The sequence below is a fragment of the Sciurus vulgaris genome (assembly GCF_902686455.1).
Source record: "Sciurus vulgaris genome assembly, chromosome: 16".
NCBI lineage: Eukaryota > Metazoa > Chordata > Mammalia > Rodentia > Sciuridae > Sciurus > Sciurus vulgaris.
Genome location: NC_136477.1, coordinates 14,681,497 through 14,819,684, shown reverse-complemented (window position 1 = coordinate 14,819,684; position 138,188 = coordinate 14,681,497). Strand labels below are relative to the sequence as shown.

Below are 138,188 nucleotides of genomic sequence, written 5' to 3'. Positions count from 1 at the left end.
AAGAAACAAGTCAAGACCTGTCTCTAGGTCAGTGGTTATCAAAGGGTGTCCCCAGGAGCAGCCACCTGGGAATCATGTGAAATGTGCATTTTCATGCCCACCTGACCACCTGAACCTCACATTCTAGGTGAGAAGCAGCCCTCTCTTAGGAAGCCCTTGCAGGATTCAGATTCAGGATACACCTGTTTAGGACCCAGGGCTCCAGGGCTTACCTGCACCCTCAGCACTCCTCCATCCCCAGGTGCTCTGCTGTGTTCAGCCTCATGCACATGGGAATGAGCATCTTCTAGTTCCAGGCAGGCTGACCTGTCGTGATAAGGCTCTCTGTCTTACTGTGCTTCTTTCTTGTGATTTCTACATGTCTTATCCTTTGGACATTGAGGTCCTTTTGCTAGAAATGTCAACAGCTTCTGGTATTGCTATTCTATTTCTATTTTATTTTAATCATCACTCAGTATATAGATTCAAGAATCATGGAATGTCTAAGTAGAGAAATCCCAGAGTTTCTAAATGTAAGCATGAATCTTATGCACCTTAAAAGAATCACCTCGAAATATTCTGTCATGTGGAAATGGCTCTTCAAACCTTTCCCACTCTGGATGCTTGCTTTCCTAATTTTCTTTATGAAGAAGATAGGTAAGGTGAATTTTAAGTTCATATTTTCTTCTCTTATGATAATCTGCAGATGATTTCTGTAGGTTCTTAAAAATTCAGGTATTTTCTCTGCCACCTTCATATGAATAAGTGATTAAAACTGATCACATATGAGGCTGCCAGGTTCATATTTAAAGAAATATTCATCTTCATCTTGTATTTAAGAGTACAGTGTCACCTAGCAGTATTTCCCTCAGAGTTTTACTCCTAGTTCCAGTTTATTCTTGTAGATGAATGTTAGAATCAGGCTACTTTTAAGGAAAATAGTATTATTACTTTATTGGAAATGTCCTTAAAATTCTAAACTAAGTTGAAAAGTTGTGAATCTGCACAACATTCAGATTCTCATATCAGTAGTGGAAATTTGCCTACAGGTATTTCAATCCCTTTGTGGGTAAAATTTCCCAGTTTTGAAGAGAAAATGTGGATTATGTTCACACACATATTGAGTGTGTTTTAGGTTTAATGCTGTTAAGAATGATTGTCCCTACATTATATCTACTGTAGGGATTATATCCAGAAAGTGTTTGGGTTTTAATTTGGGGTTGTTGATGAGATAGCATATAGTTTTTCTGGACTGTCTCACTAATTTCATAATTTTTTTGTAATAGTGTACTTTAACTAAATAATATTAATTTATAACATCCAACATTTCTTTGGTTTTATTTTATTGCTTTGACATTGCAGATCCTTGTTAAGGTTTTGTGTAAGATATGGAATTATTGATATTGCCATGTAATATTGATACTGAACTCATATTGAATTGCATGATATTAACTATGTAATTTTATCCTGGTAATGTATATTGCTTATTCCTACATACGTTGAGAGAGCTTTTTAAAAATTTCAGTAAGATTCTAATGGCTTATTAACCATTTTGAAAACATAAGGTTAAAACCAGTCTGAATGTTCCCAAATAAATATCAAGCCTTCACTGTGGGATGAGAGACAAAGCTGCTATATAAAGAAAGCATAAAATAAAAATAAAATAAACTTATACGTGGACATAAATAATCTCTAAAAGTAGTGGAATATTTTTTGACTACAATTTTTGTGGTAAAAGTAAAACAGAAACTTCAGTAATTAGAATTTTGTATTGAAAATATCTGAAGGAAAAATATACCAGATAGAAACTGCATAATATTCTATTTGGTTAGTCAAAGTTAATGTATTTCAATCACAAGCATTCACTTATGAATTATAGAAAGATTAATGCATTACTGGGAAAGGGGTGGAGGGAGTTAAAGACTCATTAAAGGAAATGTAAAAAGGTATTAAATGTTTGAGAGGAATTTCATTCTTACCATTGATTTGAAAAGGTGAAATAAAAATAAGATTCCATTTTCTTTGAAGTAATCAAGAAGCCCTTTTTGAAAAACAGTAACCATGCTAAATTCTGTGATGGGCAAAGGAAGTGACATATCAGGTACTGATATGAGTGGATACTTGGTTGTCTACTCTGGGCTGGAGAAATTAAATTCACGAATAGCCCTTTTACAAATTCTGCTGGAGTCACCAGTAGATGACTGGGGATCTCCTTGAGCAGAGACATCATTGTTTCCTTTTGGAGTTGTTTCTTGGTATATCATATAAAAAACTGTAGATGAAAACATATGTCATCCATCCTTAAGAAATAACACCTTCAAAATTTGGAACTATTGGGAATAAAAACACCATTAGGCAAAAATAAAGCACGAAATGTAGTTCAGAGGAGAGCTACAGAACTAAAAAGGAGAAAGACCCTAGAATTGAAAATGAATTCCAGAACTAATTCTATATCTTCCACAACTAGAAATGGTTAGATGTAATTTGGAATGAAAGGGACAAAAACAGATAAGAAGAGGAAGGACTGGGGTCTGAGGTACAGCAAATAAAATTCCATACATGTGTGGTTATGTCAAAAAGATCCTGATATAATATAAAAGCAAAATGCCTACTAAAACCCTTCAAAAACACAAAAGGTAAACTGAAATGTCTAGGATGAGGAATGAAAAAAATGTGCACAGACATAAGGAAAAGTTCAATCTTGCAATGTCATATTTCTTACATGTATGAAGCTATCCCAGAGTACATAGTATGAAGCTATCCCACAGTAGAACTTATTTCTGGAATTTGTTCAAAATTGATGGAGGACAACAAATCACCATCAAGGAAAGAATGTTAAAAAGTCCAAGATTTACCACCAAAAAATGCTCCACTAGGACCCTGAGGTTGGACGATAAGCAGAATAAAGTAAAGAAAAAACACTAAGTTTCTCATTGCTAATTATTGGTCGGTGCCCTCGAGGTTCAGAGCAATCCAATAGATGGAGCAAAAGATAACAGACACCAGAGTATGGAAAAGGCAAGGTGTCTATTTGGGGACTGGTACTGGTCAAATTCCATTGTTGTATCAAGTGCATGTACAACGATGTACCAAGAAATCCCACCTATGTACAAACACAAAGCACAATAGAAAACAGAGAAAAGGCAAGATGTCATTGTTGATGGAGGATGGACTGGTTGCAGATGACAGATCGGTAGCTGCAAACCTATTTTAACTCAGGATGACTTTTTAGAGGCTGTTCATACAAAGCCAATGTGTAAAAAGCTGATGCCATTCCAGTTGGCAACAGGGTGGATAGCACATTGAGATCTTTGGCAAATATTGCCTCTCTCTTGTTCTGAATTTCCATCTTTATCTCTAACAGAGAAATTTTAATATTCCTTGTAACCTTTCTACTCATCTAACTTACTCAAAAAATCAAACAGTTGGCTAAGGGGCAAAACGTGCATTTTGACATGCTGGTGTATTTATTAGAAAATAGATCTCCAAGATTCCAAATATTCATCACATTTACAACTCCTGGAACGGGGACTGGAATTTAACTAACACAACAAGTGAGAGTTTTAATATGTATAATTACTTGAGGACCTGTCTGTATTCACCCTTGTGTTATGTTTTATATACATTAATTAATTTTATCATCAGACTGCTTTTATAGTTTGTCAACAAATGTGTTATAATAGTGAAATGATAATAATTAAGAAGAGGAGGCCATACCACCTGATAGAGAGTATGATCATTTTCTTCTGCTTGATTTGCTTTTACTTCACCCCAATATGATTCCTCTGAAGTGGACCCCATTATGATTGTTACTTTGTAGATATGGAAACAGATACAAAAACCATTCAATAATTTGATGTCAGAGGTTTTATGGATGGACTTGTGTTAACTACACAAGATACAAAAGGAGGTACCTTGAGTGAACGAAGGAGAAGTTTTATACATATAAGGAAAAGAAGCTTCTCTGATACAGGAGAACAAAGTCACTTCTAGATGCTCCAGAAAAGTGGTGGAGATGGCTGTGCAGGAAACACTTGAGAGATAGTCAATTCCATTGTGAAGGCAAGACATCCTCAGAACCGGGTTCCAGGCAAGAGGAGAAGAATGGGAAGGAGCTGAGAGGGAGAGAAGTGGAGAGACACAGGAGCTGACTGCGCAGACTGCTCTAAGTGAGGGGCCCTACTCACTGCAGTGTCCCCACCTGGGCCACCAGGGCTTTTCCTGTGAGCACTGTGCTGCCTCCTACCTGCTCCCACACCAGCAGCCCCAGGGGTGGTGAGCTCCTGCTCTTCCTTCCCTGGGTGATGAGGTCAGCTCAGCTCTGAAGAAGGGCAGGAGGTGGTGTCAGGCATGAGTCCTCTTTATGGTAGAGGTGAAGCCACTTGTTTCTGGCTGGGCAGAACTCTGGTGAGAGGTTCAAGGGCATATTTACTATTTCCAGAACCTCAGGTTGAATTCTCAGGAATGCTCATTAAATTAATTGTTGCATTGTTACTCTACTCTCTGAGCAATTGAGTTTCCATGAGTGAGGATCCTGAACTATGTAGTTGTGCATACAGCTAGTTTTGCACCCCTGGGAAAAATCGTTTTGCCTGCTATGTCTGTCCTTCCCCTGGGCCCGTTTGCTTGTGATGTCATTTTGTCTCTCGACTTGATCTCTACTGTTTATTGTCCTTCCTCATGTGTATTCTTGAACTTGCGAGATGGAGTTTCTTGGTCTCTCTCAGGCCTGAGCAGGCAGTGTCCAATCCCATGTGCGTCCTGCACCTTAAGTGGGAGTTGTGTGCAGGACCACATCCAACTTCACACACAACTCTTTCAATGACCTTGCCAATGCTTCTGTATTCATTATTGGAAATTTAGTGCAGATGAAGTTCCAGGCATTAGTTAAGGAAGTATATTGAGAGGTCGTTTGGCTGCAGCATATGGAGTTTGTAGGTATCTAGAGATTTACAGTTTTCAAATAAGCTGGGTGCATGGTCCTCAGTACTCCAGTGCAGACAGTTTGGACCATCTTTAACAATTCACAAGGCGCTGATCTTTAAACCACGAATCAAGCATTGTGAAAGCAATTCCAGAAAATGATAACAGTAGGACAGAGAGCATTCTTTATGGGTGACTGTTTCTTGTGAAGCAATATTCAACAGGTGAGTCCTTCTCACGCGAAGGGAAGTCCTACCATTGGGGTCCTGATGCCCATGTGTTCCAGGGTTTCTAGACACTTGGTCCATACCATGTTCCTTGATCTACTTCTCATTTTCCTCTTCCTAAGGATGAAGCCATCGCTTGCTCTCACTTTGTACAGACACAACCGTCTCTGTAGGAAAGAGCCTGTTGAAATCTAATGTTGGATTCCAAGAAAGAAAAGCATGGGAGAACTACACAGATGGAGTGCAATGTGCAGTGACCCCTGTTTGGGAACAATGTGGCCAAGTCTTTTTATTATCCATGTATCAGGGATGGTTGCTCTGGGGAGAAATACTATGTACTCATTTTAGCATTGTCCTGAGTATTGTGACACATAGTCCCCCTTCTCCCTTCTGATGTTGTAGATCACAGGGCCAAATCTGTGGTTCCAACTTAATGGCTGTGAAGGGATTTATGGTCCATCACTGTCACGTGTGCACATGATTTGGGTCAAAAAATTTGGATGTGATTCAGAGTGGGAGGCAGGAACTTCTCAGGTGGACTCTTAGCTGACTTTAATTGTAAGTGATTCTGAGTTCTTGAGTGGAGGAATCAGTGGACAGCCTTTTATTTTGTGAATGTCCTTCAGTCATGACATCATCAAGATGGCGTAGCAGGAGACCCCCACTTCACCAGCTCACCTAAGCCAGGCAGAGACTGCTATGTACAAAGCAGGAAAGTGCAAGGCGGATCCAAGAGCCCATTTAGAAATGGGAGCCACATGGTGGGTAAAAGATGACAATATTTAATTAGAAAGGATCATGGAAATGTGAGTAGATGGCTAGGAAGAAAGAAGAAAAGTAGAGGCTATTTGTTTCACCCATGTAGTAGGACCCATGGTGATTGCTAGCAGCCTGCCCCACAGAGGACATCAGCACCTCTGCTCTTGACATCACCAATGCTTATTTCTCCTGGGGAACTCCAGAGAGGGAAATGTGGCTCTAATGTTCTCATCCCCTCAGGAACTAACTGCTTTGGAATCTCTTTGGAAAAGATGCCATGACCTCCTGCACCCTACAGTAGTCCTGATTCCCATGCTGTTTCTGCCACCAGTTAGGAATCCAGAACATTTCAGGTACTGGACGTTTGTCATTGTGAGGTAGTTTGCACTCTCATATGCAGAATGGACATCTCAGGGCATGTGATCATGGAAGTACACTGGATCAGTTGCTGCAGAGAAGTATTCCTTGAGGGATCCTAAAGCTTCTCTAAGTCTGTGGAGGCCAGGATCCTCAATACCTGGATTATTCATGTTTCACAACATCCACATCTGACACATGTTACCAATGTATCATGGAGGTGGCTGCACCCTGTACCAACACCATTACTGTCATGGCTTCTAGAACTCTATGCCCTCCATGTATGCCTATTTTCATATCTCATGAGCATGGCCACTACCTAGGTCCCCCTCATCTGACATCTTCCCAGTGTCACCATGAGTCAGACTGTAAGTCAGATCAGTGCCACAAGGAATATGCTCAACCCTATCATGATGGTCAGAGTATTCAGTTCATTGCTAGCTCCTCCATGGAGAGACATGGTGGAAGGGTGTGGCCGAGGAAAGCTACTCAGCACATGGTGGCTGGGAAGGAAAGAGAGAGAGGGAGCATGAAAGGGGGAAGGGAGAGCAGGAACCCTTCCAGGTCACACCTGCAGTTACCTACTTCCACCATCTAGGTCCCTTCTCCATGTAGCCTATTCACTTACCAGTGTATTAATTCATCAAATGCAGTGATCAACTGCTTTAGTTAGATTTACTGCTGCTTTGAGAAAAAGATGTGACAGGAACAATTTTAGAGGAGGTCAGATTTGTACTGGATCTCATGATTTCAGAGGTTTCAGTCCATAGGGGGCTCCACTGCCTTGGGTTCAAGGCGTGGTGGAACACCATGGCTGAAGAGTGTAGTGGAGAAATGTGGCTCAGGACGTGGCAGTAAGAAGTAGAGGCAGAGCCCCGCTCATCAAGAGCAGATTATATGAATGAAAGGTGCACCTCCAATGTCTCATCTCCTCCAACCACACCATACCTGCCTGCAGACACCACCCTGTTAGTCCCCAGTAGGAAATAAATGCACTGATTAGGTTCAAACTTTCACAACCCAATCATTTCACCTCTAAACCTTCTTGCATTGTCTCACATGTGAGCCTTTGAGGGACACCTCATAGCTTAACCATAATATCAGTGATGAGGTCAGAGACCCAGGATCGAGTTGCTGCCTAAAAGGTGAACCTCTGAATCTTGCTACACTGGGAATCCTGCTTCCAACATGTGTGGGAATAATCTATGTGCAAACCATAATGACACATCAGACTATCTTGTAGGAACACAGCCAAGTAGACACCTTGATTTTATCCCAGTGATACCCACTCAGGACTACTCAACTTCTGAACTTTAACATAATTCATTGGTGCACTTTTAATCTCCCAAACTTGTAATTGGTTCCAGCAGCAGGAGGTAATGACCATACCTGGCATTTCCCATGTTCTTGTTTTAAGTTGGTAAAACACTACCCCTGGCCAACTTATGGTGTCTATGAAGCAGAGTTGGGAACGCATGTTGAAATGGCAGCTCAGGTGTGCTTTTCACCACAAAAAATTGGGCAAGATACTATTTAAGCAAAGAAGCACAACGGACCATTTTCCATCTTTCGTTTTTAACCATATGTAAATGTATGATTACACAAATGGTATGCCGTTACTCCATGTACAAACAGAAACAACATGTATCCCATTTGTTTACAATAAAAATAAATAAAAGGGGGTGATCCAAGATGGTGGACTAGAGGGTGACTGCATCTCCAGTCGCTCCAGAACCCAGGATTCAAGAAGGGGAGCATCACTGAGAGACTCAGACTAAAATAGAGCCATGGGGAGAGTCTCCCCCAGCCGGTGAAGTGCTGCCCGGGCGGCAGGCCCAGATTCGGGTGGTTTATTAGAGTAGGGTAGAGCAGCTAGAGTCTTCCCCAGGCAGCTCTGCGCACTCTGGCGGTAGGCTCCTCCCACAGGGCCAATTCTCCAGCATCTCGGAGCAGACTGCCCAGTGAGAGTCTTTCCACACAGAGCCAGCTCCAAGTCCTTGAACCATAGCAGGCTAGGGGCAGCTTTCCTTGGAAGCACTGCATTATCAAGTTACTTCAAGACTTCAGGCTACTGAAGGCAGGAAGGTGATACACTGGAAATCTACAGGGACACTATAAGCCAATAGAAGAATTCTGCAATATCACAAAGTCCCACTGACATCTGACCAATATGCGAAAACAAGGGAAGGAAATGTCCCAAACAAACCTAGATACTATATCAATAAAACCCAATGACAGCACAGCAGAAGAAATGTCAGAAAGGGAGTTCAGAATGTACATAATTAAAACAATCAGGGAAGCAAAGGAGGAGATGAAAGAGCAAAGGCAGGCATTAAATGCTTGCACCAATCAACAGTTAATGGAGCAAATACGGGAAGCAAGAGATCATTTCCATAAAGAGTAAGAGATATTGAAAAAAAACCAAACAGAAATCCTTGAATTGAAGGAAACAATAGACCAAGTTAAAAACTCCATAGAAAGCTCCGGCTCCCGGGCATTTAAAGGGGACGCAGCGGCGGCTGGGGGGAGGGGGGGCAGGTGGAGGGGACGGCTTAGACGCACATCATCCACGGTCCCTCGGGACTGGAGGGACTCGTGAGCCGAAGCCCAGAAATCTGGGGGTGGATAAGACACCGCGACCCCCAAATTCCCGTAAGCACCCCTTACTCCATCCTGCGCCCAAATACCTTAGCTAGACCCCCTTCCCTCTCTTTACTCTCCAAACTCTGCCGGGACAGATCTCTGCCACCACCGCTCCCACCCTGAGGGAGAAACTCAGAGATCCTGACCTCTTTTGGAGACCCTTTTGGTGACCACAAAAGGATTTGATCACTCACGACAAAGCTGCCAGAGGAGCTCTGGACAACGGCTGGAAGCCAACAGAGTCCCTAGAGGTGGTGCTCAGGTGATGCACTGACAATGACTGGGTGTCTTCCAGTTGCTGGCCTCTGATGCCTGACTAGGGACAGCGGGATGGCTGCGCAGGGCACACCGCGCTTCCTCCTGACCTTCGACTTCGATGAGACCATCGTGGACGAAAACAGCGACGACTCGATCGTGCGCGCTGCGCCAGACCAGCTGCTGCCCTACAGCCTGAGAGCCACCTACCGCGAGGGCTTCTACAACGAGTACATGCAGCGCGTCTTCAAGTACCTGGGTGAGCAGGGCGTGCGGCCGCGGGACCTGCGCGCTATCTACGAGGCCATCCCCCTGTCTCCGGGTATGGGAGATTTGCTACAGTTTGTGGCCAAGCAGGGCTCCTGCTTCGAGGTTATTCTCATTTCGCATGCCAACACTTTCGGTGTGGAGAGCGCCCTGCGTGCCGCCGGCCACCACGGCCTGTTCCGTCGCATCCTCAGCAACCCCTCCGGGCCTGACGCTCGGGGACTGCTGGTGCTGCGGCCCTTCCACACACACAGCTGCACGCTCTGCCCAGCCAACATGTGCAAGCACAACGTGCTCAGCGACTACCTGCGCGAGCGGGCCCACGATGGTGTGCACTTCGAGCGCCTCTCCTACGTGGGCGATGGTGCGAACGATTTCTGCCCCATGGGGCTGCTGGCGGGCGGTGATGTGGCCTTCCCGCGCCGTGGCTACCCCATGCACCGCCTCATTCAGGAGGCACAAAAGGCCGAGCCCAGCTCCTTCCGCGCCAGCGTGGTGCCCTGGGAAACGGCCACCAATGTGCGCCTCCATCTGCAACGGGTGCTGAAGTCATGCTGAGCACTGCCGCCTGGAGGGGGCGCCCCGGCGAGAGGGCTGAGGAAGGGAAGGGAGGGGGAATTGGGAAAGATAAACCTAGTTTTACTACTCACCTCTTCCCTTTTCGCTTTGCTGTGTCCCTCCGGTAATTTCTGGAATTTCGTTCTGGGAGAGGTTTGGAACGGGCCCTATCTATGCAGTTGACCCAGATCTGCTGCCGTCCCCAGTTCCACGGCAAACAGTTCAATTCTGGAGTCTGTCCGTAGCGGAGTGGTGTGCATACCCTAAAGGACAGCAGCGTTTCCAAAACTCTGTGCTCCGAACTGGGAGGAAGGGGTTCCTTGGCAGATGAGAAAACGAACACCTCCCACTGCTTTAACTGTTGCCTCGGCTGCGTACCCTTCCCTCCCCCAGTCTTCTCTCAAGGGGACCCAGGACCCCAAGCTCCTCATGGCCGCACCGGACTTTCCGTGGAGACAGATGATCCTCTCTGCTGACAGCTCCAGGCCTCCCCGATCTTGCTTCAGCCACGGAAATCCCACACTATTTCTGTACTCGCAACACCTTGCCGACCCCCTCCCAGCCCACCAGCACCTCTAAATGGAAAAAAAAAAAAAAAAAAAAAAAAAAAAAAGCCAGAGGGAACAGTCGCCTCCTGGTGGTGGAACGAGGTAGCACACCATCCACCTCGGTTAAGACCAGCCAGGGACTTCACAGGTGCGAAGGTATCTCCTCGCACCCAGTCTCGTCGTCTATGCAGCAAGAGCCCAGGGACTTCACCAAAATCATCCTCCACGTCCCCCTCCTTCCATATGGGACAGAAGGCCATGATGTTTTAAAGCAGAGCCAGGGAAAACCAAGCCCCTTCTCCCTCTGGTGTTTGAGAACTATAAAGGAGGTGAAGGGGGGGAAAACAAACAAACAAACAAACAAACAAACAAACAAACAAAAAAACTCCATAGAAAGCATAACCAATAGGATAGAACACCTGGAAGACAGAACCTCAGATATTGAAGGCAAAATATTTAATCTTGAAACCAAAGTTGACCAAACAGAAAAGATGGAAAGAAATCATGAACAGAACCTACAAGAATTATGGGATATCATGAAAAGGCCAAATTTAAGAATGATTGGGATTGAGGAAGGCTTAGAGAAACAAACCAAAGGAATGAACAATCTATTCAATGAAATAATATCAGAAAATTTCCCAAAGCTGAAGAATGAAATGGAAAACCAAGTACAAGAGGCTTATAGGACTCCAAATATACAAAATTACAACAGACCCACACCAAGGCACATTATTATGAAAATACCTAACATACAAAACGAAGACAGAATTTTAAAGGCCACGAGAGAAAAGAATCAAATTACATTCAGGGGGAAACCAATAAGAATATCAGCAGATTTTTCAATCCAGACTCTAAAAACTAGAAGGGCCTGGAACAACATTTACCAAGCCCTGAAAGAAAATGGATGTCAACCAAGAATCTTATACCCCACAAAACTTACTTTCAGATTTGACGATGAAATAAGATCCTTCCATGATAAACAAAAGCTAAAGGAATTTACAAAAAGAAAGCCGGCATTGCAGAACATTCTCATCAAAATATTCCATGAGCAAGAGATGAAAAACAATGATGCAAATCAGCAACAGGAGGAACTAGCCTAAAGGAATAGCCAAATAAAGGGGAAACCAAATCATGTCAAAAATCAAAAATGAGTTGTATGACTGGGAATACAAATCATATCACAATCATAACCCTGAATGTTAATGGCCTGAACTCATCAATCAAAAGACATAGATTGGCAGAATGGATTAAAAAGAAAAATCCAACAATTTGCTGCCTGCAAGAGAATCAACTCACAGAAAGAGATACCCATAGACTAAAGATGAAGGAAGGGGAAAATCATACCATGCACATGGAATCAGCAAAAAAGCTGGAATATCCATCCTCATTTCAGATAATGTGGACTTCAAGCCAAAGTTAGTCAGAAGGGATAAAGAAGGACATTTCATACTGCTTAAGGGAAGCATAAATCAGCAAGACATAACAATCATAAATATCTATGCCCTGAACATTGGCTCATCCATGTACGTCAAACAAATCCTTCTCAATTCCAGAAATCAAATAGACCACAACACAATAATACTAGGTGATTTTAACACACCTCTCTCACTGCAGGATAGATCGACCAAACAAAAATTGAATAAAGAAGCCATAGATCTCAATAAGACAATCAACAATTTAGACTTAACTGACTTATATAGAATATACCATCCAACAAAGATCGAATACACTTTCTTCTCAGCAGCACATGGATCCTTTTCTATAATAGACCATGTCATATGCCACAAAGCTACTGTTAGCAAATACTAGAAGATAGAGATACTACCTTGTACTGTATCAGATCATAATGGATTGAAATTAGAAATAAATGACAGAATAAAAAACAGAAACTTCTCCAATACCTGGAGATTAAATAATACACTATTATATGATGAATGGATAACAGAAGACATCAGGAGGGAAATAAAAAAATTCTTAGAAGTAAATGAGAACAAAGACACATCATATCAAAGTCTCTGGGACACTATGAAAGCAGTACTTAGAGGAAGATTTATTTCATGGAGCGCATTCAACAAAAGAAATAGAAACCAACAAATAAACGACCTAACACTACAGCTCAAAGCCCTAGAAAAAGAAGAGTAGACCAACACCAAAAGTAGTAGAAGACAGGAAATAGTTAAAATCAGAGCCGAAATCAACGAAATTGAAACAAAAGAAACAATGTGAAAATTTAACAAAATAAATAGTTGGTTCCTTGAAAAAATAAACAAAATTGATAAACCCTTAGCCACGCTAACAAAGAGAAAGAGGGAGAAAACTCAAATTACTAAAATTCGGAATGAACAATGAAATATCACAACAGACACGAGTGAAATACAAGACATAATTAGAATCCATTTTGGAAATCTATACTCCAACAAAACAGAAAACCTCGACAAGTTTCTAGAGACATATAAATTACCTAAACTGAACGAGAAGGACATACGAAACTTAAATAAATCAATTTCAAGCAATGAAATAGAAGAGGTCATCAAAAGCCTACCAACAAAGAAAAGACCGGGACCAGATGGGTTCTCAGCAGAGTTCTACAAAACCTTTAAAGAAGAGCGCATTCCAATACTTCTCAAAGTATTCCATAAAATAGAAGAGGAGGGAACCCTCCCAAACTCATTCTATGAAGCCAATATCACCCTGATACCTAAACCAGACAGAGACACATCAAGGAAAGAAAATTTCAGACCAATATCCTTAATGAACATCGATGCAAAAGTTCTCAACAAAATTTTAGCAAGTGGCATACAAAAATATATTAAAAAGATAGTGCACCACGATCAAGTGGGTTTTATCCCAGGGATGCAAGGTTGGTTCAACATCCAGAAATCAATAAATGTCATTCACCATATCAACAGACTAAAAGTTAAGAATCACATGATTATTTCAATAGATGCAGAAAAAGCATTTGATAAAACACAGTATCCCTTCATGCTCAAAACACTAGAGAAAACTGGGGTAGGGGGAACATTCCTTAACATTGTAAAGGCCATCTACGCCAAGCCGATGGCCAATATCATTCTAAATGGTGAAAAACTGAAAGCATTCCCCCAAAAAACTGGAACAAGCAGGCATGACCTCTTTCACCACTTCTATTCAATATCGTTCTTGAGACTCTAGCCAGAGCAATTAGACAAACCAAAGAAATTAAAGGGATACGAATTGGAAAAGAGGAACTCAAACTATCCCTGTTTGCTGATGACATGATTATATATTTAGAGGAACCTGGAAATTCCACCAGAAAACTCTTAGAACTCATAAGTGAATTTAGTAAAGTAGCAGGTAACAAGATCAATGCTCATAAATCCAATGCATTTTTATACATAAGTGATGAATCTTCAGAAAGAGAAATTAGGAAAACTACCCCATTCACAATAGCATCGAAAAAAATAAAATACTTGGCTATCAATCTCACAAAAGAGGTGAAAGATCTCTAAAATGAGAACTACAGAACACTAAAGAAAGAAAGGAAACCTTTGAAGATGGAAAGATCTCCCATGTTCTTGGATAGTCAGAATTAATATTGTCAAAATGACCATACTACCAAAAGTGCTATACAGATTCAATGCAATTCCAATTAAAATCCCAATGATGTACCTTACAGAAATAGAGCAAGCAATTATGAAATTCATCTGGAAGAATAAGAAACCCAGAATAGCTAAAGCAATCCTCAGTACAAAGAGCGAAGCAGGGGGTATCACAATACCAGATCCTCAACTCTATTACAAAGCAATAGTAACAAAAATGGCATGGTATTGGTACCAAAATAGACAGGCAGATCAATGGTACAGCATAGAGGACATGACACAAACCCAAATAAATACAATTTTCTCATACTAGACAAAGGTGCCAAAAATATGCAATGGAGAAAAGATAGCCTGTTCAACAAATGGTGCTGGAAAAACTGGAAATCCATATGCAACAGAATGAAACTAAATCCCTATCTCTCACCCTGCACAAAACTCAACTCAAAATGGATCAAGGACCTGGGAATCAGACCAGAGACCCTGCATCTTATAGAAGAAAAAGTAGGTCCAAACTTTCAACTTGTTGGCTTAGGATCAGACTTCCTTAACAGGACTCCCATAGCACAAGAAATAAAAGCTAGAATCAACCACTGGGATAGATTCAAACTAAAAAGCTTTGTCTCAGCAAAGTAAACTATCAGTAATGTGAAGAGAGAGCCTACAGAGTGGGAGAATATCTTTGCCACTCATACTTCAGATAGAGCGCTAATTTCCAGAATCTATAAAGAACTCAAAAAACTCTACACCAAGAATACAAATAACCCAATCAACAAATGGGCTAAGGAAATGAACAGACACTTCACAGAAGAAGATCTACAAGCAATCAACAGATATATGAAAAAATGTTCAACATCTCTAGTAATAAGAGAAATGCAAATCAAAACTACCCTAAGATTCCATCTCACCCCAATTAGAATGGCGATTATCAAGAATACAAGCAACAATAGGTGTTGGCGAGGATGTGGGGAAAAAGGTACACTCATACATTGCTGATGGGGCTGCAAATTAGTGCAGCCACTCTGGAAAGCAGTGTGGAGATTCCTCAGAAAGATTGGAATGGAACCACCATTTGACCCAGCTATCCCACTCCTTGGCCTATACCCAAAGGACTTAAAATCCGCATACTACAGAGATACAGCCACATCAATGTTCATAGCTGCTCAATTCACTATAGCCAGATTGTGGAACCAACCTAGATGCCCTTCAGTTGTTGAATGGATAAAGAAACTGTGGCATATATATACAATGGAATATTACTCCACCATGAAGAATGATAAAATTATGGCATTTGCAGGCAAATGGATGAAATTGGAGGATATCATGCTAAGTGAGATAAGCCAATCTCAAAAAACTAAAGGATGAATGATCTTGCTGATAAGTAGATGAGGACATATAAGGGGGGGTAGGAGGGGTTAGCGTTAGTGTTAGGGTTAGGTTTAGGGTTAGGGATAAGGAGGGTGGTAAGAATGGAGGAAGGAAGGACTGTATAGAGGAAAAAGAGGGGTGGGAGCGGTGGGGGGGAAGGGAAAAAATAACAGAATGAATCAAACAATATTGCCCTATGTAAATTTGTGATTTTTAATTAAAATAAATAAATAATATAAAAAAAATAAAAAAATAGGACTGGAGATATGGTTTAGTGGTTGAGTGCCCCCAAGTTCAATTTGCAGTACCCTCCCACCCTATGGCCCCCGAAAAAAAAGATTGTTCTGGATGACCTTGGGGTAGGGCCTACATAATCATAAGGGTCCTTAAACAGGGAAGAGAGGCAGATTATTCAGAACCAAGACCTCTGCTGGGAGCCTCTATGGACTACTGCTAGCTTTAAGGATGTTTGAGCCAAAAGCCAAGCAATGTTTGTGAGCAGCTTTCAGAAGCCATGCAAGGATTTCCCCTCGGGCTTCTGGAAAAGAACACAGCCCTGCCAACACCTTGAATTTAGCTCAGGGAGACCTATTTGGGACCTCTGACTTCTAGAACTGTAAAATAATAAACCATGGTGTTTGTGGCAATTTGTTACAGGAGCAAATAGGAAATTCATATAAGGACTGAGAAGAAGGAATCATCTCTTTGAGACTCAGTTTCTTCATCTGAAAAAGCCATCTTTTTATAAAATTACATAAATCTGTATTCATCTAGACATTGTAAATTTAGCTTCTTTCTGTATAAGTACCACGCGCTAACCGATTGTGCCACCGGAGCTCCCATTTAGCCTCTTTCTATATAAGTATATTAATTCCATAGAAAAATAAAATACAAATCCACTGAAATTAGGAGTCATGTAAGTGGTTTCAAATAAGTGCCGAGGAAAAGATTTTGAAATAAATGTAGCTTGGATAATTATTCATTGATTGTTTCAAAATGAGCTGAATTTCTATCTAAATGCCAAAAATCATAATAAAGGGAAGTTGTAGTAAAGACTTTAAATTGTAGTGGGTTTAGAAGAGAATATAGATGAACCCTCTGAGCCCATATGCACATGGAAAAAAATGAGTAGCACTGAGAACATAACCGATGAGTTCAAGCACATAAAATAAGTGTAGGTCAAGAAATCAGAAAAGAAAAAACAAATGCAAACCTAGGGAATCTATTTAGAACACATTAGGCATTATAAATCATGGCCATGTAGATATATATACTGCTTAAAGTAAATTAGAATTGAAATATATATTATGCCACATGATTCAAGTAGGTGAGCCAAAATACAGAAAGAATAAATGCAAGGAGCTTATGATGCACTGTACATGTCTGTCAAGCCATCACCTATCACCTGAATATGTGCCACCATGCTGGCTGTACTTCAGTAAGGCAGGAATGCAGATTAACACAAAAGCTTGAAAAGGTGCTCATCTTCAGTGAGGATTCAAGGCAATGCTGTGGTTTGGATATGTGGTTTTCCCCAGAGCTCAGGAGTGGGACAAGGTAGGAAGGTTCAGAGGTGAAGTGATTTGATCATGGATCTGTAACTTAATGGGTGGATTAATCCCCTTAAAATGGATCAACTGGGTGACAACTGTAGGTAGGTGGGGTGTGACTGGAGGAGACAGGGATGTGCGTTTGGGTTTGTATTTTGTTCCTGGGGAGCGGAGCTCTCTGTCCTTCCTGGTTGCCCTGCTCTGAGCTGCTTGCCTCCTGCTCACCCTTCCTCCCTGGCACTTCCTTATGAGCTGTGGAGTCAACTGACCGTGGACCAAAACTCTTAAACTGAGAGCCAAATAAACTTCCCCTTCTCCAGATCTTCTTCTCAGTGCAAGGAAAACCTGATTACAACAGGAAGTGAAATTAGAATCCTGTTGTGCCCTACATAACAACATTTTGGTCCCTCAGCAACCACACATAAGATGGTGATCTCATGAGTTTGCATCCCCTGGTGACACCATACAGTCTTAGCTTGTGCACGTGGCTATGATAAAGGAGCAGGACCGTCCTCCCCACATCTCTCTGGCTTCCCGTCTCTCCATGTGATCTCTCCCACTTGGGTGTGCTCCTGTCACAGCTTCAGCCACTAGAATGGGATGAAGTCAGAGGCTCCCTCACCAGAGCTGGAGTCATGCTAATTGGACTTGATAGCCTCCAAAGTGTGAGAATAATGGACTTCTTTATAATATACTCCATCCCTGGCACTTCCTTATAGTAATGCAAATGGACTAATATGTCACATTCGAGATATTTGGAAACTTAGTGATGTGTATGAAATATAGAAATAGTGCTGGCACCTACAGAGAGTTGTTATTAATATCAGCATTAATTACTCTGAATGTCTTCTCCAGTTCGAAACCCTTTATTCATTTTATACCTTTATATTTTTGGTCCAGATTCTATTTTACATTTAATCATCCGTCCTGCTAATTTTCACTACATTCTAAAAATATTCACTGAGAAGAAACGCCTTTACAGCAACAGGATGAGGGATTATGGCTGCAAATGTGGAAAAGAGCCAGTTCTGAAATTGGAAGAATCTCTATAAAGGATGACTAGAAAAATTCAATATAGTTGGTGTGATTGGAAGCACTTTAGTCTGACAAGATGGGGTTAATTTATGCACACCCTCTCAGAAACATTCCTGTAAATGAGTTTTCAAGACTACGTGTACTCAATACAATAGGTACACATCCCATCATTTTGAGGATATATGTAAATCCAAAACACTAGAAACAAGGGCTGCAGGTTCTTGCTTTTTGGAGGAAGGGGGTAAAGTTGACGTCACAGAAGTCAAGGGTGCAACAGTGGTCCCTGGAAGTCAGACAGGGTGAGGAGGACTTTGGGTAGAGGGTGTGAAGTCCTGTTTTATATGAGAAATAAAATTGAATGTTCTATAATATTTTAGAGGACAATAGTTCATAACGATTGGTTTTATAATTTTAGAAAACTTGAAGAGAGAAATGTGAGATTTCCCAGTTAAAAGAAATGATAAATGTTTCAGGAGATGGAAATGCCAATTGCCTTGATTTGATCAGAATATGTTGCAAACATGCATGGAGATATCACCCTGTGCCCCCATCAACATATGCAAGTATCATGTATCAATAAAAACACAAATTCCCATACCTCAGTGTGAGTAATTGCAAATGAAAAAGACCAGTTGTATTTACACAAAATTACAGTGACTGGTAAGATAGTGTACAGGTGATCCAATTTGCTGCATTATGAACAGTTCCTAGGTGGGAATGAACCCAAAGGAGGATGCAAAAAAATGAATGTCTTAAAATACACCAAGCAGAGGTAACCACAGTGTTGGATGAAGAGGGAGAGGTTCTCTGGTCTCCAGTATGGCCCACATTGTGACTCATGAGAGAAGTGCATTCACTCTTTCCCTGAGAGGCAACACCTTGCTGAGGACTCTCCTCAGGGCCACCTTGATGTCCCTGTTCCTCAGACTGTAGAAAGGGTTCAGCATGGGGGTGACCATGGTGTACATCACTGAGGCTATCACACTTATCCTTGGAGGCAGTGTGGCTACAGAACTGAATTTGGCTGCAAGGCCAGTGCCATAGAACAAGAAGACCACCAAGAGGTGAGACCCACAGATGGAAGAGGCTTTGTACTTGCCTCTGTCTGATGAGATCCTCAGGATGGAGGAGAATATTTGAGAGTAGGAGAGGAGGATGCCAGTGAGAAGGAAAACACCCAGGATGATGGCCACAGAGTGCACCACTATGTTATTGATGAGGGTGTCAGAGCAGGCAAGCTTCAGAACTTCAGGAAGATCACAGAAAAAGTGACGTATCTCCATGTTCACCCAGAATGACTGCCTCAAGATGGTCATGGTCTCTGAATGGGCACCCAGGAAACTAATGAATCAGGACCCGAAAGCCATGAGCTGACAGAGTCGTGGGTTCATGATGGCCATGTAGTGCAGGGGGTGACAGATGGCCTATGACCGCTGTAATTTCTACATGTCCTATCTTGTGGGCCTTTTGTGCTCCTTCTGCTAGAAATAGCAATAACCACCGTGAGTGTTCATCACGTCCATTTCACTTTTATTATTTTTATGTGTATATTAGTACATTATAGACATAAATAATATTGGGTTTCATTTTGGCATAATCACACAGGCAGGGAATATAATTTGCACTCCACTCCTCTGTCCTACCACTTTCACTACATAAATCCAATGAAGATGGATTTGTCAAATATAGAAATGCCAAGCCATGCGTGGTGGGCACACCTGCAATCCCAGTGACTCAGGAGACTGAGGGAGGAGGATCGTCAATTTGAGGTCAGCTTCAGAAACAGAGTGAGGCTCTAAGCAACTTAGTAAGAGCCTGTTTCAGAAGAAAAAACAAAAGAAAACAAGAAAAAAAAAAGTAAAGAAAAGGCCTGGGGATGTACTGAGTGGTAAAGTGCCCCTGGGTTAAATCCCCAGTACCAATCTAAATAAATAAACAAACAAATAAATACAGAAATTCCAGGGTTTGTAAATACAAAAGTGAATCTTATGCACTTTTTTCATCACCTGACACCATATTGTAATATTTTAGCACATGGAAATGGCTCTCTCAACCTTGCCTACTTTGACCATTTATATTCATTTTTTCTGAGTTTTCTTTGTGACAAATACAGTTTGGATTTATTTTAATTTTCTATTTTCTCTTCTTAGGATAACCCATTAATGACCTCCTTCAGTTTTAAAAAAAATCAGGTATATCCTGTGTTATATTCATATAAATAACTGTTAAAATGGACATTTGTCAGGCTATCAGATTCAGATTAAAAAAAATCTCTCTTTGTTAAATACTTAAATGATGAATAGGAAATGTTAGCCAGTATTATTTTCTTCATAATTTTGTTCCTGCTATTAGTTTATTTACATAAATGGATTTTAGAATCATCCCTGTTGGAAGGAAAAAAGGAAGTTACTTAGCGATCCCTTAAAATTTGGAATTAATTTGAAATAATCTGATATCATTACAATATTCATATTCTCATTCCAGTGACAGGAATTTCCCTCTAGAATTTCCAGTCCCTTTTTGGGTAAACTTTCCTGAAGTTTTCTTCTAAACAAAATGTAAATTACTTTCTATTCTTGTTAGTAACATTTGACATATTTTAGGTGTAATGCTGTTAAGAATAATTGTCCTGGTGATATACCTCAACCATGGCAGTTATATTCAGAAAGCTTTTGATTTTTATGTTTGATGAGGTGTCATGGAACTTTTCTGGATTTTCTCATGAATGCTGTGATTTCTTCTAAGAGTCTAGTTTGACCATATAATTTTAATTTACAACACATTTCTCTTTTGTCCTCACTGTAGTGTTTTGAAATTCCAGATCCTTGTAAGATATGGAATTCTCTTATTTCTTCCTTTCTTTCAAATAACCCTAGGGTTTTGTCCTGTAATATGATGCTCATTCTCTTCCTAATTGTTCACATTAAATATGTTCTTTTTATTCTTGTGAACATCCATCATTCACTCTTAGAAACTTTAAAGGGGATTTTTCAAAGGTATTAATAATTGTATAATGATTTAGTAAGTATTTCAAAAAATAATGTAGAGTCCAACATTGTATTCTGAAATAAATTTCAAACATTCTTTGTGAAACAGGAGTCTAAATCAGGTAACTGCAAAATATACAATCAAAACAACACAAAATTGTACAAGTATATAAATAATCTTTGAGAGTAGAAGCACTTTCTGAATTAACTTTTTGGTATAAATAAAAGAAAAAAAACCCAGTAATTAGAAGTATACCTTGAAAACACCTGAAGGAGAAAATATGATGTGCAGAAAATTAGAGTGCAAAATAATCTCTTTGGTTAGTCGAAGATAAGAGCTTTGATATTTATTTATTTATTATTTATTGGTACTGTGGATAAAACCTAGGTACCTAACCACTGAGCCACACGCCCAGCCCAGAGGGAGGCACCTTGGGGAATGAGTGAACACGTGAGTAGAGTGGTGTAGATAAAAGACAAAGAAGCTTCTTTGGTAGAGGAGATCAAGCCACTCGTGGTGGTTCCACAAAGTGCCCAACATGGCTGGGGAAATACTTGAGAGGGCTGGGAGCAAAGAGGTGGACAATGTCAGGAGGAAGGAGAGAGATCCTCAGAACTGGGCTGCAGAAGAAGAGGAAGGAAGTAGAGAAGAAGCTGAGAGGGAGAGACACAGGAGCTGACTGTACAGAGTGCCCTAAGGGAGGGTTCTCCTCTCTGCAGTGTCCCCACTGGGCCACCAAGGCTCATCCTGTGAGCACTGTGCTGCCTCCTACCTCCCCAGGACTGGTGAGCTCCTGCTCTTCCTCCCCAGTGTGATGAGTTTCAGCTCAGCTCTGATGAAGAGCAGGAGGTGTCATTAGGCATGCGTGGTCTTCAAGGCCCAGGTGAAGCTACTCATTCCTGGCAGAGCTGAGCTGTGTGAGAGGATCAAGGAGCATATTTGCTATTTCCAGGATCTCAGAGGGTGAATTCTCATGAGTGCTCATTAAATTATTTCTTTCCTTGTTGCTGTATTCTCTGAGCAATTACATTCCCATGAGCGAGGAAGCCAAACTAGAAAGGTAATTGTGCATGCAGCTAGTTTTGCATCCCTGGAGCCATCTTATTTGCCAGCTATGTCTGCTGTTGGCTCATGATGTCATATTGTCTCGAACTTTATCTCTATTGATTATTGTCCTTCCTCATGAGTATTTCCTCACTGTGTGAGATGAAGTTTCTTGGTCTCTCCCAGGCTTGATCAGGCAGGATCCAATTTCATGTGAGTCCTGCACCTTAAGTGGGAGCTGTGCACAAGACCACATCCAACTCTACATGCAGCTCTTCCAACGAACTTGCCCTTCTGATGACCTTGCAAAGCTTCCATGTTCACATTTTCAAGTTCAGTGCAGATGAAGTTCCAGGCATTTCTTTAGGGAAGTGCTTGAGAGGGGGGATGACTGTACAGGATGGAGTCTGTAGACATCTAGAGCTTTACATTTGCAAAAAAGCTGCTACATGGTCCTCGGCACTCGGCACAGAGAATATGGACCATCTTTAACAATTCACAAGACACTTTTCTCTATATCCCAAATCAAGCATTTTTTTTCAGCATTGGAATATTTTATTAAGAAACCCAAACTGCAAACATTGGACTAATTTAAAAATTATTTTTGTCTTTTGCTTATTCCGTGTATACATGTTTTTAAATCATATATAATACATGATATGAATAATATCCATACAATGCTGTGTCCTGGAATATGCACTTGAAATATTACAATCATTTTATTTTATTTCTTTTATTTTTATTGGTGCACAAGTTTATTTTCTTTAATATATACTAGCTCATCAGTGATTAGAGAGTTCTGCAGATAACACATGGATTTTTAAGGAATAACATAACACTCTTTTGAAGTTATATAAGTTTATGTCATTGTCTATATGATTACTTGATGTTATAACTAGATACAGTATCTTTTTGCTTATGTGACAGACAGTTGCTGTTATAAATTCTTCTTTCAGTAAATCAATAAAATCAAAATTCATATAATGTGATCAGTAAACTTTTATGCCCAAAATTGAAAGCCTCTTTGGTCTATTGATCATCTATTCATCTCAACAAGGTCCTGGTCATTCAGGAGATAGTTAAGACAGTCAATGGAACTTCACATAGATAAACTGCAACTTGATTCTCTGGGACAATATAATTCTTTTAATAGTGTAATTTAAGAATAATAAAATAATAAATATGATATTAATATTACAATTTTGCATGCATTTGCACTAATAATTTGTGATGTGCCATCCTTACATCTTTACACAGGATAAGGATAAAAATGGTTACTGATTTTATGATGTGAATACCAATTGAATATGTGCCTCTATTTATGCATTTAAAGAAGTCTGTTTCCCTACGTGGTACAGATTTTTCTAGACAGTTCAAATCCCTTCATTAATGTGAAATTTTTTTTGGTTTTGTTTTATTTTGTTTCTTTATACTTATTTCTTTGTTTTGTTTTTAGATATGCATGACAGTGGTGTGTATTTTGACATATTTCACATGCATTTTAAAAAAATTCCAGAAAATGGTCACAGGAGGACATTGTGTCATCTTTTGGGTGACAATGTTTAGCATAAAGGAGTAGGCAATGGCGTGAGAACTTCTCACCAGAAGGGAAGACCTAGAACAGCGATGGAAAAGAAAATCACTGGGGACTTTGCAGAGTGCGATGTGCAGTGATCCCTGTTTGGGAAAAATGTGGCCACATGTTTTCATTGTCCATGGATCAGGAATGCTTGCTCTAGGGAGAACCCATATGTGCTCACTTTAACAACGTCCTGAGTGTTGTGATACAGTCTCCCTTCTGACATAGTAGATCACAGGTCCAAGTCTATGTCTCCACCTTAGCAGCTGTGCAAGGACTTGTGGTCCATCAAGGTCATGTGTGCACATGATTTGGGTTAAAGAATTAGAATGTGAGTCAGGGAGGGAGGCAGGAACTCCTCAGGTAGACTCCTAGGTGACCGGGAGAGGTTGTGAGTTTAATTGTTAGTGAAACTGACTTTCTGAGTGGAGGAATCACTGGACAGCCTTTTACTCTGTGAATGTCTTTCAGTCATGACGTCATCATGATGTAGCAGGAGATCCCCACAGTCACCAGCTCACCTAAGCCAGGCAGAGATGGCTATGTACAAAGCAGGAAAGCCCTTAGGGTCCCAAGAGCCCATTAAGAAATCTGAACCACATGGTAGGTTAAAAAGGGTCACTGTTGGCTAGAAAAAAAGAACAAATTCAGAGGCTACTGGTTTGGTTTCACCCACGTAGGAGAAACCATGATTATTAACTTGCTGCAAAGAGGAACCCAGCACCTCTGCCCCTGACTTCACCAGTGACCATTCCCACTGGGGAGCCCAGGAGGAGATGAGGCAGCACAGCTCTCCTCCCCCAAGAACTGGCTGCTGCTGAGCCACTTTGGAAAGGAGTGGTCCCCTCCCTGATCCTGCTAGAGCCCTGTGGCTGACCTGGACACCACCACATTTCAGTCACTAGACCTTGTCATGGGGAGGGAGTTTGCACGTGGGGGCTCAGAGCCAAGGTGACTATCTGCTGGGCTGTGGGTCAGTTGCCACAGAGCTATTGCGTAAGGGATCCCAGAGCTTCTGTGACCAGAGCTTCTGTAAGGCCTGGGCTTCTGGTCCTGGAGCAAGGGCTACTATACCACCTCCACATCTGGCACACTGTTACCAGAGTCTCAGTGGAGGTGCCTGCCCTCCAGTACCAGTCCCAGTATTGCTCTGGATCCCAGAGATGTGCTCCCCCATGCATGCCTGTGACTCAGGTCTCAGCTTCATGAACATTACCCAGGTCCCCATCATCTGTCACCATGAGGCAGTCTGCAAGCCAGATCAGTGTCAAGAAGGATCCCCTTAGGCTCAATTCCTTCCATGGGAGGAAAGGAGAATGGGAGGAGTTCAGAGTCACCTATGCTGAAGACCATCTACCCTCTCTGCCCATGTGGCCTTCCACAGCATTGGGTGATGAGAGTCCCTACGTCTTTCTCAACTCCAGCCTCAGGTGACACGTGTATAGACACCATACAGAGGTACCCTCCAGGTGCCAAAATGACTACCATAACCTGCAAGAATCCCTACATCCTCTACAGGAGCAGGCATTTACATTGCAAAATTAGTGGGTGAATGACTGATGAAACTTCCTGTGATGATACAGATGTTCTGTTGGTGTTGCCAAATGTGGTAGCCACTCATCAGTCAAGCCTCCCATACCACTGGGATTACAGGCATGGACCAGCTAAGAACACCATATTTGAAAAACAGCTACTAAGTGGAATTATGGAAGTGGAAATTTAGGTCAGAGGACTCTCACTTCCTTTAAGGTTTAACTCTTATTGTTATAAGATTAGACTTGAAAGAACTAAGACCATACTTGTGCAAGAATCCTGACTTATACAGCCCTGGGGTTTAGTTTCATCACCATATCTGTGACCTTGAGTGAATGACCTTGTTGCTGTAAGCTCTTACTTCCTTATCTGAACAGAGGAGAAAGTGTCCCCAATTGCATCCTCTGGTTTGGGTGTGGTTTAAGTGTGTCTTCCAAAGCTTCCAAGGTTGGAAACTTGGTCCTCAGTTTGGTGATGTTGGCCAGGGGTGGAGAGGTTAAGAGGTGGACTGTGGGGCAGGGCTGTTAGGTCATTGCGTTGCTGCCCCTAGATGTTATTAATGCAGTTCTACTGACACCCTGGTTGCTATGAAAGGGCAAGACTTCCCTCTGGTCTCTCTGGCTTTCGTCTTTCCGTGTGACCTCTGCTTTGTGCATGTGCTTTGGCCATGACTCCTTCTACCATGATTTGATATGACTAGAGAGTCACTTGAAAACTATGCTATACTATTTGGACTTTCATCTTAGTAAACCAGGACCCATGTAATCATCTCTACTATATAAAGTGCCCAGCCTCAGGTCCTTTGTTACAGCATAGAAAATGGACTAATACATCCCTTAAAGGAGTTACTGGAAAAAGGAATGTGATGACGTGGATAACACATTGAAGTAGCTGCTGGCACATCTTGAGTGTTGTTCTTATTGATATCTATATCAACAAATTTTCATTTCTTTTCCAGCTTAAATTCTAATACTAAACTTTTGAATATGTGTGTTTTTATCCAGATTCTGTTTGATATTTAACCATCCACCCCTCTGATTTTCTTTGCATTTTATGAAGATTTACTGAGCTCAATTTTTTCTTTTTACCAAGAACTGCATTAGGCACCTTGGTTGTAAGAGTGAATAAGATATAGTTCTGATAGTTAAGGAAGTGATACTGTGGTGATTAGGAAAATTCAACCATGTTGACTGGTGTGACTGAAAGGAAGAGGAGTCAGATCAAAAGTGGAAATATTTTGAGTTAGTTTTATTCTCATCATCTCAGAAAATCTCTGTAATGGCTGTGCAATCAGGGAAACATTTCCAAAATACTTTAAGTGAACATCTCTCCACTTCAGGGGTTATGCGAAAGTGAAAGATTTAATTAGAACCTACACACTTAGGATATTCATGGTCATATATAGAAAGAAATGAAGTTGATTCCACAGAAGTGGGCAGCTGAGCAGATCGTGCAAGAGGTTAGGAATAGGAGCATGGAAGGGACTGGGGGGAGGCTGAGTAATGAGGACCCAGGGATTGGTTGACAGAGGCAATAAGTTCTAATGTTCTACTGCACAGTAGGGTGACTCTAATCCCACAATTTGTTATATATTTTACAAAGAACATGATGAGTTCAAGGTTTTCCAACTCCAGCAAACTTGAAATGTTTAAGGAGATGGAAAATTTATAGATTTGATCATCACACATTATTTATGTTTGTCAGATTATCACAATGTACTCAAAACTATGCCAGATTATTATGTGTCAATAAAAATTCAGAACAACCTCCTCAAAAGTTAGTTTACATGACTGAGAAAATAACAGATTGTATCACAGAATGTTAAAATGACTGGTTAGAAAGTGAAAGGGTGTTCTAACATGTAAAGTTATAAATAGTAACTAGGGCTAGAAAGACCCAATAGGAATACCCAAGGAAACAGTTCAAAATAAAAGCATAAGCAGGGTAAATATTGTATGAACCATGCACCACACTGATGAGGAGATTCATGCAAAGGACCTTTCACTGAGAGGCACCACCTTGCTGAGGACTCTCCCCAGAGCCACCTTGATGTCCCTGTTCCTCAGACTGTAGATGAAAGGATTCAACATGGGGGTGACCATGGTGTACATCACTGAGGCCATCAGACCCATCCTAGAGGATGGTGAAGCAGCAGAACTGAGGTAGACCCCAAGGCCAGTGCCATAGAACAAGGAGACCACCAGGAGGTGAGACCCACAGGTGGAAAAGGCTTTGTACTTGCCTCTGTCTGAGGAGATCCTCAGGATGGAGGAGAAAATCTGAGAATAGGAGAGGAGGATGCCAGTGAGAGGGAAAACACCCAGGATGATGGTCACAGAGTACACCACTACATTATTGATGAGGGTGTCAGAGCAGGAGAGCTTCAGAACTTCAGGAAGATCACAGAAAAAGTGAGGGACTTCCCTGTTTGTGCAAAAGGACAACCTCAAGATGGTCATGCTCTCTGGCAGGGAGCCCAGGGCACTGATGAACCAGGACCCCAGAGCCATAAGCAAACACAGTCGTGGGTTCATGATGGCCACATAGTACAGTGGGTGACAAATGGCCACAAAGCGGTCATAAGCCATCACTGTCAGGAGCAAATTGTCCTGGCACGCAAACACAACAAAAAAATAAATCTGTGAGATGCAGCCTGCAAAGGTGATGACTCTGCTCTGAGTCTGGATATTCCTCAGAGACTTGGGGATGGTGGTGGAGGTGAAACCAATGTCAGCCAGGGAGAGGTTGGAGAGGAAGAAGTACATGGGTGTGTGCAGGTGGGAGTCTGAGATGGTGGCCAGGATGATGAGTAGGTTCCCCAGCACAGTGACCAGGTACATGGACAGGAGCAGACCAAAGAGGAGGGACTGCAGGTCAGGGTCATCTGTGAATCCCAGGAGGATGAAGTTTCTAGCTCCTGTTTGGTTTCCTCTTTCCATGGGGTTTCTGGGTTTACTGTGAAAGAGTGACAAGAGGAACTCAAAATTCACTCCTAATAGGTATTCTCCAGGATGACCCCAGTGTCTTCTATTTGGATCTAGGAAATTAAGAAATCATGCATTTTGTCTAACCACTGGATTTCTTTGATGGGAAGCTGTAGTTACCATTGCAATCTGCAACAAAATAAAATAAAACAAAACAAGTGTAGGTCAACAGTGTCCAGAGAGGCTCTCTGGGAGGAATCAAACACCTCTGCCTCATGGGAACTCTTCGGGTATGTGCATTTCCAGGTCTGAACCAGCTGGATCTGATGCCCTAAGACTGGAGCCCCAATCTTCACCTTAACAATCTCTCCACACAGGGATTCAGTGACTCTTCTGTGGACCTCAACTCCAGCGTGTGCCACATCCCCAGCAGTCCTCCCTTCCCCAGCATCCTGGTCTGGTGTGTTCTGCCTAACCGTCTGGAAACGTGAAGTCCCAAACTCTACACTGATTCAGCGACCATTGGAAGGCTCTTTGGTTTACAGTGCTGATTCCTGCAATGTCCGCACTTCACACCCTCTGGATTTTGAGGCTCCTTGTGCTAAAAAGTATGGGTAATCACTGCAGTTATTATTTTCTAGATTTCCCTGTAATTACTACTTTCCTTTTATAAATCCAACCAACATGGAATTTCTAATGTAGAAATACTAGAGTTTCCAGATTGAAGCACAAATTTTATGCAGATTTTCCATCATCCTCTATTCTTATCATATCAAAATATTTCAGTATCTGGAGATGGCTTTTAAAACATGCTCACTTCGGGTATTTACTGTGTCAGTTTTCCTTTTGACAAATTCAGTATTGATTCATTTTAATTATGCATTTTCCCCTTTATGGTCATCTATAAATGGCCTCTATCAGCTTAAAAAATTCAGATATTTCCTTTTCAGCATTTATATAAATGACACCTATGTTATAACTGTAAGTGATCTCTTACAGTTCTTTTTAAGTTTTTTCTTCCCACTTTATTTTTATTGGTGTCTTTTTAATTAAAATTTTTTCTCCTTATGATATACTTGAAGTTGAACAGAGAATCACCTAGTATAATTTCTATCAAATTTTATACCTGGTAACAGTCTATTCTTGTTGACAAGGTTTTGATCCTTTAGCCATGTTGGAAGAACGATATTATCGGATAGTTAGTAAAGATTCCATTAAAGTCATAATTTAATTTGGAAATAGTGTCATCTTTACTGTATTTGGTGGCGGGGACTGTTTCCGTCATGCTGCTTGACAAGGTCCAAGCATGGGGAATGGCTTGGCAGGGCCAACATTCCAGGAAATTGCCGCTGTCATCTCTCTTGGGAATTGGGTGTTTTCTTGTAATTATCATACTTACTACTATGCAACTGCAAATCATATTCCCTGTATTGTTGTGATAAGAATTTAACCTCAATGAGTCTGCAGAGCCTTGGAGAGGACGAGGAATGCTTTAAGAAATGTGCTATATCACACATGATAAGTCTAAAGGTACAGAGGAGTTCTTCAGAAAACTACAGTTACAGGAACTGCTTGCTCCTATGCTGACCACACCTGCCCCAGTTAATGCTTTACCAGCAAAACAGCCTGACCAACAGAACAGGGGACTTGTTTTCCCCACAGTGCGCCCTACTTAGCTTACAAGATTGGGGGACATTTGTGGTAACCACTTAGAGGGAAACAAGTGAATAAGTATAAGGACCCACCTCCCACAGATCCACCTCTTCCCTATACTGGAGTGTACAGTGAAAATGGTGAATAAATAATTAATATTTATGGTAAATGGACAAATGTCCAATAATGGTCCTTCCTTCAAAGTTTTGGATGCCAAGGGCCACCCTGTAAATGTAAGAGTAAAGAATAAAGAAATGGCATTCTCAAACAACTAGAAAAGTATTATCTTAAGATCAAATGCCCTCATTGCATGTTAAGTGGTTATGAGTAGTTTATGCTGGCTTAGGTCTCATACATGTATTACAGTAGGTAGAGGATAAATCAGTAACATAAAGAATGTTAGGATAAAAATGAAGCACTCACTCTGATTGTTTGGCAGTAAAAGAACCTAACTTAGTTTTAACTGAGTTGTTTAAGTGACAGAGTAGACCTTTAAGGTTAAATCAAAAACATAATAATAAGAGCTAAAGTTTAAGTACATGTTTAGCTTAGCAGTTCAGTAATTAGCTTAAAACAAAATAGAGTCATTGTGCTGACAATAGGTCTGACAGCAAAGGGTAAACAAAGGCCAGTAGAATGAAAAGAGGGAAACACCTGTCACTGTCATTTGCTTATTTGAGTGACTTTAAGTAAATATAGAAAGTTGACCCTAATGTACCCGCTCTGTGTTGGACGCCTCCTGGAAAGCATGGTTAATGACAAATCTTGTGGTAACCTCTCTATAACTTGGATCTTGTTTAATCCTGCTTTTCTTAATATTATAAAAGAAGAACTAAAATAAATCTGAGCAGCACTTGCTTCAAGTGGTTCCAGGGGTTCATGTTCCTCTGCGCCAACTCCACCCACCCTTCGGAGAACCCACGAGTTGCTGGGGCTGGCTCCCCACATTTGGATTCTCATTCCAGTCACAGACATTAACCTCTAAATATTTTAATCAATTTTAAATTTCCTGACAATTAGAATATACATATATAGGTTATAATTATTTTATAAGAGTGTTTTAGTGTGAGAGAGGTTTAATGTCATTAAGAATGATGTGCCTGGGCATTATCTCTGCTGTTGTTATGATATTATTAAAACTTTAGAATTTTCTGTATTGATGAGATGTCCTGTTCCTAGGAATTCATTTTAGTTTAATAGTTTCCTAAAACTATATCGACATTCTTCAAATATTATTCTTCAAATAAAAATAATTAATAAAAACTGTTTCTTTTCTAGGTCTTGTATTTTTGGCTTGAAATCCCAAAATCTTATTACAATTTATGGGAAGATTTAGAATTTTTATTTTCTTTCTTTCCAATTAGGGAATAACCCTAAAAATGGTGGTAATGTGATATTCACTGTCATATTAAATTCATCCTGCTAAATATATAGATATAAAAATCACTACCTTTTAAATTTCTGGGTGCTTTGGAGGGAATTTGTAAAGGTCAAAATAAGCGTTTAATGATCAACTTTTTAGAAAAAATAATGTTAAATCCATCTACATATTCTCAAATAAATTTTTGTATTCCCAAATAAATCATAAACACTGGATTTAGAACAAGATGCCATACCAGCTGTCTGAGGAAAACATAAATGTATGATGTGAACATGTCCATGGAGACGCCTAACTGTTGTAGAGCTACGGTCTCAACATGAAGCCTATTGAAACATTAGGGAAGTGAACATCAGTAATTGCTTCTATAATCTAAAGACTGTGAATGAGAAAACGTGATGCAGAATACTTTAGATGCTAGAATGGTTCATAGGTTGATGAGAGTAAATATATTTGATCTATAAAGCCCTAATTATAAATCATAGAAAGATTCATGCTTTGCTGGACAAAGGCCAGACAGTATTATAGATGTATAAAAGATAATGTCAAAATGATAGTAAGTGTTTGAAATGTTTGATGAAGGAGGGTGAAGGTAGTTGTGATGGTTCCAGATGACTGAGATGGCAGGGTAGGGAACTCTTGACAGACAGTGGCAGTAAGAGGAGGTCAGTTTCTACTAGGAAGGCCAGAGTTCCTCAGAACTGGGTTCCAGCAGAGAGAGGAAGCAAGGTGAGAGGGAGAGACTTCAAGAGGCACAGGAGCTGACTGCACAGACTGCTTAAGTGAGGGGCTCTCTGACTGCAACTTCCCCACCTGGGCCACCAAGGCTGGTCCTGTGAGCGCTGTGCTGCCTCCTACCTGCTCCCACACCAGCAACTCCAGGGTTGGAGAGCTCCTGCTCTTCCTTCCCTGGGTGATGAGGATCAGCTCAGCTCTGTTGAAGGACAGGAGCTGGCATCAGGGAGGAGGGCTCTTCCAGGTCCAGGTGAAGTTATTCATTCCTGGCAGAGCTGAGCTGTGGCTGAGTGGATCATGGGGCATATTTACTATTTCCAGGACCTCAGAGGTTGACTTCTCATGAATGCTCATTAAATTAATTATTGCATTGTTACTTAATTGAGTTTCCATAAGTGAGAAAACCAAACTAGGAAGGTAATTGTGCATGCAGTGGATTTTACATCCCTGGGGACCATCTATTTTGCCAGATATGCACATTCTTTCCCCCCGGGGCACCTGGCTCATGGTGTTGCTTACTCCCTGGACTTGATCTCAAGGGATGATTGTCTTTCCCCATGAACATTTCCTCAATAAGTGATTCGGAGCTTGTATGTCACAGACAAGAGCAGACACTCTTTCCAAGCCCACACATAGCTTTCCTAGAACTCACACACACTTTGCCACAGCTTCTGTCCTCACCACTGAGGGACAGTGTAGCAATGTTCCAGCTGTGTGGTTAGAGATGTATGAGAAGAGCTTGTGCAGGCAGGCATCTGCATGAATCCACAACTTTCTTTACAAGCTCACATCAAGTCCATTGTTTGGTCCTCAATATTCCACGCCAGAGAATGAGGACCATCTTTAACAACTTATAAGGCATGCCTTTTGCAGGCCAAGTCAAACATTACTAGAAACCAGTTCAGAACAATAGTACACAAGCATGACTTTCATGTCCTGGAGTTTAGCATGAAGGAGTAGGCAGCAGGTGAGGCCTTCAGAAGGTGCTACATCCTGTGGGAATCTCAGTGCTCAGGTGTTCAAGAATTGCAGCACTTACCTGGTTCTTGCTGTATTCCTGGGCTCATTTCCCATTCTCTTCCTCTCAGGAGGGGTGCCATTCCTCACTCACAAATGACATGTAGGCATCAGCCTCTAAAAAAATGTATTATAGGAAACAGCCCTGTGAAATCCTTTTTTGGAGCCAAACAAAGAGCATCAGTGTAGTTTTGAGGACAAGGTGCAGCGATTTCTGTTTGAGAACCGTGTGGCTAAGTGTTTTCATCGTCTACATACCTGGGATGATTTTTTCTTGAGGACTGGTATGTGCTGATTTTAACCATGTCCTTCAACTTATTATTAATAAACTCTCCCATTCCTCTTCAGAATGTGGTAGAACATATCATGAAGTCTGGGCTCCACTTTAACCTTTGGGAAAGGACACACATTCCATTATTTTCATTTGTAAAATTGTCTTTGGGAAAAGAAGCCTGAGAAAAATTAGAAAAGAAGGCCAAATGTCTTAGGCAGACTCCCATACAGCCCTGGGACTCTGACAGTTTCAGTAAGTGATGCTGGGGTTTTGAATGTAATCACTGAACAGACTTTTCTTTTTTGAAGATCATTCAGGAATGACATGATCAGAATAGTGGAGGAAATATGTGCTTCATCATCCCACCTAAAACCACGTAGAGGCAACTCTGTACATACCATAAAATCCCAGAGAACATCCGCAACAATAGAGTGTAGGTGAAAGATAAAAAAAAAAAAAAAAAACGAAGAGGATACTATTTACATGGAATGGGTTGCTGATGATATTGACATACTTAAGATGCCAACGGAGGCTGGGAACAAAGAAAAGCAGAGACTTCTGGGATGGTATTAAGGCAACGTTCCATGGATGAGACCTTCTCACCAGAAGGGAAGACCTACTGTGTGGCTCCCTATGCCCATGTGTCAGGGTTTCTACACACCTGGTCCATACTGTGTTCTTGGATCCAATTGCCATTTTCCTCTTCCTAGGAATGAGTCCATCCCTTGCTCACACTTGGTACAGAGACACCAGTCTCTACAAAGTCATACTATAAGAAACAGATTGTTGAAATCTAATGTCAAATTCAAAGAAAGAAAATCATGATAGAACTTCAGAGAGTGCAATCTTCAGTGACCCTGTTTGGGAGCAATGTGGCCAAGTCTTTTTATTGTCCATGTTTCAGGAGTGGTTGCTCTAGAGAGAACTCGTATGTGCTCATTTTAGCAATGTCCTGAGTATTGTGGCACATAGTCCACCTTCTCCTTTCTGATGTTGTAGAGCCCCGGTCCAAGTCTGTAGTTCCACCTTAACAGCTGTGCAAGGTCTTAAGGTCCATCACTGTCATGTACATACATGATTTGGTTTGATGAATTGGGAAGTGAATAAAAAATGGAGGAAGGCAGTCCTCAGGTGGACTCCTAGGTGACTGGGAGGGTGTGACTTTAATTGTTATTGATGCTGGGTTTTTGAATAGAGGAATCACTGGACAGCCTTTAATTTTGTGAATACCTTTCAGGCATTACATCATCAAGGTGGTATAGCAGGAGACCCCACCTTCAACAGCTCAGCTAAGCCAGGTGGAGACTGTGATCTACAAAACAGGAAAACCCAGGATGGAACCAAGAGCCCATTAAGAAATGGGAACTACATGGTGGGTAAAAAAAGAAGAGTGTTTATTTTAGAAAGGATGATGGAAATGCCAGGAGATGGCTAGGAACCAAGAAGAAAAGTAGAGGGTATTGATTTCACTCATGTAGTAGGACACATGGTGATTGATAGCAGCCTGCCCCACAGAGGACACCAGTACCTTCAGCCCATGGCATTGCCAATGACTATTTCCCTTGGAGAACTCCAGAGAGAGAGATGTGGCTCCAAGGTTCTCTTCTCCTCAGGAACTGACTACTTTGGATTCACTTTGGAAAATCTGTCATATCATTCCACACCCTGCAGAGTCCTGACTTCTACTGCTGTTACTGCTGTCCACTAGAATTCCATTGTCCAGGTCCTGCCCTGTGGCTGACCTCGGCATGACTACATTTCAGGTACTGGACTCTATTCACGAGGAGGTAGTGTGCACTCGCATATCCAGAGCTGAGATATCACTGCATGTGACCATATGCCAGACAAGTGGGTCAGTTTCTGCAGTTAGATATTCCCCAAGTGATCCCAAAGATTCTTTAAGTTGCGGAGGAGGCCTGAGTCTTCCAGTCCTGGATCATTGGCTGCTTCTGAACATCCACATCTGGCACACTGTTACCAATGTGTCAGTGGAGGTGGCCGCACCCTGCACCAACACCATTACTATTCTGGGTTCCGTAGCTCTATGCCCTCTATATATGCCTATGATTCAGGCCTCAGGTACATGACCACTCCTCATGTTCTCCTCATCTGACATCCATCTGGTGTCACCATGAGTCAAACCATTAGGCAGATCAGTGCCAAGAGGATTATGCTCAACACTAACACCATGGTTCAGAGGTATCAGGTCTTTGCTAGCTTCTCTAGGGAGAGACATGTTGGAAGGTTGTGGCAGAAGGAAGCTACTCAGCACACAGTAACTGGGAAGCAGAGAGAGAAAGGGAGCATGGAAGGGACAGGGAGAGGATGAACACTTTGAGATCACACCCCAGTGATCTACTTCCTTCACTCGGTCCCACTTCCAAGTAGCCCATTCATTAATCAACTGTTTTAGTTAGCTTTATTGCTGCTCTAAGCCCAAGAGCTGACAAGAATAGTTTTAGAGAAGGAAAATTTATAGTGGAGCTTATGATTTCGGAGGTGTCAGTCCAAAGACAGCAGCTCCATTGCCCTGGGCCCAAGGTGTGGTGGAATACTATGGCAGAAGATTGTGATGGAGGAAAGTGGCTCACAACATGGCATTAAGTAGCAGAGAGAGAGAGTCCTGCTCACCATGAGCAAAACATGTGCCCTAAAACCACACCTCCAATGTCTCATCTTCTCCAGCCACACCCTACCTGCCTATAGAACCTCTCTGTTAGTTCCCACTAGGGGATTAATGCCCTGAGTACATTCAAACTGTCACAACCCAATCATTTCGCCTCTAAACTATCTTGCATTTTCTGGCATGTGAGTTGTTGGGGCCAACATATAGCTAAACTGGAACATCCAGTGATAAGGTCAGAGCTCCCACAACCAGATGCTGACTAATAGCTGTATCTCTCAACCTTGCTGCACTGGGGATCCTGCTTCCAATACATGTGCTTCTGGGGATAATCCAGATGCAAACCCTGACGACACCTCACAATCTCCTGAAGGAACACATCCAAGTAGACATCTTGATTTTATCCCAGTGATACCCATTTTGGACTACCAGTGTTCTGAACTATAACATAATTAATTGGTGATCTTTAAATTTATCAAGCTTTTCACTGGTTCCAGCAGCAAGAGGAAATGACCACACCTTGCAATCCCCATGTTCTTGTTTTATGCTGGTCAACCACTACCCCTGGCCAACTCATGGTGTCTATGAAGCAGAGTTGAGAAGGCATGTTGGAATGGCAGCTCAGGTGTACTTTTCACAAGGATAAATTGGGTAAGGTAGTTTTTACGCAAAGGAGCACAATGGACCATTTTTCATCTTTTTATGAAATTATGTATAAATCTGTATTCATTTAGACTTTGTGAATTTGTCTTTTCTCTAAATACATCAATTCATTAGAATATGAAAATACAAATTCAATAAAATCAAAAGTTATATTAGTGGTATAAAAATAAGTGCAGAAGAAAAAGATTTTGAAATAAAGGTTGCTCAGATTTTTTTAAAGTAATTGGATCAAAATAAACTAGATTACTGCTTTAATGCCCAAAATAAGGAAGTTGTAGGAAATATCTTCAACTGTAATGGGCTGTAGAAGACAGTGTCAATGAACACTCTGAGCATACTCAGGTGGAAGAAAAGGAAATAAGTAGAACTGAGAACATAACTGATGAATTCAATTTTGTTAAATAAACAGGAAAGAAAAAACAAATGAAATCCTAGGAAATGTATTTAGAACATGTTATGCATTATAAAACATAACCTTGTAGATGTATACACTGTTTAGTCAGTTAGAGTATAAATACATATGATGCGATATGATCCAACGAGGTGAGCCAAAAATAGAGAAAGAATCAATGGAAGGAGCTCATGCCTCACTGATCATGTCTGTCAAGCCATCACCTGTCACCTGAATGTGTGCCACCATGCTGACTGTACTTCAGTAAAGCAGGAATGCAGTATAACACAAAATCATGAAAAGGTGCTCATCTTCACTAAGGATCCAAGGCAGTGCTGTGGTTTGGATATGAGGTATCTCCCAGAGACCAGGTGTGGGACAAGGCAGGAATGTTCAGAACTGAAGTGATTAGGTCACAGAGTGTAACCCAATGGGTGGATTATCCCTTAAAAGGATCAACCAGGTTATAACTGCAGGCTGGTAGGGTGTGGTGGAGGATCTAGGTAATCAGGGGCAAGCCTTTGAGTTTGTACTTTGCTCCTGGGAGTGGAGTGCTCTCTGCTTCCTGGTTGCCCTGCTTTGAGCTGATTTCCTCCTGCTCACCCATCTCCATGATGTCTGGCCTTATCTCAGGCCCAGAGGTGTGGAGTCAGCTATCCATTGACTGAAACTCTGAAGGTGAGAGCCAAAATAAACTTTTCCTTCTCTAAATATTCTTGTCAGTACTTTAGGTCAGAGCAAGGAAAAGCTGACTAAATCAGGAATTGAAATTAGAATACAATTGTGCCTGTATAACAGCATTTTGGTCCCTCACGAACCTCACTTAAGATGGTGATCTCATGAGTTTGCATCCCCTGGTGACACCACACCAACATTAAATTGTGTACGTGGCTGTGATAAAGGAGCAGGACTGTCCTCTCCCATATCTCTCTGGCTTCCCGTCTCTCCATGTGATCTCTCCCACTTGGGTGTGCTCCTGGCACAGCTCCAGCCACTAGAATGGGATGAAGTCAGAGGCTACCTCACCAGAGCTGGAGTCATGCCAATTGCACTTGATAGACTCCAGACTGTGAGAATAATGGACTTCTTTATAACACAGTGCATCTCTGGCACTTTGTTATAGTAATGCAAATGGACTAATATGTCACATAAAGGAGATATTGGAAACAGGGATGTGATGTGTATAAAACATGGAAATACTGCTGTCACCTACTGAAAGCTGTTGTTATTAATATCAGCATTTATTACTCAGACTTTATTCTCCAGCTCAAAATCCTTTATTCAGTTTAAAACTTGGCATTTTCTGTTGTAGATTTTATTTTATATTTAACCATCTGTCCTGCTACTTTCACAACATTTGACAAATATTCACTGAGAAAAAGTCATTTCCAATGATAGGATGAGGCATTGTGATTGCAAAGGTGGGAAAGAGCCATTTCTGAAATTTGAGGAATTGGTAGAGAGGATGAGTAGAAAAATTCAATATAGTTGGTGTGATGGGAAGTACAGTAATGTGATATATTTGGGTTGATTTATTCAAACCCTTTTAGACAACATTCCTGTAAATGAGTTTTTAAGACAGCATTCACTCAGTACTGTAGGTACACATCACATAATTTTGAGGATATATGTCAGTCCAAAAGACCAGAAGCAAGAGCTGCAAGTTCTTGCTCATATGAGGAAGCGGGTGAAGTTAATGGGACAGAAGTTGAGAGTAGCACAGTGGTCCCTAGAAATCAGGTGGAGTGATGGGGAGGTTGGGTAGAGGGTGTGAAGTTCAGTTTCACAATTGAAATGATTTTAAAGCTCTACAGCATTATAGAGGAAAATAGTTCATAGCAATTGATTTTATACCTTTAGAAACCTGGAAGAGAAGAAAGTGGGACACACTGGTGAAAAGAAATGATAAACGTTTGAGTAGGTGGAAAAGCCAATTGCCTTGATTTGATCAGTATATGTGTCACACATGCATGGACATATCACACTTTGCCCAATCAATGTATGCCAGTATCATGTATCAATAAAAATACAAATGTCCATACCTCAGTGTAAGTAATTGCAAATGAAAAAGCCCAGTTGTATTTATACAGAAGTACAATGTCTGCTAAGATAGGGTACAGGTGATCCAATAGGTTGCATTATGAACAGACATTAGGAGGGTATGAGCCCAAAGGAAGATGCAAAGAGTGCATCTTAAAATACATGAAGCAGAGGTAGCCACAGTGTTGGATGAAGTGGGTGAGGCTCTCTATTCTCCAGTATGGCACAAACTGTGACTCATGGGAGACATGCATCCATACTCTCTCTGAGAGGCACCATCTTGCTGAGGACTCTCCCCAGGGCCACCTTGAAGTCCCTATTCCTCAGACTGTAGAAGAAAGGGTTCAGCATGGGGGTGACCATGGTGTACATCACTGAGGCTATTACACTTATCCTTGAAGGCAGTGTGGCTACAGAACTGAGTTTGGTTGCAAGGCCAGTGCCATAGAATAAGGAGACCACCAAGAGGTGAGACCCACAGGTGGAAAAGGCTTTGTACTTGCCTCTGTCTGATGAGATCCTCAAGATGGAGGAGAAAATCTGAGAATAGGAGAGGAGGATGCCAGTGAGAGGGAAAACACCCAGGACAATTGTCACTGAGTGCATCACAATGTTATTGATGAGAGTGTCAGAGCAGGTGAGTTTCAGAACTTCAGTAAGATCACAGAAAAAATGAGGTATCGCCATGTTTGAGCAGAATGACTGCCTCAAGATGGTCATGGTCTCTGGAAGGGCACCCAGTACACTGATCAACCAGGACCCCAAAGTCATGATCAGACAGAGTCGTGGGTTCATGATGGCCATGTAGTGCAGTGGGTGACAGATGGCCACAAAATGGTCATAGGCCATCAGTGTCAGGAGCAAATTGTCCTGGCATCCAAACACAATAAAAAAATAAATCTGTGAGATGCAGCCTGCTAAGGTGATGACTCTACTCTGAGTCTGGATGTTCCTCAGAGCATTGGGGATGGTGGTGGAGGTGAAACCAATGTCAGCCAGGGACAAGTTGGAGAGGAAGAAATACATGGGCTTGTGGAGGTAGGAGTCTGAGATGGTGGCCAGGATGATGAGCAGGTTCCCCAGCACAGTGACCAGGTACATGGACTGGAGCAGGTCAAAGAGGAGGGACTGCAGGTCAGGATCATCTGAGAATCCCAGGAGGATGAAGTTTCCAGCTCCTGTTTGGTTTCCTCTTTCCATGTGGCTTCTGGGATTCTCAAGAAGGAGGGAACAGGAACTCAATCTTCACTCCAAGAAGGCATTCCCAGGATGCCCCCAGTATCTTTTTTTGAAACCTTGGATCTCAAGTACTCAAATATTTTTCTTATCTTTGTGTGTTTTTGGTGAGAATTTGAAGTTACTATGTTTAACTCCAGGCAAACTGGCTCTGGGTCAGTAGTAATCAGATGGTGTTCCTGCAGCAGCCGCCTGGGTGTCACCTGGAAACTTGGTGGGAATGTGCATCTTCAGGACCACAGGACCACCTGAGCCTCACATTCTGGGTGTGGAGCCCCCTCTTGGTTGTTAAGCCCTCTTGGGATTCTGATGCGCATGCCTGTTTATAGGTTCTGGTTCTAGTGCTTGCTGCATCTCTGGCAGTCAGTCCTCCCCAGCATCCTGGTGGCTGCTCTGGGCTGTTCTTCCTACTGCACGTGGGCATGTGAGCTCTCTACCTCCAGGCAGGAGCATCAGTGAGTGGAGGACTCTTTAGTGTATAATGCTACTTCTCTGTAATTTCTACATGTCCTATCTTGTGGGCCTTTAGTGCTTCTTCTGCTAGAAGTATCAAGCACCACTGTGAGTGTTCACACTTCCATTTCACTTCTACTATTTTTATCTGTTTATTAGTGCATTATAGTCACATGTAATATTGGGTTTCATTTTGGCATAATCATATAAGCAGGGAGTATAATTTGCTTCACTCCAGTCCTCTGTCCTACCACTTTCACCAGATGGATTTGCCAAATGCAGCAATTCTAATCCATGTGTGGTGGTGCACACCTGCAATCCCAGTGACTCAGGAGACTGAGGAGGGAGGATTACCAATTTGGGCTACGAGTCAGTTGTCTGAGAGCTATTCCCTGAGGGATCCCAGAGTTTCTGTAAGGCCTGGGCTTCTGGTCCTGGATCAAGGGCTGCTAAACCACCTCCATTTCTACACTGTTACACTGTCTCAGTGGAGGTGCCTGCCCCAAGTACCAGTGCCAGTATTGCTCTGAATCCCAGAGCTGTGCTCCTCCATGCATGCCTGTGACTCAGGTCTCACCTTCATGAACATTACCCAGGTCCCCATCATCTGTCACCATGAGGCAGTCTGCAAGCCAGATCAGTGTCAAGAAGGATCCCCTTAGGCTCAACTCCTTCCATTGGAGTAAAGGAGAATGGGAGGAGCTCAGAGCTACCTATGCTGAAGGCCCATCAACCCTCTCTGCCCATGTGGCCTTCCACAGCATTGGGTGATGAGAGTCCCTACATTTTCTCAACTTCAGCCTCTCGTGTATAGACACCATACAGAGGTACCCTTCCGGGTGCCAGAACCTGCTAGAATTCTCTCAACCCCTACAGGAGCAGGCATTTACATTGCAACATTAGTGTGTGAATGACTGATGAAATTTTCTGTGATGATACAGATGTTCTGTTGGTGTTGCCAAATGTGGTAGCCACTTGTCACTCAAGCCTTCCAAGCCACTGGGATTATAGGCATGAACCAGCTAAGAACACCGTATTTGAAAAATAGCTACTAAGTGGAATTATAGAAGTGGAAATTTTGGTCAGAGGACTCGCACTTCCTTAAGGTTTAACTCTTATAAGATTAGACTTGAAAGAACTAAGATCACACTTGAGCAAGAATCCTGACTTATACAGCCCTGGGGTTTAGTCTCATCACCATATCTGTGACCTTGAGTGAATGACCTTGCTGCCGTAAGCTCCTTCTGTCTTATGTGAACAGAGGAGAAAGTGTCCCCAATTGCATGCTCTGGTTTGGGTGTGGTTTAAGTGTGTCTTCCTCAGTTTCCTAGGGGACCCTCCTCTTCTATTTCATGGAATACTTTGAGAAGTATTGGAATGAGCTCTTCTTTAAAGGTTTTGTAGAACTCGGCTGAGAACCCATCTGGTCCTGGACTTTTCTTTGTTGGTAGGCTTTTGATGACCTCTTCTACTTCATAACTTGAAATTGTTCTATTTAAATTGTGTATGTCCTCCTCGTTCAATTTAGGCAATTCATATGTCTCTAGAAACCTGTTGATGTCTTCGAAATTTTCTATTTTGTTGGAATATAGATTTTCAAAATAGCTTCTAATTATGTTTTGTATTTCAGTCGTGTCTGTTGTGATATTTCCTTGTTCATTCCGAATTTTAGTGATTTGGGTTTTCTCTCGTCTTCTCTTTGTTAGAGTGGCTAAGGGTTTATCAATTTTGTTTATTTTTTCAAAGAACCAACTATTTATTTTGTCAATTTTTTGTATTGTTTCTTTTGTTTCAATTTCGTTGATTTCAGCTCTGAGTTTAACTATTTCCTGTCTTCTACTACTTTTGGTGTTGGTCTGTTCTTCTTTTTCTAGGGCTTTGAGCTGTAGTGTTAGGTTGTTTATTTTTGATTTTTACTTCTTTTATTGAATGCGCTCCATGAAATAAATTTTCCTCTAAGTACTGCTTTCATAGTGTCCCAAAGATTTTGATATGATGTTTCTTTGTTCTCATTTACCTCTAAGAATTTTTTAATTTCCTTCCTAATATCTTCTGTTATCCATTCATCATGTAATAGCATATTGTTTAACCTCCAGGTGTTGGAGTAGCTTCTGTTTTTTACTCTTTCATTTATTTCTAACTTCAATCCATTATGATCTGCTAGAATACAAGGTAGTGTCTCTATCTTCTTGTATTTGCTTACATTAGCTTTGTGGCATAATATATGGTCTATTTTAGAGAAGGATCCATGTGCTGCTGAGAAGAAAGTGTATTCGCTCTTGATTGGATGGTATATTCTATAAATGTCCGTTAAGTCTAAATTATTGATTGTGTTATTGAGATCTATGGTTTCTTTGTTCAATTTTTGTTTGGAAGATCTGTCCAGTGGTGAGAGAGGCGTGTTAAAATCACCTAGTATTATTGTGTTATGGTCTATTTGGTTTCTGAAATTGAGAAGGATTTGTTTGACATACATGGATGAGCCACTGTTTGGGGCATAGATGTTTATGATTGTTATGTCTTGCTGATTTATGGTTCCCTTAAGCAGTATGTAATGTTCTTCTTTATCCCTTCTGACTAGTTTTGACTTGAAGTCCACATTATCTGAAATGAGGATGGATACCCCAGCTTTTTTGCTGAGTCCATGTGCATGGTATGTTTTCCCCCATCCTTTCACCTTTAGTCTATGGGTATCTCTTTCTACGAGATGAGTCTCTTGCAGGCAACATATTGTTGGATCTTTCTTTTTGATCCAATCTGCCAGTCTATGTCTTTTGATTGATGAGTTCAGGCCATTAATATTCAGGGTTATTATTGAGATATGATTAGTATTCCAGGTCATTTGGTTCATTTTATTTATTTATTTATTTATTTTGAGACGACTTGGTTCTTCCTTTATTTGACAATTCCTTTAGGATAGTTCCTCCCATTGCTGATTTGTTTCTTTGTTTTTCATCTCTTCCTCGTGGAATATTTTGCTGAGAATGTTCTGTAATGCTGGCTTTCTTTTTGTAAATTCTTTTAGCTTTTGTTTATCATGGAAGGATTTTATTTCATCATCAAATTTGAAGGTAAGTTTTGCTGGGTATAAGATTCTTGGTTGGCATCCATTTTCTTTCAGGGCTTGAAAAATGTTGTTCCAGGCCCTTCTAGCTTTTAGGGTCTGGATTGAAAAATCTGCTGATATCCGTATTGGTTTCCCTCTGAATGTAATTTGATTCCTCTCTCTTGCGGCCTTTAAAATTCAGTATTTATTTTGTATGTTAGGTATTTTCATAATAATGTGCCTTGGTGTGGGTCTGTTGTAATTTTGTATATTTGGAGTCCTATAAGCCTCTTGTACTTGATCTTCCATTTCATTCTTCAGATTTGGGAAATTTCCTGATAGTATTTCATTGAATAGATTGTTCATTCCTTTGGTCTGTTTCTCTAAGCCTTCCTCAATCCCAATAATTCTTAAATTTGGCCTTTTCATGATATCCCATAGTTCTTGTAGATTCTGTTCATGATTTCTTACCATCTTCTCTGTTTGTTCAACTTTGTTTTCAAGGTTAAATATTTTATCTTCAATACCTGATGTTCTGTCTTCCAGGTGTTCTATTCTATTGGTTATGCTTTCTATGGCGTTCTTAATTTGGTTTATTGTTTCCTTCATTTCAAGGATTTCTGTTTGGTTTTTTTTTCAATATCTCTAACTCTTTATTGAAATGATCTTTTGCTTCCTGTATTTGCTCTTTTAACTGTCGATTGGTGCGATCATTCAGTGCCTGCATTTGCTCTTGCATCTCGTCATTTGCTTCCCTGATCATTTTAATTATGTACATTCTGAACTCCCTTTCTGTCATTTCTTCTGCCATGTTGTCGTTGGGTTTCATTGATGTACCATCTAGATTTGTTTGCAGCATTTTCTTTCCTTGTTTTCTCATATTGTTCAGGTATCAGTTGACCGCTGTGATATTGCAGATTTCCTCTATTGTCTTATAATATCCCTGAAGCTTTCTAGTATATCCCCTCTTAGCCTTCAGTAGCCTGAAGTCTTGGAGGAAGTTGATAATGCGGGGCTCCACAAGGAAGCTGACTCCCTAGGGGAGGTGGCCTTCCGGTGGGGTATATTCCCTGCTAGTGGGCAGAGGTACCTTCACTTGCTGATGAATGGTCATCCAAAGGGGAAGTAGGATGTGGGCTGATGCAAGGCCAGTTTGGGTCTGTGTCTCTGATTTTACAGTCCTTTTGGGAGAACCTCACCCGACAGGGAGGAGTCACCCAGTGGGGAGGTCTTGCTGGTCGGTTTCCCTCCCAGAGGTTCCGATCAATTCACAACTACCTCCTGGGCTGGGCAGCCTTCTTCTGCAATGTTCCCAGGGACCCGGACCTACCTCCTGGGCCTGGAAGCCTCGCCCTTCGCAGATGAATCTCCTTAGGCTGCCTCTCCTCAGAGAAGCTGCCTGCAGACCTGGAGCCTTCGCTCCGCCCCTCAGTTTGTCTGTGGGGCTCTTCCACCAAGAAGCTGCCTAGGCCCTGGGACCCTGCTCTGCACTTTTCGCCTGGCCATGCAGCCCCTCCTCTGAGCAGGCACCTGGAGCCCCTTACAATCGCTTCGAGTCCCAGTGACCCGCCACACGCCTTTTCCTCCGGCAGCCACCTGGTGTTCCCTGCAGTCGCTCTAAGTCCAAGTGACCCACCACGCACCTCCTTCTCCGCCAGGCAGTCACCCAGAGATCTGGTGCGTCACGAGTCCCAGGAACTCACTGTGCACCTTCTTGTCCCGACTGCCTCCCGTAGCCCTGGTGCAGTCACTTCGAGCCCAAGCACCCCACCGCGCTCCTCCTCCTTCTCCAGACAACCTCCCTGTGTTCAGGAGCGGATGCTCTGGGACCAAACCACTTACCACGCTGTTCCACCGGATAGCCGCCCAGAGCCCTGGCGCAGCTGCTCCAATTCCAAGTGACGTGCCGAGCCCGTATTTCTCCTTCTCCTCTGGGCAGCCCCCTGTGTTCAGGGGTGGTCGCTTTCAGTCCAAACAGCTCACCAAGCACCTTTTCCTTTGGGCAGCCTCCCAGAGCCCGGGTGGGTTGTGCCGAGTCCTAGCGCTGTGCCGAGCGGCCTCCTTTTCGATGCTCCCAGTTGTCCGCGTTCACTGCTCCAGCGGGGGGAGGGGCGTCTCACTGGCAGCTCTACTTCACAAAGTTGCCTGCGTTCGGGGACTACTGCCCCATCTGGGACGTCTGCCCAATGGGGGACACTCACCCGGCTGCTTTGAGTTGGTCCCAAGTCTCTCAATATCTCCTCTTCTTGAGTCCTGAGTCCACGCTGCTCCTCCGGATAGCCTCCCGGAGCCCTGGCGCAGCTGCTCCAATTCCAAGTGACGTGCCGAGCCCGTATTTCTCCTTCTCCTCTGGGCAGCCCCCTGTGTCAGGGGTGGTCGCTTTCAGTCCAAACAGCTCACCAAGCACCTTCTCCTTTGGGCAGCCTCCCAGAGCCCGGGTGGGTTGCGCCCAGTCCAAGCACTGTGCCGAGCGGCCTCCTTTACGGTGCTCCCAGTTGTCCGCGTTCACTGCTCCAGCGGGGGGAGGGGCTTCTCGCCGGCAGCTCTACTTCATAAAGTTCTCTGTTTTCCGGGCTACCGCCCCGTCTGGGATGCCTGCCCAATGGGAGACACTCCCCCGGCTGCTTTGAGTTGGTCCCAAGTCTCTCTATATCTCCTCTTCTTGAGTCCTGAGTCCTGGAGCAACACGAAACGCAGCCACCCTCTAGTCCGCCATCTTGAATCTCAATTCCAGGGTTTCTAAATATAAAAGTGAATCTTATGCACATTTTTCATCATCTGACACCACATTAAAATATTTCAGTTCATGGAAATGAACTCTTTTGACCTTGCCCATTTTGGCAACTTATATTTTTTCTAAGATTTCTTTTTGACAAATATATTTTGAATGTATTTTCATTTTACATTTTCTCTTCTGAGGATACCTCATAAATGACCTCTGTAAACCTTAAAAATTCAGGTATTTCCTGTGTCATATGTATATAAATAACTGATTAAATATGGTCATTTGTCACTCTCTCAAATCCAGATTGATTGTATACTTAAAATATGAATGGAAATTTTAGCCAGTATTCTTTCTTGCTAAGTTTGCTCCTGTTACCAGTTTATTTTCATGATTGAATTTTAAAATAAGCACCTTTGGAAGCAATAAAGGAAGGTGATAAGAGATCCCTTAAAATTTGAATTAATTTGGAGTAGCTGATATCATTACAATGTTCCTATTCTCATTCCAGGGGTGGAATTTCCCTCTAGACTTTTCAGTCCCTTTTTGGGTAACCTTTCCTGAAGTTTTCTTCTCAATAAAATGTAAATTACCTTCTTTTCTTGTTAGTAACATTTGCTGTGTTTTAGGTTTAATGCTGTTAAGAATGATTGTCCTAATGATATACCTCCACTATTGCAGTTATAGTCAGAAAGCTTTTGATTTTTAAGTTTGATGAGGTGTCATGGAACATTTCTAGATTTTCTCACGAATGCTGTGATTTCTTCTAAGAGTCCAATTTGATCATACAATTTAAATTTATAACATAACTCTTTTGCCCTCACTGTAGTATCTTGAAATTCCAGATCTTTTTAAGATAGGGAATTTTCTTAATTCCTTCCTTTCTTTCAAGGAAATAACCCCAGGGTGTTGGCCTTTAGTGTGATGTTCATTCTCTTTCTAGATTGTTCACATTGAATATGTTCTGTTTATTCTTGTGAACGTGAATTATTCACGCTTAGATACTTCAGAGGGGATTTTTAAGGGTAATAATAAGTGTGTAATAATTCAGTAAGTATTTCAAAAAAATCTAAAGTCCAACATCATGTTCTGAAATAAATTTCAAACATTCTATGTGGCACTGGAGTCTAAAGCAGCTGACAGCAAAATACACAATCAAAGCAACACCCATTTATAGATGGATATAAATAAGTAGAAGCCCTCTGTGAATAAATGTTTTTGGTGTAAATAAAAGAAAAAAACCTAGTAATTAGAAGTATAGCTTGAAAAAACCTAAAGGAGAAAATATGATGTGCAGAAAATTAGAGTGCAAAAATAATCTCTTTGGTTAATCAACAATGAGAGCTTTGACTTTATTTATTTATTATTTATTGGTACTGTGGATAAAACCTGGGTACCTAACCACTGAACCACATGCCCATCCCAAAGGGAGGCAACTTGGGGAATGAATGAACACATGAGTAGAGTGGTATAGAAAAAAGACAAAGAAGCATCTTTGGTAGAGGAGATCAAGCCACTCGTGGTGGTTCCACAAAGTGCCCAACACAGCTGGGGAAATACTTGAGAGGGCTGGGAGCAAAGAGGTGGACAAATTCAGGAGGAAGGTGAGAGATCCTCAGAACTGGGCTCCAGAAGAAGAGGAAGGAAATAGAGAAGAAGCTGAGAGGGAGAGACACAGGAGCGGACTTCACAGAGTGCTCTATGTGAAGGCCCTCCTCTCTGCAGTGTCCCCACTGGGCCAACAAGGCTCATCCTGTGAGCACTGTGCTGCCTCCTACCTTCTTGCCCATCAGCAGCCACAGGGCTGGTGAGCTCCAACTCTTCCTTCCCAGGGTGATGAGGGTCAGCTCAGCTCTGATGAAGAGCAGGAGGTGGCATCAGGCATGAGTGGTCTTCAAGGCCCAGGTGAAGCTACTCATTCCTGGCAGAGTTGAGCTGTTTCAGAGGATCAAGGAGCATATTTGCTATTTCCAGGATCTCAGAGGGTGAATTCTCATGAGTGCTCATTAAATTATTTCTTTCCTTGTTGCTGTATTCTCTGAGCAATTACATTCCCATGAGCGAGGAAACCAAACTAGAAAGGTAATTGTGCATGCAGCTAGTTTTGCATCCCTGGGACCATCTTGTTTGCCAGTTATGTCTGTCTTTCCCCTGGGGCTGTTGGCTCATGATGTCATTTTGTCTCTGAACTTTAATGATTATTGTCCTTTTTCATGAGTATTTCCTCACTATGTGAGATTGGGTTTCCTGGTCTCTCCCAGGCCTGAGCAGGCAGTATCCAAGCCCATGTGAGTCTTATAGCTTGAGTGGGAGCTGTGTGGGACCACATCCAACTCTACCTGCAGCTCTTCCAATGACCTTGCAAAGCTTCCACGTTCACCATTGCAAGTTCCATGCATTTCTTTAGGGAAGTGTATGAGAGGGGGTTGCATGTACAGGAAGGAGTCTATAGACATCTAGAGCTTTACATTTGCAAACAAGCTGCTACCTGGACCTCAGTACTCAGCACAGGGAATATGGACCATCTTTAACAATTTACAAGACACTTTTCTCTATATCCTAAATCAAGCATTTTTCAACATTGGAGTATTTTATTTAGAAAAACCCAACTGCAAACACTGAACTAATTTAAAAAATATTTTTGTCTTTTGCTTATTCCATTTATGCATGTTTTTAAATCATATATAATACATGATATAAATATTATCCATACAATGCTGTGTCCTGGAATATGCACTTAAAATATAATAATAATTTTCTTATATTTGTTTTCTCTTTTTTTTTTAGTGTACCATTTTCTTTTCTTTTTTAAAAATATTTTTAAATTGTCAGTGGAATTTTATTTTATTTATTTATATGCAGTGCTGAGAATTGAACCCAGTTCCTCACACATGTGAGGCAAGGGCTCTACCACTGACCTACAATTGCAGTCCCTCAGTTTATTTTCTTTAATGTATGCTAGATCATCAGTGAGTAGAAACTTGTGGAGACAACCAGGGTCTTTTAAGGAGAAACATGATACTCTTTTGATTTTATACAAGTTTACGTCATTCTCTATATGATTACTTGATGTTATAACTACTTAAAAAGAATCATTTCCTTTTGCTTATGTGATATGCAATTACTACTATAACTTCTTTCAATAAATCAATAAAATCAAAATTCAGAAATTGTGATCTGTAAAATATTATGCCCAAAATTGAAAGCGTCTTTGACCTATTGATCATATATCTATTTATCTTAACAAAGATCTGGTCACTCAAGAGATAATTAAAGGTATCAATGGAACTTGACCTAGATAACCTAGTTCTTTGTTCTCTGGGACAATATGATTCTTAACAGTGTAATTTAAGAATAATGAAATGATAAGTATCATGACAGCAATATTAGAATAGTATGTGCGTTTGCACTAATCATTTTTGACATGCCATCCTTACATCTTTACATAGGATGTAAGGATAAATTTGGTTACTGATTTTTTTATTTCTAACCAATTGAATATGTGCCTCCATTTATGCATTAAAGGATATCTATTTCACTAAGTGGTACAGAATTTCTACCAGAGAGTTCAAATCCTTTGGTTAATGAGGAATATTTTTTATGCACATTATTATTTGTTGTCTTTAGATATACATGACAGTGGGGTGTATTTTGACATATTTCACACACATTTTAAAAACAATTCTAGAAAATCATTGCAGGAGGTCAGAAAGCATTCCTTTTGGGTGACAATGTTTAGCATGAAGGAGTAGGCAACAGGATGAGATCTTCTTTTGAGAGGGAAGACCTACCATAGGGATTGTAAATAAAATCATTGGAGAACTTTGCAGAGTGCAATGTGCAGTGACCCCTGTTTGGGAACAATGTAGTCAAGTGTTTTCATTGTCCATGGATGAGAAATAATTGCTCTAGGGAGAACTCATATGTGCTCACTTTAACAATGTCTTGAGTATTGTGTTACACAGTCTGTCTTCTGACATACTGCATCACAGGTCCGAGCCTGTGTCTCCACCTCAGCAGCTGTGCAAGGACTTATGGTCCATCACTGTCATGGGTGAACATGTTTTGTGTTAAAGAATTAGGATGTGAGTCAGGGACTCCTCAGGTGGACTCTCAGGTGACTGGGGAGGGTGTTCCTTCAATAGTTAGTGATCCTGTCCTTTTGAGTGAAGGAATCACTGGACAGTCTTTTATTTTGTGAATGACTTTCAGGCATGACATCATCACGATGTTGTCACAGGAGAGCCCCGCCTTCACCAGCTGCCTTAGACAGGTACAAAGCCCAAGGCGGACCCAAGATCCCATTAAGAAATGGGAGCCTCATGGTGGATCAAAAGGACACTGTTGGCTAGGAACAAAGAAGAAGAGAAGAAGAGGATATTGCTTTGGTTTCACCCATGTAAGAGGAAACATGGTGATCATTAACTTGCTGCAGAGAGGACCCCAGTACCTCTGCCCCTGACTTCACCAGTGACCATTCCCACTGGGGAGCCCAGGAGGAGATGAGGCAGCACAGCTCTCCTGCCCCAAGAACTGGCTGCTGCTGAGCCACTTTGTAAAGGAGTGGTCCCCTCCCTGACCCTGCCAGAGCACTGTGGCTGACCTGGACACCACCACATTTCAGTCACTGGACCTTGTCATGGGGAGGGAGTTTGCACGTGGGTGCTCAGAGCCAAGGTGACTATCTGCTGGGCTATGAGTCAGTTGTCTGAGAGCTATTCCCTGAGGGATCCCAGAGCTTCTGTAAGGCCTGGGCTTCTGGTCCTGGATCAAGGGCTGCTAAACCACCTCCATTTCTACACTGTTACACTGTCTCAGTGGAGGTGCCTGCCCCAAGTACCAGTGCCAGTATTGCTCTGAATCCCAGAGCTGTGCTCCTCCATGCATGCCTGTGACTCAGGTCTCACCTTCATGAACATTACCCAGGTCCCCATCATCTGTCACCATGAGGCAGTCTGCAAGCCAGATCAGTGTCAAGAAGGATCCCCTTAGGCTCAACTCCTTCCATTGGAGTAAAGGAGAATGGGAGGAGCTCAGAGCTACCTATGCTGAAGGCCCATCAACCCTCTCTGCCCATGTGGCCTTCCACAGCATTGGGTGATGAGAGTTCCTGCATCTTTCTCAACTCCAGCCTCAGGTGACAGAGCTGTATAGACACCATATAGAGGTACCCTCCCAGGTGCCACACCTGCCTGAATTCTCTCAACCCTTATAGGAGCAGGTATTTACATTGCAAAATTAGTGTGTGAATGACTGATGAAACTTTCTGTGATGATACAGATGTTCTGTTGGTGTTGCCCCATGTGGTAGCCACTCATCAGTCAAGCCTTCCATACCACTGGGATTACAGGCATGAACCAGCTAAGAGCATGATGTTTGAAAAACAGCTACTAAGTGGAATTATGGAAGTGGAAATTTAGGTCAGAGAACTCTCACTTCCTTAAGTTTTAACTATTATTGTTATAAGATTAGACTTGAAAGAACTAAGACCACACTTGTGCAAGAATCCTGACTTATACAGCCCTGGGGTTTAGTTTCATCACCATATCTGTGACCTTGAGTGAATGACCTTGCTGCCGTAAGCTCCTTCCTTCTTATGTGAACAGAGGAGAAAGTGTTCCCAATTGCATGCTCTGGTTTGGGTGTGGTTTAAGTGTGTCTTCCTCAGTTTCCTAGGTTGGAAACTTGGTCCTCAGTGTGGTGATGTTGGCCAGGGGTGGAGAGGTTAAGAGGTGGACAGTGGGGCAGGGCTGTTAGGTCATTGGGTTGTTTCCCCTACAAGTTATTAATGCAATTCTACTGACACCCTGGTTGCTATGACCGAGCAAGACTTCCCTCCAGTCTCTGTGGCTTTCATCTTTCCACGTGACCTCTGCTTTGTGCATGTGCTTTGGCCATGACTCCTTCTACCATGATACTATATGACTAAAGAGTCTCTTGAAAAGTAGTGCTATATTATTTGGACTTTCATTTTCCTAAACCGGGACCTATATAATACTCTCTGCTGCACAGAGTACACAGCCTCAGGTCCTTGTTACAGCATGAAAAATGGGCTAATACATCCCATAAAGGAGTTACTAGAAAAAGTAATATGATGACGTGGATAACACACTGAAGTAGCTGCTGGCACATCTTGAGTGTTGTTCTTATTGATATCAATATCAACAGCTTTTCATTTGTTTTCTATTCAAAATCTAATATGAACCTTATGAATCTGTATATTTTTGTCCAGAGTATATTTGATACTTAGCCACCCACTCCTCTGATTTTCTTTGCATTTTATAAAGATTTACCGAGCATCATTCTTTTTTTTAAACAAGAACTCCATTAGTCATCTTGGTTTCAAAAGTGGAGAAGATGTAGTTCTGATGGATGACTATAATCCAAGAATTCATCATATATTTTACAGAGAACTTGAGGAGTTCAAAGTTTCCCAACTCCAGCAATTATAAAATGTTTAAGGAGGTGGAAAAATTATAGATTTGATCGTTACATCTTATTTATGTTTGTCAAATTATCACAATGTACTCATAAGTATGCTGGATTATTATGTGTGTTCCTGCTCTTCCTTTCCTGGGTGAGGAGGGTCATCTCAGCTCTGATGGAGGGAGCAGGTAGTGTCAGGTATGAGGGCTCTTCAAGGTCCAGGTGAAACCACTCATTCCTGCAGAGCTGACCTGTGGGTGAGAGGATCATGGAGCATATTTACTATTTCCAGGACCTCAGAGGTTGAATTCTCATGAATGCTCATTAAATTAATTGTTGCATTGTTACTCAGTTGAGTTTCCATGAGTGAGAAAACCAAACTTGAAAAGTAATTGTGTATGCATCTTGTTTTGCATCCCTGGGACCATCTATTTTCCAGATATGCCCATTCCTTCCCCTGGGACTCTTGGCTTATGGTGTTGATTTCTCCCAGGACTTGATGTCAAGGGATCATTGTCTTTCCCAATGAGAACTTCTGCAATAAGAGATTCAGAGCATGTTATCACAGACAAGAGCACATACTGTTTTCAAGGCCACACAAACCCTTCCTAGCCCCCTCCCCCACTTTGTCATAGCTTCTGTCCTCACTACTGAAAGCACAGTGTAGACAACGTTCCAGGTGTGTGGTTAGCTGGTTAGAGAAGTTGGGAGAGGAGCTTGTGCAGGTAGACATCTGCATGAATCCACAGCTTTAATTCCAAGCTCACAACAAGTCCACTGTGGGGTCTTCAGTATTCCAAGTCAGAGAGTAAGGACCACATTTAACCATTTAGTGGGCACTGCCTTTCACAGTTCACATCAAGCATTATTAGGAAGCAGTTCCAGAAAATCAGAACAGGAGGACATCGAGCATTCCCTTCATGTCCTTGTGTTAGCATGAAGGAGTAGGCATCAGGTGAGGTCTTCAGAAGGTCTTCCCATGGGGCTCCCAGTGCCCAGGTGTTCAAGACTTGCAGCACTTACCTGGTCCATGCTCTATTCCCAGTTCATTTCCCATTCTCTTCCTCTCAGGAGGGGTGTCGTTCCTCACTCACCTATGACATGTAGGCATCAGTCTCTAAAAAGGTGTATAATAGGAAACAGCCCTGGGAAATCCTTCCTTAGAGCCAAACAAAGAGCATCACATTATTTTTGAGGACAATGTGCAGCAATGTCTGTTTGAGAACCACGTGACTGAGTGTTTTCATGGTCTACGTACCCAGAATGATTGTTCCTTGAGGACAGGTATTGCTTATTTTAACCATTTCCTTTAACTTGTTATTAATACACTCTCCCTTTCCTCTTGTGGATGTGGTAGATCATAGCACAAAGTCTGTGGTTCCACTTTAACCTTTAGACAATGATACATGTTCCATTATTTTCATTTGTAAAATTGTCTTGGGGAAAAGAAGCAGGAAAATAATCAGACAAGAAGGCCAAATGCCTTAGGTAGAGTCCCGCATGCTCCTGGAACTCTGACCTGTACTGTAAGTGACCCTGGGGTTTTGAATGTAGTCACGGAAAAGACTTTTCTTCTTTCAAGATCATTCAGGAATGACATCATCAGGATGGTGGAGGTGATATTAGCTACATCATCTCACCTGAAATCAGGTAGAGACAACTCTTTACACACTATAAAATTCCAGGGAACATCTGCAACAACATCATGGTGGTGAAGTTAAGAAAAGAAGAGGATAATATTCACATAGAAATGATTTCTGGCGATATTGACCTACTTAAGACACCAACAGATGCAGGGAACAAAGAAAAGCAGAGGCTACTGAGATGGTATGGATACAATTTTCCACAGGTGAGACCTTCTCTCAGGAAGGGAAGGCCTACCATGTGGATCCCAATGCCCATGTGTTCCAGGATTGCAACACACTTGTTCCATGCAGTGTTCCTGGATCCACTTCCCATTGTCCTCCTCCTAGGAATGAAGCCATCCCTTGCTCACGCTTGGTACAGAGACACCAGTCTCTACAATGGCATGCTATAATATACAGACTATTGAATTCTAATGTTGAATTCAAAGAAAGAAAATCATGATAGAACTTCAGAGAGTGCAATCTTCAGTGACCATGTTTGGGAACAATGTGGCCAAGTCTTTTTATTGTCCATGTATCAGGAATGGTGGCCCTAGGGAGAACTCATATGTGCTCACTTTAGCAATGTCCTGAGTATTGTGGCACATAGTCCCCCTTCTCCATTCCGATGTTGTAGATCACAGGGCCAAGTCTGTGTTTCCACCTTAACAGATGTGTAAGGACTTAAGGTCATGTGTGCACATGATTTGGGTTAAAGAATTTGGATGTGAATCAGAGTGGGAGGCAGGACTTCTCAGCTAGACTCCTAGGTGACTGGGAGGGTGTGACTGTAATTGTTATTGATGATGGTTTTTGAGTGGAGGAATCACTGAACAGCCGTTTATTTTGTGAGTACCTTTCAGGCATGACATCATCAAGGTGGTGTAGCAGGAGACCCCCACCTTCACCAACTCACCTAAGTCAGGCAGAGACTATAATCTACAAAGCAGGAAAGCCCATGGCAGAGCCAAGAGCCCATTAAGAATTGGGAGCCACATGGTGGGTGACAAAAGGACAGTGTTTACTTAGAAAGGATGATGGAAATGCGAGGAGATGGCTATGAACCAAGAAGAAAAGTAGAGGCTATTGGTTTTACCCATGTAGTAGGACCCATGATGATAGCTAGCAGCCTGCCCCACAGAGGACACGAGCACCTACTGCCCATGACATCACCCATGACTATTTCCCCTGGGAAACTCTAGAGAAGGAGATGTGGCTACGATGTTCTCTTCCCCTAGGGAACTACTGATGTGGATTCACTTTGGAAAAGATGCCATGTCTTCCCACACCCTGCCAGAGTCCCAAACTCCATGCTGTTGCTGCTGCCCATTAGGATGCCTGATCCTGCCCTATGACTGAACTTGGCATGAGCATATTCAGGTACTGGACTCTTGTCATGGTGAGTTCATTAGCATTCTCATATCCAGAGTTGATGTCTCAGTGCATGTGACTATATGCTGGACAGTGGGTCAGTTGCTGCAGAAAGCTCTTCCCTGAGGGATCCCAAAGCATCTGTAAGTCAGTGGAGGCCTGGGTCCTCCAGACCTGGATCATTGGCTACCTCGCCACATCCTCATCTGACACACTGTTACCCTGTGTCAGTGGAGGTGGCTGTATTCTGCACCAACACCATTACTCTCCTGGATTCCAGAGCTGTATGCCCTCCATATATGCCTATGTTTCAGGTCTCAGTTCCATGGCGACTACCCATGCCCCCCTCATCTGACATCTGTTCAGTGTCACCATGAGTCAGACTGTGAGCCAGGTCAGTGCCATGAGGAATATGTTCAAACCTAACACCATGGTTCAGAGGATTTAGTTCATCGCTAGCTCCTCCAGGGAGAGACATGGTGGAAGGGTGTGGCATAGGAAAGCTACCTAGCACATAGTAGCTGGGAAGCAGAGAGGGAGAGGGAGCATGAAAGGGGACAGGGAGAGGGTGAACACACCAGGTGACACCCCAGTGTCCTACTTCCTCTATCTATGTCTACTTCCAAGTAGCTCATTCAGGCGCCAATGAATTAATGCATCATGGATTCATGCACTGTTTTAGTTAGTTTTTTTTTTTTTTTTTTTTTTTTTGCTGCTTTGTGCAAAAGATGTGACAGGAACAATTTTAGAGGAGGACAACTTTTTCCTGGGGCGCACAGTTCCAGAGGTTTCAGTTCATAGACAGCAGCTCCATTGCCTTGGGCCCACAGTGTGGTGGAATACCAATGCAGAACAGTGTGGTAGAGCAACGTGACTCCGGATGTGGCACTTGGAAGCAAAGAGAAAGCCCTGCTCTCTAAGAGCAAAATATGTGCCCCAAAGGCACACCTCCCAATGACTCATCCAACATACCCTACCTGCCTACATATACCACCTGGTCAGTCCCCACAGTAGGATCATGCACTGAGTAGGTTCAAACTGTCACAACCCAATCATTTCACCTCTAATCTTCCTTCCTTTTCTCACATGTGAGCTTTTGGGGGGTTACCTCATAGCTAAACCATAATGTCAGTGATGAGGTCAGAGATCCTGGATCCAGTTGCTTATTAAAAGCTGGATCTCTGAAACTTATTGCACTGGGGATCCTGCTTCCAGCACATATGCTTTTGGGGATATTCCATATCCAAACCATAACAACTCCACAGATTCTCCTGAAGGAACACAGCCCTGTAAGACACCTTGATTTTATCCCAGTGTGATACCCGTTTTGTAAATCCAGTATTTGGAATAGGAAAAAAATTTATTGGTGCTCCCTTAATTTATCAAGTTGTAATATGTTCCAGCAGCAAGGGGAAATGACCATACCTGGCAATCCCCATGTTCTTGTTTTAAGCTGGTAAACCAAAACCCCTGGCCAACTCATGGTGTCTATGAAGCCGAGATGAGAAGGCATGTTGGAATGGCAGCTCAGGTGTGCTTTTCACCGTGAACAATGGGGCAAGATAATTTTCTAGTAAAGGAGCACAATGGACCATTTTCCATCTTATTATGAAATTATGTATATATCTGTATTTATCTAGTCACTGTGAATTGGTCTTTTCTTTAAATATTTCAATTCAGTAAAATATGAAAATACAAAACCAACAAAACTAAAAGATATACTAGTGTTAAAAAAATTGGTGAAATTGGTGTAGAAGAAAAAGATTTTGAAATAAATGTTGCTCAGATTTTTTAAATTAATTGGATCAAAAAAGTAAATTAGGGCTGGGGATATAGCTCAGTTGGTAGAGTGCTTGCCTTCCATGCACAAGGCCCTGGGTTCAATCCCCAGCACCGCAAAAATAAATAAATAAATAAATAAATAAATAAATAAATAATTGCCTCAATGCCAAAATAAGGAAGTTGTAGGAAAAATATTCAGTTGTACTGGGCTCTCGATGACAGTATCACCCTGTCTCTGAGCATATACTCAGAAGGAAGAAAAGGAAATAAGTAGAACTGAGAACATAACTGATGAATTCAATTATAAGTGTAGGTCAAGAAAACAGGAAAGAAAAAAATGGAATCCTAGGGAATGTATTTAGAACATGTTGGGCATTATAAAACATGAACTTGTAGATATGTACACTGTTTAGTCAATTAGAGTAAAAATACATATTATGCCATATGATCCAAGGAGGTGAGCCAAAATTACAGAAAGAATAAATGCAGGAGCTCCTGACGTTCTGTATGTTTCTGTAGAGCCATCATCTGTCACCTGAATTTGTGCCACCATGCTGGCTGCACTTGAGTAAAGCAAGAATGCAGAATAACTCAAAACCATGAAAAGGTGCTCATCTTCACTACGGATCCAAGGCAGTGCTGCGGTTTGGATATATGGTGTTTCCCACCCTCAGGTGTGGGACCAGGCAGGAATGTTAAGAGCTGAAGTGAGTAGGTCACAGAGCTGTAACCTAATGGGTGGATTAATCCCCTTAAAATGGATCAACTGGGTATAACTGTAGGCAGGTGGGGTGTGACTGGAGCAGCTAGGTCATGAGGGCCATGATTTGGGTTTATACTTTGCACCTGGGAGTGGAGCTCTCTGCTTCCTGGTTGTCCTGCCCTGGGCTGCTTTTCTCCTGTTTGCCCTTCCAGCATTATGTTGTGCCTCATCTCAGGCTCAGAGAGCTGTGTTGTCAACTGACTAAGGACTGAACCTCTGAAACTGAGAGCCAAAATAAACTTTTCCTTCTCCGAATCTTCTTGTCAGTACTTTTGGTCAGAACAAGGACAAGCTGACTAAATCAGGAAGTGAAATTAGAATAAAGTTGTGCCCTACATAACAACATTTTGGTCCCTCAGCAACAACACATAAGTTGCATTACTTGGTGACACCATACGAATCTTAGCTTGTGTACATGGTTGGGAGAAAAGAACAGGAATTGTCCCTTTCCGATCTCTCTGACTTCCTGTCTTTCCACGTGATCTCTCTCTATTGTGAGTTCTCCTGGCACAGACCCATTTACCTGGATGGGATGAAGTCAGAGTCTCCCTCACCAGAGCTGGAGTCATGATAATTGGACTTGATAGCCTCCAAACTGTGAGATAGTCTTCTTTATAACATACTCAGTCTCTGACACCTTGTTATAGTAATGCAAATGGACTAAAACAACACATAAAAGAGATACTGAGAAACGTAGTGATGTAATGTGTATAAATCACGGAAATAGTGCTGGCACCTACTGAGGGTCGTTGTTATTAATATCAGCATAAATTACTCCGAATTTCTTCTCCAGCTCAAAATCTTTTATTCAATTTAAACTTTGCATTTTCTGTTTCATATTCTATTTTACTTTTAACCATCTGCCCAACTAATATTCACTACATTTGACAAATATTCACTGGGAAAAATGTATTTTCCAAAAACTGGATGAGGCATTGTGGTTGCAAAAGTTTGAAAAGGCATTTCTGAAATGCGAGGAATCTTAGAGAGGACAACTAAAAAAAAAATTCAATAGTATTGGTGTGATGGGAAGCACAATAATGCCATATGATGGGGTTAATTTATTCTCACCCTCTTAGAAAATATTCCTGTAAATGAGTTTTGAAGACAGAAGTAACTCAATACTGGAGGTAGAATCCCATCATTTTGAGGATATATAGCAGTCCAAAAGACCAGAAAGAAAGGGCTGCAGGTTCTATTACATGTGAGGAAGGAGATGATGTTTATGTCATAGAAGTTGACAGTTGTTGTACTAACAGTGGTCCCTAGAAGTCAGGTGGGGTGAGAGGGAGGTTGGGTAGAGGGTGTCAGTCCAGTTCATGAATAAAATGGTTTCTAAAGTTCTACAGCACCTTCGAGGAGAATATTTCATACCAATTGAATTTTAAATTCTAGAAACTAGAAGAGAGGAATGAGAGGTGTCCCAGTAAAAATAAATGATAAATGTTTCAGGAGATGTGTATGCCAATTGCCTTGATTTAATCAGTGTATGTTTCACTCATACATGGAGATATCACACTGTGCTCCATCAACATATGCCAGTATCATGTATCAATAAAAATACAAATGCCCATACCTCAGTGTAAGTAATTGCAAATGAAAAAGACTAGTTGTTTTCATACAAAATTACAATGACTGGTAAGAGAGTGTACAGGTGATCGAATATGTGCATTATGAACAGTCCTTAGGTGTGAATGAGTCCTAAGAAGATGCAAAGAATGAATGTCTTAAAATACACCAAACAGAGCTAGCCACAGTGTTGGATGGAGAGGGGAAGCTCTATGGTCTCCAGTATCATGCACATTGTGACTCACGAGAGACTTGCATCCACCCTTTCCCTGAGAGGCACCATCTTGCTGAGGACTCTGCCCAGGGCCACCTTGATGTCCCTGTTCCTCAGACTGTAGATGAAAGGGTTCAGCATGGGGGTGACCATGGTGTACATCACTGAGGCCATCACACTTATCCTTGAAGGCAGTGTGGCTACAGAACTGAGATAGACTGAAAGGCCAGTGCTATAGAACAAGGTGACCACCAATAGGTGAGACCCACAGGTGGAAAAGGCTTTGTACTTGCCTCTGTCTGATGAGATCCTCAGGATGGAGAAGAATATTTGAGAATAGGAGAAGAGGATGCCAGTGAGAGGGAAAACACCCAGGATGATGGCCACAGAGTACACCACTATGTTATTGATGAGGGTGTCAGAGCAGGTGAGCTTCAAAACTTCAGTAAGATCACAGAAAAAGTGAGGGATTTCTCTGTTTGTGCAGAATGACTGCTTCAAGATGGTCATTGTCTCTGGAAGGGCACCCAGGACACTGATCAACCAGGACCCGATAGCCATGAGCTGACAGAGTCGTGAGTTCATGATGGCCATGTAGTGCAGGGGGTGACAGATGGCCACAAAGCGGTCATAGGCCATCACTGCCAGGAGCAAATTGTCCTGGCATCCAAACAGAACAAAAAAATAAATCTGTGAGATGCAGCCTGCAAAGGTGATGACTCTGCTCTGCGTCTGGATGTTCCTCAGAGCCTTGGGGACGGTGGTGGAGGTGAATCCAATGTCAGCCAGGGACAGGTTGGAGAGGAAGAAGTACATGGGTGTGTGCAGGTGGGAGTCTGAGAGGAAGGCCAGGATGATGAGCAGGTTCCCCAGCACAGTGACCAGGTACATGGATAGAAACAGGCCAAAGAGGAGGGACTGCAGGTCACGGTGATCTGTGAATCCCAGGAGGATGAAGTTTCCAGTTCCTGTTTGGTTTCCTCTTTCCATGGAGTTTCTGGGTTTCTCAAGAAGGAGGGAATAGGAACTCAGTCTTCTCTCCCAGAAGGGATTCCCAGGATGCCCCCAATGTCTTTTACTGAAGCTTCCAGATCTCAGAAATTATATATTTTCTTATCATTGGGTGTTTTTGCTGACAAGTTGAAGTTACTATTTCTAACTCCAGGCAAACTGGCTCCAGGTCAGTGGTTCTCATATGGTGTTCCTGGAACAGCCACCTGGGTGTCACTTGGAAACTTGTTGGGAATGTGCATCTTCAGGCCCACAGGACCACCTGAGCCTCACATTCTGGATCTGGAGCCCCTTCTTGGTTGTTAAGCCCTCTTGGGATTCTGATGCACATGCCTGTTTGTAGGTCCTGGCTCTAGTGCTTGCTGCATCTCTGGCAGTCAGTCCTTCCCCAGTGTCCTGGTGGCTGCTCTGGGCTGTTCTTCCTCCTGCACTTGGGCACATGAGCTTCCTAGATCCAGGCAGGCACATCAATTCATGGAAGAATATTTTATAAAACATATATGTGGAACAGGAGTCTAAAGCAGCTGACTGCAAAATACAGAAAAAAATCAACTCAAATATATACATGGATATAAATTATCTTTGTTTGTAAAAGTACTTTCTGAGTAAGATTTTTGTTATAAATAAAAGAAAAAAAACCCCCAAACCCCAGTAATTAGAAGCATACGTTGAAAACACCTGAAGGAGAAAATATCGTGTGCAGAAAATTAGAGTGCAAAAATAATTTGGTTAGTCAAAGATAAGAAGAGCTTTGATTTTATTTATTTCTTCTTTATTGGTGTTGTGGGAAGAACCTGGTGTGCTTATCCAGTGAGCCAAATCCTCAAGCCAAAAGGCACCTTGAGGGAATGAATGAACACATGAGTAGAGTGTTACAGATAAAAGACAAAGAAGTATTTTTGGTAGAGGAGAGGCACGGCACTTGTGGTGGCTCCAAAATTACCCAACATGGTAGGGTAAGAACTTGAGAGAGCTGGGAGCTAAGAGGTGGACAATGCTAGGAGGAAGACTAGATATCTTAAGACCTGGGCTCCAGAAAAAAGAGGAAGTAAGAACAGAAGGAGCTGAGAGGGAGAGAAGTTGAGAGACACAGGAACTGACTGCATGGACTGCTCTAAGTGAGGGCACTCACTGCAGTGTCCTGTGAGCACCATGCTGCCTCCTACCTGCTTCCACACCAGCAGCCCCAGGGGTGGTGAGCTCTTGCTCTTTCTTCCCTGGGTGATGAGGGTCAGCTCAGCTCTGATGAAGGGCAGGAGGTTGTGTCAGACATGAGTGGTCTTCAAGGCCCAGGTGAAGCCACTCATTCCTGGCAGAGCTGAGCTATATGAGAGGATCAAGGAGCATATTTGCTATTTTCAGGATCTCAGAGGGTGAATTCTCATGAGTGCTCGTTAAATTATTTCTTTCCTTGTTGCTGCATTCTCTGAGCAATTACATTCCCATGAGGAAGGAAACCAAACTAGAGATGTAATTGTGCATGCAGCTAGTTTTGCATCCCTGGGACCATCTTGTTTGCCAGTTATGTCTGTCCTTCCCTTGGGGCTATTGGTTCATGATGTCATTTTGTCTCTGGACTTGATCTCTACTGATTATTGTCCTTTTTCATGAGTAGGTCCTCACTATGTGAGATGGAGTTTCTTGGTGTTTCACAGGTATGAGCAAACTGTATTCAAGCCCATGTGAGTCTTGCACCTTGAGTGGGAGCTGTGCATAGACCCTTCAAACTCCACACACAGCTCTTCCAATGACCTTGTCCCTCCAATGACCTTGCAAAGCTTCCATATTCAGCATTGTGTTTCAGTGCAGATGAAGTTCCATGCATTTATTTAGAATAGTGAATTTAGAGATGGGTTGACTGTATAGGGTGGATTGTGTAGACATCTAGAGTTTTACATTTCCAAACCAGCTGGCTGCATGGTCCACAGTACTCAGTGCAGAGAATATGGACCATCACAAGTCCCTTATCTCTTCATCCCAAATCAAGCATTTCTTCAGCATTGGAATATTTTATTTAAAGAAAACGAATTGCAACCATTGAACTACTTTTCAAAACTTTTTTGTCCTTTGCTTATTCCTTGTATGTATTTCTTTAAGTAATATATAAAGCATGATATAAATAATACCTGCACATTCTGCATCCTGGAATATGCCCTTAAAACACAGCAATCATTTTCTTAAATTTCTTTTCCTTTTTTTTTGTGTATGAGTTTATTTTCTGTTATATATGCTAGATCATCAGCAATTAGAAACTTCTGGAGATAATAAGTGGGTTTTAAGGAAAAACGTGACACTCTTTTGCAGTTATACAAGTTTATGTCATTTTCTCTATGTTACTTGACATTATAACTAGTTAAAAATAATCAATATCCTTTGGCTTATGTGAGAGGCAGTTGCTAGTATAAGTTCTACTTTCAGTAAATCAATAAAATCAAAATTCAAATAATGTGATCAGTAAAATATGTCCAAAATTGAAAGCTTTTTTGGTCTATTGATCATCTGTCTATTTATCTTAACAAAGATCTGGTCATTCAGAAGATAATTGAAGGAATCAATGGAACTTGACCCAGACAACCTAGAACTTTGTTCTCTGGAACAGTATGATTCTTTAAATAGTGTAATTTAAGAATAAAGAGGAGATCCATGATGGCAGGAGATCCAAGATGGCAGACTAGTTTGGGGCAGCGTTCCTTGTTGCTTTGTAACTCTGTATTCAAGCAGAGGAATATCTGTTTCTCTGTGAGACAATGTTTACTGCTAATCTATCCCCTGCTGTTTACCTCATTTGTTCACTTCAATCTCCTGCAGTCTTCCAGCATATTGACTACTTTTTGAGTGTAGATCACTCACTGACTGCTGCCTATCATCCACCATTTGCCCGTTTGCCTGCCTCTTCCCTGCCCATTGCCTGCCTTTCACCTACGCATCACCCATCGCCCAAGGTCCACCTGCCAATCATCCACTGGTAGCCTGCAGACTGCTGGCAGACTGCCAGCAGATCACCATGTGTCTGCTGTTGCCTGGAAGTCCACTGTTTCAGTACTTACATGTTTGGTTACACATGGCTGCCTGCAGGACCACTGGCCCAACTGACCACACCTGTCTCCAGGACCGCTCAGGTTGACCAACCCTGCCTCACCTCCAGGACCCCCAGGTTAACTGACCACACCCTACATGGACTCAGCACCCATGCCTCATGCTCCAGCTCCTCATTTGCCAACACTTTTGGAAGCCAGTGCAGCATTTTTGGATTATCCTGGAAGTGGACAAACCATCTTTAGGTGGGGCCAATCCCATCCTGAGATGCCTTCTGGAGACCAGAAGCTCATTGTCAGGCAACTGAAGACTAGGGCATTTGAATAGCACATGACTGTTATAGTATAGATTTTTTCCTCCTTTTTGAAAACTTTTAAGATTTTATTTCTTTATTTTTCTCACTCTATTTTCCTTTTGTTTATCTGCTTCCTTAGAGTCTTTTTATCCCTTTTCTCATGCAACTTCTTTTGATTCTGCTTTTACTCTTCCTATGATCTAGTACTTGTATATACTCTTTTCTTATCCCATTAACAGTTACATCCTACACCCTCCCCATCCTCTTTGTCTACCACTAGAAAATGTAGACCTCATTGCAAATCTACTTGACATACTGTAGATAAAAATCAAACTCATCCTCTCTGTTTATTATGACAATATTGTTAATGACTTCATAGGGGCTATTCGGTTTAGGGCTGCATATTGTATGTACTGGGTGCTGCTAATATAGACCTCCCCCTTAAAGAAGAGGTTTTGGTAACCTACTGGTTCACAATAAGCCTATGGGGGGAAACTGCAATACACAAATCTACACTAATGTGAAATCTTTTTTAGACTTATTATTATTTGTTGTGGTTATCTGCTGGGCTGTGGGTCATTTGCCACAGAGCTATTCCCTGAGGGATCCTAGAGCTACTGTAAGGCCTGGGCTTCTGGTCTTGGATCAAGGGCTGCTAAACCACCTCCACATCTAGCACACTGTTAAAGTGTCTCAGTGGAGGTGCCTGCCCCTAGCACCTGTGCCAGTATTGCTCTGGATCCCAGAGCTGTGCTCCCCCATGCATGCCTGTAACTTCGGTCTCAACTTCATGAACATTACCCAGGTCCCCATCACCTGTCACCTTGAGGCAGTCCGCAAGCCAGATCAGTGTCAAGAAGGATCCCCTTAGGCTCAACTCCCTTCATTGGAGGAAAGGAGAATGGGAGGAGCTCAGAGTCACCTATGCTGAAGACCATCAACCCTCTTTGCCCATGTGGCCTTCCACAGCATTGGGTGATGAGAGTCCCTGCATCTTTCTCAACTCCAGCCTCAGGTGACAGAGCTGTATAGACACCATATAGAGGTACCCTCCCAGGTGCCACACCTGCCTGAATTCTCTCAACCCCTATAGGAGCAGGTATTTACATTGCAAAATTAGTGTGTGAATGACTGATGAAACTTTCTGTGATGATACAGATGTTCTGTTGGTGTTGCCCCATGTGGTAGCCACTCATCAGTCAAGCCTTCCATACCACTGGGATTACAGGCATGAACCAGCTAAGAACATGATGTTTGAAAAACAGCTACTAAGTGGAATTATGGAAGTGGAAATTTAGGTCAGAGAACTCTCACTTCCTTAAGTTTTAACTATTATTGTTATAAGATTAGACTTGAAAGAACTAAGACCACACTTGTGCAAGAATCCTGACTTATACAGCCCTGGGGTTTAGTTTCATCACCATATCTGTGACCTCGAGTGAATGACCTTGCTGCTGTAAGCTCTTACTTTCTTATCTGAACAGAGGAGAAAGTGTCCCCAGTTGCATGCTCTGGTTTGGATGTGGTTTAAGTGTGTCTTCCAAAGCTTCCTAGGTTGGAAACTTGGTCCTCAGTTTGATGATGTTGGCCAGGGGTGGAGAGGTTAAGAGGTGGACTATGGGGAAGGGCTGTTAAGTCATTGAGTTGCTGCCCCTACAAGTTATTAATGCAGTTCTACTGATATCCTGGTTGCTATGAAAGAGCAAGACTTCCCTCCAGTCTCTCTGGCTTTCACCTTTCCATGTGGCCTCTGCTTTTTACATGTGCTCTGGCCATGACTCCTACCATGATAAGATATGACTAGTGTCACTTGAAAACTAGTGCTAACTCTTTGGACTTTCATCTTCCTTAACCAGGACCTATATAATCCTCTCGACTGTAGAAAGTGCTCAGCCTCAGGTCCTTTGTTACAGCAATGGAAAATGGGCTAAAACACCCCATAAAGGAGTTCCTGGAAAAAGGAATGTGATGATGTGGATAACACACTGAAGGAGCTGCTGGCAAGTCTTGAGTGTTGTTCTTTTTTTTTTTTATTTTATTGTAAACAAATGGGATACATGTTGCTTCCCTGTTTGTACGTGGCGTAAAGGCATACCATTTGTGTTCTTATTGATATCTATATCAACATCTTTTCATTTCTTTTCTAACTCAAAATCTAATATTAAACTTATGAATTTGTATGGTTATGTCCAGATTCTATTTGATAATTAACCACCCACCCACTCTGATTTTCATTCCATTTAACAAAGATTTACCAAGCTTCAATTTTTTACCAGAACTTAATTAGTCATCTTGGTGGCAAAAGTGGAGAAGATATAGTTCGGATAGTTAACGAAGCCATACTGCGTTGAATAGGAAAATTCAACCACGTTGCCTGGCGTGACTGAAAGGAAAACGAGTCAGATCAAAAGTGGAAATGTTTTGAGTTAGTCTTATTCTCATCCTCAAGGCAAACAACTCTGTGAATGAGTATGCAATCAGTGCAACATTTTCAAAATACTGTAGGAGAACATCCCTCCACCTTCAGGGGCCATGCAAAATGGTAAGATTTAATTAAGGAAACTATAAAGATAGCATGTTCTTTGTCATACACAGAAATTAATGAAACTGATTCCTCAGTGGGGAGCGGCTCAGTTGTTGCAAGAGTTTAGGAAGGGGAGAAGGCAGGGGTATGGTGGGTGGTTGACTAATGAGGGCTCAGGGATCAGTAGACAAAGGCAATAAGTTCTAATGTTCTACTGCACAGTAGGGTGACTATAACCAAACAATTTATATACATATTTTACAAAGAACATGAGGAGTTCAAAGTTATCCAACTCCAGCAATTTTGAAATGTTTAAACAGACGGAAAAATTACAGATTTGATCATCACATATTATTTATGTTTGTGAAATTATCACAATGGACTTACAAATATATCAGATTATTATGTGTCAACAAATATTCAAAACAACCTCTTAGGTGTTAGTGCATGAAAACAGATTGTACCATGAATGTTAAAATGACTGGTTAGAAAGTGAAAAGGGTGTTCTAATATGTAACATGAAGAATAGTAGCTAGGGATGGAAAGACCCAATTGGAAGACCCAAGGAAAAAGTTCAAAATAAAAGCAGAAGCGGTGCAAATATTGGATGAAGGGGTCCAGGCTCTCTGGTCTTCAGAATCATGCCCAACACTGATGAGGAGATTCATGCAAAGGACCTTTCACTGAGAGGCACCATCTTGCTGAGGACTCTCCCCAGGGCCACCTTGATGTCCCTGTTCCTCAGACTGTAGATGAAAGGATTCAACATGGGAGTGACCATGGTGTACATCACTGAGGCCATCAGACTCATCCTAGAGGATGGTGAAGCAGCAGAACTGAGGTAGACCCCAAGGCCAGTGCCCTAGAACAAGGAGACCACCAGGAGGTGAGACCCACAGGTGGAAAAGGCTTTGTACTTCCCCTCAGCTGATGAGATCCTCAGGATGGAGGAGAATATCTGAGAATAGGAGAGGAGGATGCCAGTGAGAGGGAAAACACCCAGGACAATGGCTGCAGAGTACACCACTATGTTATTGATGAGGGTGTCAGAGCAGGCAAGCTTCACAACTTCAGGAAGATCACAGAAAAAGTGAGGGATTTCCCTGTTTGTGCAAAAGGACAGCCTCAAGATGGTCATGCTCTCTGGCAGGGAGCCCAGGACACTGATCAACCAGGACCCCAGGGCCATGAGCAGACAGAGTCATGGGTTCATAATGGACACATAGTGCAGTGGGTGACAGACAGCTACGAAGCGGTCATAGGCCATCACTGTCAGGAGCATATTTTCCTGGCATCCAAACACAACAAAAAAATAAATCTGTGAGATGCAGCCTGCAAAGGTGATAACTTTGCTCTGAGTCTGGATGTTCCTCAGAGCCTTGGGGATGGTGGTGGAGGTGAAACCAATGTCAGCCAGGGACAGGTTGGAGAGGAAGAAGTACATGGGCGTGTGGAGGTGGGAGTCTGAGATGGTGGCCAGGATGATGAGCAGGTTCCCCAGCACAGTGACCAGGTACATGGAGAGAAGCAGGCCAAAGAGGAGGGACTGCAGGTCAGGATCATCTGAGAATCCCAGGAGGATGAAGTTTCCAGCTCCTGTTTGGTTTCCTCTTTCCATGCAGTTTCTGGCTTTACTGTGAAAGAGGGACAAGTGGAACTCAAAATTCGCTCCCAAAAGGTATTCTCTAGAATAACCCCAGTGTCTTGTATTTGGACCCAGGAAATCAAGAAATTATGCATTTTGCCTAAGCATCACATTTCTTTGATGGAAAGCTGTAGTTATCATTGCAATGTGCAACAAAATAAAATAAAAGAAGTATCAGTCAGCAGACTTCAAATGGTCTCTCCAGAATTGAAGAACCACCTCAGGATTCATTGGAACTCTCCAGGTATGTGCATTTCCAGGTCTGAACCACCTGGACCTGATGCCCCAGGTGTGGAGCTGCAATCTGCATTTAACAAGTCTCTCTGCCCAGTGATGAGTTGGCTCTTTTGTGGACCTCAACTCCAGCGCATGCCACATCCCTCAGCAGTCCTCCCTTCCCCCAGGATCTTTGTCTGGTGTGTTCTGCCTAACTGTGTGGAAACATGAAGTCCCTAACTCTAGATAGATTCAGTGACCATTGGAAGACTCTTGGTTTACAGTGCTGATTCCTGCAATGTCTGCACTTCACATCCCCTGCAACTTGGTTGCTCCTTCTGCTAAAAAACATGGGGAAACACTGCTGTTATTATTTTCTAGATTTCCCTGAATTACTACTTTCTCTCTATAAATCCACCCAACATGGAATTTCTAAATATGGAAATCCTAGAATTTCTAAAATGCAGCATGAATCTTATGAACATTTTGAATCATCAAACATTGCACTATTGGGAAATGGCTTTTAAAACATGCTTGCTTTGTATATTGGCTGTGTTAGTTTCCTTTTTGACAAATTCAGTTTTGATTCATTTTCATTTTTAATTTTTCTCTTGATCATCTGTAAGTGGCATCTGTCAGATTAAAATATTCATTGATTTCCTTTTTAACATTCATATATATAAATGATTATAAAATACCATCTATGTTATAATGGTAAACCATCTCTCAGGTTCTTTGTAAGTTTTTTCTTCCCACTTTATTTTTATTGGCGTATTTTTAACTAAAAATTTCCTCCTTATAATAGATTTGAAAGTTGAATAGTGACTCACTTGTATGATTTCTATCAAATTTTATTCCTGTTAACAGTCTGTTCTTGTTGATAAGGTTTCAATGCATTAGCCATGTTGGAAAAACAATATTATTGGATATTTACCAAAGATTTCATTAAAGTCATAAATTAAGTTGGAAAAAAGTGTCATCTTTACTGCATTCAGATTCTCATTATAGTCACAAATGTTTCCCTCTGGATATTTTAATCATTTTTTGGAGCAAACTTTCCTGACATTTAGAATATACATGTACAGGTTATAATTATTTCTTATTAAGAGTGTTTTAGTGTAAGAGGGTATGAATGTCATTAAGAATGATGTGCATGGACATTATCTCTCTGCTGTTGTTATGGTATTATTAAAGCTTTGGATTTTTCTGTATTAAAGAGGTGCCCGGTTCCTAAGAATTCTTTTTAGTTTAATGGTTTTCTAAAAATATAACCACATTCGTCAAATGTTACTCTTCAAATAATAATAATTAATAGCAAATACTTCTTTTCTAGGTCTTATATTATTGGTGTGAAATCCCAAAATCTTGTTACAATTTATGGGATGATTTAAAATTTGATTTTCTTTCTTTCCTTTTAGAATATAACCCTAAAAATGTTGGTAATGTGATGTTCATTGTCATATTAAAATTCATCATATTAAATGTATAAATATACAAATGACTACATTGTAAATTTCTGGGTGCTTTGTAGAGAACTTGTAAAGGTACTAAGAAGTGTTTAATGGATAATTTTTTGAAAAAATTAATGTTAAATCCATCTCCAGATTCTCAAAAAATTTTTGTATTCTCAAATAAATTCTAAACATTGGATGTGGAACAAGAGACTATACCAGCTATCTGAGGAAACTTAAGTGTATAAGATGAACTTTTCCATGGAGACACCTAACTTCTGAAGTGTTACTTTCTAATCATGAGGCCTATTGTAGATGTAAGGGAAGTGAACATCAGTAATTGCTTCTATAATCTAAAGATTGTGAATGAGAAAATATGATGCAGAATACTTTAGATGCAAGAATAATTTATGGGATTGACCAAAGTTAATATATTTGATCTATAAAGCCTTAACTATAAATCTTGGAAAGATTCATGCTTTCCTGGGAAAAGGCCAGACAGTACTATAGATTTATAAAGAAAATGTCGAAAGGGTGGTAAGTGCTTGAAATGTTTGACGAAGGAGGGTGAAGGTAGTTGTGATGGTTCCAGATGACTGAGATGGCATGGTAGGGAACTCTTGACAGACAGTGGCAGTAAGAGAAGTTGGTTTATACAAGGAAGGCCAGAGTTCCTCAGAACCGGGCTCCAGCAGAGAGAGGAAGCAAGATGAGAGGGAGAGACGTCAAGAGGCACAGGAGCTGGCTGCACAGACTGCTCTAAGTGAGGGGCTCTCTCACTGCAATGTCCCCACCTGGGCCACCAAGGTCCTGTGAGTGCTGTGCTGCCTCCTACCTGCTCCCACATCAGTAGCCCCAGCCGTGGTGAGCCTCTGCTCTTCCTTCCCTGGGTGATGAGGGTCAGCTCAGCTCTGATGAAGGACAGGAGCTGGCATCAGGAAGGAGGGCTCTTCAAGGTCCAAATGAAGCCACTCATTCCTGCAGAGCTGAGCTGTGGGCCAGAGGATCACGGGGCATATTTACTATTTCCTGGTCCTTGGAGGTTGAAGTCTCATGAATGCTCATTAAATTGTTGCATTGTTACTCATTTGAGTCTCCATGAGTGAGAAAAACAAACTCGAAAGGTAATTGTGCATGCAGCCAGTTTTGCATCCCTGGGACCATCTATTTTGCCAGGTACACACTCCTTCCCTTGGGGCTCCTGGCTCATGATATTCCTTACTCCCTGGACTTGTTCTCAAGGGATCATTGTCTTTCTCCATGAGAATTTTCTCAGTAAGCGATTCAGGGCTTGTCTGTCACAGACAAAAGCTGAAACTCTCTCAAGCCCACACAAACCTGTCCTAGCCCCCTCCCCCACTTTGTCACAGCTTCTGTCCTCACCACTGAGGTCACAGTGCAGACAAAGTTCCAGGTGTGTGGTTAGAGAGTATAATGAGAGGAGCTAGTGCAGGCAGGCACCTACATGAATCCCCACCTTGGTTTTCAAGCTCATGACAAGTTCTTTGTGTGGTCCTCAATATTCCAAGCCAGAGGTTAAGTACCTCCTTTAACAATTTACTGGGCACTGCATTTTTCAGGTGGTGTCAATCATTATTTAAAATCAGAAAATCAGAACAGTTGGACACCAAGCATTCCCCTCATGTCCTTGTGTTAGCATGAAGGAGCAGCCAATGGGTGAGGCCTTCAGAAGGTGCTACCTCTCATGGGGCTCCCAATGCCCAGGTGTTCAAGAATTGCATCACTTACCTGGTCCAAGTGCCTTTCCTGGTTCATTTCCCATTCTCTTCCTCTCAGGAAGGGTGAAACTCCTCACTCACATATGACAGGTTGGCATCAGTCTCTCCAAAGGCATTTTATAGATAACAGCCCTGTGAAATCCTTCTTTAGAGTCAAACAAAGAATGTCAGGGTATTTCTGAGGACAAGATGCAGTGATTTCTGTTTCAGAACCATGTGGTTAATGTTTCTATGGTGTATGTATGGGGAACGATTGTTCCTTGAGGACTGGCATGTGCTTTTTTTTAAAAAGGATTTTATTTTTTTAATTTTTTTCAGGTGTTGAAAAGCCTTTCTTTTATTCATTTATTTATATGTGGTGCTGAAAATTGTACCCAGTGTCTCACACATGCTAGGCAAGTGGTCTATCACTGAGCCACAACCTCAGACCAGTCTGTGCTTATTTTTACCATGTCCTTTAACTTGCTATTAATACCCTCTCCCTTCCATCATCTGGCTGTGGTAGATCACAGCATGAAAATGTGACTCCACATTAACCCTCCCGCAAGGATACACGTTTCATTATTTTCATGTGTAAAATTGTCTTGGGGAAAAGAAGCAGGAGAAGAAACAGAAAAGAAGGCCAAAGTGTCTTAGGTAGACATGCCCACTGGGACTCTGACCTGTACCGTAAGTGACCCTGGGGTTTTGAATGTAATTACTGAACAGACTTTTCTTATTTGACGATCATTTAGGAATGTCATGATCAGGATGGTGGAGGAGATACCAGCTTCTTCATCCCACCTAAAACCAGGTAGAGACAACTCTTTACACACCATAAAATCCCTGGGAACATCTTCAACAATACAGTGGAGGTAGAAGAAAAGAAAAGAGAAGGATAATATTCACATAGAAAGGATTGCTGTTGATATCGACATACTTAAGATGCCAACAGATGCTGGGAAGAAAGAAAGACAGAAGGTACTGGTGTCAGTCACGGAAGGAATAATGGTGATTTTAAGGGCATGTAGGCTGGTTCCACAGCTTGGCTATGGTGAATTGATCTGCTGTAAACATTGATGTGACTGTGTCACTGTAGTATGCTGATTTTGTGTCCTTTGGGTATAAACTGAGGAGTGGGATAGTTGGGTCCACCTGTGGTACTACTTCATGTTTTTTGAGGAATCTCCATACTGCTTTCCAAGTGTTCCCACCAATTTGCAGTTCTACCAGCAACATACGAGTGTACCTCTTCCCCCACATCATGGAAGAATTTTCACTTCTACAGAAAACACATGCTGTGCCATCACAACCAGGTGAGTCCTAGAGTCCAGCAAACACTTGAAGAGAGGACCACGGGCAAGGGAGGCTGAGAATGCTCACCCACAGTCAGCTGAGAGCTGAACCAGCTTAGTCCAGATCTGGGGACAGTTGAGGTCCTTTGCTTACTGACTTAAGTCATTAACACATTTACTAGTGATGCTGAAAAGAAGTGAATGCTGAACTCAACAAGGCAGCGGCCATTGTTGACAATGAAATAGTGGTAATAGAAGCTCAATTATATGAGGACATGGGAGACATAACATGCTTCCAGCAGAAGTAGAACTAAATCCAAGAAACTCTAAGTTATGGTGAATGGAGAAATAGAGTAATATGTGTGGAGGAACAAGCAGAGATGTGAGATCATGTCTCTTTAATTTTTATAACAGGGTGTATTTGACTATGTTGCCATGTTGACAAGAAAGTTCCAGATCAAGAGAATGCTTGGAAATTCTACCTTGTGAGAGCAGTTCATGAGACATATATTTCATAGTACCTTCTCTTACTGTGGGTATTTGCATGCAAAAATTTAATTAATTATGAGGTGAAAAGGGTTGTGTTAAAGAGCTCTACTGTGCAGTTATTTCATGACCTGTGAGGTTGGAAACATATGGGTTTGGTAGCCATGGACTTTCTCTTTTGCAAATTCTCTGCAATCTTCTGCTTTTTCTACATTGGGGTTAGAGTGTTTTGATTCTTTTGTTTTAAAGAATGAACAAATTACCATTTATTTTACATTTACTATTATGAGTGCTTTAGATGAATAACTAGTGTTATTCTTTTTTACAAAAATTATTTTTTACAGACTGCATTTTGTACACAAATTAGGTGCAGCTTTTCATTTCTATGGTTGCACGTGATGTAGATTCTCATCATTCCTGTAATCATACATGCACATTGGGTAATGAAGTCCTCTCATTCCACTACCTTTCCTTCTCCCACCCCTCCCCCGGACTTCTCTCCACAGAATCCAAAGTTCCTCCACTCTCCTCTTACCCCCCATTATGTATCATTATGCACTTATCAGAGAAAATATTCGACCTTTATTTTCTTGGGATTGGCTTATTTCACTTAGCATGATATTCTTCAACTTCATCCATTTACATGCAAATGGATGCCATGATTTTATTCTTCTTTATGACTGAATGTTATTCATATATATATATATATATATATATATATATATATATATATACACATAACACTTTCTTTATCCATTCATCTACTGAAGGGCATCTAGGTTGGTGCCACAATCTAGCTATTGTGAATTGAGCTGCTATAAACATGAATATGGCTGTGTTACTGTAGTATACTGATTTTAAGCCCTTTGGATATAAACCGAGGAGTGAGATATAAAATTATCGCATAAAAATTAACACTTTTCACGCACTTTGATGCTGCCACTTAGATCCTCTGTGCATCTATGCATAGAAATGTTTGTGTAAGGAAATGTGTGAAAACTTCTAAATTTTTTATCATAAAGCAACAAACACCTACTTAAAAGACGATATCAAATAACTTAATGTCACATTTCAAGAAACTAGAACAGACTAAAAATTGAAAGACATTCTGTTGAATGAAATAAGTCAGGTCCAGATAGAAAAAAAAAATATGATTTCTCTTGTATGTGGAATCGAAATCAAAGTTGAATACACAGAAACAAAGCAGGTTCAGATGTAATATGACCTCTTTTGGAGACACAATATTTTTCCTTTTACAAAAGTATGTTAGTTAATGTCACTCAAGACCTTTTATAAAACAATTGAAAACAAAATCTGTGACATCCTTGAGAGCAATGACTGCAATTTTATTTCGAAGTGGCATGCAAAGATGATTCATGGTAGATAAGACCTAAGACCATTCACGTTGCAGATTTTTTTCAATTTTGGGTGCTGGGGTTGGAACCCAGGGACTTGCACATGCTAGGCTAATGCTGAACTACTGAGCTGCACCCTAATTGAAACACAGGATGTAAGATTGCTACCCAGAGTGGCCTATGGACCTGGTCCTCTAACCCTAATACCACCAGGGATGATGTTAGGATGCTAAGCCTCTGGACATATAGCAGAAGTATGACCTCAGAATTTACATTTGCACTTGAATCCCTCACAATCCTTATGCATGGTGAAATTGATCTCAAACATATTTTTCCAATGTTGACATTTGGGGGCAGAATGATTATTTGTGTTGGGACTTGTCATGTGCATTGTGAGGGACAGTACCACTCTTCAGTAATTGCCAAATATTCCCAGGGGAAAAATACCTCTATTTGAGAACCATAGTTTGAGAACTAGAACCATTATTCCAGAATTCAAATCCAGACCACATTCCTCACTTGACTGACAACGTTTTTCTGCTCCATTTGGGCAGCAGAGAATGGAGTTTTAAGTAGTAAGTCCTCACTGAGGATTTACTCACAAGGCTGCATTGATTCATGACACTTGGCTGAGAAGTGAGCATTGCACTGATTAACACAGCGTTCACTGTTGACCATGAAATGGAGCTAATGGAGGCTGAAAAGAAGTTGGGAGGGAGGTGTCCAGTGCTCCCAGAGAAAGAGCAGAGGTCTGAGGAGCTTTGCAATTAAGGGAAATAGAGGAATAGGGATTAACTGTTACAGGCACAAGAAGTGAAATTAGGACTTTTTTGTGTTTATGTTTAAGATGAGATAAAGTTGACACACTTGATTATGTTTATGTATTGTTGACAAAGATACTGAAGAAGGATCTTGCAAACATTTTCTTGCAGTAGAAGTTCTGGGGAACAGTAATTGAAATGTTTTTAAAGCATTATTTCTCCCTGGGAACCCTCATATTAAAGAACATGATTTCATAGGTGAACAGAAATATTCCCAAGATCCTTACTTTGTGGTGATTTGAATACCTGTGAGGCTGAATGTACCTGTGATTTCATAGCCAGTTACTGCTGAATGGCCAGGTGTCTAAGCAAGTCTTTCCCTTGTGTGTAGAGGTGGAAGACTTGTCCACCTCCCCACTGCCTTTTGCAATGTATTCTTGCAAACAAAGTATTAGATATTTTTTTTCTTTCACATATTTCCCATTTGCCATTTAGTTCTTTCATGAATGTATTGGAGAGATTTGTGGGGAATGTGTGAGAATTTGTGAACCTTGTGTGGTCCCATCTGTCAATCACATTACATTTTGTGCATTGCTTTTTTCCTGAAAGAATTGAGGTCTTAATATAATATTCTTTACTTGTGGGTCCTTATTTTACATAAAAAAGATCATGAAGGTTCTTGTTTAGTGCTAATATTTCCAACATGTTTTCACATGTCTGTTACTGTTTATTGTGTTTTGACTGTTTCTGATTAGAAACCTTCCTTTGGCAAAAGCTTCAGTCTTCATTGGGAAGGTATTCATGCCTCTTCCTTATTTGATTTAAGCTTTTTCTGTGATTATTAAGTTTATTGAATACACATATTTTATATGAGACAAACTGAAACTTTAGGTACTGTTACCTTCATGGATTTCAGGACCCTATCATTTCCACATCTAAGGCAATTTAATCTTGAATTAGTAGCCCAGGTTGATATCATTAAATAATTCCAATTTTCTATCTTTTATTTCAGATGTTTTATACTTTGCTTTGATTTTGTTTCAGGGCACACTGCATGCAGGTATGGAATTATGACCCTGATCTTCATTAATAGACACAGAGTTCATGCCAGTAAGTTGGAGAACACTTGATCATTATCATCGAGAGTAGAAGGAAGTCCTAGGAGTCAGGAACGGAAGGGAAGGAGACAGGGAGCTTGGACAGGGGTACCAGTACCTGGTTACGTATGAGGAGTAAGTCCTGATAATGTGAAAACTAGGATAATTATGGTTGACAACCGTTCATTAAACATCATTATGTCCATAACTTTTATCATAAAACGTAAGATTACTTACTAGATGCCACCTGAGTTTTTTAAAGGAACATTAAACTATTATTAACCATTGTTCTCCAATATTTACAATAAAGTAAATAATATACTCTTGGGTAACATTGTGATTCCTACAAAGTTATTTTCCTGGCTTGTGTTGAAGAACAAGTAATATGAAGACTGAAAAGACTGAGCCAACATGTAAGGAATGAACTGGGGTAAAGAAAAACGTTCAGGTCAATAATTTAGACTCTAGAAATTTCCTCACCCATTGATGTGAGCAGGTTGTAAATTTCCACCATCTCTAGCCTTCTGATCAGTTTTTTTTTTTTTTTGTACAGGGAATTGAACTCAGGGGCAGTCATCCACTGAGTGGCATCCCCAGACATAATTTGTATTTTATTTGGAGACAGAGTCTCAGTGAGTTGCTTATTGCCTCGCTTTTGCTGAGGCTGAATTGGAACTGACAATTCTCCTGCCTCAGTCTCCCAAGCTGCTGGGATTACAGGCGTGTGCCACTGCGCCTGGCCTGATCAAGTTTTATTGTTTATTTTTATCAAGAATTAGAAGAGAGGATTTTGAAGTTTCTTAACTAAAAGAATTGTTAAATGCTTAAGGAGGGGGGAATGATCATTGTCCTGCTTTAGGACTTGCATATTGTGTACGTGTATTAAATTATCACACTACTCCAGTCACACATACAGTTGTTATGTGTCAATAAAAAAGAACTGTGCTGAAAATACTTCCGTGGTAGAGAGATTGTGAAACAAGTGCAAGGCCATGGATTTGGTCCTGAGCACTGCAAAAGAAGACAAAATGCCAAAACAGAAATCAAACATAAAAAACTAATTAATATGAGGTATTAAATAGAATAAAGAAAATAAAATCCATACACTCATTAAAAAAAAAACCTGCTACTCTTACCCTAATTTAATTAATGCTGTCCTCTGTTGTATTATTTCTGTTTGTTTAACAAATTTTCTTTCTATATTATGCATGCCTACATGCACATACACCTTTTATACAAATGTCTGAATGAGATCCAACGCACATCATAAATGCTCTGCGTATTTGGTGCAGTTTTATTTCTAAATTATCCCATCTTACTTTATCACTCAACAATGCCTATCAGCTTTCTGCAAATCATTGAACATAAGGCAAGTCAGACATTTCAAAGGATGCATAGTATTTCGATATGAGGCTTTTGCTTCTCATGTTTGTGATGAATTTTCATATTCTTTCTCATTAATGTACTATTATGTCAATGCTGCAAAAATATGTTGCTATTGTTAAGTTTGAACAAATACTTCTCAAGCAGGAGTGTTTCTTGTCCTCCTGGGGGGGGCACTGAGCAAGGAGCAGAACCGTTTTTGGCTGTCACATATGGGAGAGGTCATGAGAGGTCAGGGATGCTGCTCACCATCCCATAATGCACAGGACAGCCCCCACCTCAAAGAATAACTTGTCCAGAATGTCAGTATTGGAGAGGTGGAGAAACATTGACTTAAGGATACTTGTACTTTTAATATTTATAGCTGTCTTCGGATTGTCCCCAATGCCTGGCATGAGGGCACATTTCTGTCACCAAATTAGTATTCCCTTTTCTTCTGTTTAGAAACTCAGTCCCAATCAGTGTAACAGATCTTCTGTGGACAAAGGATGTGGAAAATTTTTTTTCTTGTTTTCTTGAACTTTAATTGACTTTGAGCAAATATTCATCAACGTTTGTCTACTCACCAACATTTTGATTTCCCTACTATTGTTATTGGTCTATTTTTCTAACAGTGTCAACATTTTGAGTCATTTTGAAAAATTATTGTTTCTCCCTTGATTTTGGGGGTGATGCTTTTGATCATAAAAATGTGTATTTTATTTAGTGTCCTACACCTGTCTTACTCCTCAGTTTCTTGCCTTAATGCTTTTGCTCGTAGAAGTTCTCTCCAACCCTTGTCTCAGTTCATCTTTGAGGCTTCCTTCAATTTTGTTTGACACACTTCTTTGGAATCAACCCTAGTGAGCGTGGTTTCATCCTCCTTGCATTCAATTGTTTACTCAGCCTTTCATTTTCTTCAACTTGTTTTGCATAACTAAACATAACTTTGCAAACCTTTCTGAAAAGGGAAAGGTGGACCAACGGGTTCCTTGCTGTTTGTTTTAGATTTTGGATGACAAGAGGATAGATCAACGATGGCAGCACACACGTGTTGTGACACAGAGCCCTCGGCCTAAGTAGGAGGACATGTGAGGGTGGAGTTGTCAGGACACGTGCACGACCTTATAGGGAATGGCTTGGGCACATGTTTACAGGTTGGACAAGTACCAGAACCAGGGCTCGAGTGTACCTGGAGGGATTGTCAAAACAAAACCAAAACCAACCAACCAACCAACCAACCAAACAAACAAACAGAAACAACAATAAAAGAGACAGAGAGAGGGGGTGAGAGAGATTAAATTCCAAAACTCAAGAATAACCAAGAAAAGATTCCACATGAGCAAAGTGTGAAAGAGGTCCACATGGCTCACATTGGGCCATTTAATACCGAATACTCAAAGAGGGAACACATGCAGGAAAACTGGTTTCTTCAGTTTCATGCAAACTACAATGAGCTTTGTGGTACTTTGTATATATCCTTTTATGCATTGTTTTTAAAGGTTAATTGGGGTCCAGCTGTAAAGGTTAATGGGAGAGCAGTAAAGAGGCAAGCACACAGCAAGAAGCGAACAGCAGAAGTGGCTCCCGTGGGAAAGCCAGTTCAGGCTTATTATCTATCCCAGGCTCACATCAAGTTTCATCAGGCTACATGGTGTAGTTAGCTCTGTGCATGTGCAGCTCATGTAACTTGCTTGCCTCTCAGAGTCCACTAGTGCCAAATGTCACTGTAATAAGATGATGTCTCCAGACTCAAGGACAGAGGAGTGCAGAGCCTTTCTAAGTCATTCAAACAGGGGCCGCTATTGTCCCGGGAGTTTGTTTGACTCAAGGACATCGCTCCTCCGAACTTTGGCTTGAAACCCCTACAATTTTTAGCTTGTTCCCTTGATCATTTTTGTCGTGGTGTTATTTTTCTTTAAGTCATTTGAAACCATAAAGATATCATTACTTTTGACTTTGGATACATTTCTTTCTCTTTTCTTACTTTTGCAGGACCTCCAGGGGGTGGGCCCTTTGCTGGAATGTCACCAGAATCAAAGAGCATTTTCTTCCATTCAGTCTCTCAGGGGCCTCTGAGATCATTGCCTTTCACCCAACCATCAACCATCAACACCCACTTCATTTCTCTGTTCTTCTCTGTTTATTGGTCTCTCTCTCTCTCTCCCTCTCTCTCTCTCTTCCCTCTCTCTCCTCTCTCTCTCTCTTCAAATGTGGAACTGCAAGCTAGCAAAACGTGACAGTATTTTCCCGATGTTTATTTGTCAACAGGAGGTTTACGGAATGGACATTCTGGCTGCCATGCCTACGTTAGGGAAAAGTCAATCTGACCTTGCGAGCTCGCATTGCACACACTAGAATCATAGTGGTGTGGCCAGAAGGCCAGCAGCCATGGTGATGTGGTGTGTACTCAGGGCAGCAACTGGGACTCAGATTCCAAGGGGATTCCTGTGATGTAGAGGGAGGCCTGAACCCTCAGTGGTGTGAGTAGCCTGTCCATTTCATTTCACAGGATGCCCTTCCACAAAATTAACATTTTACATAGTGTGGACGTCGGTCTATTGGTGCCTGGCGGTTTCAGCACCATCAGAGAGACCACCTCACTCCTTGGCATCCTCTGACACCACACCTTGTCAATATACCTCGCCTCTTTTTTTTTTTTTTTTTTTTTTTGAGAATTACATACAAATTCAGTGAAAATTTAAAATGTATTATCAAAGTTGTAAGATGCTAGGTAAAGAAGCAATTGTTTTTATCATCAGATAGCCAATTATACTATTTATATAAAGACATTTGGGTATGAAAACCTTAAACATCTTACTTCTCTGGTATTGGCCTCTTCACAGTGACACTTTCAGGTGCTTGAACACCTGAAACAGGGTTCTACCTCAAGGCCTTTTCACTGACTAATCTTCTGCAGATAATCTCCTACCTACTGCTCCTTCTTGTTGAGGCCTGTTGCAATGTTACATTCTCTTCGGATCTTGTCTGGGCACCCATAAAAAATTGCTCTAGAGCTTGGGGGTGTAGCTCAGTGATAGAGCACCTGCTCAGCCAGCAGAAACCTCGGGGTTTCATCCCCAGCACTACACACACCCATATTTAAATAGCACCTCCTGTGCTCTCTCCTTCATATCTGCTTTAGTTTCCTTCACCATCAGACATACTGTATGATTCTTTTACAAACAGCTTTATTGAGGCATAACTGATATTCAAAGGACCACTTGTGATTAATGTATACCATCTGGAGAGTTTGCACATGTGCAAATGTATGCACAAAAATCAATATATCTATGATTTACATATCTGCATATAATTCTCTGCCCATTGTGGGAGGTAGGAGAGTTCTGCCAGTGCCTGGAACATGGTCAGCCCTAAATATAAACTTTCTCAATGGTAAGAAATAAGAATGGATGGAGCTGGAGAACATCACACTAAGCAAAATAAGCCAGACCCAGAAAACCAAAGGCTGAATGTTTTCCCTGATATGCAGATGATAATTCACAATGGGGGAGTGTAGGGAAAATAGAGTAGAGGGAATGAAGGGTGGGGAAGGGGTATGGGGGTAGGAATGACAGTAGAGTGAAACAGACATTGTTACCCCACGTAGAGAAGTGACTGCATGACTGATGTGATCCTACACCATGTAGAGTGAAAAAAATGAGAAATTACACTCCATTTATGTACAATTTATCAAAATGCATAAATGCATTCTACTGTCATGTACAACTAATCAGAACAAATTAAAAAATATTAAAAGAACCTGCAGAATAAATGATCTTCTGCAGAAAAAGATAGAGTGGGATAGGAGTTCCTCATCAATATTGCCTCCGGGAATGTCCTCAGGGGACAGATCTGTAAGCAGAGTGTAGAAATCCAGTCCAGGAAATATAAATCAGAACATTTCAACCATATCAGTTGTGTTCATTTGTGTGAGGAGAACTCATGTTACTTATTCTTCTTGGTAGTCACATCCACCACATGGAACCAGGAAACAATACAAGGGTTTCAGAGTTTCTTCTGCTGGGATTTTCAGAGGACCCAGAACTGCAGCCCTTCATCTTTGAACTTTTCCTGTCTATGTACCTGGTCACTGTGCTGGGGAACCTGCTCATCATCCTGGCCACCATCTCAGACTCCCACCTGCACACACCCATGTACTTCTTCCTTTTCAACCTGTCCTTTGTGGACATCTGCTTCACCTCCACCACCGTCCCAAAGATGCTGGTGAACATCCAGACACAGAGCAAGGCCATTACCTACACAGGCTGTGTCACCCAGATGTGCTTTTTCTTGATTTTTGGAGAGTTGGACAACTTCCTCCTGGCTGTCATGGCCTATGACAGGTATGTGGCCATCTGTCACCCCCTGCACTACACTGCTATCATGACTCCCTAGCTCTGTGGTTTGCTGGTTCTGGTGTCCTGGATCCTGAGTGTCCTGCATGCCCTGCTACAAAGCTTAATGGTGTTGCGACTGTCCTTCTCTACACACTTAGAAATCCCCCACTTCTTCTGTGAACTCAACCAGGTGATCCAACTGGCCTGTTCTGACACCTTCCTTAATGAGGTGGTGATGTATTTCACTGTCCTGCTGTTGGCTTCTATTGCCCTTGCTGGCGTTCTTTTCTCCTACTCCAAGATAGTGTCCTCCATCTGTGCAATCTCATCAGCTCAGCGCAGGTACGAAGCCTTCTCCACCTGTGCTTCTCACCTCTCTGTGGTCTCCTTATTTTATTGCACAGGCCTAGGTGTGTATCTCAGTTCTGCTGTGTCCCCTAACACACATTTTACTGCAACAGCCTCAGTGATGTACAGCGTGGTCACCCCCATTCTGAACCCCTTCATCTACAGTCTCAGGAATAAGGACATAAAAAATTCCCTGAGAATTCTCTTTGGAGGGAATCTATAGAAGGGCCTCTTGTCCTGTGCTTCAGTGGTAACTGCCTTTGATTGCAGGAGCAAAACCTCAGATCCTGAAGTTGTGATTCTTTGATTCAATTGTGATTGTGAAACGGCTTCCTTCCACTTATTTGCTGGACTTTCCACAACTCTGATTTCAAACTTTTCAAAGAATTATAACCAACTCACTTGATTAACCTCCTGCACCCTCCAAAATCCAACAATTTTTTGCTTGGTTGTCCTGATTTTCTAAAATCATTCCAAACATCAGACCAGAAATATTTAAAAATTTTCATTTCCCTCATGGGTTGGCAAAAAAATCTTCTAGTCAATGTCTTACTACATGACACATTGTGTTGATTAATGTTTATTTTCCTTTACTGAAAATATAGTCATGTCTCTATGGAAAACCTGCTCTTTACAACTGAGGTAGTTCTTGCAACTCTTAGTAGAAGGAGACATCTGAGGTCACAGTTTTGCATGATCGTTTATCTATCTGTACTTGAATAAGGTGGAATAAAATTGATAAATTTATGCTATGTGTCTATATGAATAAACGACCATGAATTTCACCTTTATGTATATTTATTAGACAACAATTAAAAACTATAAATAATAGGAGAAAAGGGAAATGGGAGAGAGAGGAGGGGAAGGACAAAGGAAAGTACCAGGGAATGATGTGAGCAAATTCTATCCCATGCATGTGTGACTATCAGAATGAACCCTGACATTATATACAACTGTTGTGCACTAATAAAAATACTGTAAAAAAAGTAAAGAGCTCTTCTTGATAATTTCTCCTTAATATTTCTACTTTATAACAGATCACTGTGGTTTGGAAAAATTGTTTTTCAGTCAACATATTCAAAAGTTCTATGGATTAGGATCTGAACTTTTTTCAGAGACCATTATTCTGCCTACTGAAATGCCTTCTGCAGAATTTTACCAGTTGTTATTCAATCCCTTGGATAAAATTATTGGCCAGGCATGGTGGTGCACACCTCTAATTCCAGTTATCTGAATCTCAGGTTGAGGCCAGCGGATGGCAATTTTCAGCCCAGGCAGGGAAAGTTAGCAAGAACTTGGCTCAAAAAAATTTATAAAAGGTCATGAATGCACTCCATAGATCAGAAGAGAATAATAATAATAGGAAAGACCAAACAGAAATTTCTAGAGTGAGAGAATACACTTACACAAAATCCAACTTCGGGAGGAGAGGACTTAAATCTATCTACACCTGACTCTCACAGAGCATCACATCCTTGTTACTCAAAGCATGTTCCACAGACCAGGACCACCTTGATCATGTTAGGATGCAGAGTTCCTGGGACTAGAGTCCACCTGCATTTGGACTTTCATCCCTGATGATTCTTCTGCATAATGAAGTTGGTCTAGAATTGATTTGAGTCACCTCCTAACTGCTGACATTTGGGGGCAGGGATCTGTTCTGAGCAAAGTAGTTGATTGGCACTCCTTACAGACATTGCAAAAGAAAAGTATCTCTATTTGAGAACCACAGGCTCAGAGTTTGAGAAATAGACATATCAAGCCAGAATTCAAATGAAGTTCCCATTTCTACTTTTTAAAAAATTCATATGTGTCTTGATACAGAGTCTCCTTGAATTCCTGAGACTGGCCTAGAAATCATAATCTTCCTGCCTCAGGCTGTCAAGTGGTTGGGATTACAGGTGTGTTCCTCCACGTCTGGCCAGTCTCTGCTTGATGTCTAACATTTGTGAGCCCTGTTTCTGCAGGGGCAATGGAGTTCATAATTGTACCAACACATAAAATAGACTTAATAGAGTAGACTTCACTAAAAGTGAGAGTGCCCAGCTCCTGTCAGATATTAAACTTAGGCTATGGTGCATAAAAAAAAAATCACCTCATCTTAGTAAATATTTCAAAATGAGAGATAATTGGGAGCATCTCACTAGTGTTAAAACTATAAATTTCTTGATAGTGTTAGGATCATGAAGGTAAGAAGTGTAATGCCCAAGGCTTTACACCAGGGGGACACAATTCTCACAATTGTTAAAGATGGCATGAATAATTTCTGGGAATATCAGGTGTTTAATCTGCAACACATATTAGTGCTCTCAAGATCCATGAGCTCAAATATAGACGAGCTCATCCATGTCAGACTTAGAAAACACTTTCAGTCAAAGGAAGGATGAAGTTTAGGAGGCTGGACTTCTGGAAGGCAGTTGAATTCATGGAGGAACAATAAAGAGTAGGTTTACTGGACTATACATGAGTCTTTTGGGAGCAGAGGATCAGCAGGAAGAATTTCTTTCCTTTCCAGGCCAGTGTTCCTCAGGGGAACAAGAGGGAAATGAGCCTAATGAGAAGATATAGGGAGCTTAACTCTGCTCTGATGTGGTCCCTCAGTGCACAGCTTTGTGCTGGGTGGGACATGGTGGTGTCTTTTGAGGTCTTCAGTCTGTGTAAGGACCTGACACTTGAGTCCTTCCTGCTGTGTTTTCTGGGGACAGAGCTTCAGTCACCATCAAGCCCACACAGGCAGGACCTTGCAATTCCACAGAGAGACCTTCCTCTCCAAGCTGGTTTCCAGGTGAGTCTGAGAGCTCAGTGGACGCTACAGGAGAGCATCAGAGAGAGTGGAATCCAGGACTCTTTAGCTGAGGTCAGTGGAGAGTTATGCAGATCTAGCCCAGTGCTGGGCTGTTGTGGATGTTTACTGTCCTGATTGATGATTTATTCAAAGGGCTGCATTGATTCACAACACTCAGGTGAGAAGTGAACATTGCACTGATTAATGCAGGGTTCACTGGTGAGCATGAAGTGGAGCTAACAGAGGCTGAAGAGAAGATGGGAGGGAGGCGTCCAGTGCTCTCAGAGAAAGAAAGAGGTCCAAGGATCTTTGCAATTAAGGGAGTAGAGGAATAGGGATTAACTGTGGAGAGACAAGTAGTTAGCTTAGGTCTTTTTTTGATATCTGTCTACTTAAGACAAGATATATTTGATTATGTTTGTGTATTGTTCACAAAGATCCTGAGTAAAGCTCTTGCAAAAATTATCTTACCACAAAAGTTCATTCAACACGTTTTAAAGTGTTTCTCTGCATATTTATTTGAAAAAAATATTATTTCACAGGTGTGTTCAAGTATGCCTAAGAGTCTTACTTTGCAATGATTTGAATACCTGGGGGGTGGAACACTTTTGTGGGTCTGGAAGCCAGTTGCTTGTGCATTGCAAAGTGTCTGTGTAAGTTTGTCTTTTGTGAACTTGATGGAAGCTTTTCTTCCCCCCTTTCCAATGTATTCCTTAAGACAGTGTATTCACACACTGCCTTTGGCCATGTATTATTATTTTTTAATGTAGGTGAAAATATATTTGTGGAGAATATGTGAAAACATGCATTTTGCAAGGATTAATGTATCAATTGGTGGTATTTGGTTTGCACATTGTTTTTTGAAACAATTGAGGGATTTATTTAATATTCTTCATTTTGAGTCCTTCCTTTAAATAAAAAGTATCCAGTGTCCTCATGTGTCTTTATTGCTAAGACACTTTTGATGTTATCCATCTCATTTTCATATGTGTTATTTCTTACTGTGTCTTTTTGAGATAAAAAACATTGTTTAGAAAGGTGTCATATTTAGTGATCAATGGAATATAATTTTGCTTATTTCCTTTTTGACTTAAGCTCGATTTATCTTTATTAAGCATAGTTTAATTCATATCTATTTATATTACAGATTCTAAACCTTTATATATTGATACCTGAGTGCATATTAGAAGAATATCCTTCATTTTCTATTATTTCCTGGTGTTTGACCAATGAATATTGAGTTAGTAACTCTGGTAATTTTATTAACTAATTCCTATTTTATTTCTTTGTGTTTGATATTTTAGATTTTCTTTCAATTAGTGCCTTTTGAATTAATGTGTTGACATTCAGCCCTGAAACCTAAAAATATATATGAAGAGTGCATTTTTTATAAAAGTTGGAAAAATTTAAAGTTCAATATAATAGCATGCAGCATGGTGATCAGCAGAGGTTAGGGAAGGTAGGGGTAGAGGAGACAGGGAAGATGGATAATGAGTACCAATATAAAATTACACAGGAGGAAGAAGTTCTTTTGGTGGTCTTTCACAATTTTTTCATTCATTTAGTATTATGTCAATGCTGCAAGATATTTTGCTATTGCTAATTTCAAAGAATAGTTCTCACCATGAGTGATAGTTCTCCCCCAGGGGACGTAGAGCTGTGTCCAGAGAGATTTTTTGCTGTCAAACAGGGGAGGAGTCATGAGAGCTCAGGGACACTGCTAAATATCCTACAAGGCACAGGGCAGCCCCAACCTGGAAGAATAATGAGACCAGAATGTTGCAGGTGAGGACTTTGAGAAGCCTTGGATAAAGGAACTTCTTCACCTTTCACATTCATCCCTGTCTCCAGATGTCACCAAGATGTGGAACCCAGTGCTGTGTCCTCCACCACCCCAGAGAGTTCTTCTTTTCTGTTTGAAAATTCCAATCCCATCAGTATAGGAGATCTTTGGGGTCTTTTCCAAGGCAGAAGGGTGTGACAATGATATTTTGTTGTTTTCTTAAACTATCACTGGTTTGGAGCTAATCATCAGCATTTCAAGTGATTTCACAATTATCATTTTTCCACTGACTAATGGTGTAATTTTTTGGATCATTAGACAGTTTTAAGTTTTATTAAGTTATATATGTCTATCTTCTTACTGCTGAGTGTCTTGTCCATGATGTTGCTGCTCACTGTAGATTTCATACACAATGTCTTAATGTTCATCTCCAATGTGTTTTGCATTTTTACACTGAGGTCTTTAATGGGTCTGAATATTGGCAAATGTGTGAGCTAAGAGACCAACTTTATCTTCTGCCACACAGAAGGCTGTTTTGTAGGCATTTATTCCACCGTCTAACCTTTTCCTGCCAGATGGCATTTAACTTTGTCTCATGTGAAATGCCTACAGAGTTTATTCCCAATACAACAAGGGATAACTGATCATTCATCACCTGCCAGAATGTCAAGGGAACATGGTATGTTATATTCTAGCATGTCAAAATCTTTGTAAATTTAATTATTAATCATATTGGTATTTTAACTTACTGTTTGATATCCTTTGCCAGTTCCTTTTTGTTTGTTTGTTTGTGCTGCAGGGGTTCAAACCCAGAGGCTGGTGCATGCTGGGCAAGTGCTCTACCACTGAGCCCCATTGTGGCCCTGCTTCAGGCTCCATTTGATTTGTTTAATACAGTTGTTTAGGAACAACTCAGTGGAATCTGGTTTCCCTCTCCTCCCATTCTTTGAAGAACATAAGTGCCGTTTTCTTAAATTAGTTGCTATGTAATTTTACATCACATTCAGGAAACACAGAGGTGAACGAAGCCGCAGGTCTCTGCTCATTTGGATCTTGTGTCACAAGGGCATAGGTTAAGTAAAGGGAAAGAAATGTGTTATGACATGTGTCCCCAGGCAGACAACACAGGGAGTAAAAGGACAGAACTGTTACAACACATGTGTGATTGTATAGAGAGTGGCCTGGGAGGCCTTTGCATGTTGGACAGAGACCAGAACTAGGGCTAGAGTGAACCCGTGGGATTTGTCCAACAAGACATTAAAATCCAAAGTCCCCTGACCCTACCCCCCTCAAAAAACCCCAGAAAAAATGAAAGATGCTATACAAGGAAACTGAGAAAGGGGCCTACTTCATCTTCCTGTGACCAGTTCACAGATAATTGGTAAATAACCTTAGGATAGGAAAAGGAAAAAAACAAAATCTTCTCTTTCTATCTAAAAACATGCCAAATTTTTCTTGTGCTTTGTATATATCCTTTGCAAATTTTTAGTTTATTCCCCTTGATTGTTTTTGTCTTGGGGTCTTTTTCTATAAGGTACTTGAAGCCATGAAGACATCATTATTCGTGACTTTGGACAGTTTTTTTCTGCTACTTTGTTACTTTTACAGACCCTCCAGGAGACCTGGGTTGGGATCCCACCAGAACCAAGGGCGTCTTCTCTTCCCATTAGTCTCTCAGAGACAACTTGAGCTTACCACCTTATCTCCAGATGTGTTTCATTCCTCTATTTTTTGCTCTGAGGTTATTGACATCTTTCTCTCTGTTTCTCCCCTCTGTCTTTCAATGCAGAACAGAATCTGACAAAGTTTAATCCCATGATTAATTGTCTCCAGGAGGACATTCTGGTTACCATTTCTACATTAGGAGAAGATAATCTGCTCCATTCAGCTTTTATCATCCACACCAGCAGCCTAATGATGTGGTGAGAAGGTCAGAGGGTGAGTGGTGGTGGTGTTGAGTTGTGTGTGTGTGAGTGTGTGCTGTCCTCAGGGTAGGGTACTGGGACTCAGATATTCCAACTGACTGTTATAAAACACAGGGCAACTCAACCGTTAGGGGTAGTAAATGGTGTGTCCATTTCAATTCTTTGTTTCAGCCACTTTTTTTGATCCTGTCTCCAAAAGACCTGAACAGAGAGTTTCAGAGGAGAAAAAGTTTACTTGGTTCTCATGATTTCAGAAGTCTCAGTCCCTAGATGGCTGCCATCATAGCTCTGGGTCTGAGGAGAGGCCAAAGATCTGGACAGAAGGGCATGGAGAAGCCAAGGAGGTGTTTCCTTAGACACTTTCATCTCATGCAGGATGTAGTATGATTTCTTTTGGCAACTTTTTTGAGGTTTAATTGATGCTCCAAGGACCACATGTATTTAATGTGTACAATAAAAGTTGTGCATAATTCACATTGTACAATTATGCAAATATTCATATGCAAATCTAGGATGCAAAGTGGAAAACAGGTACACAGAGGAAATAAACATGTGATTTGTCTATCTGCAAACGTCTTTGCCCATCATTGGGGTGCAGGAACTTTTGTTGTTGAGGCCTGGACAGTGCCTGGAACATGGCCAACACTTCAGTTGTGCTCCTCAATGGTAAGACATAACTTCTCATGGAATGTGCTCACTGCATGAGCTCTTAGGAAAGGCTTTAGTGAGAGAGGAATTCCTCGTCAATATTGGCTCTAGGGATGCCCTAGGATGACCAGACCCAGAAATAAAAAAGAAATCAGCTCCTTTACTGAAAAACAAAAAATGTCATATTTCAAACCTATTAGTGGTGTCTATATGTATGTAAAGAAGCCATTTTATTTTCTTCCCTTTCTGATAGTAATAGCCACCACATGGAACCAGGAAACAGCACAAGAGTTTCAGAGTTTCTTCTTCTGGGATTTGCAGAGGAACTAGAACTGCAGTCCCTCATCTTTGGGCTCTTCCTCTCTGTGATCCTGGTCACTGCGCTGGGTATCCTGCTCATCATCGTTGCCACCATCTCAGACTCCCAACTGCACACACCCATGTACTTCTTCCTCTCCAATCTGTCCTTTGCAGCCTGCTTCACCTCCACCACCATCCCAAAGATGCTGCTGAACATCCAGACACAGAGCAAGGCCATTACCTATGCAGGCTGCATCACCCAGATGTACTTTCTCTTGGTTTTTGTAGAATTGGGCAATTTCCTCCTGGCTGTGATGGCCTACGACAGGTTTGTGGCCATCTGTCACCCCCTGCACTACACTGCTATCATGACTCCCCAGCTCTGTGGTTTGCTGGTTCTGGTGTGCTGGATTCTGAGCATCCTGCATGCCCTACTACAAAGTTTAATGCTGTTGCAAATGTCCTTCTGCACACATTTGGAAATCCCCCACTTTTTCTGTGATCTCAACCAGGTGGTCCAACTTGCCTTTCTGACACCTTCCTTAATGACATGGTGATGTATTTTGCACTTGTGCTGTTGACTACTGTCCCCTCGCTGGCATCCTTTACTCCTACTCCAAGATAGTGCCCTCCATCTGTGCAATCTCATCAGCTCAGGGCAGGTACAAAGCCCTCTCCACCTGTGCTTCTCACCTCTCTCTGGTCTCCTTATTTTACTGCACAGGCCTAGGTGTGTACCTCAGTTCTGCTGCAACCCACAGCTCACACTCCAGTTCAACAGCCTCGGTGATGTACACTGTGGTCAGACCCATTTTGAACCCCTTCATCTACAGTCTGAGGAATAAGGATGTAAAGAGAGCCCTGAGAAGGCTCTTTGGAGGGAAACTGTAGCAGGTTCAGAAGCCCATGGCCCTGACTGCAGACAGCAAGCCTCAGAGCCAGAGATGGGATTCTGATGAGATTGGGCATGTGAAGCTTCCTCCTCCTATTGATTTCTTGCAGATTCCCTCCTCTGAGCTCAGCCTCTCTCCCATTAACAACCCACTTCATTCAGTCACTTGCTTTCTATGATGCTTGGCAATTTTTTACTTTGTGTTGTTACTAAGTTCTTCAAAATGTTGTACAAGAAAACTTTGGAAATTCTCATTTAAGCCATGGGACAGAAAGGATTTAATACAAGTCATTTCTTCCCTCTTGAAATACATCATGTCAATTAATGTTTCTTCAGTTTTACTGAAAAATATTCCTGTGTTTGCTCTGTGTATGCAGAAGCAGAGCACTGGGCCCCTGAGGTGGATTTAGTAGTTTGTAGTAGATGGAAATGTTTCACTGAAGTGCTTCTCCTTTGCATTATCATTTCTGTGTACATCAATGCTTTAACTGCTCCTCTTGGTAATTTGAACTTTAGTATAATGGTGTTGATTGTGATAGGTTACCGGGGTCATAAAATTAAATTAAAACTTAAGCCAATATATTCAAAAGTTCTATTGATTAGGACTGAGACATCCTTTGGAGATTGTCGTTCTGCCTGCTACAAGTTCTTTTTCACAGTGATATTAGTTATGTTTCGAGAGCCCTTGCATGGAATTATTGGCTGAACATGGTGGAGCACACCTTTAAACCAAGAGCTTGGAGGTTGAAACTAGAGTATGATCCTTTTGAAGCCAGCCTGGAAAGTTGGGGAGACCAAAACAAACAAACAAAGAAACAACAAAAAAAATAGGGCATATAGCCCAAGGGAGGGCCACATCTGGTGTCAATCTGTAGTATGATGATACAATCATAAAAATAATAGCAACAACAGCAACAATAATACAAAGAAATCATTACAGTCTTTAGAGTGAGTGAACACACTTCTTTTAAAAAGTACTAAAAAGTAATACCATATAAAGAGAATTTTTGTAGGAGAAGAACTAAAACTATCTACACCAGACTCTCACAGAGCTTCACAGCCTTGCTCCTCAGAGAGAGGTCCCCAGACCAGGACCTGCAGGAACAGGACCCCCTTTGTCAAGTTAGAGTGCAGAGTTTCTGAAGCCATATTCTTCTGCATAATGAAGTTGGTATAGAATTGGTTTTGATGACCTCTTCACTGCTGACATTTGGAGGCAGGGCAATTATTTGTGTTGGGAGCTGTTGTGGGTGATGTAGATGTTTAGTACCACCATTCAGACTTTATCAAACATTTCCAGTGGAAAATATCTCAAGTTGAAAACCAAAGGCCCAGAGCTTGGGAACTGGAAACATCATGCCAGAATTCAAATAAGATTCTTTACTTTCCTTAATGTAATAGCATTGGTCAACCGCTTTCTGCAGTGGATGGAGTTCCTAATAGTATCAATACATAAGACAGACTTTATAGAATAGACTTCCATAAAAATGAAGTGGCCCATTACCTATCAAGTATTAAGGTCAGGCTATCATGCATAAAAACAGCAAATCACATCTCTTCCTAGTAAACATTTTGAAGTGAGGGACAAAATGGGAGCTCTTAACTTGTGTTAAAACTATATTTTAATGACAGGTTTGGAAAGGACCACGTAGACAAGAAGTGTAATGCCCAAGATTTAGACCAAGGGAACAGATTGCTCACCCTTGTTACAGAGGACATGACTCTCTTCTGGGGTATTGGTGCTTTTTGCCCAGCACAGGTCCATGTTTTGAAGGCACATGAGCACCAGTTGAGATGAGATCATCAGCGTCAGACTTAGAAAACACTTTTGGCCAAAGTGGGGATGAAGTGCAAGGAGGCTGGACCTCTGGAAGCCAGGAGGATCGATAAAAACTAGGTTTACTGGAACATAAATGGGTCTCTTGGGAATGGAGAATCAGCAGGAAGAATTTCCTGTCTTTCCAGGTCAGTGTCCCTCAGGGGGACAAGCAGGAAATGAGCCTAATGAACTGATATAGGGAGCTGTACTCTGCCCTGGTGTGGTCTCCGTGCACATCCTTGTGCCAGACAGGACGTGTTGGTGTCCTTTGAGGTCTTTGGTCTGCTTTGAAGCTCATCACTTCACTCTGTCCTGTTGTTTTTTTTGGGGGAAGAGCTTCAGTTACTATCAAACCCACCCAGGAAGGATATTGCACTTCCACAGGGAGACATTCTTCCCAGAGCTGGTCTTCTGGTAAGTCTAGAGCTCAGTGGACACAGCAGGAGCGCATCAGAGAGAGTGGAACCCAAGCTTTAGCTGAGTTCAGTGGAGAGACAGGTGGACCTAGCCCAGAGCAGGGCTGCTGTGGGTTCTTGCCGACCTGATTGATGATTGAGTCAGAAGGGTGTGTTGATGCATAACAGTTAGCTGAGAAGACAATGTTGCAATGATTAATGCAGGGTTCACTACTGATGAAGAAATGGAGCTAACAGAGGCTGAAGAGAAGATGGGAGGGAGGCGTCCAGTGCTCCCAGAGAGAGAACAGAAGTCCAAGCAGCTTTGCAATTAAGGGAGTAGAGGAATAGGGATTAACTGTGGAGGGACAAGAAGTTAGAGCACTTTAAAATTGTATGTGTGCTCAAGAGGAGAAATAATTGATTAAGTTTGTTTATTATTTACAACAATCCTAAGTAAGAATCTTGCAAATACCATCTTAGGATAATAGTTCATGGGACACACATTTTTAAAGTATTGTTTGCTCTATAAGAATGCTGAAAAATATGGTTTCACAGGTGAATAGAATTATGCTTGGATCCTTACTGTGGAATGCTTTGCATACCTGCGAGACTGAATATGCCTGTGGCTTTTTCAGGGATTTCCTGGTGTGTTGCAAAGGAATGTGCTGGGTTTTCCATGGCTTACTTGAGAGGATTCCCTGCTGCTCTGTTTTCTAATATAGACTTCTTAAAACGTTTTTGGTATTTTTTTCTTCCATAGACTGTCTGTTTTCATGTATATAGAGGTGCTTTGGTTGGGAATGTATGAACGTTTGTGAATTTTGTAAATTCCAGTCTATGAATTGGTTGTACTTGCACATTGCTTTGTCTGAAACTATTAGTGATTAATTTAGTATTGTTTGAGTTCTTGTTTTAAATTAAGAAGAGATAGTGAGCATTCTCCTGCATTTCTAGTGCTACATCACCTTAGAGACCCATTTCCAACTGCTTTTCAGAACTCTGCTATTGCTTACTCTTGTGTTTTTGGTCTTTTTCTACTCAGATGCATTGCTCAGAAAGGTTTCATCTTTCGGCATCACTGAAAGGCATTCATGCTTATTTCCCTTTCAATCCAAGTTCATTTTATCTTTGTTTAGCGTATTTTAACATACACAACTTTCTATGGGAGATATCAGAACTTCACCTAGTTTCACTATCCAGCTGTTTAGAGGACTTCCTTCCTTTTGTCTTATTTGCAGGTGTTTGGCAATTGAGTCTCAAATTCATAACCCATGTTGATATCACTAACTAATTCCTATTTTCCATCATTCCATTGGATGTTTTAGACTTTTCATTCCATTTCATTTCAATCAACGCATGGCGAATGAATATATTGAAAATTGACATGGAACCCTGTCAACATGTACAGGGGGCTTTTTAAATAAAGAATAGGGGAACACTTAAGACTCAGTAGAGCAGAATGCAAGCTGGTGGTCAGCAGAGGCTGGAAAGGGAGGGGAGGAGTCGGGGAGATGGGATAACCACTGCACCCACAGTCACAGGGGAAGGGGCTCGTGTCCCACCACACAGTGGGAAGTTTTCAGTGAAGCCATTCCTTTTACAGTGTTATGTCCAAAAGTTTGTAATCCTATGAAGCTAACATAATATTACTTCTAAAACACTATACTAGTTTTTTTTTTTTTTTTTTTACTATTTCAAGGCACATTTAATTCAATATCAAGAGGGTAATACAAAACGTCCAAATTCAACAAAGGAACACAGTCCCCCATTACCACCAAGGACCATGCTCTTTTAACATGTGACTTTGAATGAAATGGGATTTCATAAAGTTCACTATTGAAAAAAACAATGCAGGTGAGTCTCATCACAGCCAATATCCTTATACAATCTAGTTGTGAAATGAGTGTTTACATTGCTTCAAAAGTTTAAACCTAAGTTCCACACAACACCTTCATGTTTGTACAGTCCTCAGTTAAGATCAATGACAGTATTTGCAACCATTCAACGAACAAACCTTTGATGAAAACCATATTGATTTAAGGCTCCGTTATGTGATGTAGATCCCTAAGCTAATGCTAATGGTTAAATACATGCATGACTTGTACTGACATCTATTATTTGACTTTCTTATGACTGTTATATGTTGGTTCTCAGCAAAAAAAAAAAATAAAAAAAATAAAAAAACCGTTAAAAGCAAAATCCAAAATCACCTTATTTGAACCAGAAGTTCAACAAGAATCATAAAGTCTACAGACTTATTGGCAAAACGAATACAGAGTGTCTCTCAGTCATTAGGCTCAAGGTTAAGAGTGATGCATATTCTGTTTTGTCATTTTACCCAAATTTTACATGTTCAATTCATGATTCAAAATCTCTAGGTTTTCAACTCTCCAACTGTCTGAAGACACAGTGGGCCATAGACTTAACACTTTTGTTTCTCACTCTATTTTCTGCAAATAGAAATATTTCTCAAGTGTCTGCCTGTTTGAGAAGGGGAATTTTCAGAGATGACTTCTTCAGAATAGTCAGATGACATCAGGCCTCAGAAGCAAGGGGAAGAGGAAGAGAAAAAATTGGAAACACAAGGTTTGCCAGGTAAGTTTTACATAAACCAATATAAGCTGCACAGTATAAGGATGTGACTTCTCTCTTTCCCTCCCTCCCTCCCTCCCTCCCTCCCTCCCTTCCTTTCTTCCTTCCTTCCTTCCTTCCTTTCTTGGGTCACAATGCCTGAATCTGGGTGTGGAAATGAGCACTTGGGTGCCCCACCCCAGCTTTCTCTTAATGAGATTGTCAGGAAGCCTTGACTGGGGAGTATGATTTGTTTACCTATCAGGCCTAAACTTCCAGGCACTCAGTGCACTTTGGGTTTGTTCCAGTTTGTCTTTAGTCTGGCCCAGTTTTCCTACTTTCCTTTTTAGGAAAAACGAGTCACTCCCTGGATCTCCCATTGTTGATCTTGGTGGGCAACCCTGGGCGGCTGGACTTGCTTGGGGCACTGACATTGAGAAGGACACTCTTGCCTCTCTTGTTGCTCTGTTGCTTCACTCAGTCCAGCCTTTTTGGGAAGAGGTTCTTCATTGGTCATTTGAATCCTTTCTAGGCTGTGGCTGCAGAGGATCTGCCAGTCACAAGGACCAAGGCCATGCTGTTGTCCTCCCACCGCAGCCCCAGAGCCTGCCTTCATACTAGTTTTTGATTACACGTTTTCCATAAAGAATAATAAAATTTAGAAATTTCTAACACAGAGAATTGATGAATGTTTAAGGAGAGACAAGTGCTAATGACCCTGATTTGAGCATGTTATATTGCACACACATGTTGAATGATCACACTAGTCCCTGCTAGTGTGCACAGCTATTATGTCTCAGTTAAAAAAATTCAGAGTGAGGTTGAGGTTCGGTCATAGAGCACTTGCATATTATGCAAAAGGTCCTGGGTTCACTTGAAGCCTTGCAAGGAGAACCCAAAACACAGCAAAGCAACACAAAATGAAAAAAACAAACCAAAACCACAAAACAAAGTGTAGTAGATATCTTTCTCAAAAGACTGAAATAAATTTTAATCAATGTGACATATTTCAAAAAATGGAAACAAAATGCATAAACTGATTGCTTTAGATGAAAATGATGATTACACAGTAAACTTACTAGCACTGCCATTCTGTTTTCCTGTAAGTTCTTAGTTTATGTTTGAACTTTTCTTCCTATTCTGCATGCTGACAAGCTCATATGCTCTTCACTGAAATGCCGGAATAGGCTCCTGTGCACATTGCACACACCCTGTGTTTAGTGCTGTGGTCTGTTCTAGCTCGTCCCTTCTTTCCTTCTCTCTCTCAAAGATGCCTGCAGAGTTGCTCCCAATCAACTAACAGAATGCACCTTAGATATTTCAAAGGATGCAGGGTGATTCACAGTGAGGCTCTGCCACCCATACTTTTGGTGGTCTTTCTTACTTTTGTAAACATTGCTTTACTATTATATCAAGGCTGCCAAAATTTTCTGGTATTGTTAGTTTCAAAGTGGTTCTCAATGACGAGTGATATCTGTGTCTCCAGGGGACACTGAGCAGTGTGCAGAGACTTCTCATATCAAGGGAGCTCAGGGGTGCTGCTTAACGTCGTACAAGGCACAGGAGAGCCCAATCCCAAAGTGTAAGCTGACCGGAATGTTGTAGGTCAGAAGATTGAGAAGTTGGGAGAAAGAACATCTTCAGCTTTCCCATTCATCCCTGTCCCCAGCCTGTCACCAAGACATGGCACCAAGTCCCTTTTCCTCCACCACCTCAGAGAGTTCCTCTTTCCTGTTTGAGAATTCCAATTCCACCAGTTCAAGGGCTCCTTAGGGTGTTTTCTAAAGCAGACGAATGTGATGATATCTTGCTGTTTTCTCAACAGCTTGGAGCTAACCTTCGTTCTTATCACCACTGTTTTGATCTCCCTGTTATTGATATCTGTCTATTTTTCTACCATTATCAGCATTTCAAGTGATGTCACAATTAGTGTTCCTCTACTGACTATTGTGGTGATTTTTTTGACTATTGAACAATTTAAAATTGTATTTAGTGATCTGTGCTTATCTTCTTATTCTGAGATTCTTGCTTACAATGTAGTAATTCACGGTAGATTTCATATATAGTGTCTAGATATTCATCTCAAATGTGTTTTGCATTTTTCCACTGACGTCTTTAAACTGTCTGAGTAATGGTAAATGTGTGAGCTAGGAGATCATCTTCATCTTCTCCCAGAGAGATGGCAGTTTTATAAGGATGTATTCTACCATCTACTTTTTCCTATCAGTTGGATATCTAACTTTGTGTTATATGAAATGTCAACGTACACTTGTCTTCATTCCTGATTCATTCCTAGGAGATAACTGAGCATTTATTACCTGCCACAATGTCATAGGAACATTACCTGTATATGTGTGTACACAAAGACTTTGTGAACTTAATCATTTTTGGATGTTGATATATTTTTATTATTGTCCTGTTGATATTTTAACATGCTGCATACCATTTTTTGGTTCTTTCAGTTTTTTTTGCTGTTCCTTCTTGTTTGGAAAAACCATGAAAATAGCATCTCCAGGGTCTCAGGGTGTTGGTCAGTGAAGAGTGTCCACAATCAGAGAGAAATCCCTGAGTTCCTTGCTCAGTGTGCACACGTGCGTGCACACACACACACACACACACACACACATAAATACAACCTCGTATCTACTGTCTCCGCTCAACCTGATTTTGTTTTTCTCATATCTGCTTCATCATCAGTCATGTGACATGATTATTCTTTTAAAAACAGGTTTATTGAGTGGTAATGAATGTTCAAAGGGCCACACATATTTGATGTGTAAAATTCAGTGAGTTCCCACATATGTCAACACATGTGATATACCCTTAGCACAAAAATATAATGGGCCTGTGATTTGACCCATGCCCATGTTCCTTGTCCATCATTTGGACGTAGGAGCTTGTGTGGTCAAGCCCTCGGCAGTGCCTGCAATTTGGCCAGCACGCTGCATGTGTTCCTGGGTGGTAAGAAAGAATTTCTCATTAAAAGTGTGCAATGGCTTCATGTACAACCAGCAAAATGAGACGTTATCCTCCACTTATATATGATGTGTCAAAATACATTCTACTGTAATGTATAAGTAATTAGAGCAAATAAAACATATTTAAGAAAGTGTACAATGTGTGAACTGCAGAATAAAGTTTGCAGTTAGACAGAAATTCCTACTCAGTAATGGCATTAGTGATGCCCTAGGATGACCAGAACCAGAAAAAACAGAACAAAACAAAACAGAGGTCAGTTTTTTTGTTTTCTTATTTTTTTTGTTTGGCAAGCCATCCTAACATTATTTTTACTCTTGGAATAGAGTGTAATGACTTTCATTTAAAAGAAGCAAAAGAATCATATTTTCTAATATAATTACTCAGTATTATTTGATAGGAAGCAAAATGCCACACTCTTCTCAAGAGTCCACATATAGAAACTGGTTTATGATGGAAAATATAAATTGTGTCATTTCTGTTGTTTTGGTACTGGGAATTGAATCCAGGGTCACTTTTCCTCTGAGCCACACTCCGGTGTTTTTATTTAGATACAGAGTCACGGAAAGTGACGTATGGCCTTGTTAAATGGCTGAGGCTGGCCTTGAACTTGCAATCCACTGCCTCAGTATCCAGAGTCAACGGGGTACAGTAATGTGCCATCAGGTGCAGCTGAATTTTCCCATTTCAACTAACCCAGTCGTGACCATATGTGTAAAGAGGAGTCAAGCTATTTTCCTTTTTATTTTGGTAGTCACATCCAGCACATGGAAACAGGAAACAGCACAAGAGTTTCAGAGTTTCTTCTGCTGGGATTTTCAGAGGACCCAGAACTGCAGCCCCTCATCTTTGGGCTTTTACTCTCCATGTACCTGGTCACTGTGCTGGGGAACCTACCCTGCTCATCATCCTGGCTGTCATCTCAGACTCCCACCTGCACATGCCCATGTACTTCTTCCTCTCCAACCTGTCCTTTGTTGACATCTGCTTCACCTCCAACCTCCACCACCATCCCGAAGATGCTGGTGAACATCCAGACACAGAGCAAGGCCATTACCTACACAGGCTGCATCACCCAGATGTGTTTTTTCTTCATTTTTGTAGAGTTGGACAACTTCCTCCTGGCTGTGATGGCCTATGACAGGTTTCTAGTCATCTGCCACCCCCTGCACTACACTGCCATCATGAACCCTGGCTCTGTGGTTTACTGGTTCTGGTGTGCTGGTTCCTGAGTGTCCTGCATGCCCTGCTACAAAGGTTAATGATGTTGCAACTGTCCTTCTGCAGAAAATTGGAAATCCAACACTTTTTCTGTGAACCTAACCAGGTGGTCCAACTTGCCTATTCTGACACCTTCCTTAATGACATGGTGATGTATTTTGCATCTGTGTTGCTGGGAGGTGGCCCCCTTGCTGGCATCCTTTACTTCTAGTGCAAGATAGTGTCCTCCATCTGTAAAATCTCATCATCTCAGGGCAGGTATAAAGCCTTCTCCACCTGTGCTTCTCACCTGTCCATTGTCTCCTTATGTTATGGCACAGGACTTGGTGTGTACATTAGTTCTTCTGCAACCTGCAACTCACACTCCAGTGCCACAGCCTCGGTGATGTACACTGTGGTCACCCCCATGCTGAACCCCTTCATCTACAGTCTGAGGAATAAAGATGTAAAGCCCTGAGAAGGCTCTTTGGAGGGAAACTGTAGCAGGTTCAGAAGCCCATGGCCCTGACTGCAGGTAGCAAGCCTCAGAGCCAGAGTTGGGATTCTGATGAGATTGGGCATGTGAAGCTTCCTCCTCCTATTGATTTCCTGCAGATTTCCTCCTCTGAGCTCAGCCTCTCTCTACCATTAACAACCCACTTCATTCAGTCTCCTGCTTTTTATGATGCTCAGCAGTTTTATACTTTGAGTTTCTAAATTCTTTTAAACTTTGAACAAATAACCTTTGAAAATTCCCATTTCTGTCATGGGACAGAAAGGATGTCTGACGAATCATTTCTTCCCTCTTGAAATACATCATATCAATGAATGTTTCTTTGGTTTTACTGAAAAAATATTCCTGAGTTTGGCTATGTGTATGCAGAAGCACAGCACTGGGCCCCTGAGGTGGATTTTGTAGTTTGTAGTAGAGGGAAATGTGTCACTGAAGTGTTTCTCCTTTGCTTTACAATTCTGTGTATGTCAATGCTTTAACTGCTCTTCTTGGTAATTTGGACTTTAGTATAATGGTTTAGTGTAATGGGTCATAGAATTAAATAAAAAATTTAGGCCAAGATATTCAAAAGTTCTGTGGATTAGGATTGAGCTAATTGAGATATCCTTGGAAGATCATTATGCTGCCTACTACAAGTTCTTTTTAGCAGTGATACTAGTTGTGTTTCGAGAGTCATTGTATGCAATTATTGACTGGACACAGTGGAGCACACCTTTAAACCAAGAGCTTGGAGGCTGAAGCTGGAGGATGGTCATTGTGAAGCCAACCTTGCAAGTTAGGGAGACTCGAGCAAACAAACAAATAAATAAATAGGGCATTTAGCTCAGGGGTGGGCCACATCTGGGGTCAATCTGCAGTATGATGAAATGATAATAACAATAACACAGCAACAATAATACAGAGAAATCATTACTATCTCTAGAGTGAATGACCACACTTCCTTTCAAAAAATACAGAAAAATAATAACATAAAGAGAATTTTGGCAGGAGAAGACCTAAAACTATCTACACCAGATTTTCAAAGAACTTCACAGCCTTGCTCCTCAGAGAGAGGTCCCCAGACCAGGACCTGCAGTAACAGGACCACCTTTGTCAAGGAAGAATGCAGAGGTCCTGCAACAACAGTAGACCTATGGTCTCATCATTTGCATCCCTGATGATTCTTCTGCATAATGAAGTTTGTGTAGAATTGGTTTTGATGAACTCTTCACCGCTGACATTTGGAGGCAGGGCAATTATTTGTGTTGGGAGCTGTTGTGGGTGACGTAGATGTTTAGTACCAGCATTCAGACTTCATCATATATTTCCAGTGGAAAATATCTCAATTTGAAAATATCAGGCTCAGATCTTAGGAACTGGAAATATTATACCAGAATTCAAATGAGGGTCTTTTCTCAAGTTAATAGCATTGGTCAGCCCAGTTTCTGTAGAGGATGGAGTTCATAATAGTATCAATACATAAGGCAGACTTCATAGAAGAGACATCCATAAAAATGAAGATGCCCATTACCTATCAGATATTAAGCTCAGGTTATGATGCATACAAAGAACAAATCACATCTCTTCCTAGTAAACATTTTGAAGTGAGGGACTGAGTGGGACCTCTTAACTCGTGTTAAAACTATAATTTAATGACAGTTTGAGAAAGAACCTTAAAGGCAAGTGATGTAATGCTCAAGGCTTTAGACCAAGGGAACACAGTGCTCACCCTTGTTAAAGAGGACATGGCAATTTTCTGGGGTATTGGTGCTTTTCTCCCAGCACAGGTCCATGCTTTGAAGACACATAAGCTCCAATCAAGATGAGATCATCAGTGTCAGACTTAGAAAACACTTTCAGTCAAAGTGGGGATAAAGTGCCAGGAGGCTGGACCTCTGGAAGGCAGGTGGATCCATGGAGAGATAATAAAAACTAGGTGTACTGGACTATAAACGTGTCTCTTAGGAATAGAGAAACAGCAGGCAGAATTTCGTGTCTTTCCAGGCCAGTGTCCCTCCAGGGGAAAAGGGGGAAATGAGCCTAATGAGCAGATATAGGGAGCTGTGACTCTCTGCTCTGCTGTGGTCCCTCAGTGCACAGCCCTGTGCTGGACAGGACGTGGTGGTGTCCTTTGAGGTCTGCAGTCTTCCTAGGAGCCCAGCACTTGACTCCTTCCTGCTATGTTTTCTGGAGACAGCTTCAGTCACCATCAAGCTCATACAGGCAGGACCTTGCACTTCCACAGAGACCTTCCTCTCAGAGCTGGTCACCAGGTGAGTCTGAGAGCTCAGTGGACACCACAGGAGAGCTTCAGAGAATGGAACCCAGGACCCTTAGCTGAGGTCAGTGGAGAGCCAGGCCAACCTAGCACAGAGCAGGGGTGCTGTGGCTGCTCACTGTCCTCACTGAGGATTTACTCACAAGGCTGCATTGATTCATGACACTTGGCTGAGAAGTGAATTGATTAACACAGGGTTCACTGCTGGCCATGAAATGGAGCTAACAGAGGCTGAAGAGAAGATGGGAGGGAAGTGTCCAGTGCTCCCAGAGAAAGAGCGGAGGTCCAAGGAGCTTTGCAACTAAGGAAGTAGAGGAATAGGAATTAACTGTGCAGGAACAAGAAGTTTGGTTAGTGCATTTTAAAATTGTGTATGTACTCAATATGAGAAATAATTGATTATACTTATTTATTATTTACAAAGATCCTGAATATGAATCTTGCATGTTGTCTTAGGAAAAAGTTCATGGGACACACATTTTTAAAGTATTATTTTCTCTATAGTAACATTGAAAAATATGATTTCCCAGGTGAATAGAGTTATGCCTGGATACTTACTGTGGAATGCTTTGCATACTTGTGAGACTTAATATACCTGTGGTTTTTCAGCTATTTCCTGGTGTGTTGCAAAGGGCTGTGCTGGTGTCTCTAAGTGATAGGAGTTGCCCCCGCACTGTTTTCCAATACATTCTTCTTAGGAGATTATTGGTATTTTGTCTACCACAGACTGTCTATTTTCATGTATATAGAAATACAGTAGTTGGGAATGTGTGAAAATTTGTGAATTTTGTAAATTCCAGTCTATGAATTGGTTGTATCCACACATTGCTTTTTCTGAAAATGTGAGTGATTAATTTAATATTGTTTGAATTCTTGCTTTAAATAAAAATAAAGATAGTGGATGGTCTTGTGCATCCCTAGTTCTATGTCACCATAGAAACACATTTCCATCTGCTTTTCACAACTCTGCTGTGACTTAATGTGTATTTGTGTTTTTCTGCTCAGATGAATTGCTCAGAAAGGCGTCCACTGTAGGCATCATTGAAAGGCATTCATGTTTATTTTCCTCTTGATCCAAGCTTATTTTATCCTTATTTAAAATATTTCAACATAAACAATTTTGTATGGGAGATATCAGAACTTTACCTATTTTCACCACCATCCTGCTGTTTAGAGGACTTCCTTCCTTTTGTCTTATTTGCAGGTGTTTGGCAATTGAGTCTCAAATTCATAACCCATGTTGATATCACTAAATAATTCCTATTTCACATCTTTCCATTGGATGTTTTAGATTTTTCATTTCGTTTTGTTTCAAACAGTGCATGGCGAATGAATTTATTGAAAAGTGACATGAAACCCTGTCAACATGTACAGGGGGCATTTTTAATAAAGAATAGGAAAATATTTAAGATCAGTACAGTAGAATGTAAGCTGGTGGTCAGCAGAGGCTTGAAAGGGAGGGAAGGAGCCAGGGAGACTGGATAACCACTGCAACCCACAGTCACAGGGGAAGGGGCCTGTGTCCCACCACAAAGTGGGAAGTTTTCAGTGAAGCCATTCCTTATACAGTGTTATGTCCAAAAGTTAATAATCTTTTGATGCAAATGTAATATTACTTCCAAAGCACTCTACTTGTTTTTCCTTTTTTTTACTATTTCAAGGCACATTTAATTCAATATCAAGTATGTAATACAAAAGGTCCAAATTCAACAAAGGATCACATTCCCCCATGCATGCATGACTTGTACTGACATCTATTATTGAATCATGACTATTGAAGGTTCTTTCTCAGCAACAACAACAACAACAACAACAACAGAAACCCAAACAAAGAAACAAACAAAAACAATTAAATAAAAAAATCACCTCCTTTGACCCAGAGGTTCAACAACACTCATGAAGTCAACAGTCTTATTGGCAAAACTGATACACAGTGTCTTTAGGTCATGAAGCTCAAGGTTAAGTGCGATGCATATTCCATTTTTTCATTTTACTGGAATTTTACATGTTCAAGTCATGATTGAAAATCTCTGTTTGCAGCTCTCCAACCTGTCTCTAGACAGAGTGTGCCACAGACACTAGTGTGTCTCACTCTATTTTCTGCAAACAGAAACCTTGCTCAAGTGCCTGCATTTTCTAGAAGGGGAAGTTTCTGGAGATGGCCTCTTCTTCAGAATAATCTGATGGCACCGGGTGTCAGAAGCAAGGAGAAGGGAAGAGAAAAAAGCTGAAACACAAGGTTCACCTGGTAAGTTTTACACAATTCATTACAAGCTGCACAGTATAAGAATGTGGCTTTTTCTTGCTTTATTGGCTCAAAAAGTCTGAGTATCAGTGTGGAAATGAGCACTTGGGTGCCCCACCCCAGCTTTCTCTTAATGAGACTGTCAGGAACCTTGACTGGGGAGTATGATTTGTTCACCTATCAGGCCTGAACTTCCAGGCACTCAGTGCACTTTGGGTTTGTTCCAGTTTGTCTTTAGTCTGGCCCAGTTTTCCTACTTTCCTTTTTAGGAAAAACGAGTCACTCCCTGGGTCTCCCATTGTTAATCTTGGTGGGCAACCCTGGGCGGCTGGACTTGCTTGGGGCACTGACTTTGAGAAGGACACTCTTGCCTCTCTTGTTGCTCTGTTGCTTCTCTCAGTCCAGCCTTTTTGGGAAGAGGTTCTTCATTGGTCATTTGAATCCTCTCCAGACTGTGACTGCACAGGAGCTGCCAGTCACAAGGACCAAGGCCATGCTGCTGTCCTCCCACCGCAGCCCCAGAGCCTGCCTTCATACTAGTTTTTGATTACATGATTCCCATAAAGAATAAGAAAATTAAGAAATGTCTAACACAAAGAATTGATGAATATTTAAGGAGAAACAAGTGCTAATGACCCTGATTAGAGCATGTTATATTGCACACACATGTTGAATGCTCACACTAGGCCCTGCTAGTGTGCACAGCTATTATGCCTCAGTTAAAAAAATTCACAGTGAGGCTGATGTTCGGTCATAGAGCACTTGCTTATCATGTAAAAGGTCCTGGGTTCACTTGTAGCCTTGCAAGGAGAACCCAAAACACAGCAAAGCAACACAAAATGAAAAAAAACAAACCAAAATCACAAAACAAAGTGCAGTAGATACCTTTCTCAAAAGACTGAAATAAATTTTTTATCAATGTGACATATTTCAAAAAATGGAAACAAAATGCATAAACTGATTGCTTTAGATGAAAATGATGATTACACAGTAAACTTACTAACCCTGCCATTCTGTTTTCCTGTAAGTTCTCAGTTTATGTTTGAACTTTTCTTCCTATTCTGCATGCTGACAAGCTCATATGCTCTTCACTCAAATGCCGGAATAGGCTCCTGTGCACATTGCACACACCCTGTGTTTAGTGCTGTGGTCTGTTCTAGCTCGTCCCTTCTTTCCTTCTCTCTCTCAAAGATGCCTGCAGAGTTGCTCCCAATCAACTAACAGGATGCACCTTAGATATTTCAAAGGCTGCAGGGTGATTCACAGTGAGGCTGTGCCACCCATACTTTTGGTGGTCTTTCTTACATTTGTAAACATTGCTTTACTATTATATCAAGGCTGCCAAAATTTTCTGGTATTGTTAGTTTCAAAGTGGTTCTCAATGACGAGTGATATCTGTGTCTCCAGGGGACACTGAGCAGTGTGCAGAGACTTCTCACATCAAGAGAGCTCAGGGATGCTGCTTAACGTCGTACAAGGCACAGGACAGCCCAATCCCAAAGTGTAAGCTGACCGGAATGTTGCAGGTAAGAAGATCGAGAAATTGGGAGAAAGAACATCTTCAGCTTTCCCATTCATCCCTGTCCCCAGCCTGTCACCAAGACATGGCACCAAGTCCCTTGTCCTCCACCACCTCAGAGAGTTCCTCTTTCCTGTTTGAGAATTCCAATCCCATCAGTTCAAGGGCTCCTTAGGGTGTTTTCTAAAGCAGACGAATGTGATGATATCTTGCTGTTTTCTCAACAGCTTGGAGCTAATCTTCGTTCTTATCACCACTGTTTTGATCTCTGTTATTGATATCATCCTATTTTTCTAAAATTCTCAGCATTTCAAGTGATGTCACAAGTAATGCTCCTCTACTGACTATTGGAGTGATATTGTTGACTGTTAACAATTTAATATTGTATTTAATGTTCTGTGCTTATCTTCTTATACCGAGTTTTTGCCTTACAATATATCAGTTCATGGTAGATTTCATATACAATGTCTTGATGTTCATCTCAAATGTGTTTTGCATTTTTACACTGGAGTCTTTAACCTGTCTGATTATTAGTAAAGATGTGAGCTAGGAGATCAACTTCCTCTTCTCCGATTTTATAAGCATATATTCTACCATCAAATGTTTTACTATCAGATGGATATTTAACTTTGTTTCATATGAAATGTCAACATACACTCGTTTTCATTCCTGATTCATTCCTAAGAGATAACTGAGATTTCATCACCTGCCTCAATGTTATAGGAACATTACCTGTATATTCTAGTGTGTCAGTCTTAGCCAATTTAATCATTTTTTGATGTTGATATTTTTTATTATTATCTTGTTGATATTTTAACATGCTGTATACCATCTTTGTTGGTTCTTTCAGTTCTTTTGCAGTGAGAATCCTCTGATATCCACACTCAGCACACGTGCACTCGCGCGCACACACACACACACACACACACACACACACACACATACAACCTCTTATTTACTGTCTCCACTCAACCTGATTTTGTTTTTCTCATATCTGCTTCATCTTCAGTCACGTTACATGATTATTCTTTCAAAAACAGGTTTATTGAGTGGTAATGAATGTTCAAAGGACCACACGTATTTGATGTGTAAAATTCAGTGACTTCCCACATATGTCAACACATGTGATATATCCTTAGCACAAAAATGTAGTAGACCTGTGATTTGCTCCATGCATATATTCTTTGTCCAACAACGGGATGTAGGAGCTTCTGCTATTGAGGCCTGGATAGTGCCTGGAATGTGGCCAGCACTCTGTGCTCCTCAGTGGTAAGAGGTCATTTCTCATTAACAGTGCACAATGCATGAGTTCTGGAGAACAAGCTTAGAGTTAGAGAGAAAGTCATACTCATACTCAGTAATGGCATTAGGGATGCTTTAGAATGACCAGACCCAGAGACAAAATAGAAATCAGTTGAATGCGCCCCATGAAATAAATCTTCCTCTAAGTATTGCTTTCATAGTGTCCCAGAGATTTTGATATGATGTGTCTTTGTTCTCGTTTAGTTCTAAGAATTTTTTAATTTTCCTCCTGATGTCTTCTGTTATCCATTCATCATATAATAGTGTATTATTTAATCTCCAGGTGTTGGAGAAGTTTCTGTTTTTTGTTCTGTCATTTATTTCTAATTTCAATCCATTATGATCTGATAGAGTACAAGGTAGTATCTCTATCTTCTTGTATTTGCTAACAGTAACTTTGTGGCATAAAATATGGTCTCTTTTAGAGAAGGATCCATGTGCTGCTGAGAAGAAAGTGTATTCGTTCTTTGTTGGATGGTATATTCTATATATGTTGGTTAAGTCTAAATAGTTGATTGTGTTATTGAGATCTATGGTTTCTTTATTCAATTTGTGTTGGAAGATCTATCCAGTGGTGAGAGAGGTGTGTTAAAATCGCCTAGTATTGTGTTGTGGTCTATTTGATTTCTGAAATTGACAAGGATTTGTTTGACGTACATGGATGAGCCAATGTTCGGGGCATAGATATTTATGATTGTTATGTCTTGCTGATTTATGCTTCCCTTAAGCAGTATGTAATGTCCTTCTTTATCCCTTCTGGCTAGTTTTGGCATGAAGTCCACATTATCTGAAATGAGGATGGATACTCCAGCTTTTTTGCTGTGTCCGTATGCATGGTATGTTTTTTTCCATCCTTTCACCTTTAGTCTATGGGTATCTCTTTCTATGAGATGAGTCTCTTGCAGGCAGCATATTGTTGGATTTTTCTTTTTAATCCAATCTGCCAGTCTATGTCTTTTGATTGATGAGTTCAGGCCATTAACATTCAGGGTTATGATTGTGATATGATTTGTATTCCCAATCATTTGACTCATTTTTGTTTTTTGACATGAATTGGTTTCTCCTTTATTTGGCTATTCCTTTAGGCTAGTTCTTCCCGTTGCTGATTTGCATCGTTGTTTTTCATCTCTTCCTCATGGAATATTTTGCTGTGAATGTTCTGTAATGCCGGCTTTCTTTGTGTAAATTCCTTTAGCTTTTGTTTATCATGGAAGGATCTTATTTCGTCGTCAAATCTGAAAGTAAGTTTTGCTGGGTATAAGATTCTTGGTTGGCATCCGTTTTCTTTCAGGGCTTGGTAAATGTTGTTCCAGGCCCTTCTAGCTTTTAGGGTCTGGAATGAAAAATCTGCTGATATTCTTATTGATTTCCCCCTGAATATAATTTGATTCTTTTCTCTTGCGGCCTTTAAAATTCTGTCTTTATTTTGTATGTTAGGTGTTTTCATTATTATGTGCCTTGGCGTGGGTCTGTTTTAATTTTGTATATTTGGAGACCAATAAGCCACTTGTACTTGGTTTTTCATTTCATTCGTTAGATTTGGGAAATTTTCTGATATTATTTCATTGAATAGATTGTTCATTCCTTTGGTTTGTTTCTCTGTGCCTTCCTCAATCCCAGTAATTCTTAAATTTGGCCTTTTCATGATATCCCATAATTCTTGTAGATTCTGTTCATGCTTTCTTACCATCTTCTCTGTTTGTTCAACTTTGTTTCCAGGATTAAATATTTTTTCTTCAATGTCTGAGGTTCTGTCTTCCAGGTGTTCTATCCTATTGGTTATGCTTTCTATGGAGTTTTTAACTTGTTTTATTGATTCCTTCATTTCAACAATTTCTGTTTGTATTTTTTTCAATATCTCCAACTCTTTATTGAAATGTTCTCTTGCTTCCCGTATTTGCTCTTTTAACTGTTGATTGGTGCGATCATTTAATGCCTGCATTTGCTTTTTCTTCTCCTCCTTCAATGCCTGCATTTGCTCTTTCATCTCCTCGTTTGCTTCCCTGATTGTTTTAATTATGTACATTCTGAACTCCCTTTCTGACATTTCTTCTGCTGTGCTGTCATTGGGTTTTATTGATATAGTATCTAGGTTTGTTTGGAACATTTTATTCCCATGTTTTCTCATATTGGTCAGATGTCAGTGGGACCCTGAGATATTGCAGATTTCCTCTATTGGCTTATAGTGTCCCTGTAGATTTCCAGTTTATCACCTCCCCACTTTCAGTAGCCTGAAGTCTTGGAGGAACTTGATAATGCAGTGCTTCGGAAGAAAGCTGCCCCTAGCCGGCTACTGGTTCCAGGGCTTGGAGCTGGCTCTATGCAAAGGCTCTCACTGGGCGGTCTGCTTCCAGAAGCTGGCCATGAAAGGAGCCTGCCACCAGAGGGAGCTGGGCTACTTGGGAAAGTCCCTGGCTGTCCTATCCTGGTCCCTGAAGCTGCCTGCAGGCCAGAGGTGGCTGCTGGCTCTAGGACTTGGAGTTGGTTCTGTGCAGAAAGGCTCTCACTGGGAGGCCTGCTCCGATAAGCTGGCCGTGTGGGTGGAGCCCACCGCTGGAGGGAGCAGAGCTACCTGAGGAAGACTCTAGCTGCCCTGCCCTGCTCTGATAAGCCACCCTATCTGGGCTTGCCGCCCAGGCCGAGCTTCACCCGGTCGTGGAGACTCACCCCGTGGCTCTCTTTTAGTCTGAGTCTCTCAATGTCTCCCCTTCTTGAATCATGGGTTCTGGAGCGACAGGAGATGCAGTCACCCTCTAGTCCGCCATCTTGGATGGCCCCCAGAAATCAGTTTCTTTACTGGAAAATATAAATTGACCCGTTTCAGTTTTTTTTGTTTTTGTTTTTGGTACTGGGGTTTGAACACTGGGATACTTTACCACTGAACCACAGTGCAGTCCTTTGTAGGGTGAGACAAGGTCTTGCTAAGTTGCTTAGGGCCTCATTAAATTGTTGAGGCTGGCCTTGAACTTGAAATCCATCATCCTCAACCTGGATGATGGCATTGCCGATATGTACCACCAGGTCTGGATGAATTGTCCCATTTCAATCAAATCAGTGGTGTCCATATGTGTGAAGAGAAGTCATGTTATTTATTAATTTTTAGGTAGTAATATCCACCACATGGAACAAGGAAATAAAACAAGAGTTTCAGAGTTTCTTCTGCTGGGATTTTCAGAGGACCCAGAATTGCAGCCCCTCATCTTTGGGCTTTTTCTCTCCATGTACGTGGTCACTGTACTGGGGAACCTGCTAATCATCCTGGCCAGCATCTCAGACTCCCATCTGCACATGCCCATGTACTTCTTCCTCTCCAACCTGTCGTTTGTGGACATCTGCTTCACCTCTACGAGCATCCCAAAGATGCTGCTGAACATCCAGACACAGAGCAAGGCCATTACCTACACAGGCTGCATCACCCAGATGTGCTTCTTTATGGTTTTTATAGAGTTGGACAACTTCCTCCTGACTGTGATGGCATATGACAGGTATGTGGCCATCTGTCACCCCCTGCACTACACTGCCATCATGAATTCTCAGCTCTGTGGTTTGCTGGTTCTAGTGTCCTGGATTCTGAGTCTCCTGCATGCCTTGTTAGAAAGCTTGATGGTCTTGCGACTGTCCTTCTGCACAAACCTAGAAATCCCCCACTTTTTCTGTGAGCTCAACCAGGTGGTCCAACTTTCCTGTTCTGACACCTTCCTTAATGATGTGGTGATGTATATTGTATCTGTGTTGCTGGGAGGTGGCCCCATCGCTGGAATTCTTTACTCCTACTCCAAGATAGTGTCCTCAATCCGTAAAATCTCATCAATTCAGGGCAAATACAAAGCTTTCTCCACCTGTGCATCTCACCTCTCCGTGGTGTCCTTATTTTATTGCACAGGTGTTGGTGTGTACCTTAGTTCTGGTGTAACCCACAGCTCACACTCCAGTGCCATAGCCTCAGTGTTGTACACTGTGGTCACCCCCATGCTGAACCCCTTCATCTACAGTCTGAGGAATAAGGATGTAAAGAGAGCCCTGAGAAGGCTCTTTGGAGGGAAACAGTAGCAGGTTTAGAAGCCCATGGCCCTGACTGCAGGTAGCAAGCCTCAGAGCCAGAGTTGGGATTTCTGATGAGATTGGGCATCTGAAGCTTCCTCCTCCTATTGATTTCCTGCAGATTCACTCCTCTGAGTTCAACCTCTGTCTACCATTAATAACCCACTTCATTCAGTCTCCTGCTTTCTATGATGCTCAGCAGTTTTTCCCATCCTCTGAAATTCTAAATTCTCCAAAAAAAAAAAAAAACCTCTGGTAAATTCCCATGTGTGTCATGGGATGGAAGGATTTCCTACAAATCATTTCTTCCCTCTTGAAATATATTGTACTGATATATTTTTATGTTTTACTGAAATATATTCATTTGTTTGGCTATGTGTATGTAGAATCAGAGCACCGGGCCCTTGAGTTGGATTATGTACTTTGCAATAGAAGAAATAAGTGATTCTCATTGCTTTATCAATTCTGTGTATGTCAATGCTTTAAGTGCTCCTCTTGGTTATTTGGACTTTAGTATATGGTGTTGATTGTGACATGTTACTGGGGTCATAAAATTAAATTTAAAATGTAAAGTCATCATATTCAAATAATTTTTGAAGTAGAATTTGACATCCTTTAGAGATCATTATGCTGCCTACTACAAGGTCTTTTTACAGTGATATTGGTTGTGTTTAGAGAGCCCTTGTATGGAATAATTGGCTCAATATGGTGGAGCACAACATTAAACCAAGTGTTTGGAGGCTGAAGCTGGAGGATGGTCATTGTGAAACCAGTCTTGCAAGTTAGGAAACCCAGGTAAATAAATAACAAACAAATAAATAAATAAATAAATATCAGGGCATGTAGCCCAGTGGTTGTTCACCTCTGGGTCAGTCTGCAGTTTCATGAAATGATAATAACCATAGCAACAACAGCAACAATAATACACAGACATTATTACCTTCTTTAGAGTGAGGAGAACACACAGCCTTTTGAAAATACACAAAAACAATAACTTTCAAAGACAGTTTGCAGAGGAGAAGAGCTTCAACTACCTACACCAGACTCTCACAGAATTTCACAGCCTTGCTCCTCAGAAAAGAGGTCCCCAGACCAGGACTGCAGGAACAGGACCACTTATCAAATAAGGATGCAGAGTTCCTGGAACCTTAGTAGATCTATGGTCTCAGCATTTTCTTCTGTACTTGCCTTTTGGTGATTCTTCTGCATAAATGTGCAGAAATGTGGTCTAGAATTGGTTTGATCATCTCTTCACTGTTGACATTTGGGGCTTGGGTAATTATTTGTGTTGCGAACTGTTGTGGGTGTGGTAGATGGCTAGTACCAATGTTCAGACATTGTTAAATATCCTCTGGGGAAAATATATGTAGTTAAAAACCAAAAGCCCATATATATGAAGCGAAGCAGAAGCATCCTGCCAGACGTCTAATGAAGGTCTCATCGCTCCTTACAGTATAGCATTTGTTACCCATTTCTCTGCAATGGAGATGGAGGTCATAGGCGTATCACTATGTGAAATCGACTTCACAGAACAGAAGTCAATAAAAATGAAGTTTCCCAGTTCCTATCCAGTATAGGCTCAGGTTATGATGCATGAAGTGAACCAATCACATCTCGTTCTAATAAACATTTTAAGTTAAAGTTTGAATGGCAGCTATTAACTGGTCTTAAAACTATGACTTAATGACAATTTGAGAAAGGACCACATAGGCAAGAAGTGTAATGCCCAAGATTTAGACAAAGGGAACACAGTGCTCACCCTTGTTAAAGAGGCATGACTTTTCTGGGATATTGGTGCTCTTTGCCCAGCACAGGATCATGCCTAGAGACACGTGAGCTCCAGTCAAGATGAGCTCATCAGTGTGAGACTTAGAAAACACTTTTGGATAAATGGGGAAGATGTGCCAGGAGGCTGGACCACTGGAAGGCAGGGGGAACAATAAAATCTAGGTTTACTGGACTATAAACTGTTCTCTTGGTAATAGAGAATCAGCAGGAAGAATTTCCTGTCTTTCCAGGCTAGTGTCCCTCAGAGGAATAAGAGGAAATTGAGCCTAATGAGAAGATATAGGGAGCTGTGACTCTCTGCTCTGATGTGGCCCCTCAGTGCACAGCCTTGTGCTGGACAGGACATGGTGGTGTCCTTTGAGGTCTTTGGTGCCTAGGAGCCCAGCACTTGACTCCTTCCTGCTGTGTTTTCTGGGGACAGAGCTTCAGTCACCATCAAGCCCACACAGGTAGGACCTTGCATTTCACTGAGAAAACCTAAGTGGAATTATGGAAGTGGAAATTTAGGTCAGAGAACTCTCACTTCCTTAAGTTTTAACTATTATTGTTATAAGATTAGACTTGAAAGAACTAAGACCACACTTGTGCAAGAATCCTGACTTATACAGCCCTGGGGTTTAGTTTCATCACCATATCTGTGACCTCGAGTGAATGACCTTGCTGCTGTAAGCTCTTACTTTCTTATCTGAACAGAGGAGAAAGTGTCCCCAGTTGCATGCTCTGGTTTGGATGTGGTTTAAGTGTGTCTTCCAAAGCTCCTAGGTTGGAAACTTGGTCCTCAGTTTGATGATGTTGGCCAGGGGTGGAGAGGTTAAGAGGTGGACTATGGGGAAGGGCTGTTAGGTCATGAGTTTGCTGCCCCTACAAGTTATTAATGCAGTTCTACTGATAGCCCTGGTTGCTATGAAAGAAGCAAGACTTCCCTCCAATCTCTCTGGCTTTCACCTTTCCATGTGGCCTCTGCTTTTTAGCATGTGCTCTGGCCATGACTCCTACCATGATAAGATAATGACTAGTGTCACTTGAAAACTAGTGCTAACTCTTTGGACTTTCATCTTCCTTAACCAGGACCTATATAATCCTCTCGACTGTAGAAAGTGCATCAGCCTCAGGTCCTTTGTTACAGCAATGGAAATGGGCTAAAACACCCATAAAGGAGTTCCTGCAAAAAGGAATGTGATGATGTGGATAACACACTGAAGGAGCTGCTGGCAAGTCTTGAGTGTTGTTCTTTTTTTATTTTATTGTAAACAAATGGGATACATGTTGCTTCCCTGTTTGTACGTGGCGTAAAGGCATACCATTTGTGTTCTTATTGATATCTATATCAACATCTTTTCATTCTTTTCTAACTCAAAATCTAATATTAAACTTATGATTTGTTATGGTTATGTCCAGATTCTATTTGATAATTAACCACCCACCCACTCTGATTTCATTCCATTTAACAAAGATTTACCAAGCTTCAATTTTTTACCAGAACTTAATTAGTCATCTTGGTGGCAAAAGTGGAGAAGATATAGTTCGGATAGTTAACGAAGCCATACTGCGTTGAATAGGAAAATTCAACCACGTTGCCTGGCGTGACTGAAAGGAAAACGAGTCAGATCAAAAGTGGACAATGTTTTTGAGTTAGTCTTATTCTCATCCTCAAGGCAAACAACTCTGTGAATGAGTATGCAATCAGTGCAACATTTCAAATACTGTAGGAGAACATCCCTCCACCTTCAGGGGCCATGCAAAATGGTAAGATTTAATTAAGGAAACTATAAAGATAGCATGTTCTTTGTCATACACAGAAATTAATGAAACTGATTCCTCAGTGGGGAGCGGCTCAGTTGTTGCAAGAGTTTAGGAAGGGGAGAAGGCAGGGGTATGGTGGGTGGTTGACTAATGAGGGCTCAGGGATCAGTAGACAAAGGCATAAGTTCTAATGTCTACTGCACAGTAGGGTGACTATAACCAAACAATTTATATACATATTTTACAAAGAACATGAGGAGTTCAAAGTTATCCAACTCCAGCAATTTTGAAATGTTTAAACAGACGGAAAAATTACAGATTTGATCATCACATATTATTTATGTTTGTGAAATTATCACAATGGACTTACAAATATATCAGATTATTATGTGTCAACAAATATTCAAAACAACCTCTTAGGTGTTAGTGCATGAAAACAGATTGTACCATGAATGTTAAAATGACTGGCTAGAAAGTGAAAAGGGTGTTCTAATATGTAACATGAAGAATAGTAGCTAGGGATGGAAAGACCCAATTGGAAGACCCAAGGAAAAAAGTTCAAAATAAAAGCAGAAAGCGGTGCAAATATTGGATGAAGGGGTCCAGGCTCTCTGGTCTTCAGAATCATGCCCAACACTGATGAGGAGATTCATGCAAAGGACCTTTCACTGAGAGGCACCACCTTGCTGAGGACTCTCCCCAGGGCCACCTTGATGTCCCTGTTCCTCAGACTGTAGATGAAAGGATTCAACATGGGAGTGACCATGGTGTACATCACTGAGGCCATCAGACTCATCCTAGAGGATGGTGAAGCAGCAGAACTGAGGTAGACCCCAAGGCCAGTGCCATAGAACAAGGAGACCACCAGGAGGTGAGACCCACAGGTGGAAAAGGCTTTGTACTTCCCCTCAGCTGATGAGATCCTCAGGATGGAGGAGAATGTCTGAGAATAGGAGAGGAGGATGCCAGTGAGAGGGAAAACACCCAGGACAATGGCTGCAGAGTACACCACTATGTTATTGATGAGGGTGTCAGAGCAGGCAAGCTTCACAACTTCAGGAAGATCACAGAAAAAGTGAGGGATTTCCCTGTTTGTGCAAAAGGACAGCCTCAAGATGGTCATGCTCTCTGGCAGGGAGCCCAGGACACTGATCAACCAGGACCCCAGGGCCATGAGCAGACAGAGTCGTGGGTTCATAATGGACACATAGTGCAGTGGGTGACAGACAGCTACGAAGCGGTCATAGGCCATCACTGTCAGGAGCATATTTTCCTGGCATCCAAACAGAACAAAAAAATAAATCTGTGAGATGCAGCCTGCAAAGGTGATAACTTTGCTCTGAGTCTGGATGTTCCTCAGAGCCTTGGGGATGGTGGAGGAGGTGAAACCAATGTCAGCCAGGGACAGGTTGGAGAGGAAGAAGTACATGGGCGTGTGGAGGTGGGAGTCTGAGATGGTGGCCAGGATGATGAGCAGGTTCCCCAGCACAGTGACCAGGTACATGGAGAGAAGCAGGCCAAAGAGGAGGGACTGCAGGTCAGGATCATCTGAGAATCCCAGGAGGATGAAGTTTCCAGCTCCTGTTTGGTTTCCTCTTTCCATGCAGTTTCTGGCTTTACTGTGAAAGAGGGACAAGTGGAACTCAAAATTCGCTCCCAAAAGGTATTCTCTAGAATAACCCCAGTGTCTTTTATTTGGACCCAGGAAATCAAGAAATTATGCATTTTGCCTAAGCATCACATTTCTTTGATGGAAAGCTGTAGTTATCATTGCAATGTGTAACAAAATATAATAAAAGAAGTATCAGTCAGCAGACTTCAAATGGTCTCTCCAGAATTGAAGAACCACCTCAGGATTCATTGGAACTCTCCAGGTATGTGCATTTCCAGGTCTGAACCACCTGGACCTGATGCCCCAGGTGTGGAGCTGCAATCTGCATTTAACAAGTCTCTCTGCCCAGTGATGAGTTGGCTCTTTTGTGGACCTCAACTCCAGCGCATGCCGCATCCCTCAGCAGTCCTCCCTTCCCCAGGATCTTTGTCTGGTGTGTTCTACCTAACCGTGTGGAAACATGAAGTCCCTAACTCTAGATAGATTCAGTGACCATTGGAAGACTCTTGGTTTACAGTGCTGATTCCTGCAATGTCTGCACTTCACATCCCCTGCAACTTGGTTGCTCCTTCTGCTAAAAAACATGGGGAAACACTGCTGTTATTATTTTCTAGATTTCCCTGAATTACTACTTTCTCTCTATAAATCCACCCAACATGGAATTTCTAAATATGGAAATCCTAGAATTTCTAAAATGCAGCATGAATCTTATGAACATTTTGAATCATCAAACATTGCACTATTGGGAAATGGCTTTTAAAACATGCTTGCTTTGTATATTGGCTGTGTTAGTTTCCTTTTTGTCAAATTCAGTTTTGATTCATTTTCATTTTTAATTTTTCTCTTGATCATCTGTAAGTGGCATCTGTCAGATTAAAATATTCATTGATTTCCTTTTTAACATTCATATATATAAATGATTATAAAATACCATCTATGTTATAATGGTAAACCATCTCTCAGGTTCTTTGTAAGTTTTTTCTTCCCACTTTATTTTTATTGGTGTATTTTTAACTAAAAATTTCCTCCTTATAATAGATTTGAAAGTTGAATAGTGACTCACTTGTATGATTTCTATCAAATTTTATTCCTGTTAACAGTCTGTTCTTGTTGATAAGGTTTTAATGCATTAGCCATGTTGGAAAAACAATATTATTGGATATTTACCAAACATTTCATTAAAGTCATAAATTAAGTTGGAAAAAAGTGTCATCTTTACTGTATTCAGATTCTCATTACAGTCACAAATGTTTCCCTCTGGATATTTTAATCATTTTTTGGAGCAAACTTTCCTGACATTTAGAATATACATGTACAGGTTAAAATTATTTCTTATTAAGAGTGTTTTAGTGTGAGAGGGTATGAATGTCATTAAGAATGATGTGCATGGACATTATCTCTCTGCTGTTGTTATGGTATTATTAAAGCTTTGGATTTTTCTGTATTAAAGAGGTGCCCGGTTCCTAAGAATTCTTTTTAGTTTAATGGTTTTCTAAAAATCTAACCACTTTCGTCAAATGTTACTCTTCAAATAATAATAATTAATAGCAAATACTTGTTTTCTAGGTCTTATATTATTGGTGTGAAATCCCAAATTCTTGTTACAATTTATGGGATGATTTAAAATTTGATTTTCTTTCTTTCCTTTTAGAATATAACCCTAAAAATGTTGGTAATGTGATGTTCATTGTCATATTAAAATTCATCATATTAAATGTATAAATATACAAATGACTACATTGTAAATTTCTGGGTGCTTTGTAGAGAACTTGTAAAGGTACTAAGAAGTGTTTAATGGATAATTTTTTGAAAAAATTAATGTTAAATCCATCTCCAGATTCTCAAAAAATTTTTGTATTCTCAAATAAATTCTAAACATTGGATGTGGAACAAGAGACTATACCAGCTATCTGAGGAAACTTAAGTGTATAAGATGAACTTTTCCATGGAGACACCTAACTTCTGAAGTGTTACTTTCTAATCATGAGGCCTATTGTAGATGTAAGGGAAGTGAACATCAGTAATCGCTTCTATAATCTAAAGATTGTGAATGAGAAAATATGATGCAGAATACTTTAGATGCAAGAATAATTTATGGGATTGACCAAAGTTAATATATTTGATCTATAAAGCCTTAACTATAAATCTTGGAAAGATTCATGCTTTCCTGGGAAAAGGCCAGACAGTACTATAGATTTATAAAGAAAATGTCAAAAGGGTGGTAAGTGCTTGAAATGTTTGACGAAGGAGGGTGAAGGTAGTTGTGATGGTTCCAGATGACTGAGATGGCACGGTAGGGAACTCTTGACAGACAGTGGCAGTAAGAGAAGTTGGTTTCTACAAGGAAGGCCAGAGTTCCTCAGAACCAGGCTCCAGCAGAGAGAGGAAGCAAGATGAGAGGGAGAGACGTCAAGAGGCACAGGAGCTGGCTGCACAGACTGCTCTAAGTGAGGGGCTCTCTCACTGCAATGTCCCCACCTGGGCCACCAAGGTCCTGTGAGTGCTGTAGCTGCCTCCTACCTGCTCCCACATCAGTAGCCCCAGCCGTGGTGAGCCTCTGCTCTTCCTTCCCTGGGTGATGAGGGTCAGCTCAGCTCTGATGAAGGACAGGAGCTGGCATCAGGGAGGAGGGCTCTTCAAGGTCCAAATGAAGCCACTCATTCCTGCAGAGCTGAGCTGTGGGCCAGAGGATCATGGGGCATATTTACTATTTCCCGGTCCTTGGAGGTTGAAGTCTCATGAATGCTCATTAAATTGTTGCATTGTTACTCATTTGAGTCTCCATGAGTGAGAAAAACAAACTCGAAAGGTAATTGTGCATGCAGCCAGTTTTGCATCCCTGGGACCATCTATTTTGCCAGGTACACACTCCTTCCCTTGGGGCTCCTGGCTCATGATATTCCTTACTCCCTGGACTTGTTCTCAAGGGATCATTGTCTTTCCCCATGAGAATTTTCTCAGTAAGCGATTCAGGGCTTGTCTGTCACAGACAAAAGCTGAAACTCTTTCAAGCCCACACAAACCTGTCCTAGCCCCCTCCCCTACTTTGTCACAGCTTCTGTCCTCACTACTGAGGTCACAGTGCAGACAAAGTTCCAGGTGTGTGGTTAGAGAGTATAATGAGAGGAGCTAGTGCAGGCAGGCACCTACATGAATCCCCACCTTGGTTTTCAAGCTCATGACAAGTTCTTTGTGTGGTCCTCAATATTCCAAGCCAGAGGTTAAGTACCTCCTTTAACAATTTACTGGGCACTGCATTTTTCAGGTGGTGTCAATCATTATTTAAAATCAGAAAATCAGAACAGTTGGACACCAAGCATTCCCCTCATGTCCTTGTGTTAGCATGAAGGAGCAGCCAATGGATGAGGCCTTCAGAAGGTGCTACCTCTCATGGGGCTCCCAATGCCCAGGTGTTCAAGAATTGCATCACTTACCTGGTCCAAGTGCCTTTCCTGGTTCATTTCCCATTCTCTTCCTCTCAGGAAGGGTGAAACTCCTCACTCACATATGACAGGTTGGCATCAGTCTCTCCAAAGTCATTTTATAGATAACAGCCCTGTGAAATCCTTCTTTAGAGTCAAACAAAGAATGTCAGGGAATTTCTGAGGACAAGATGCAGTGATTTCTGTTTCAGAACCATGTGGTTAATGTTTCTATGGTGTATGTATGGGGAACGATTGTTCCTTGAGGACTGGCATGTGCTTTTTTTTAAAAAGGATTTTATTTTTTTGATTTTTTTTCAGGTGTTGAAAAACCTTTCTTTTATTCATTTATTTATATGTGGTGCTGAAAATTGTACCCAGTGTCTCACACATGCTAGGCAAGTGCTCTATCACTGAGCCACAACCTCAGACCAGTCTGTGCTTATTTTAACCATGTCCTTTAACTTGCTATTAATACCCTCTCCCTTCCATCATCTGGCTGTGGTAGATCACAGCATGAAAATGTGACTCCACATTAACCCTCCCGCAAGGATACACGTTTCATTATTTTCATGTGTAAAATTGTCTTGGGGAAAAGAAGCAGGAGAAGAAACAGAAAAGAAGGCCAAAGTGTCTTAGGTAGACATGCCCACTGGGACTCTGACCTGTACCGTAAGTGACCCTGGGGTTTTGAATGTAATTACTGAACAGACTTTTCTTATTTGACGATCATTTAGGAATGTCATGATCAGGATGGTGGAGGAGATACCAGCTTCTTCATCCCACCTAAAACCAAGTAGAGACAACTCTTTACACACCATAAAATCCCTGGGAACATCTTCAACAATACAGTGGAGGTAGAAGAAAAGAAAAGAGAAGGATAATATTCACATAGAAAGGATTGCTGTTGATATCGACATACTTAAGATGCCAACAGATGCTGGGAAGAAAGAAAGACAGAAGGTACTGGTGTCAGTCACGGAAGGAATAATGGTGATTTTAAGGGCATGTAGGCTGGTTCCACAGCTTGGCTATGATGAATTGATCTGCTGTAAACATTGATGTGACTGTGTCACTGTAGTATGCTGATTTTGTGTCCTTTGGGTATAAACTGAGGAGTGGGATAGTTGGGTCCACCTGTGGTACTACTTCATGTTTTTTGAGGAATCTCCATACTGCTTTCCAAGTGTTCCCAATTATTTGCAGTTCTACCAGCAACATACGAGTGTACCTCTTCCCCCACATCATGGAAGAATTTTCACTTCTACAGAAAACATGCTGTGCCATCACAACCAGGTGAGTCCTAGAGTCCAGCAAACACTTGAAGAGAGGACCACGGGCAAGGGAGGCTGAGAATGCTCACCCACAGTCAGCTGAGAGCTGAACCAGCTTAGTCCAGATCTGGGGACAGTTGAGGTCCTTTGCTTACTGACTTAAGTCATTAACACATTTACTAGTGATGCTGAAAAGAAGTGAATGCTGAACTCAACAAGGCAGCGGCCATTGTTGACAATGAAATAGTGGTAATAGAAGCTCAATTATATGAGGACATGGGAGACATAACATGCTTCCAGCAGAAGTAGAACTAAATCCAAGAAACTCTAAATTATGGTGAATGGAGAAATAGAGTAATATGTGTGGAGGAACAAGCAGAGATGTGAGATCATGTCTCTTTAATTTTTATAACAGGGTGTATTTGACTATGTTGCCATGTTGACAAGAAAGTTCCAGATCAAGAGAATGCTTGGAAATTCTACTTTGTGAGAGCAGTTCATGGGACATATATTTCATAGTACCTTCTCTTACTGTGGGTATTTGCATGCAAAAATTTAATTAATTATGAGGTGAAAAGGGTTGTGTTAAAGAGCTCTACTGTGCAGTTATTTCATGACCTGTGAGGTTGGAAACATATGGGCTTGGAAGCCATGGACTTTCTCTTTTGCAAATTCTCTGCAATCTTCTGCTTTTTCTACATTGGGGTTAGAGTGTTTTGATTCTTTTGTTTTAAAGAATGAACAAATTACCATTTATTTTACATTTACTATTATGAGTGCTTTAGATGAATAACTGGTGTTATTCTTTTTTACAAAAATTATTTTTTACAGACTGCATTTTGTACACAAATTCGGTGCAGCTTTTCATTTCTATGGTTGTACATGATGTAGACTTCCATCATTCCTGTAATCATACATGCACATTGGGTAATGATGTCCTCTCATTCCACTACCTTTCCTTCTCCCACCCCTCCCCCTGACTTCTCTCCACAGAATCCAAAGTTCCTCCAATCTCCTCTTACCCCCCATTACGCATCATTATGCACTTATCAGAGAAAATATTCGACCTTTGTTTTCTTGGGATTGGCTTATTTCACTTAGCATGATATTCTTCAACTTCATCCATTTACATGCAAATGGATGCCATGATTTTATTCTTCTTTATGACTGAATATTATTCATGTATATATATACATACACATAACACTTTCTTTATCCATTCATCTACTGAAGGGCATCTAGGTTGGTTCCACAATCTAGCTATTGTGAATTGAGCTGCTATAAACATGAATATGGCTGTGTTACTGTAGTATACTGATTTTAAGTCCTTTGGGTATAAACCGAGGAGTGAGATATAAAATTATCGCATAAAAATTAACACTTTTCACGCACTTTGATGCTGCCACTTAGATCCTCTATGCATCTATGCATAGAAATGTTTGTGTAAGGAAATGTGTGAAAACTTCTAAATTTTTTATCATAAAGCAATAAACACCTACTTAAAAGAAGATATCAAATAACCTAATGTCACAATTCAAGAAACTAGAACAGACTAAAAATTGAAAGACATTCTGTGGAATGAAATAAGTCAGGTTCAGATAGAAAAAAAAATATGATTTCTCTTGTATGTGGAATCGAAATCAAAGTTGAATACACAGAAACAAAGCAGGTTCAGATATAATATGACTCTTTTGGAGACACAATATTTTTCCTTTTACAAAAGTATGTTAGTTAATGTCACTCAAGTCCTTTTATAAAACAATTGAAAACAAAATCTGTGACATCCTTGAGAGCAATGACTGCAATTTTATTTCGAAGTGGCATGCAAAGATGATTCATGGTAGATAAGACCTAAGACCATTCACGTTGCAGATTATTTTCAATTTCGGGTGCTGGGGTTGGAACCCAGGGACTTGCACATGCTAGGCTAATGCTGAACTACTGAGCTGCACCCTAATTGAAACACAGGATGTAAGATTGCTACCCAGAATGGCCTATGGACCTGGTCCTCTAACCCTAATACCACCAGGGACGATGTTAGGATGCTAAGCCTCTGGACATATAGCAGAAGTATGACCTCAGAATTTACATTTGCACTTGAATCCCTCACAATCCCTATGCATGGTGAAATTGGTCTCAGACATATATTTCCAATGTTGACATTTGGGGGGCAGAATGATTATTTGTGTTGGGACTTGTCATGTGCATTGTGAGGGACAGTACCACTCTTCAGTAATTGCCAAATATTCCCAGGGGAAAAATACCTCTATTTGAGAACCATAGTTTGAGAACTAGAACCATTATTCCAGAATTCAAATCCAGACCACATTCCTCACTTGACTGACAACGTTTTTCTGCTCCATTTGGGCAGCAGAGAATGGAGTTTTAAGTAGTAAGTCCTCACTGAGGATTTACTCACAAGGCTGCATTGATTCATGACACTTGGCTGAGAAGTGAGCATTGCACTGATTAACACAGCGTTCACTGTTGACCATGAAATGGAGCTAATGGAGGCTGAAAAGAAGTTGGGAGGGAGGTGTCCAGTGCTCCCAGAGAAAGAGCAGAGGTCCGAGGAGCTTTGCAATTAAGGGAAATAGAGGAATAGGGATTAACTGTTACAGGGACAAGAAGTGAAATTAGGACTTTTTTGTGTTTATGTTTAAGATGAGATAAAGTTGACACACTTGATTATGTTTATGTATTGTTGACAAAGATACTGAAGAAGGATCTTGCAAACATTTTCTTGCAGTAGAAGTTCTGGGGAACAGTAATTGAAATGTTTTTTAAGCATTATTTCTCCCTGGGAACCCTCATATTAAAGAACATGATTTCATAGGTGAAGAGAAATATTCCCAAGATCCTTACTTTGTGGTGATTTGAATACCTGTGAGGCTGAATGTACCTGTGATTTCATAGACAGTTACTGCTGAATGGCCAGGTGTCTAAGCAAGTCTTTCCCTTGTGTGTAGAGGTGGAAGACTTGTCCACATCCCCACTGCCTTTTGCAATGTATTCTTGCAAACAAAGTATTAGATATTTTTTTTCTTTCACATATTTCCCATTTGCCATTTAGTTCTTTCATGAATGTATTAGAGAGATTTGTGGGGAATGTGTGAGAATTTGTGAACCTTGTGTGGTCCCATCTGTCAATCACATTACATTTTGTGCATTGCTTTTTTCCTGAAAGAATTGAGGTCTTAATATAATATTCTTTACTTGTGGGTCCTTATTTTAAATAAAAAAGATCATGAAGGTTCTTGTTTAGTGCTAATATTTCCAACATGTTTTCACATGTCTGTTACTGTTTATTGTGTTTTGACTGTTTCTGATTAGAAACCTTCCTTTGGCAAAAGCTTCAGCCTTCATTGGGAAGGTATTCATGCCTCTTCCTTATTTGATTTAAGTTTTTTCTGTGATTATTAAGTTTATTGAATACACATATTTTATATGAGACAAACTGAAACTTTAGGTACTGTTACCTTCATGGATTTCAGGACCCTATCATTTCCACATCTAAGGCAATTTAATCTTGAACTAGTAACCCAGGTTGATATCATTAAATAATTCCAATTTTCTATCTTTTATTTCAGATGTTTTATACTTTGCTTTGATTTTGTTTCAGGGCACACTGCATGCAGATATTGAAATATGACCCTGATCTTCATTAATAGACACAGAATTCATGCCAGTAAGTTGGAGAACACTTGATCATTATCATCGAGAGTAGAAGGAAGTCCTAGGAGTCAGGAACGGAAGGGAAGGAGACAGGGAGCTTGGACAGGGGTACCAGTACCTGGTTACGTATGAGGAGTAAGTCCTGATAATGTGAAAACTAGGATAATTATGGTTGACAACCATTCATTACACATCATTATGTCCATAACTTTTATCATAAAACATAAGATTACTTACTAGATGCCACCTGAGTTTTTTAAAGGAATATTAAACTATTATTAACCATTGTTCTCCAGTGTTTACAATAAAGTAAATAATATACTCTTGGGTAACATTGTGATTCCTACAAAGTTATTTTCCTGGCTTGTGTTGAAGAACAAGTAATATGAAGACTGAAAAGACTGAGCCAACATGTAAGGAATGAATTGGGGTAAAGAAAAACTTTCAGGTCAATAATTTAGACTCTAGAAATTTCCTCACCCATTGATGTGAGCAGGTTGTAAATTTCCACCATCTCTAGCCTTCTGATCAGTTTTTTTTTTTTTTTTTTTTGGTACGGGGAATTGAACTCAGGGGCAGTCATCCACTGAGTGGCATCCCCAGACATAATTTGTATTTTATTTGGAGACAGAGTCTCAGTGAGTTGCTTAGTGCCTCGCTTTTGCTGAGGCTGAATTGGAACTGACAATTCTCCTGCCTCAGTCTCCCAAGCTGCTGGGATTACAGGCGTGTGCCACTGCGCCTGGCCTGATCAAGTTTTATTGTTTATTTTTATCAAGAATTAGAAGAGAGGATTTTGAAGTTTCTTAACTAAAAGAATTGTTAAATGCTTAAGGAGGGGGGAATGATCATTGTCCTGCTTTAGGACTTGCATATTGTGTACGTGTATTAAATTATCACACTACTCCAGTTACACATACAGTTGTTATGTGTTAATAAAAAAGAAATGTGCTGAGGATACTTCCGTGGTAGAGTGATTGTGCAGCAAGTGCAAGGCCCTGGATTTGGTCCTGAGCACTGCAAAAGAAGACAAAATGCCAAAACAGAAATCAAACATAAAAAACTAATTAATATGAGGTATTAAATAGAATAAAGAAAATAAAATCCATACACTCATTAAAAAAAAAACCTGCTACTCTTACCCTAATTTAATTAATGCTGTCCTCTGTTGTATTATTTCTGTTTGTTTAACAAATTTTCTTTCTATATTATGCAAGCCTACATGCACATACACCTTTTATACAAATGTCTGAATGAGATCCAATGCACATCATAAATGCTCTGCGTATTTGGTGCAGTTTTATTTCTAAATTATCCCATCTTACTTTATCACTCAACAATGCCTATCAGCTTTCTGCAAATCATTGAACATAAGGCAAGTCAGACATTTCAAAGGATGCATAGTATTTCGATATGAGGCTTTTGCTTCTCATGTTTGTGATGAATTTTCATATTCTTTCTCATTAATGTACTATTATGTCAATGCTGCAAAAACATGTCGCTATTGTTAAGTTTGAACAAATACTCCTCAAGCAGGAGTGTTTCTTGTCCTCCTGGGGGGGGGGGCACTGAGCAAGGAGCAGAACCGTTTTTGGCTGTCACATATGGGAGAGGTCATGAGAGGTCAGGGATGCTGCTCACCATCCCATAATGCACAGGACAGCCCCCACCTCAAAGAATAACTTGTCCAGAATGTCAGTATTGGAGAGGTGGAGAAACATTGACTTAAGGATACTTGTACTTTTAATATTTATAGCTGTCTTCGGATTGTCCCCAATGCCTGGCATGAGGGCACATTTCTGTCACCAAATTAGTATACCCTTTTCTTCTGTTTAGAAACTCAGTCCCAATCAGTGTAACAGATCTTCTGTGGACAAAGGATGTGGAAAATTTTTTTTCTTGTTTTCTTGAACTTTAATTGACTTTGAGCAAATATTCATCAACGTTTGTCTACTCACCAACATTTTGATTTCCCTACTATTGTTATTGGTCTATTTTTCTAACAGTGTCAACATTTTGAGTCATTTTGAAAAATTATTGTTTCTCCCTTGACTTTGGGGGTGATGCTTTTGATCATAAAAATGTATATTTTATTTAGTGTCCTACATCTGTCTTACTCCTCAGTTTCTTGCCTTTATGCTTTTGCTCGTAGACGTTCTCTCCAACCCTTGTCTCAGTTCATCTTTGAGGCTTCCTTCAATTTTGTTTGACACACTTCTTTGGAATCAACCCTAGTGAGCGTGGTTTCATCCTCCTTGCATTCAATTGTTTACTCAGCCTTTCATTTTCTTCAACTTGTTTTGCATAACTAAACATAACTTTGCAAACCTTTCTGAAAAGGGAAAGGTGGACCAACGGGTTCCTTGCTGTTTGTTTTAGATTTTGGATGACAAGAGGATAGATCAACGATGGCAGCACACACATGTTGTGATACAGAGCCCTCGGCCTAAGTAGGAGGACATGTGAGGGTGGAGTTGTCAGGACACGTGCATGACATTATAGGGAATGGCTTGGGCACATGTTTACAGGTTGGACAAGTACCAGAACCAGGGTTAGAGTGTACCTGGAGGGATTGTCAAAACAAAACCAAAACCAACCAACCAACCAAACAAACAAACAGAAACAACAATAAAGAGACAGAGAGAGGGGGCAAGAGAGAGATTAAATTCCAAAACCCAAGAATAACCAAGAAAAGATTCCACATGAGCAAAGTGTGGAAGAGGTCCACATGGCTCACATTGGGCCATTTAATACCGAATACTCAAAGAGGGAACACATGCAGGAAAACTGGGTTCTTCAGTTTCATGCAAACTACAATGAGCTTTGTGGTACTTTGTATATATTCTTTTATGCATTGTTTTTAAAGGTTAATTGGGGTCCAGCTGTAAAGGTTAATGGGAGAGCAGGAAAGAGGCAAGCACACAGCAAGAAGCGAACAGCAGAAGTGGCTCCCGTGGGAAAGCCAGTTCAGGCTTATTATCTATCCCAGGCTCACATCAAGTTTCACCAGGCTACATGGTGTAGTTAGCTCTGTGCATGTGCAGCTCATGTAACTTGCTTGCCTCTCAGAGTCCACTAGTGCCAAATGTCACTGTAATAAGATGATGTCTCCAGGCTCAAGGACAGAGGAGTGCAGAGCCTTTCTAAGTCATTCAAACAGGGGCCGCTATTGTCCCAGGAGTTTGACTCAAGGACATCGCTCCTCCGAACTTTGGCCTGAAACCCCTACAATTGTTACCTTGTTCCTTTGATCATTTTTGTTGTGGGGTCATTTTTCTTTAAGTCATTTGAAACCATAAAGATATCATTACTTTTGACTTTGGATACATTTCTTTCTCTTTTCTTACTTTTGCAGGACATCCAGGGGGTGGGCCCTTTGCTGGAATGTCACCAGAATCAAAGAGCATTTTCTTCCATTCAGTCTCTCAGGGGCCTCTGAGATCATTACCTTTCACCCAAACATCAACCATCAACACCCACTTCATTTCTCTGTTCTTCTCTGTTTATTGGTCTCTCTCTCTCTCTCTCTCTCTTCCCTCCCTCTCCTCTCTCTCTCTTCAAATGTGGAACTGCAAGCTAGCAAAATGTGACAGTACTTTCCCGATGTTTATTTGTCAACAGGAGGTTTACGGAATGGACATTCTGGCTGCCATGCCTACGTTAGGGAAAAGTCAATCTGATCTGGCCAGCTGGCATTGCAAACACTAGAATCATAGTGGTGTGGCCAGAAGGCCAGCAGCCATGGTGATGTGGTGTGTCCCCAGGGCAGCAACTGGGACTCAGATTCCAAGGGGATTCCTGTGATGTAGAGGGAGGCCTGAACACTCAGTGGTGTGAGTAGCCTGTCCATTTCATTTCACAGGATGCCTTTCCACAAAATTAACATTTTACATAGTGTGGACGTCGGTCTATTGGTGCCTGGCGGTTTCAGCACCATGAGAGAGACCACCTCAATCCTCTGACACCACACATTGTCAATACACCTCGCCCCCCACCCCTTTTTGAGAATTACATACAAATTCAGTGAAAATTTAAAATGTATTATCAAAGTTGTAAGATGCTAGGTAAAGAAGCAATTTTTTTTATCATCAGATAGCCAATTATACTATTTATATAAAGACATTTGGGTATGAAAACCTTAAACATCTTACTTCTCTGGTATTGGCCTCTTCACAGTGACACTTTCAGGTGCTTGAACACCTGAAACAGGGTTCTACCTCAAGGCCTTTTCACTGACTAATCTTCTGCAGATAATCTCCTACCTACTGCTCCTTCTTGTTGAGGCCTATTGCAATGTTACATTCTCTTCTGATCTTGTCTGGGCAACCATAAAAATTAGCTCTAGAGCTTGGGGGTGTAGCTCAGTGATAGAGCACCTGCTCAGCCAGCAGAAACCTCGGGGTTTCATCCCCAGCACTACACACACCCATATTTAAATAGCACCTCCTGTGCTCTCTCATTCATATCTGCTTTAGTCTCCTTCACCATCGGACATACTGTATGATTCTTTTACAAACAACTTTATTGAGGCATAACAGATATTCAAAGGACCACTTGTGATTAATGTATACCATCTGGAGAGTTTGCACATGTGCAAATGTATGCACAAAAATCAATATATCTATGATTTACATATCTGCATATAATTCTCTGCCCATTAGTGGGAAGTTGGAGAGTTCTGCCAGTGCCTGGAACATGGTCAGCCCTCAATATAAACTTTCTCAATGGTAAGAAATAAGAATGGATGGAGCTGGAGAACATCACACTAAGCAAAATAAGCCAGACCCAGAAAACCAAAGGCTGAATGTTTTCCCTGATATGCAGATGCTAATTCACAATGGGGGAGTGTAGGGAAAATAGAGTAGAGGGAATGAAGGGAGGAGAAGGGGTATGGGGGTGGGAATGACAGTAGAGTGAAACAGACATTGTTACCCCACGTAGAGAAGTGACTGCATGACTGATGTGATCCTACAACAAGTAGAGTGAAAAAAATGAGAAATTACACTCCATTTATGTAGGATTTATCAAAATGTATAAATGCATTCTACTGTCATGTACAACTAATTAGAACAAATTTAAAAAATTTAAAAGAACCTGCAGAATAAATGATCTTCTGCAGAAAAAGATAGAGTGGGATAGGAGTTCTTCATCAATATTGCCTCTAGAATGTCCTTAGGGGACAGATCCATAAGCAGAGTGTAGAAATCCAGTCCAGGAAATATAAATCAGAACATTTCAACCATAGCAGTTGTGTTCATTTGTGTGAGGAGAACTCATGTTACTTATTTTTCTTGGTAGTCACATCTACCACATGGAACCAGGAAACAATACAAGGGTTTCAGAGTTTCTTCTGCTGGGATTTTCAGAGGACCCAGAACTGCAGCCCTTCATCTTTGAACTTTTCCTGTCTATGTACCTGGTCACTGTGCTGGGGAACCTGCTCATCATCCTAGCTACCATCTCAGACTCCCACCTGCACACGCCCATGTACTTCTTCCTCTTCAACCTGTCCTTTGTGGACATCTGCTTCACCTCCACCACCGTCCCAAAGATGCTGGTGAACATCCAGGCACAGAGCAAGGCCATTACCTACACAGGCTGTGTCACCCAGATGTGCTTTTTCTTGATTTTTGGAGAGTTGGACCACTTCCTCCTGGCTGTGATGGCCTATGACAGGTATGTGGCCATCTGTCACCCCCTGCACTACACTGCTATCATGACTCCCCAGCTCTGTGGTTTGCTGGTTCTGGTGTCCTGGATCCTGAGTGTCCTGCATGCCCTGCTACAAAGCTTAATGGTGTTGCGACTATCCTTCTCTACACACTTAGAAATCCCCCACTTCTTCTGTGAACTCAACCAGGTGATCCAACTGGCCTGTTCTGACACCTTCCTTAATGACGTGGTGATGTATTTCACTGTCCTGCTGTTGGCTTCTATTGCCCTTGCTGGCGTTCTTTTCTCCTGCTCCAAGATAGTGTCCTCCATCTGTGCAATCTCATCAGCTCAGGGCAGGTACAAAGCCTTCTCCACCTGTGCTTCTCACCTCTCTGTGGTCTCCTTATTTTATTGCACAGGCCAAGGTGTGTATCTCAGTTGTGCTGTGTCCCCTAACACACATTTTACTGCAACAGCCTCAGTGATGTACACTGTGGTCACCCCCATGCTGAACCCCTTCATCTACAGTCTCAGGAATAAGGACATAAAAAATTCCCTGAGAATTCTCTTTGGAGGGAATCTCTAGAAGTGCCTCTTTTCCTGGGCTTCAGTGGTAACTGCCTTTGATTGCAGGAGCAAAACCTCAGATCCTGAAGTTGTGATTCTTTGATTCAATTGTGATTGTGAAACAGCTTCCTTCTATTTATTTGCTGGAGTTTCCACAACTCTGATTTCAAACTTTTCAAAGAATTATAACCAACTCACTTGATCAACCTCCTGCACCCTCCAAAATCCAACAATTTTTTGCTTGGTTGTCCTGATTTTCTAAAATCATTCCAAACATCAGACCAGAAATATTTTAAAAATTTCATTTCCCTCATGGGTTGGCAAAAAAATCTTCTAGTCAATGTCTTACTACATGACACATTGTGTTGATTAATGTTTATTTTCCTTTACTGAAAACATAGTCATGTCTCTATGGAAAACCTGCTCTTTACAACTGAGGTAGTTCTTGCAACTCTTAGTAGAAGGACATCTGAGGTCACAGTTTTGCATGATCGTTTATCTATCTGTACTTGAATAAGGTGGAATAAAATTGATAAATTTATGCTATGTGTCTATATAAATAAACGACCATGAATTTCACCTTTATGTATATTTATTAGACAACAATTAAAAACTATAAATAATAGGAGAAAAGGGAAATGGGAGAGAGAGGAGGGGAAGGACAAAGGAAAGTACCAGGGAATGATGTGAGCAAATTCTATCCCATGCATGTGTGACTATCAGAATGAACCCTGACATTATATACAACTGTTGTGCACTAATAATAATACTGTAAAAAAAGTAAAGAGCTCTTCTTGATAATTTCTCCTTAATATTTCTACTTTATAACAGACCACTGTGGTTTGGAAAAATTGTTTTTCAGTCAACATATTCAAAAGTTCTATGGATTAGGATCTGAACTTTTTTCAGAGACCATTACTCTGCCTACTGAAATGCCTTTTGCAGAATTTTACCAGTTGTTATTCAATCCCTTGGATAAAATTATTGGCCAGGCATGGTGGTGCACACGTCTAATTCCAGTTATCTGAATCTCAGGTTGAGGCCAGCGGATGGCAATTTTCAGCCCAGGCAGGGAAAGTTAGCAAGACCTTGGCTCAAAAATATTTATAAAAGGTCATGTCATGTGTCCTAGTGTTAGGCCAATTTGAATGCACTCCATAGATCAGAAGAGAATAATAATAATAGGAAAGACCAAACAGAAATTTCTAGAGTGAGCGAATACACTTACACAAAATCCAACTTCGGGAGGAGAGGACTTAAATCTATCTACACCTGACTCTCACAGAGCATCACATCCTTGTTACTCAAAGCATGTTCACAGACCAGGACCACCTTGATTATGTTAGGATGCGGAGTTCCTGGGACTAGAGTCCACCTGCATTTGGACTTTCATCCCTGATGATTCTTCTGCATAATGAAGTTGGTCTAGAATTGATTTGGGTCACCTCCTAACTGCTGACATTTGGGGGCAGGGATCTGTTCTGAGCAAAGTAGTTGATTGGCACTCCTTACAGACATTGCAAAAGAAAAGTATCTCTATTTGAGAACCACAGGCTCAGAGTTTGAGAAATAGACATATCAAGCCAGAATTCAAATGAAGTTCCCATTTCTACTTCTTAAAAAATTCACATGTGTCTTGATACAGAGTCTCCTTGAATTCCTGAGACTGGCCTAGAAATCATAATCTTCCTGCCTCAGGCTGTCAAGTGGTTGGGATTACAGGTGTGTTCCTCCACGTCTGGCCAGTCTCAGCTTGATGTCTAACATTTGTGAGCCTTGTTTCTGCAGGGGCAAGTGGAGTTCATAATTGTACCAACACATAAAATAGACTTAATAGAGTAGACTTCACTAAAAGTGAGACTGCCCAGCTCCTGTCAGATGTTAAACTTAGGCTATGGTGCATACAAAAAAAAAAAAAAAATCACCTCATCTTAGTAAATATTTCAAAATGAGAGATAATTGGGAGCATCTCACTAGTGTTAAAACTATAAATTTCTTGATAGTGTTAGGATCAAGAAGGTAAGAAGTGTAATGCCCAAGGCTTTACACCGGGGGGACACAATTCTCACAATTGTTAAAGATGGCATGAATAATTTCTGGGAATATCAGGTGTTTAATCTGCAACACATATTAGTGCTCTCAAGATCCATGAGCTCAAATATAGACGAGCTCATCCATGTCCGACTTAGAAAACACTTTCAGTCAAAGGAAGGATGAAGTTTAGGTGGCTGGACTTCTGGAAGGCAGTTGAATTCATAGAGGAACAATAAAGAGTAGGTTTACTGGACTATACATGAGTCTTTTGGGAGCAGAGGATCAGCAGGAAGAATTTCTTTCCTTTCCAGGCCAGTGTTCCTCAGGGGAACAAGAGGGAAATGAGCCTAATGAGAAGATATAGGGAGCTTAACTCTGCTCTGATGTGGTCCCTCAGTGCACAGCTTTGTGCTGGGTGGGACATGATGGTGTCTTTTGAGGTCTTCAGTCTGTGTAAGGACCTGACACTTGAGTCCTTCCTGCTGTGTTTTCTGGGGACAGAGCTTCAGTCACCATCAAGTCCACACAGGCACGACCTTGCAATTCCACAGAGAGACCTTCCTCTCAGAGCTGGTCTCCAGGTGAGTCTGAGAGCTCAGTGGACGCTACAGGAGAGCATCAGAGAGAGTGGAACCCAGGACTCTTTATCTGAGGTCAGTGGAGAGTTATGCAGATCTAGCCCAGTGCTGGGCTGTTGTGGATGTTTGCTGTCCTGATTGATGATTTATTCAAAGGGCTGCATTGATTCACAACACTCAGGTGAGAAGTGAACATTGCACTGATTAACGCAGGGTTCACTGGTGAGCATGAAGTGGAGCTAACAGAGGCTGAAGAGAAGATGGGAGGGAGGCGTCCAGTGCTCTCAGAGAAAGAAAGAGGTCCAAGGATCTTTGCAATTAAGGGAGTAGAGGAATAGGGATTAACTGTGGAGGGACAAGTAGTTAGCTTAGGTCTTTTTTTGATATCTGTCTACTTAAGACAAGATATATTTGATTATGTTTGTGTATTGTTCACAAAGATCCTGAGTAAAGCTCTTGCAAAAATTATCTTGCCACAAAAGTTCATTCAACACGTTTTAAAGTGTTCCTCTGCATATTTATTTGAAAAAAATATTATTTCACAGGTGTGTACAAGTATGCCTAAGAGTCTTACTTTGCAATGATTTGAATACCTGGGGGGTGGAACACTTTTGTGGGTCTGGAAGCCAGTTGCTTGTGCATTGCAAAGTGTCTGTGTAAGTTTCTCTTTTGTGAACTTGATGGAAGCTTTTCTTCCCCCCTTTCCAATGTATTCCTTAAGACAGTGTATTCACACACTGCCTGTTGGCCATGTATTATTATTTTTTAATGTAGATGAAAATATATTTGTGGAGAATATGTGAAAACATGCATTTTGCAAGGTTTAATGTATCAATTGGTGGTATTTGATTTGCACATGGTTGTTTGAAACAATTGAGTGATTTATTTAATGTTCTTCATTTTGAGTCCTTCCTTTAAATAAAAAGTATCCAGTGTCCTCATGTGTCTTTATTGCTAAGTCACTTTTGATGTTATCCATCTCATTTTCACATGTGTTATTTCTTACTGTGTCTTTTTGAGATAAAAAAACATTGTTTGGAAAGGTGTCATACTTAGTGATCAATGGAATATAATTTTGCTTATTTCTTTTTTGACTTAAGCTCGATTTATCTTTATTAAGCATAGTTTAATTCATACCTCTTTATATTACAGATTCTAAACCTTTATATATTGATACCTGAGTGCATATTAGAAGAATATCCTTCATTTTCTATTATTTCCTGGTGTTTGACCAATGAATATTGAGTTAGTAACTCTGGTAATTTTATTAACTAATTCCTATTTTATTTCTTTGTGTTAGATATTTTAGATTTTCTTTCAATTAGTGCCTTTTGAATTAATGTGTTGACATTCAGCCCTGAAACCTAAAAATATATATGAAGAGTGCATTTTTTATAAAAGTTGGAAAAATTTAAAGTTCAATATAATAGCATGCAGCATGGTGATCAGCAGAGGTTAGGGAAGGTAGGGGTAGAGGAGACAGGGAAGATGGATAATGGGTACCAATATAAATTTACACAGGAGGAAGAAGTCCTTTTGGTGGTCTTTCACAATTTTTTCATTCATTTAGTATTATGTCAATGCTGCAAGATATTTTGCTATTGCTAATTTCAAAGAATGGTTCTCACCATGAGTGATAGTTCTCCCCCAGGGGACGTAGAGCTGTGTCAAGAGAGATTTTTTGCTGTCAAACAGGGGAGGAGTCATGAGAGCTCAGGGACACTGCTAAATATCCTACAAGGCACAGGGCAGCCCCAACCTGGAAGAATAATGAGACCAGAATGTTGCAGGTGAGGACTTTGAGAAGCCTTGGATAAAGGAACTTCTTCACCTTTCACATTCATCCCTGTCTACAGATGTCACCAAGAGGTGGAACCCAGTGCTGTGTCCTCCACCATCCCAGAGAGTTCTTTTCTGTTTGAAAATTCCAATCCCATCAGTCTAGGAGCCCTTTGGGGTCTTTTCCAAGGCAGAAGGGTGTGACAATGATATTTTGTTGTTTTCTTAAACTATGACTGGTTTGGGGCTAATCATCAGCATTTCAAGTGATTTCACAATTATCATTTTTCCACTGACTAATGGTGTAATTTTTTGGATCATTAGACAGTTTTAAGTTTTATTAAGTTGTATATGTCTATCTTCTTACTGCTGAGTGTCTTGTCCATGATGTTGCTGCTCACTGTAGGTTTCATACATAATGTCTAGAAGTTCATCTCCAATGTGTTTTGCATTTTAACACTGAGGTCTTTAATGAGTCTGAATATTGGCAAATGTGTGAGCTAAGAGACCAACTTTATCTTCTGCCACACAGAAGGCTGTTTTGTAGGCATTTATTCCACCGTCTAACTTTTTCCTGCCAGATGGCATTTAACGTTGTCTCATGTGAAATGCCTACAGAGTTTATTCCCAATACAACAAGGGATAACTGATCATTCATCATCTGCCAGAATGTCAAGGGAACATGGTATGTTATATTCTAGCATGTCAAAATCTTTGTAAATTTAATTATTAATCATATTGGTATTTTAACTTGCTGTTTGATATCCTTTGCCAGTTCCTTTTTGTTTGTTTGTTTGTGCTGCAGGGGTTCAAACCCAGAGGCTGGTTCATGCTGGGCAAGTGCTCTACCACTGAGCCCCATTGTGGCCCTGCTTCAGGCTCCATTTGATTTGTTTAATAGAGTTGTTTAGGAACAACTCAGTGGAATCTGGTTTCCCTCTCCTCCCATTCTTTGAAGAACATAAGTGCCGTTTTCTTAAATTAGTTGCTATGTAATTTTACATCACATTCAGGAAACACAGAGGTGAACGAAGCCACAGGTCTCTGCTCATTTGGATCTTGTGTCACAAGGGCATAGGTTAAGTAAAGGGAAAGAAATGTGTTATGACGTGTGTCCCCAGGCAGACAACACAGGGAGTAAAAGGACAGAACTGTTACAACACATGTGTGATTGTATAGAGAGTGGCCTGGGAGGCCTTTGCATGTTGGACAAAGACCAGAACTAGGGCTAGAGTGAACCCGTGGGATTTGTCCAACAAGACATTAAAATCCAAAGTCCCCTGTCCCTCCCCCCCTCAAAAAACCCCAGAATAAATGAAAGATGCTATACAAGGAAACTGAGAAAGGGGCCCACTTCATCTTCCTGTGACCAGTTCACAGATAATTGGTAAATAACCATAGGATAGGAAAAGGAAAAAAACAAAATCTTCTCTTTCTATCTAAAAACATGCCAAATTTTTCTTGTGCTTTGTATATATCCTTTGCAAATTTTTAGTTTATTCCCCTTGATTGTTTTTGTCTTGGGGTCTTTTTCTATAAGGTACTTGAAGCCATGAAGACATCATTATTCTTGACTTTGGACAGTTTTTTTCTGCTACTTTGTTACTTTTACAGACCTTCCAGGAGACCTGGGTTGGGATCCCACCAGAACCACGGGCGTCTTCTCTTCCCATTAGTCTCTCAGAGACAACTTGAGCTTACCACCTTATCTCCAGATGTGTTTCATTCCTCTATTTTTTGCTCTGAGGTTATTGACATCTTTCTCTCTGTTTCTCCCCTCTGTCTTTCAATGCAGAACAGAATCTGACAAAGTTTAATCCCATGATTAATTGTCTCCAGGAGGACATTCTGGT

At 41.1% G+C, this 138,188-nt stretch overlaps 7 protein-coding genes and 4 pseudogenes across 11 annotated transcripts; 6 read left to right on the top strand and 5 right to left on the bottom strand.

The window, feature by feature from the left end:
* The first annotated feature begins 9,011 nt into the window (after positions 1-9,011).
* LOC306645929 (phosphoethanolamine/phosphocholine phosphatase-like) lies at positions 9,012-10,007 on the top strand. The gene has a single exon (XM_079114104.1). It carries the CDS (start codon positions 9,219-9,221, stop codon positions 9,966-9,968), a length of 750 nt encoding a protein of 249 aa, XP_078970230.1. The 5' UTR covers positions 9,012-9,218; the 3' UTR covers positions 9,969-10,007.
* A 17,166-nt stretch (positions 10,008-27,173) lies between these two features.
* Positions 27,174-28,127, bottom strand: LOC306647119 (olfactory receptor 7C2-like; the record flags this gene model as incomplete). The annotated part of the gene is made up of 1 exon (XM_079116137.1): positions 27,174-28,127. The coding sequence occupies one exon, from the start codon at positions 28,125-28,127 to the stop codon at positions 27,174-27,176; it is 954 nt and encodes a 317-aa protein (XP_078972263.1).
* A 10,996-nt stretch (positions 28,128-39,123) lies between these two features.
* Positions 39,124-40,086, bottom strand: LOC306647118 (olfactory receptor 7C2-like; the record flags this gene model as incomplete). The annotated part of the gene is made up of 1 exon (XM_079116136.1): positions 39,124-40,086. One exon carries the CDS (start codon positions 40,084-40,086, stop codon positions 39,124-39,126), a length of 963 nt encoding a protein of 320 aa, XP_078972262.1.
* A 20,034-nt stretch (positions 40,087-60,120) lies between these two features.
* Positions 60,121-61,083, bottom strand: LOC306645910 (olfactory receptor 7C2-like; the record flags this gene model as incomplete). The annotated part of the gene is made up of 1 exon (XM_079114092.1): positions 60,121-61,083. The coding sequence occupies one exon, from the start codon at positions 61,081-61,083 to the stop codon at positions 60,121-60,123; it is 963 nt and encodes a 320-aa protein (XP_078970218.1).
* Positions 60,236-117,342, bottom strand: LOC306645927 (olfactory receptor 7C2-like; the record flags this gene model as incomplete). The annotated part of the gene is made up of 2 exons (XM_079114103.1): positions 60,236-60,271; positions 116,532-117,342. 2 exons carry the CDS (start codon positions 117,340-117,342, stop codon positions 60,267-60,269), a joined length of 816 nt encoding a protein of 271 aa, XP_078970229.1. The 3' UTR covers positions 60,236-60,266.
* LOC306646408 (olfactory receptor 7C2-like) lies at positions 67,624-68,577 on the bottom strand (annotated as a pseudogene). The gene has a single exon. The product of its transcript is annotated as an olfactory receptor 7C2-like (transcript).
* Positions 82,318-83,256, top strand: LOC306645933 (olfactory receptor 7A17-like; annotated as a pseudogene). The gene has a single exon. The product of its transcript is annotated as an olfactory receptor 7A17-like (transcript).
* LOC306645925 (olfactory receptor 7A17-like) lies at positions 90,441-91,365 on the top strand (annotated as a pseudogene). Its single transcript has one exon. The product of its transcript is annotated as an olfactory receptor 7A17-like (transcript).
* LOC306645915 (olfactory receptor 7A10-like) lies at positions 99,898-100,834 on the top strand (annotated as a pseudogene). The gene has a single exon. The product of its transcript is annotated as an olfactory receptor 7A10-like (transcript).
* On the top strand, positions 111,134-112,382 carry LOC306645918 (olfactory receptor 7A10-like). The gene has a single exon (XM_079114098.1). The coding sequence runs from the start codon at positions 111,288-111,290 to the stop codon at positions 112,215-112,217; it is 930 nt and encodes a 309-aa protein (XP_078970224.1). The 5' UTR covers positions 111,134-111,287; the 3' UTR covers positions 112,218-112,382.
* A 13,691-nt stretch (positions 117,343-131,033) lies between the features above and the next one.
* Positions 131,034-131,963, top strand: LOC306645920 (olfactory receptor 7A17-like; the record flags this gene model as incomplete). Its single annotated transcript, XM_079114100.1, has 1 exon — positions 131,034-131,963. The coding sequence occupies one exon, from the start codon at positions 131,034-131,036 to the stop codon at positions 131,961-131,963; it is 930 nt and encodes a 309-aa protein (XP_078970226.1).
* Between the last annotated feature and the right edge of the window lie 6,225 nt (positions 131,964-138,188).

What these genes read in the sequence shown, in the direction of transcription:
- LOC306645929 (XM_079114104.1), top strand. Translation starts at nt 9,219, where the DNA reads ATGGCTGCGCAGGGCACACCGCGCTTCCTCCTGACCTTCGACTTCGAT.
- LOC306645918 (XM_079114098.1), top strand. Translation starts at nt 111,288, where the DNA reads ATGGAACAAGGAAATAAAACAAGAGTTTCAGAGTTTCTTCTGCTGGGA.